This window comes from Natrix helvetica (genome assembly GCF_964273705.1).
Source record: "Natrix helvetica genome assembly, chromosome: 2".
NCBI classification, from domain to species: domain Eukaryota; kingdom Metazoa; phylum Chordata; class Lepidosauria; order Squamata; family Natricidae; genus Natrix; species Natrix helvetica.
This window is the reverse complement of record NC_138552.1, coordinates 52,241,920-52,363,815: the sequence shown is the minus strand read 5'-3', so window position 1 is coordinate 52,363,815 and position 121,896 is coordinate 52,241,920. Positions and strand designations below refer to the sequence as shown.

The window sequence follows — 121,896 nt, the reverse complement described above, 5'->3', positions numbered from 1 at the left end:
TACATTTGTAAGAAAATAACAATAAATGATTACTGATAATGATATAATTAATGGTAATTATAAGAGTGTATATTTGTGAATAAACCTGAAAGAGAAAATAAATAACTTTAAAAAAATAAAAATAAACAATGCACGACATTTGCCCAATAAATTAAGGTTAAGCTTACTACCACCACCAAGGTTAAGAGCACTCCTGCAAACAACCCCAAACCAGGTTGAAGATCCATCCAGGCAGGGTAAGCAAGTTTGTGAATGCAGCTGCAGGCAACTTAGTTAAGGAGGCTGTGGGAATAAAGCCACTGTGTGTCTCTGTGTATGTGTGTGTGTATGATTGTATAGCAACCGAGGTTGTCCAGCCTCCAGGATGTGATTCTTTTCAGATCCAAAATTTAGGAGCAGACAAGATGCTGGCTGCCTCTATAAAAAAGATGTGGAGACTCTAGTCTAGAAAAAGTGCAAAGAAGAGCAACCAAGAGGATTAGGGGACTGGAAGCTCAAACATACGAAGAACAGTTGCAGGAATTGGGCATGTCTGGTTGAATGAAAAGAAGGACTTAAGTGTGATATGATAGCAGTCTTCCAATATCAATATCTACATTACGATTCATAACAGTAGTACAACAAAAGTACAGTTTATATAGAGTAGCAATTAAATTTTTTTTATGGTTGGGGATCACCACCACATGAGGAACTAAAGGGTCGCGGTATTAGGAAGGTTGAGAACCACTGCTGTAGACCAAGCCAATATGAGCACAGAAAGCAGCTCCCAGCAATGGGAATGGATGAAACATGTGTGCAGCAGCATAAAGTAGCCACAGAGAGTTAAGTTAACCCTTGAATCACATCATTAGTGTAATGCAGTATTTCTCATCTTGGCATGCTGGCTGGGGAATTTTTGGAATTGAAGTTCACACTTAAAAGTTATCAAGGTTGATAAATAGTCAAGTGTACCAGATTGTATTCATACCTAAAATTCTATTTAAAAAGAAAAAAATGCTTCTTTTTTGAAAACTGGAGCCACAGATGAAAATATTAAGTTCCTCAACTATAGCATGGGTTTAGGGTAGCTGAGGAACCATCTCACTCCAATGGCACTAGCCTGCCCCATTTTTTCCCAGTGGAAAGGGCCTATTTAGGATCCCATCTGCCAAAGAATTTTGACTGACAGGGTGCATGAGAAGAGCATTCACTATAGAATATTCTCTTGTTGGAAGTGAGCCCCCCCCCACATATTCCTGACCTTCTGGAAGAGTCTGAAAACATTTCTCTGCTGCTTGGCTTTGACCCTACCAAAGGGCTGCTATGTTGGGGGTGGCTCACCATGTAAAAAAGATCTCCATTCCCAAACTGCCCATCGTAGTCGTTTTTAGATTTTTCTATTTAATTCCTCTAATTTAAGTTTCTTGCAGGACTTTGTAATATTAAAAACCACCAAGAGTTGCTGCATCATATGATGGAGTAGAATAAAAATTTAATAAAAAAAGAAAAAAAATAGGCTACCAATGAGTCATAGATGTTGGATAATGTCATGAAGAAATGAAGAAAAAGATGGTCACCAAGCATATTAATGCTATATTTCGGGATGGGAGAAAGAGCCCTTAATCACAAACAAACCGCATCACGACAGAGTAAAATTGAACTCAGCCTAAAATTAAGATTGAGGGGGATGACCTTGTGTAGCACAAAGCACATTCATAATTACTTTGTTAATTTTGCAGCATTTTTGTTACCAGTTGAATGCTATGCTGTCTGGTAATATCTGGTTGCTCCATTCCCTGCAGGTAATACAGGCGTACAGTACTGTACAGTTGAAAGGTGATTTAAGTGGAATGTGCACAGGAAAGGCCTCAGGCAATTTTTTATAAATTGGAAGCAAGTTCAAATCCCTTCTTCCAAACATTTAGGTAAAGGGCTTGTAAGAACGTCTATGATAGACATTTTTAAGATGTGTTTAAATCCATCTAAAGCAAGCAGCAGTCTCCAGCAAATGATGCCTCTCTCCTTTTGCCAAGACAACTCTTGATGACAGATGTCTGGCTCCATAAGAAATAGTTTGCATGCTAAATCCCTCCTGGAGTGGTTATTCATCTAAAAACACGCTACCATTCCCTCTCTGAATCATCACGTTCAAGTCCGGCTTGGCGGAATCGGCCGGTAGGGGTCACTGCTGTCCTTGCACAGTTACGCCTCCTCCGCCGGTGCTGCTAAGGCAGGGAAGGTGAAAGGTTGGCGGGAGCAAAAAGGCGGAGGGAGACAAAAACGCCGGTTTGGCAGCTCAGCTACAAGCCGGCATCGCGGAGGTGCCGGAGGAGGAGGCACGTTGAACGGAGCTTGAACGGAGGCGTTGCTCGCCTTGAAGGTAGCGCGCGCGGGAGCCGCGGCTGCCTCTGGGCTGGGCAAGGAAAGCGTTCGCCGGTCCTCCCCGGTACCATCCCGGGCCATGCTGGCTAAGGTGGACCGGGAACCCGAGCCTCACCCGAGGAGGAGGACGAGGAAGCGAAGGTCGGACAAGGAAGCAGCGCTGACACCTCGCACGCTCAGCTTCTCCAGCCGGGAAGGAAACTAAGCGGCTGGACCCACCCCGGGGCAGGTGGCGTTTGTTAACTGCTGCGCCCGGGGCTCGCTCCGCTTTTCGCGGGGAACTTTGCCGGCGGAGTTGGGCGGCAAGAAGAATCCTGAATTCTTCGCGGTTTCCTCCCCGACGGGAAAAGCTACTCGCGAGGAATGGAGAAGGCCGGGAGAAAACGGCAATAGGAGCCCTACGGTGTGTCGCTGCCGCCGCCTCGTATTTCAGCGCCGCGGAGGGAAGGGCGTGTGTGTATGTGTGTCCGAGGTAGACGGGCTTGCGCCTGACTTGGAAAGCGCAAGCTGGTTTGTGCTTTAAGCCCGCAAGAGTGAACGGTCCGTACCTGCCAGCCCGCCTCTTCACGCCCTAGCAGCAGCAGAACAGCGGCTTCTTGGTTTGGCTTTTCCGCTCGTCCAGGTAAGCCCCCGTATCCCCCTATTTCGGGTAGGAAAAGGCCGGGGACGGGGGGGGTGTGCGCGCTGAAGGCGGGGCGGTTTCCCTTCTGCCCGGATCCTTCCTTTTCTCTCGTCATACAAAAGAGCAATCCCCGAAGGAAGAGAGGAAGGGGGAGGGGAAACGTGGGTAATTATTAATCCCGGGGACGCGGCTTGGAGGAGCTTTCGCTGGAGCGCCCGGCGTTGTGCAGCCGAGGAGGAACTGGAGCTTTTCCCCCGGCACGGGTGCTTTTCTTAAGTTCTTTTGCGCTTGAAAGGGCTCGGCTCCTAGTAGGCCTTGAAGGATGACCTGCTTCTCTTGCGGTTGCCTCGTATTGGTATCCAGAGCAAGCTCTCTAACTACTCACTTATCCACAGCACCCGTCTGCTTCAGAGGCCAAGGGAATCTCCTAGCTGCACTGTGAACAAAGAAGCCTATAAGGGCTGAGGAGCGTGTGAAACTTTATCATGGATTTGCCTCTGACAACTTTCTTCTTTCGAATTCACTCTTACAGCTTGACAATGAATGTATAGATATTTTTTTTCCTCTCCCTTAAAAGGTGATTAGAAGGATTTGGGCTCTTTTCCCTCTTTTTTCTTTTTGCAGGATGCCTGATGAAGACTTAACCTTTGGTGTAAGCCACCCTCTTTAGTAAGCTGGTTGAAGACAAAGACTAGTCCGCTTTCCTTCTCCACCGTTCACCCTTTGAGTGAAATAAACAAAAATTGCCGGATCAGAACGGAGTTATTTGCTTTCCCCCCTGCTGTGCTCCAAGTTACATTCATCTCTTTTTATCATTTGCAATCTGACATCCAAGACACTGGAGCAGCCATGGGCTGCTTTTGTGCAGTGCCTGAGGAATTTTATTGTGAAGTTCTGCTTCTGGATGAATCCAAATTAACCTTAACCACCCAGCACCAAGGGATAAAGGTAAGTGCTGCCTGTTCTATTTTTACTACCTTGTCAGTAGTGCTTGAAATGCTTTGTCTAGTGTTAAGCAATAGGGGGCAAATCGACATGGAAACCCATTTCTGAAGAGAGCACTTATCAAAACAAAGTGGTTTCTAATTACAGGGATATGGCAATGTCAAGTGGCTTTTAACTTTACATCACATTCCATGACCCAGGAAAGAGTTGTAGTAATAACAAACAAAAAACAGAGGAAAGTGTTAAAAATGAGCGCTGATTTGCTTTCCTTAAATCATGTATTGTGTGTAAACGAGACACTGCAGCAAGGGAAGAAATTCTCAAATTTTAGTAAGTCTCAATTGTGTAAAGTTTTATATTAAAACACCTTTTTTTTCAAAAAAGAACCTCATTTATTTCCCATAAGTTTTAACTATCCAGTAAGGTCAGTGGAGGTAAGGGTGCTTAATTTTCCTTTGAAATACCTCCCAGTCAACAAAATGATAAAATATCTTTGCAACTGAAGTGCTTCTAAATAATCCATTGTTTTTTTATTAGTACTAAATTGGGGGGCACTAGCTGTCAACATTCCCTCTAAGCAAAGGCAATAAGACACTTTCCCTCATTAGAAAGGAAGGATGTATATATAAATATTTTAGTAAATTTTTGAATTCTACTTTTGTTCAGATATAAATGATAGAGCAGTGAGTTTTCTGTCTGAATATGAAGTGCAGGTTTTAAACTTAAAAAAACATTTCTGCGGAAAATTAGAATTTAAACAGGGCTTACTTTTGAATGAGAATAAATTAATTGTTCTGGAAAAGCCTTAAATATATAGGAAACCGTGTCTTCTTTTGGCTGTGTAATATATTTTGAGCTTTATATATCATTATAAAATGATAAACTTGAGAGTAGCAAACAGATCACACATTTATATCTATATGACTACCTATATTGTCCATAGAAAATAAAACTCTGAAAGTCTATAAGAAAAATGTGCAAAAATCTGAAATTGACATAACTGAGTTTTAAAAAAGTGTAAAAACTTGCAATCCCATATTCTTGAAAAATTCTCATTAAGTTTAAGGGAATTGTGATTTATGTACATATGGGGTAGAAAACAATAATACTAGACTGACTTGCCAGTTATATGGGTTCTATGAGAATTAGTAGTATAATTAGGTTTAAAGATAGGTAAGATAATTTCAGTGCAGTGAAACATGCAACTTTTCAACTAATATGTTTGCAAACAAGTGGACTTTTAAGTAAAATTGTCGAAGGAATCAAACTTGATAAGAAAACTGAAATTGCCACTTTGTAGTATAACTGAAATAAATAGAAGTAAGGTACATAATAAGCAATAACAGTGCAAACTTCTGAATGTTTATATCCTAAGAGTTTCATTGAAGCTTAATTACAGGTCAATATGCAGGGATTTAAATAAATTCTATATGTGATAATGGTTTTAATTGTCGCTAAATTAAAGGAATTTATTTTTAAGCATTCTGAAGTTTGGTAAGACACAGAGAATTCTCTGGAGATCTTTTTTTGTCTAGTTAGGAGAGTTTTGATAATTTAGTAGGCTAGTAGTTAAGGTGTATAAAGTGGGAGACTGAGTTCAAGTCCTGCCTTAGCCATGAAAACCAGATAGAGGACTTTGGGCTGGTCCTTTTCTCAGCCCAAACTACAGGGTTGTTGTGGGAAAATAGGAGGAGGAAGGTGTGTTTTATATGTTTTCTGTCTTGAGATGTGTAAAAATAAAGGTGGGAGATAGATAGATAAATAAATAAATAAATCTGATCAGCTATCCTAAACATGTTCAACAGAATAAATCTTACAGAAGATTTTTTAAAAATGTGCAAAGACTAATTCCTATAGTATAGCTAATAGCTTTTGCTACAATTACTTTTTACTAAATATAAACATAATATAAATAGTTAAAGGCTAATAATGAAAACACTGTATAAAATAACCTTTTAAATATAATTAGTCTTGCACATTTTATTTTTTGTTTGCATTTTGAACATAATGGCTATTAGAATTGGGCAGTGTTTTAAGTTCAGTTCCAAAAAACTGCTTTGAAGTGCACATGAATGTGATTTGCAATACCTGTTTGAAACACTTTCAAACAGGTGTATTGTTTATCCAGGATGTCATGGCTGCTCTGCATTGTGATCTAGAGAATATCTGCCATGTTAAAAAAAAGTTGGAAATTGTTGTTATGCTTATAACCCACATATGCCAAACAACTTTTCAGAATTGAATCCAAAGTTTTGCACAGGACCATACCATAATAAAAAACTTAAAGGAGATCCACATGACATCGTAGCCGAAAATTGAGCTCAGGAGCCTGTTTTTGCTGGCTGAGTGCTCAGGCCACCACAGGTCCTCCCAACACAAGTGACGTCGAGCTGGCCATGACCACCTTGGCCATATCCGCCCCAGCCCCCCAAAATTAAATACAACCCTTGGCACTCAATGAAATTGAGTTTGACACCCCTGGTTTAAGTCTTATATTCGCAAGTAATAATTCCATCAATTCATTATAGAAACAATTTATTCTAAACTGGTTTAGTTTGTTTAATATTAGAATATTTCTGAAGGTTTAATGTCCATAATTCTAGTTAGGAGCTGTTATGTGAGAGCTTTAATGGCTTATTGGGGATAAAATAATTAATCCCTTTTCTGTTCTTTAGAACAGACTGTGGAACCCATAACATTTTGGATCTTTAACTTGCATCTATATTGTTGTTGAGCAGCAGTGGTGGGTTTACAATTTTTTTCCTACCGGTTCGTTCACGCGCAACAGTTCTGCGCATGCGCAGAAGCGTCCAGGTGGGTGGGCAGAGCCTCCCACCACTGTTACTAGTGGTTCATCAGATCTGAGCTGAACCGGGAGCAATCACCTCTAATGAGCAGGAATGATTAGAAATACAGTTAAGAAATTGTAGTGTGCCAAAGCGTTTCCACCTTCGCCAATATTTCTGTCTGTAGATGATTCACTTCCTTTCCACTTTGGAATGTCGTAACATTCACTTAACCTATACATGTAAATGGATAAAGATAATATATATTTCCACACGACTAGAAAACATGCACATTTTTTTGAGCAATAGGAAGACTTATATCATAATAATGATGTTATCCATTCAGTCAAGTACAATTCTTGGTGATTCTGTGAATCAGGTCTCTCCACATCTTCCAATCTTGCAGTACTTCTTTGACTTTTTCTATGTCCTGGATGGTGTCAGCTTTGATAGTGTCCAGCCACCATGTTCTTTGACAGCCTTTACCACCTTTCAAACATTGCTTTTTCCAGTGAATTCCCCTGCATGACATGGCCAAAGTAAGTGAGACACAGTTTTGTGATTTTGCTTTCTAGTGATATGTTTGGTGTTATGCATTCTGGTACTTGCTTATATCAACAATATATCAATATAATTGCTTATATCATCGATTAATACAGACTTACACCAATGATCCCATAAATGTATTCGCTTAATTACCACCCTAATCCACAATAAAAGCAACTGCGCATGCCCAAGATGGTGTCCTGTCGCGTTTGAGGAGAGCTTCGGGGAGATGATTGTCGTCCTCGGGGCTTGCAGGGGGTACTCTATTCCATCGCTGGTTCCAGGTCTAGCTATGAGAACTTCCTGGGACCTTGGGGATACCCTTGAGCTGCGATGTCCTGCCTTGTAGCTGGAACGTCATGAGTGAAATGGGGCGGTTGGCGGTGAAAGGAGAATGGAGAGCGTCGGCGGCTGCTGGTGTGGGTGTGGTTAGCGGCGGCAGCAGGACGCCCAGCCTGGGGTCTCTGCAGCTGGCGTGGGTGTGGTCGTCATCGTCGGTGGAACGCCCGGCCTGGGGTCTCTGCAGCCGGTGTGGGTGTGGTCGGTGGCAACGACGTGGGTGTGGTCAGTGGCAGTGGTGGCGGGACGCCCAGACTGGGGTCTTTGCAGCTGCCGTTCCCCACACCATGGTGTTATCCCAGTTGCTCACCCCCCCTTCACCCATCTCCACCTTGCTTATGGACAGGACAAATTGGATCAGCGGGGAGTGGCTGAGGCAGCTGGCATGGATATTGACGCCAGTGGAAGATGGCTTTGGAAGTTGGCGTGGGCGCGGCTGGAGTGGGGGGGGTCCTTGGTTGTGGCCCCCTCCGGTATCACCGCTGCTGTCTAGGCCACCATACTGTGCCATTTGGCCATTTGGCCCCTCCTCTTGTGACACTATGGACTGGGTTAACGGAGTGTGGCCCTAGCAACGGATATGAGTGCGGCTGGCGTGGACGGAGTTTAGCTGTTGGAGTCGTTGAAGTTGGAACAGCCGCCGCTGCTGCCGCTGTCCTCGCCGCCGCCAGCATTGGCCGCTTCACCACCTCGCAATTTATCATTTGCTGCGATTTTGACATCTGGTTGTTACTCTTACATATTGTCCTTAACACTGACCATAGTTATGATGGACATAAGCTCCCCGCTGCCCCCTTGAACACTGTCGACTGCCCCCCCCCCCGTGGACATGTCATCTCCTCGTTCCATCTCCTCGTGATGTCATCCCATTTGGTTGACACTCTCCTCTATGTTATATTGCAACAGAACTTTACTCCCTTCGGGAACTCCCCCTTTCCCGAAACAAAATGCTTCCTTAATGACGGTCCTTCTGACGGGCCCTAAAAAGTTGGCTTTTCCAGCAAGCCAGCCTAGCCTGAACAAAATAAAATAAACGCTTGATTTAATTGTTAATTTTAATCCAATTTTTAAAATGTTACTGTTCACACTAATTGGATTTGTTGGATTCTCTATCTAATTTCTTTTTAACTTTTGCAATATGTGTTTTTTTTAATGTTGTACGCCGTCCTGAGTCCTTTGGGAGAAGGGTGGCATATAAATCCAATAAACATAAACAGATCCATAGTGCTACTGTTTTATATACTGTGTTTTTCAGAGTATAAGATGCATCTTTCCCCCTCAAAATCTGGGTGCGTCTTATACACTGAATACAGCATTTTCTGCCTCCCAAAACCTCGCCCCTTCACCAAAATGGTGGTGCAGAGCCAATAGAAGGGTTTCAGAGAGTCCTGGGGGCTGGAGAAGGCAGAAATGAGTGAAAAACGGGCCATTTTTTGCTCAATCCCCCCTTCCCCAACCCCCAGGAGTACTCTATAAGCCTCCTAAAAGATATGCATGCAATTTTTTTGATGAAAAATGGGTCCTTTTTTGCTTGTTTTTGGGGGGGGCACCCCCCAGGTGCACCCTGCAAGCCCCCTAAAGGCTATATGCCTTTGGGGGGGAAACAGGCCCGTTTTTGCATGTTTGGGAGTGCAAAAACTTTTTTTTAAAAATTGCCTCTTCAAAACCTTGGTACGTCTTATACTCTGAAAAATACAGTAATATTTGCTGTGTTTTCAAGTTTATCCACAATTTTGTCAATAAGGTTATCCATATTATAAACCACACAACTGTCTAGATTCATAGTAGGAATCTTAATTTAACCATCTAAACTGACTTTGCATGTTCTTGTCTATAAGAGGATGATTATTTAATATTTCATTGTGCTATGTAAATACAGAAATTGAAACAGCTTCTGTTTTGCAAGTATGAATGAGGCTTTGGTCTACTCATTTCCACAGAGCTTTCTTCCATTAGTTGAGTTTATAGGTTTTGATAACTATAATGAAATGAAAACTTTTTGGACAGCATTCCAAAGAACTCTGGAAGTATTTGACTCATTATTCAGTTAACTCATGGTTAACTGAATCATGATTCAACTTAGTTTTGGTTTCTAAATGATGTACTAACTAAATCATATGGAGAGATTTATACAAGAGGATCTCAACTTTTTGAGGCCAGTGTACATATTTATAACTCATAAAATGTTTATTATAATTGATGTGGCCAGTCGCAACTTACTCATATTAGAAAGCAAACAAATATTGTCATTTTATTTTCTAGGAATGCCTAAAAATATGCTGCGTAGATTCTAGAAACATTGCTGGAACAGAGATTCTTTTTTAGACTGCTGTTTTGCTTTGTTATATTCAATTAAAAAACTAAAAATAATAAGTTTGCTGGAATCAAGGACGTGTAAATGGTTATTGCTCAGTATCACATTGGGAATCCAGATGCAGCATGTAAACATTTTTGCAAATGTGTGCTTCACTATGCTGTATTTACACAGTTGATTTGAGTATTGTGATATAAAAATCCTTTTATAGAGAGAAGGTTAAATAATAGCTTGCTGGAATATTATTAATGTGCCCTATGTTTTTATATCTAGACATGTGATTCCATTGAATTAAGAAAGATTAGAAACTGAAATAAATCTCCATTGATACAAGAGGGGGGTGGGGGAGGGTACATTGCCATATAATGAAGTAAACATAGAGAGTGATCAGTCCCAGGAGTAAAAATCATAGATTTTATTGGTGGTGGCTGACTGGCAAATGACCCATGGAATCAGGTGTTACTAAATTAGAAAACTGTAGGACTGCTGTGGTTAATTCCAGTTTTTCTGAAACACTGATTAGTAACTCAATCAACCAATCATAGATTTTTATATATCCTGAAAAGATTTTATTATGTTTAGTCATGACCCTTCCCCCTTTCACTGTGTCCATTCATATTTCTGATTACTAAGGCTATGTAGCACTTTTGATTAGAAGGTAGATGAGTGAATGAATATCTGCAATTCTGAAGCTTGTTTCTTTTCCTAGGATCATGTGGCAGATGTGGAAGACAGCTGCGTGATCCTAAGAAAGCTTCTGCTTTGTGGACTGCTATATTTGGGTCCTGCATCAAATCATCATTATGCCTTTAAATCCTTTATGCCTTCTAATGTTTTGGCTTTTGGTGGGCTAGATTCTGCTTCTTATTATGAACCATCATCTATCTTCCATTTGTATTTCTTACTACTTTGTAGTGATGCTTGATTTGGTTTTTTTTTCATATGTTGTATAAAAATTTGTAATGTAAGACTGGCAATTTAATCATTCCCCCCTTCCCCCGAGGCCCCAACTTCAGTGGTCCTCCGGAGGACCTGAAGCCATGGCTTTGCTTCTCTGGCCTAGGAATCTCCTCATGTGACTATAGATTCTGTAAGGTGGTTACGTGGTTTAGAGAAACTGACTGTGCTTTCCTTCAAATTATGGATGGTTTCATTGCTTTTAATGTATTTCCTGGTGTTTTTAAAATTATTATTTACTGGACAGGTAGTCCTCGACTTATAACAGTCCACTTAGCGATTGTTCGAAGTTACAACAGCACTGAAAAAAGTCACGGCCATTTTTCACACTTATAATAGTTGCAACATCACATGATTTACATTTGGTTTTGACAACTGACTCACATTTATGACAGTTGCAGTGTCATACACAATCCCCTTTTGTGACCTTCTGATAAGCAAAAGTCAATGGGAAATCCAGATTCGCCTAACAACAGTGTTACTAATTTAAGAACTGCAATGATCCACTTAACAAATCTATCAAGAACCATGTAAAATGGAACAAGGCTCACTTAACAAATTTCTTACTTAGCAACATAAACCTTGGGCTCAAGTTGAGGTAAGATGAGGACTACCTATACTGATCATATTTATCTTTGTACACTGTACAGAACCATGTATGTGAGATGGCCAGTTACATAAAATACCAAATGTTCCATGAACCTGCTGTTTATTTGATTCTGGATTCCCAACATTTAATGTAAAATTCTTACTCGAAAGAAAAAAAGACTTTAAAGTATTTTTTACATAGAATCATGAATTGATTTTAAAACCTTAAAGTGCAGAATTAAATCTGACTCTAAAACCAGATTATATTTCAAGCATAGTTTATAGGTGTAATATACAACCATACATTTACTGACCATTTGAAATTACAGTGGCATTGAAAAAAGTGATTTATGATCATTTTTCACACCAGATTAACTTAACTGCAGTGATTCGCTTAATATGGGTCAAAATTCACTTAACAGAAATTTTGGGCTCAATTGTCATTGTAAGTTAAAGACTACCTGTATAAAAACATAATGTTTTCCCCTTATCTTATATTACAAACAATAGCCTTGGACTTTGACAGTCTATTCACGAATGCTATTTTTATTTATTCATTTATGTCTTGTTACTCTATAAGCAGAAAGCGGCACTTATAGGAGTCTTCCCTATTTTATTTTTGTAACAATAACCTAAAATTGAAGGTTGGATTAATAATAGGTTGGATTAAATGAGACACTTTGGTTGAAAGTCACTGATAGAGTTTGTCATTTGAACAGTATAGCACAAGCTTCAAAATGCATCACTGGCTAACTTCGAGCAGGGGTGTCAAACTCAAGGCCCGGGGATCTGTCCATGCCCACCCTGGCCACGCCAACCCCATCCTCCAAAGTCAAATACAACACTGATGCAGCCCTCAATGAAATCGAGTTTGACACCCCTGACTTAGAGAGTCAGTCTCTGAAAACCTGGAATAGAGTCAGTAACTCTGTTTATTGTTGTTGCATAACAGGGGTGTCAAACTCAAGGCACGTGGGCTGGATCCAGCCCATGAAATGCTTAGATCTGGCTCATGGGGCTACCCTGGAAACAGCGAAGGGCCAGCCTGTGGTGCCTTGGTCCAGCTCAGACCGAGTAGGTGCTGATCTACCGCCTGGTGGCATCCGTTTTTGTTGGCAGAGTGCTGCAGGAGGCCATCTCAACTGAAAACTTTCTTTATTTGAAAGAAATATCCAAGGGCAGCCAGCAATGTCTGTGGAATTCATAGGGCAGATGGATACCATGAGAATACTAAGAATTTCATGCAACAACTTAGTTTTCTCAGTCAGAAATTTAAGGGATGAAGGAATCTTATAACAATATGGAACATAAGCTTTTATAAAATAGATTATTAATGTGGATATGCTTATGATGAAACAAGTGTATGTGTATGTATGTGCATACACACACACACACACACACACAAAGTATATACCACAAATTCTCTTCATATTTCTGATACTCATTTATAAAAAGCTGAAAAGCAGAAAAGATTTTGCAGAACTTTTCATAAATTAACCATTTTCTAAAATCCGTCTTTATTTTGCACAGATTACTAATTTTTGCTGCATCTTTACAGATGTGACCAACCATTCTGAATTCTCAAAGGAATTACTATGTAATGAAAGAGTATTAAGTCATTTTATTTTCCCAGAGTGCCTCTAACTAAATTAATGGAACTGGCATGACAACACGGTAGAAATCCATTAATTTTTAAACCAAGTTACCTCCTGGCCAGTCTGAGGTTTGTGCAATCAACAATCAAGTCTATTATCGAAGAGATTAAATTTCTGGCTGCTCAATGATTGTAGACAATACTGTATTTTAAATTTTAAGTAATTTTCCTTTAGCAGGCTTGATTTGGCCATTTGTTGTAGAAGTTGTAAGTATAAACTGGAACTGTGGGACTATTCACTTTATAATACAATATGCTTGGCTTTGTCTCATAAAAATTACAAATGGTAAAGAAATTACCAAATACAGCATTGTAACAGTTGGGAAACAAATTTTGCAATATTTTGTAGAGTGAACTAAGTGTAGAGTGAGTTAAGTCAAATATATCTCTTAGTTGTCATTAAATTGCCAATTCAGTATTTGATTATTATCTGTCCCTTGCTTAATAGGAATCAACATAATTAGTAACAAACTGACCAGAGATGTCAAAAGTAATCAAATGAAATCTGCATGTATATAGCCAAAATATGTAAAATTGAAAAAGAAAAATTCATCAACATATTACCTTAGTTCATGCCATGATGCAGCTGTAGTAAAGGCTCTATCTACTTTGAACCTCAGAAAGAAAAAACTAAGATTCCTACATTAGCTATAATCCTCAATTTTTAATTTTACTGTTATATATTCTTTTGGGGAAGTAGATTCCATTAGTAGGATTATTGAATGATCAAATACCTGGATAAGAAAATATAAAAAAAACAAATGGAATTGAAAATGAGAACACGAGAGATATGGGATTCTGTGATTGCAACTCCTGTCATTTTTAAAATTCTTATAACTCAATAGACTATTAACAAAATACTGAGTAAATGTTAATGGGATTACTGTATTTTTGGGAGTATAAGACGCACTGGAGTATAAGACGCAGCAAGGTTTTGAAGAGGAAAATAAAAAAAAAGTTTTTGCACTCTGCAAATCTCCCAAAAATGGCCTGTTTTTCGCAAAAATGGACTATTTTTTTCCCCAAAAAAGATATGAGTAGCCTTTAGGGAGCTTGCAGAGTGCATCTGGGGGTGGCCCCCCTAAATGAGCAAAAAATGGTCTGTTTTTTGCAAAAACGTGCCCATTTTTCATTAAAAAGGGCCTGGATAGCCTTTAGGAAGCTTATAGAGTGCTCCTGGGGGCTGGGGGGAGTTAAAATTGAGCAAAAAACGAGCCATTTTTTGCTCATTTCTGCCTTCCCCAGCCCCCAGGGGCTCTCTGAAAGCTTCCATAAGGCTATGCATGGCCATTTTGGTGAAGGGGGCAGGGTTTCAGGAGGCACAAAATGCTGTATTCAGTGTATAAGACGCACCCAGATTTTCAGCCTCTTTTTTGAGGGAAAAAGGTACATCTGAAAAATATGGTACATCTGCCGAAAATCAAGAATATTCTTACAAGCCAAAACAATATGGCACCAAATTTGGAGTGGTGGGAGAAACCAAGAAAAAAAAGTTTGAAAATGCGCAGGAGTCACCTGAGAGCTGTGGTGGAAAAAATGTAGATAAAAACTTTTTCAATACATCAGTGCAGCTAAAGCTGTTGGCTAGCAATTTGGAACCTTGCTGACCAATCTATTCTATGCCCCAACCTTCCTCAGATGACCCCAACAGAGTGTATATAGCCTTGTACTTCCTAGTTCCTGTATGAATCAGACACACAGATAAGCACTATGAGAGAATAGCAGAAGCACATAAATGATTATGATACACTACAATGGACACATTGGAGCGATTAGATCCACCCTTTCCTCCAAGAGATGGAATGCATGCACTTACCTCAGAGGCATACATGCACATGCATACATAACAAATAAACCAAAATAATATGATTAATCCTTGGAGAGAAAGTGTGTGTGTGCACACAAGCACAGAGGATGTTATTTTTAAAAAGGAAAATGATGAGTATTTCTTTGGTGATTTCTAGTAAAAGCACTAGAAAAGAATTCAGGCTTTTCTCTTGAATTAAAGAAAGCAGCAAATGGATGCCACGGTGCAGAGGTTTGTGCCCCTTTTGTATTAGTTACATGGTTTTTAATTTCTATCCTTTTTATTTCTTCATGCTGTTTTATCTTCAGGAAGCAAAACATACAGACCTAGCAATTTTTGAGAAGTCTGTTACCTTTCAGTATTTTTAAGAAAAAGTTTTAGATTCTTATGTGAGGACAAAAGGTGATAATAAATCTGGTTCCATTATAATTTATATAGTTTTTCTCATTCCGCAACTACTCTTTCAGTAAAAATGTATCCAGAATCCTGCCACAGATTATTCACATCACGTGCTCCTTAATACACAGTGGATCAGTATAAAGGGAAAAGTCCAACAGTCACTTAACTTTTAGTAATTAACAAGGTTAATTTGTATGCATGCTTGCTTCCTTGGTTTTATTTATTACATTTAAAGAAAAGCATGCTGAAAAGTTACCACTTCAGTTTAGTATAGCCATATAATGCTGCCAAGTAAAATGCTGCTATTTAGTGAAATCTATCTTGATCTGCATCATTATTGAACACACCCAACCTTTCCTAAATATTTTTGAAACTTACTTGGCTTCCTTCCTGACTGCTTTGTGGAACTTCGTTTCTGTTAATGTGTAGCAAAACCTATGTTTTCAAACATAACAAGGATACTTCACTGCTGCTGAATCACAATCAGATTCTTTTCATTGAATCTTGTGAGGAAACCTTATTGAAATAAAAGACCATAAGCCAATGATGGTTTCCTATATTATATCTAGTGCTGTGCAAATGTTTGACTGTCTAAGAAAAGTATAATTCTTCTAGATGCATGTTTTATTGACAGCCCAGGTATCATACCCCCAAATGGTACACCTTCCTTTTTTGGCCTTTGGTTTGCAAAGTTCATGCAAAGGCTTTCTTAATTAATTTTATTCTCCCCAACAAGAGGATTGAAAATACTTGGGCATTATTTATTTATTGATTGATTAAATTTATATGCTAACCATTTTGCTGTCCAAAAAGATATTGGGAGTTTAGAATATGTTTAACAAGTCTGTTAAATGTCTGCAGGAGAAGGAATATCAATGAGAGATCATTCTAGAAGAGGTGACATCAGTTTTATATTTTATGTAAAATCATTGTCAGAATATTTGGCCTAGTTATCTGCATGACAATTGAACAAATAAAATCTAGTTATCTCAGTGATAGTGAAAGGAATTCACCCAAGTTCAGAATCATAGCTATTATATATATTTTGAAAAATAGTAATTGTGGGATGTGCTGTGGCCACAGTATTTTCCTATTTACCTTGTCAATCCTCTGCTAATTTTGGGTGGAGACAGTTAAGACAAGTCTTGAGTTGTTTCTCCATTTGTAGACCTACAAGTTTGACTCCTGTCGCTACTACATGCATTTTCATCATACTCATATACTCCTACTGTGGTGTACATATTTATACTTGCTGTGGGGAAAAACTGTATGCAGTATCCTAAAAATTAAAGAGAGCATTGTTTCAGAATCTAAAAATAAATAGTTATGGCACTCTCCCACACTTTTTTGGAATGGTACAGTCCTATGCAAAATAGGCTTTCACTTTCCTATTGAGAAACGTATCTCTGTTTTGCCTTGTTCTAATTTCAGCTTGCTTACCATCATCCAGCCCAATATTGTGCAGGCCCTCGCTAAATATGTTAACTTTTCTTTGGGGATAGATGTCCAAAAGAAGCAATATTAACTGGGTTTAAAAATATATTGAGGACAATCATATCTCCTTTGTTAGATATGCTGCAGGGACTTTACTTAATGCCGGAAAGAGTCCAGCTAGGGAATACTATTACTCCATCCTACGCATCATTGGTGGGTTCCGGATCCCGGTGCAACCGTATGGTGCAATGGGGCCGGGCGTCCACCACATGCATGCGCACAGCACGTGGGCAGTGTGCCCATGGGTACTTACTGCTCGCAATGCTCCAGCTGCTTGACAGAGCATTGCGCAGGCGCTGTACGCTCCGTGCGCGTGCGCTTAAGCCCCGATCGGCTCAAATACAGGTAAGGAAGACGGGCGGGCGGGTGGGCCCTCTGGAGCACCATACCGAAACGGTACCTGGTGCTCCCAGCAGGCACTGGTATGCCTGTACCGGGGCGTACCGGTTATATCCCACCACTGCTACGCATCCACACTATATAGAAGCTACAGGACTATTTGGCTTTGGAAAATTTTGAGTTCAAAAGCAATTTATTGATTCCTCTGGAATAGAAGAACTTTATAATAATAGCCATCTAATATTGAGTGATAAAGATTGTATTAAGTTATAATTCTCGAATAAACACTTCTGAGAAGAACTGCTGAAGTATTAGTGGGTCATTGCTTGGTTAATTGGGCATTAATTAGCTACCCGTGGTTCTGCTTTGATTAAAGATCACCATTTTGATTTTAGTGTAGCAGGGTCATGTACATCTAGAGGTTGAGATATTGATTCAGGAGACCCTGATTCTCACCCCAGAATAGATGTCTTGACATCTTGGAAAGGAAAAATAAGCCAAAATCTCAGAGAGGGAGAGAGCACATGAGAGACACAAACCCCAGACATATGGATTCAGACATTTGACACTTATAAGATCATTGTGGAAAGAACCTATTTTCTGTGATTGCTAAGAGTCGACATTGATTTGGTACCACATAATCAGTCAATAAATTAGTTATTAGCCTGACAGTCTCCTTGTTGTTAGGAGAATGTTTGGCTGTAGGAAGTTTAGAGAAATTTGTGACAAATAGCTTGTCTTTCTCCTAAATTAAAAAAATAAATAAAAACAAAAAATAAAAAGCCCTTCTGGATTGTAGTCAGTACAGGTAGTCTTGGGGTTATGTCATGTGACCATATTACTTAGTGATGACAATCCAGGTTGTCTAACTCAAGCTACTTGGATTATTAATTGAGAAATGGAGGGAATCTTAGTAAGGAGCACAGGAGTGCTGCAAGGGAGTGGGAGAGGCCCAGTGTATGCCATTTGTGAGTTGGGATGCTGCAGTATAGTATGAACTTAGGGAAGCCATTGAAAGTGTGGGTGGGTGGGTGAAAGGTGTATGTGTGTGTAGGAAGTCTACAGAAAGGGGGTGGCGTTTGTGCAAGCTAAGAAGCTGGGGAAAAAGATGGTGGGGTATATGTGCATACTCAGGGAGAACAGGGAGGCTGGGGAAAGGGGACGAGGTATGTGAGCATAGGAAAGCTTAGGGAAAGAGCATGCTGGTGTGTATGCTGTGAGCAAACACATGCTGGAGATGAAGGGCACTGGTGGATGTGTGTCTATATACAAATGCAGGGAGACCCAGGGAAGGATAGCGTTTCTGGGGGTGTGCAGGTTTGTAAATGTAGAAGGCCCAGAAAATGAGGGCACTGTTGAGTGAGAGAAGGAGGGACAAAGAGCAGAGAAAGCTGGTTGGGAGACTTAACCCATTATACCCCCAGCTTGGAGGAAATTAGCAGAGAATGTCAGAAATGGGTGAGCTGGTCAGTCAAATTTTGTTTACATAACCATGCAACAGCCAGGACTTCAAAGACTGGTCCTAAATCTCTTCATTCAGTGCCATTGTAACTTTGAATAATCACTGAATTAATGGTTGTAACTCGAGGACTGTTTTGAAATGGTATGTTCTACATTTTGTATATATAAGCTAATCAAAATAATAGAGTGGATAACTCAAAAATTGATGGCTAATAGGTGAGCAGACAAGTTATATTTTGTTGAACACAAAGAAAAGAAATCTGTTTTTCGTTCTGTTTGCTTCTTTTTACTTATATGAGCTGGCGGCGAAAATGGCATCTGAACTAACAGCCTCTATCTTCTTGCAGGCAAGTGGGAATAATTTTAATTTTTTGGTTTTTGCTATATTCAGTGAGGATAGAAATGCACATATTGATAATATCCTTGTCTTTGATTACTTTAGCAGCTGATTTTTTTGTAACATCCAAAATCCCTTTCTTATTCAAGGGAGAGTTTCTAATAGAGAAGTTTACTTCTCTATTATATTGAATGATGGCTTTGATTGTGAAAACTTATTTTTTGCCAATAACTTTATAATTAGTTGCCAAGTTTAGTACTATAGCAGATGCTTGTCATTACAGTTATAAAAACTATTTTAAGCACTATTTTAATTAAGTTTATATTAAATATAGTCATCTTAATTCTCATTTTAAAACATGGTTAAGCTGTGAATGCAGTATTGATTTTAATGGAGGTACTCTACTTCCAGAGAGTAAGGCTGGGAATTTTGCGTTTTATACACTTTCTATTTTTGAATGTCTTGATTGTTTTGAAAAATAATTGTCATCTTTTCTGTGAGCTAGTTGTTGAGAGTGACATCCTTTGACTTACGATTAAATAGAAGTCTTACAAAATTTGCATTCCAGTACCTTTATATATCAGCTTGGTTTAATTTTACAATTTAGTTTAAAATTGTACTGTCGTCGTTTGTTTAAACGACTTTCTTTAATTTAATGTTTATCTGCATAGAATTGAAGTAGAGACTATCAGAATTAATTTTCTGAGTTCTAAGCCACTACTGTATTTTCTCAAATTTACTTCTAAAGTTTTATAATTGGTTTGACACTTCTGACTACTCAGTGGTATGAACAGAAATTATGCACTATAATTACACCTTTGCTAATGTTTCTATTTCTTCCCTGATTCAGAATGCCTCATAAAGTCTCATAAACTTGCAAATTGGAGACATTACATGTTTAAATAGTGTAATAGATTATCTCAAGAAATACATTCAATTGTTATTTTTCTCTCTCATATTCTCACTTTTAAATTGCTTACAAATTACAGTATTTTATGATCCTGTATTGTTTCTTAAGTTATCTTTATATTAATAAGGCAGTTGACTAATTCTTGGGTAAATTAGAAATATAAACAATGTAAGTTTTATCTACCTATACCTATAAAATGCATTTTTAGATTATTAGTTGCTCATATTTGCTTCCTTCTTGCATTAAGTGGTTTATTTAACCACCTGCTGATTGTTGCAATTTACAATGGAATAACAACTGCTAACATAATTGCAATCAATGATTATAGTTATATTAGTCTATATATTATAGACTAATGTAGTAAATTCAGATGTCACTATATAGGCTCATATTTTACATAGTATTACATTAATGAAGCAGTTACTGTTTTTTTTAGTAAGACTCTATATCAGGTATATATAAAAAATAGATAAAAATATGTTCACTTTATTTTACTGAGTTGAAGAACTGTAAAGTTTTCCATCCAGATTAGTGATACAAAATGTGTGAATTCCTGTCATTCAGCTTGTGCATTGTAATAACAAACTACTGTGAACAATTTGAAAAGATATTTAATATAAACTTTCTGTTTTGTATTTTCATACGTGAGGTAAAGAGACAAATATCATATGCATACATTTACTTTTGCTACATATTAAAAATGTTAGTATCTCTTGGAAAGTACACTTGGAAATATTATATGTATTTTTATTTTGTAATGCTATTTCTGATGTTATTACACACTGCAAAATCATTCTTAAGAGATATTTGTACCCCAGGGGTGGGTTCTGCCCGGCTTTACTGTTGGTTCGCTCACACACACGCTGGATGCACGCTGTACGCACATGCGCAATTCAATTAAAATTAAAAAAACCTAAAAAACAAGATGGCGACGGCAGTGACAAAGGAACTAGTTTGGGGGGGGTGGCAGGCCTGGGTCGCTGCTGGTTCCAGTGACCCAGGCCGCCATAAAACTATCGGTTCAACCGGACCTGGCCAAACTGATAGGAACCCACCACTGTTGTACCCTAAATTTAAATGCTGAATCAACAGTTTGAATAATTTGTGCTATATGGTGTTTTAAAGAACATTTTACAACAAAACAATACATTGGTATACTCCCAATGTTCACTTATACTTTCATTCTTTTGTTTGTTGATATTAGGGCCTCAATATTAATTAGCAATATCACCTACTAAAATAAAATCTAGGTTTATCTAGTCAATTAGAAATGTTATTTAATTAATAAAGTTTGCCATATACCACAAGTTCTTATATGCTTTGAGGAAAAAATACACTTGCCTAGAGCTTTTTATTAATTGATCCCAAGAGTCTGTTGGTTTGAACATTGGAAAGTAATGAATTTTTCATTAGTTATGTCTGTGTAGACAATGCATTTGAAGAAGTTAGGCTGACTTAATTGTGTTGCAAACATTTGAATGAGCCTGATATAGCAGTACAAAGTTAGATAATTATGTTTCTCTTTGCTGCCACTTGGTGATCATTTAAGTTTTGCATCCCAAATATGTAACACAAGCTAGGTAATATTTTAATAGTTGCTTAGGATAACCGTGCCTGTCCAAAGACATTTTGTTATGCTTCATTAAGTTAATTATATTAACACAAATTTTTGCTGATATTTTTTATGTAGTACATTATTTGAAATTTCTCTCAGCATTTGCAAAATATTTTTATATACCTCTACTTGGTATATTATCTTTCAAGTATCATGACACCGTATCACAGAATTATTTGTCAAATTTTGTACTATCTGTGTTTTCACAAAAGCATGCATTGTATTGTTTACTACTGTAATATTTTATTTTCTTTAGGAATTATCAGATGCTTGTATTGCCTACACTTTGAATTGGTTTAGTCTTTATTTTAATAGATTTGTATGGCTGTTCATCTAAACACAACTATGGGAGGCTCACAATAAAAATATGAAAACTATAAGGATAAGGAGAGGAGATCACCCACGTGTATTTTTGATGACTGCTTATTAGAAAGAGGCTGCAGGACAGAAGTTTTCTGCAGATTTGAAGGCCAGGAGATGAAATGATTAGTTATTTTGCTTGCAACAGTAGTAGCAATTTTTTAAAAACACCATTTTTACAAGTTTCTTCTAATCACTTTTGGAAATAATCTTTAATCATCTTAAATCTATAAGAGATCTTTAAAATGACAAGTTTGAAAATTTGCCAAGTGAGTTTAGTTTCAACTTTGAACAAAAGGAAAAGTACAAGCTTAAGAATTTAAACAATTTGAAGTAAGCAGCAACAGCAAATAAGGTTTTGATGTATGAAATGTATTTAAGGGTCCAGTTAAATTTTGAATATTGACTTTTACTATGAGATTTTGGAATCATAGTAGATTTTGGAAGTAATGATGCAATATCAATAACTTCTCATGAGAACCAGTTTAACTACCTTGGTCATTAACAAAGATAAATGACTATGATTTTAGAAACTGGATATTAAAGGGAGTGGAACATTCTAAGAAGGAAAAAAATGCAAACAAACTTTTAAGTGTCAGTTAACTGAGACTTTGAAAATGATACAATCATTAGAAATATTAAAAGAGATCATTGAAGAATAGAGCAGGAAATTAGTAGCAACAGTATCAACAGTGTCAATAATGATGTCTGATTCTATAGATCAGGGGTGTCCAAACTTGGGAACTTTAAGACTTGTGGACTTCAACTCCCAGAATTCCCCAGCCAGCCATACTTTAAGTCCACAAGTCTTAAAGTTCCCAAGTTTGGACACCCCTGCTATAGATAGATTATATCAGATGACAGATGTGAAGCAATTCTGTCTGACAAGACAGAGAAAGTACCGAAAGGGAAATTACAAAGAACAGGCCAACAGAATTATTTGTAAAAATATGATTTATTGGATATACAGAAGAAAGTTGGATGAAGTTTTAAAAATTAAAGAGGAAATATAAATGACAAGCCAAGAGAAGGATCCATACATAATTCTAAAATTATTCAGGAGAGGTGCTTTGGAACACATGAGCATACTACCTTTCTGAAACAGCTGCCTCCTTTTTTTTCAGGCATTATATAAGCCTGAAAATCGACATAGATGCTTTAAAGAGTGATATTATAGCAGTTTTTTCTTTGAGTTAACTTCCGAAGTCTGAAAAAATGTCAGCTGTTTTAAAGAGTCATGCTTGTAGTGCTGGAAAATATTTTCCAGTGGGAGAGAGGGAGTGGTCACGTGTGGGTATTCTCAAAGACTGATTGGTCCAAAGACTGAGAGTAAACTTCTAAAATACTCCTGCCTTTCCTTCTAACTCAGTTTCCTCTCAGTCTCTTGGTCCAAGCACTGCTGAGAATCATAGGTAGGAAATTTGTTAGGTCAATCTGATATTTATTTGGCTTAATTGGGCATTTTCAACCTCTCTAAATTCTAAATTTGCAGCTGCGGCCCTAAGGGAGAGGCATCTACCTTAGGCGGGCGGGGAGGGCCCTGTGGGGCATCTATTCTTCCCCCACGCGGGCCCAGAGCGTCAGCCTGATCCCCGGGATTGCGGGGGTGCCAGCTCCAGACTTGGCTGCAGGAGAGACAGTCTTCCCTTGCACAGTTTAGAGAGGAGCAGTTTTCGGCGCCACGAGAAGTGCACGAGCCAGCCACGGAGCCGCCGCTTGATCGGACGGTTTTTCCGCGCGTTCCGGCAACTATTGGATTGCGAGGGGGCTCATTAGGGGAGGAAGAGTGTGCTTGGGGCAGCGTGGCCTCCTCCGACTGCTGAGAAGGCAGCGTTGGCTCTGGGAAGCCAGGCAGAGCCGTGATTAAGCGCTCCGGCCCTCCTCTTTCATTCGTGCTACCTCCGGTGGCCATTTTATCTGCCGCCACGTGCGCGAGGCTCCTTATTCGACTGGAAGACGGAGAGGCTGCACCCAGCAGGGGCCCAGGCTGAAGGACAGCCTTTCCCTGCCTCCCTTAGTGCGATCCGAAGGCCCAGGTCCTGGTGGGGGCTACAGGGTGACCACAGTGTGTGTGTGTGTGTGTGTGAGTGAGACAGACAGACAGAGAGAGGGAGTGAGGGAGAGAATCAGAGAGAGACTGACAGAGTCTGACAGAATCAGAGAGGTACTTTTTAACTACCTGGCAGCGGCGTTTTGCCTTGGGGGGCTCCTCAGAACATCCCAAGACTTCGGAGGGAAGCTTACAGCCCGGAGCAGGAGCAAAGCCCCTTTCCCAACTGGCCCTTCCTCCCTTGGAACGCTTCGGAGGGAAGCTTCTGCAAAAGCCCGGGCGAGTGACAACAAGTTCCCGCCATTACGAAGTCTCCGAGGCTGTAATTTTCTGAGCTGTGCGCGCGGGCCTGTTTTCCACGGCGTAGAGCAGCAGTGAGATTCTGCGCAGCGAGCGATGATTCCGGGGGCCATCCGGGAAGATGAGGAACATGAGGGGGGACTCTGCCCCCCCACTGATGGCCTCCGGCATCATCGCTCGCCGCTGCTCCACGCCGTGGAAAACAGGCCCGCGCGCACAGCTCAGAAAATTACAGCATCCGAGACTTCGTAACGGCGGGAACTTGTTGTCACTCGCCCGGGCTTTTGCAGAAGCTTCCCTCCGAAGCCCGAGAGGAGGGAGGGGAGAGGGCGCCCGGCACACAGAAGAGCCGCATTAAAGGGTGTAAAGAGCCGCATGTGGCTCGCGAGCCGCGGCTTGCCGACCACTGGCCTAGACGATGGACTGTCACACAATACTCTCCGTCGTCAGGTGGCGGCTCTTTCTTTGGTCTTGGGGGGGCTCTTCTCTCTCTCTCACGTCCCCCTGATCAAACGTTTTCTGAAGGGGGCGGCTTATCTCAGGCCTCCCCCTATCCATCGGTTCCCTACATGGGACCTTCCTCTTGTTCTCAGAGCCCTGACGGGACCCCCGTTCGAGCCTCTTCGGTCGGTGCATCTGTGATGTTTGTCCCTTAAAGTAGCCTTTTTTTGTAGCGGTTACTTCGGTCTGGCGAATTTCAAAACTAGGGGCTCTTTCGGCCAAGGATGATCTCTGCCATTTTCATCAGGATAGGGTCGTCCTTCGTCTTGATCCTGCTTTCATCCCGAAAGTGAACACCCTGTTCCATAGGGTGCAGGGGATCGTCTTGCCCGATTTCTGTCCGGGTTCCTCCAACGATAGGGAGAGACTCTGGCACTGACTGGACGTGTGTCGCGTCTTGTGTATTTATCTCCGTCGGATGGCGGAGGTCCGTTGGATGGAAGCCTTATTTGTTTCGTTCCAACTAGGAACGTTGGGGGCCAGGGTGTCTTTGGCCATCATTGGCTGTTGGCTGAGACAGGCCATCATGGAGGCATACGGGGCAGCAGGGAGCCCAGTTCCATCTGGGATAATGGCCCATTCCACCAGGAGTGCTGCGACCACGGCGGCTTGGGCCACTAGGGCCCCTTTAGAGGACATTTGCTGAGCCACTACTTGGGCGTCACCTACGCCGTTCATCCGACACTATCGTCTGGATGCGTTCGCCTCAGCGGATGCTTCTTTTGGTCGGAGGGTCCTGCAGAGGGTGGTGGCTGATACTTCCCTTATAATAATAATAATAAAATTTTATTTGTTAGCCGCACCCTCTCCAAAAGGACTCGGGGCGGCGTACAATAAAAACACTTAAAATACAAATATAGACAATACATACACATAAATATAGACGTATACGGGGAGGAGGTAGACAAATAAATGGAGAAAATTAAAATTGCAATTTAAAATCCCCTAAGTAAAATTACAAAATTAAAAACCCGTCAGGAGCGATATGATCAAACTATGGTTGAGCCAGGCCAGCTACTTGGAAAAGGTGGGTCTTGAGCTTTGTTCTGAAGGAGCGGAGGTCAGAGGTAGTCCTAATATCCGGGGGGAGGTCATTCCACAGGGCTGGGCCCGCCACAGAGAAGGCTCTGCTCCTAGGCGCCGCCCCCCGACACTGTCTGGTGGATGGCACCTGGAGAAGTCCCTCTCTATGCGAGCGAATTGGTCGCAGGGATGTATGGGGCAGGATACGATCCCGCAAGTAGCTAGGTCCTGTGCCATGGAGCGCTTTGAAGATCGTTATCAAGACCTTGAAACGCACCCGATAGACCACAGGAAGCCAGTGCAGCTCACGCAGGAGAGGTGTCACATGGGAGTACCGTGTACTCCCCATAATCACCCGCGCGGCCGCATTCTGGACCAACTGTAGTCTCCGAGTGCATTTCAAGGGAAGCCCCATGTAGAGAGCGTTGCAGTAGTTGAGGCGAGACGTCACCAGCGCATGAGTGACTGTGCGTAAGGCATCCCGGTCCAATAGGGGGCGCAATTGGCACACCAGGCGAACCTGGTGGAATGCCCCCCTTGCCACGGCTGTCACATGGTCATCCATGGACAGCAGGGAATCCAGGAGGACGCCCAAATTGCGCGCCCACTCTACGGGGGCCAGTTGTATGCCCCCAATGGCCAGAGATGGAATTAACTGGTTGAACCGGGGGGGCGGAACCCACAGCCACTCCGTCTTGGAGGGGTTGAGCTTGAGTCGGTTGTCATCCATCCTTGGGCCTTAGCTGTTAGTTCTATCCCTCCCTGGGACTAAGGTTGGGTATGTCCCACACGTGACCACTCCCTCTCTCCCACTGGAAAAAGAACGTTGGTCTTACCTGAATGTTTCTTTTTGGGGGGAGAGAGGGAGTGGTCACGACCCGCCCTGGCCATGTTGTTGAGGCCAAGGGGAGGACAGGTGGTTCCCAGGGGAGGGTGTTTTTCGGTTGTTTTTGTTTGTTGTAGTGACCATTCCCTCTCTCCCCCCGAAAAGAAACGTTCAGGTAAGACTAACATTCTTTTTCAGATAGTTTTTAAACCATATACTCACTGCTACGTATATAAATCAGGTCTTTCATAATTAAAGAATATTCTTAACTTGAGATTATCAAAGGATCACTTTTATATAGAAGGCTAACAAAATGAAAACTTAGAAACCACAAAGCTAGTGAGAAATCCCACAAGAATTTCTATCTATTTCAGTAAATAGGCCATACAGTCCAAAGCATTGCCAAATGAATAGGCTGATGGATAGGCATGGAAGAGAAAAAAACAATAACTTATGTAAATAGGAATAAACAATGACATAAATTATATTTTAGTATCAATAATGTATGATGTCAACAATAGGAAGTAAAGTGTGCTTGGTCATATAAATATACATACATGATATGGAAGGATTATATTACAGGTATGTCAAGTTTAGCTATGGTGCTGAGCTTATTTTATATGTTTTTTTAGGTCCATATTCCCTCTTGGAAGTAGAAAACAGCCCTTCTAACACAGCAGGAGTACCATATGTATATTAGACATGAGAAAATTTACATTAATGTTGTTATTTGTTCTGTTAATCTGATTCTAATCATAAGTATATTTTAGACCAATATGTATTTGTATTGTCTTTGCTAACAGTTATAAACAATCTTTAAGTTTTGTTTATCAGGTTAATCATGTAACTCACTAATCTGTGTAAGTTTTGTTTATAGGTTTTAACACGTAACTCACTAATTAAGTTCTACCTGTTTGTCTTGGTAAATATTTGCAGAAGCGTCCACTTTAAATTAAATCTATTTGCTTGAACATGTATTCTTCAAATTGAGATCTGCTTAGTTATTGGCCTTGGAATCAAACTTTGATGTTGCTTTTTTAAATATTTGCCTGTGGCATTATATGTAGTTTGAAAATCTGTAATATTTGAGTCAGTTCTTTCCAACACTCAAATTAATGACAATAAAAGTTTTAGGTATGATTTCTGATATGGTCTGGGTTGCCAAAAAGTAGAAAGCTTCAGCAAAATTATTAATTTTCATTTATATTCAGTGGATAATACAACAAAAATATGTTTTCCTCCTTAGAATGCTTCTGAGATCTTTTAAAGCAGTGGTTCTCAACCTTCCTAATGCCGCAACCCTTTAATACAGTTCCTCATGTGGTGACCCCCAACCATAAACAATTTTTAGTTGCTACTCTATAACTGTACTTTTGCTACTGTTATGAATCGTAATGTAGATATTGATATTGGAAGACTGCTATCATATCACGCTTAAGTTCTTCTTTTCATTCAACCAGACATGCCCAATTCCTGCAACTGTTCTTCATATGTTTGAGCTTCCAGTCCCCTAATCCTCTTGGTTGCTCTTCTTTGCACTTTTTCTAGACTAGAGTCTCCACATCTTTTTTATAGAGGCAGCCAGCATCTTGTCTGCTCCTAAATTTTGGATCTGAAAAGAATCACATCCTGGAGGCTGGACAACCTCGGCTGTTATACAATCATACACACACATACACAGAGACACACAGTGGCTTTATTCCCACAGCCTCCTTAACTAAGTTGCCTGCAGCTGCATTCACAAACTTGCTTACCCTGCCTGGATGGATCTTCAACCTGGTTTGGGATTGTTTGCAGGAGTGCTCTTAACCTTGGTGGTGGTGGTAAGCTTAACCTTAATTTATTGGGCAAATGTCGTGCATTGTTTATTTTTATTTTTAATTTTTTTAAAAAAGTTTTTTATTTTCTCTTTCAAGTTCATTCATAAATATACACTCTTATAATTACCATTAATTATATCACTATCATTAATCACTTATTGTTATTTACTTACAAATATACAGAATACAGTTTGGGTCACTTGCCATCCCATTTTATTTTGCAACAACCTTGCTCCTTCTATCTTCTCTACCTCCCTTCTCTGCCTTCTTCTTTCCTCCTCTCCTTCTTCTTCCCCTCTCTTTCCTCCCTTCCTCCTCTTCTCCTTCTTCTTACCCTCTCTCCTACTCCTACTTCCCCTCCTTTGCTTTCTCTGCTTTTACCCTTTCTTCTCTTCCCTCCTCCTTCCTCCCTCCTCCTTACTCTCTCTTTCCTCCCCTCCTCCTCTCTTCCCACCCTCTATCCTACTCTTAATTCCTCTCCCTTCCTCTGCTTTTACACTTTCTTCCTTTCCCTCCTCTTCCTTCCCTTCTTCCCTTCTCTTTCCTCCCCTCCCTTTTTCTCACCCTCTCTCCTACTCTTAATTCCCCTCCCTCTGCTTTTACCCTTTCTTCCTTTCCCTCCTCCTCCTTCCTCCCTTCTTCCCATCTCTTTACTCCCCATCTCCTCCTCCTCCTTACCCACTCTCCTACTCTTACTTCCCCCCCTTTGCTTCCTCTGCTTTTACCCTTTCTTCCTTTCCCTCCTCCTTCCTCCCTTCTTCTTCCTCTCTCTTTCCTCCCCACCTCCTCTCTTCTCCTCCCTCTTTCCTCCCCTTCTCCTCTCTTCTCCTCCCTCTTACCCTCTGTCCTACTCTTGATTCCCCTCCTTTACTCCCCCTGCTTTACCCTTTCTCCCTTTCCCTCATCTTTCCTCCTTTCCGTTGTTGCTCTTGCTTATTTACTTTCTCTGATGGGCTCTTGGGGTGGCATTTCAGGAAACACAACTTTATATATCATTTTCTCTGTTACATTTTATTTCTAATAATAATTCCACTTGTATCATTTTTAAATAGTTATCTTGCATTGCATTTTTTTTGCTCTTTTCCTTTGTGCATGGTTTATGGTACTTTTAGCAAGCAGGTTTTCATTGTGTGAATGGGGCCAATTCGGGCTCCTGAGTTTGGCTCTTGATGACAGGTCTGGTTGTGGATATAGATATACTTACAAGTACCTGGCAGCGGCGTGGAAAACATAACCATGCACACGCCCCGCACAATTACAGCCCGGAGCAGGACCTAAGCCCCTTCCTCCCTCACAGAAACACTTTCCCGCCATTATAAAGTCTCAGAGGCTAATTGTACGGGGTGTGCACGCACAGCTATGTTTTTTACGGCGTGGAGCTGCAGCGACATGCTGCGTGGCCATTCCGGAGCCCGTCTGCTGGTATTTCAAGGAACGTGAGGTGGAGTCTAAACTTTAGAGTTGCGCTGGTCTCAGCAACCCCTGTGAAACAGTCATTCGACCCCAAAAGGGGTCGCGATCCACAGGTTGAGAACCGCTGTTTTAATGCATCATGAGAATAAGGAGTGTGCCATTCTCCAAAGAGCACACCCATTCTCACAAGACTTAGAGAAGACCTCAGAAGCTTTGCAACGTATTGTGAAAAGAAGCATCACTCTTTGGAGAGTAAACCGCTCATGCAATTTGAAGAATGGCATAATTTGGCCTTGGGAAGAAAGATTGGCATGACTAGCAGTTGCCTCACATACAGATACATTACAGTGAAACTGGGCATGCCACATCAGCAGGCGGAGGAAAATGACCAGGTCAGCTGGGATGATGGAGTGCAAAGCAGTGAGGGTAACTTGGTTGGGCTGCGCTGCACCACACTACACCACATTACTAGGCTTCAGCTTCACACCACACTGTTGGAGCTTCCCGGGCATTTGGCACTTCCCAAAGTGCAGCAACAGTGGCCCAGTCTGGGACAGCGGAGACTTTCAAAGGTGGCTTTGCACTGCACCGCAGCTCAGGAACATAAGTGTATTCTTTCCCTGTGCTTGCACTGCAGCAACACCCCCCCCCCCAACACACACTTATATGTGGCCTATGCTGGACCTTTTCGTGCATACCCATACACACACACACCGGTGGCATTCCTGCAGTCCCCTCACTTAATGATTCACACATCTCAAGTTATGGCAACTGGGACTGTTGGTATTGTGGTTGCTAAGCAATTTGATCAAGTGATGTCTTATTTTATGACCATAGTGATAGAAATTCCACTGCCAATTGTGGTTGTCAGTTGAGGAATGCCTGTATTGATAAAAATGTTACAAATGTAACAAAGGACAGATATGAGCAATATAAGTATTCTTAATTCCGATTAAAAGAATGAAGGAGTCTTTAAAAAAAAAAAAAACACACACACACACAACTGTTGCATTAACAGAATCACCTGCTATAATACCACATTATACTTTCAAAGGGAGGTTGCAATTACTATACAATTGGTGGTGATGCTGGCTTAAATTGACTTGGAGTGGGCAGCTTTCCTAGTAATTGGATGACAGATGACTCTTGAAATAATTGGCTTTTGAATGTTTGGAGGATTTAGTGATATTCTGCCATTTGGCACTGGGAAAGAGGAGTACGATCACATCACTGGTGAATGGCTTGTAAATTCTACTTAAGTATTTTAATTAGTGACTGTGTTTAGAAGATAAATCAACAAAGAATTATAATTTGTAAAAGCAGTTGAAATTAGAATATCAGATGGTCTTTTCATTTTTTCTCTTGGATAAATATTTCTGTCTCTGTCATCAGAAATTCAGCAGTAGAATTTTCCTTTCCACTCAGTATATATGCCACAAAAAGTTTCACACTTTATGATTGCCCAGTATCAGCCAGTTAGAAATGTGAAGCTGCTGTCAGGAAACACATTTGGCTGCCTTAATATTTTAGAGATTTGCCATATTTTCTAAATACTCAAATGCTTAGCCTAGCAAGCTTGTTTTATAGATTTTTTCCCCTTTTCTTTTCAAAATATTTTAAGTATGTTGCCATATTTTACTGTACCATTTTACTCCTGTCAAAGGAAAAATATGTCTCTTTTATGAAGGTTCTAGCTGTCATTTTATGAAGCTGGTAGAAACCTGCCTTTCCGGTTTTTACTGCTGCTGCATTATAAAGCATAACTTTATGACTCATTTTGAACAATTCTTTCTTTGCTGATGATTTTTCAAATCTTTCCCTAATCATAATGTAAGCCTTTATCAGATTTAAGTATAAAGCCAACTCTTTAAATTTTAGCAATATTCCTATTCCAGATTGGTTATTCACTATTTTTCTCTTCTCCCACTGATGGAGTTTCCCACCCGAAGTGTGTGTAATGATCAGGATTGTACTCTGTTTGGAAGCAAGATGCCACATTGTTCTTTAGTTTTGCTTTTGAGTCAGCTTTCAACAAAGCAGGGCACTCTCAAAAATCTATACAGCCATGTTATGCAGTCAGTGACCTTGTTTATATAATTTGTTTAACTCCGTCAAAGTGGGAAAGGGATTAATGTGTCATGTGAGCACTTGACTGCAGTGATAGAGTAGAAAGACTAATAGAGATTTCATTGGTCAACCGTGTTCATACAAAGTTAGTGGATCTTGAACCCTTTCTCTTCCTACTGCTCAAAAATAAGACAAGCCTTTGGATAGTGCCACAAAACTCGGGTTTCTCTAGACACAGTATAGCTCTGTTCTAAACCCATCACACACAGCCAAAGAAAGTGGAAGAAGAGCAGAAAATGTTTGGGATAGGTATAGTGTTGATTCCCATTGAGCCACTAGGGATTTGCATTTTTTTTTTCCATTGATTCTAAAAATAATTAGAGTAAATCCTTTTTGTAGGGCCTGGGAAGATATCTAAAACAAGCACTCCCTGCTTGACTTCATCATTCCTGATCATGCTGGTAGTGTTGAATTTGTTACTTTGAGAAATTGATGACTGAGTCAGTTGTGTTATTCGAACCAGTCTAGGATTTTGCAGAAGGAAAATATCACACCTACGCAAATGTATACATATGCTAATTACATCATTACATGGTTCTTGCTATCCACTATCTATGCTTGCGGGGAATTCTAAGAAGTTATAGCCATCAGAGGTCTACCTTACTATGTTCAGACATGTGCCTTACTCTTTTATGAGTAATGCAAACTATAACAGTCTTAACATAGGCTCTGGTACTGGTTGAATATGCTTTGCATTACAAGGTCGACTTGATAGTCATCATGACTCATTTCTGAAGTTGTAATGTAATAATTTCACTGATTCCTGTAAGTGCAAATCAAGTGAGAGGTTCTGAATACCAATCGAAACATTGAAAAGTATAGGATACTAACATGGATTGCATATGAAAAGTATCTTTGTAGCAATTATTATATTTCTATTCAACTAATGTAGAATATGTTTTAGTTGATTTTCCTTTAACTTATTAAGGAAATGGAACCTTATAAAACACAAGCTCTACTCATAAAGATAAGTAAAATAAAATATTGGTCTACTAAAATAGATTCAGAATTTTCTTTTCCTCCTCTTTGTTTCTGAACTGTTTTACAAAGATAGAATTTTTCAGTTATTTATATACAGAAGCTATAGCTTAGTGGAGCAATACAGTATAATTGCACAGATAAGAATTCTGTAGCATTAGTGTCAAAGATTTCTTCCTGGAATATTTGAAAGCTATTGTCAGTCAAAGCTAATCACACTAGGTGGCATGGGAAAATAAGGCATCTTTCTACAGTAATAATTAATGAGCTTATGGTGATACTGCTTCTTCAGAAAGCATAACCTAGATTCAATACAGCCACAGTTTTACTAATAAATATAATTACTGCAAACTTGGGAACAAATGCATCTTCATGACAAAGAAATGAAGCTGTACATGTTGACTTAGGACCATAATTGAACCTGGAATTACACTTATAGCTTGTGGTGGTCATTAAGTGGAACACCATTTGAACAGGCCTCATTTTATGACCTTTTTGTGATGATCATTAAGAAAATTCATTTTCCCCAATGGGCTTTTCTTTTTCTGCCAGAAACCGGAAGTAAAAGGCAGAAACTAGCAAAATTGCAGTCACATGACTGTGGGATGCTGCAATGACTAAATGCAGCCAGTTGCCCAGTGCCCAAACTGTGATCACATGACTGTAAGGGGTGTGGCCATTGGAACTTCGGGTCAAAAGTAGCTCTGGGAAATTCAATTGAAATTTTGAATGATCGCTAAACAACCGGTTATTAAACAAGGATTACCAGTAATATTTTTTTGCCCAACTTATTGGCCTTGTCATTTTCTGACTCTACTTGTCTCATGGCAGGACCAACAGAAAAATCAGTTATTGTGGGCAAGCAAGGACAAATGCAAACAGTGAAAAAATATTGTAGTGGAAGTGGTTGGTTTGGTGCCCTTCAGTTGTTCCGGACTGAAAGCTCCAATGTAGCCAACTATGAGCACTCCTGAAAATTTTAATTAGAAAATCCAGAGGGCATTTGATTGTATACCACAGATGTAATTCTATGGTATAGCTGCTGCACTATTAAAATGTTATATTGCATATGCACATATTGGTTAATACTACTACATTTTGGTAAAGGCATCCCCTATTTACAAATTTCCAAGTTAAAAACTTTCTCCTATGTGAACAAACCTTTCTGTATTCCCAACCTAGAAAATTGCAGAAGGTGGGAAAAGATAGGAAAAGGGTTTGTTTGTGGCACACTGCAGGGAAGGACAGTTACACTCCACAGCCAAGGAATGCCTTGGCCATGAGGAGTGGAGGTGGGCTTGAGCATGCCTGAAAGAGAGCCCAAGTACTCTAAGGACGTAAAGGGTTGCTTAGGCAGGGGTGAGTCTGCTCCAACCTAATGTCAAACCTGGGACGAGGGTCAATCAGGGGAGGAAAAAAAAAAGTTGAGACACGAGCCCGAAGAGGTTTGTGGTAGAGAAATGTGCTGCAAGAACAGCCATTGAAACCTGGAGCCTGGCATCCCCTGCCACTGTGAAGCCTCCACCAAATGTGCTCTTACTTATTCCTCTGGAGAATGGAGTAGTGCACTTCAGTCCACCCTCAGGTTATGTGTGGTGGCAGCACCTGATTGTCTTGCTGGAAGCCCTTCCCTAAAAAGAGTCCTAATAGCCCATGGAGGGACGTGATAGCTCAGTGGCTAAGACGCTGAGCTAGTCGATCAGAAAGGTCGGCAGTTTGGCGGTTCAAATCCCTAGTGCCGCGTAACGGAGTGAGCTCCCGTTACTTGTCCCAGCTTCTGCCAACCTACCAGTTCGAAAGCATGAAAAAAATGCAAGTAGAAAAATTAGGAACCACCTTTGGTGGGAAGGTAGCAGTGTACCATACACCTTCGGCATTTAGTCATGCCGGCCACATGACCATGGAGACGTCTTCGGACAGTACTGGCTCTTTGGCTTTGAAACAGGGATAAGCCCCACCCTCTAGAGTTGGGAATGACTAGCACATATGTGCGAGGGGAACCTTTACCTTTAATAGCCCATGGGAAGACTGGCCGTGCCAGCAGCCAAAGCCACAATGGATCAATGTGGTAGAGATCCTCTGTACCCAAAACCAGGGTTTGGGTTAGTCCTTGATCAATTGGAGAAATGTAACTTAATTTATATAAAGTAGGAATTGTACTTGATATGGAGTTTTTATACCTGCTTATGAACAAAATGGACTTACAAAAGCTTTGTAAATAGAAGACTGGCTGTACAAAGTTACATTTTTTTTCTCTCCAAAATATTTATGTTCAGTATAGGTTGAAATTGATCTTATACTCATGCTTTTAAGTCTTTGTTGTTTCATGCCAGTTTTCTGATTACATGTTTTAATTTTGTCTTAAAGTAATTTAAAGTAATTAAAAACAGGTGTTGAAATTTATTTTATATTACTTGCTAGCTTTAAGATTTTGAACATTAAGTTAAAATGACTTTGAGAATTCTTTTTTTTTCTTGGCTATTTTACATTGAGATTTTTCTCTGATTCTTTTTTTTTAACATCTAAACTGTGTGAGTGTGCTTGATTGTATATTCAAAGCCTATATTCTCTTTTCATGTTGTTGGCACATTAATTACTAAATGCATGATATCTCTCATTTCTTCATGTTTAAAACTTGTTTATGAATGTATCATAAAGAGAAACAAATGTGTTATACCTATATTTTAATTATAAAGCATCCTGTACTTCTTCATTGTCTAGGACATATTGTTCAGCTAACAATGTATACTTACACAGTACTACTAGCAAAGTAAAATAAATTGCCTTTTTCCTACAGGTAGTTCTTGCCTTTGTTGTTTAACAGCTGTTACCACTATATACTAATGCCCTTAAAATAAACCACAGTATTACTGGTATCAACTAGTAATGCGTGCATAAATATGCAAAAGTTGAATTCATTAAATCAGTCTGTATATGGATTTGCCTGATGTTTTCACTTCCCTTAGGGAATCTGAAATCACAAAGTGTTGAGGAGAATGTTTGAATATGGGCAAGAATGAATAATGCAGATCACAGTTTGAGTACATAATTACGTGACCTCATGATATTAGAGAAAACTTGTCAATATAATTGCTCAACCTTTTCTGTAAAATGACTGGTGAATATGAGGAAAAAAAACTTTTCTTGTCATTGCAATTTTTGTTAAAGACAGTTCTAATAATGCAGTCTCCTCTGGTAGACTTATCTAGCTGAATGCATGAATGCCACTGTGTAGCTAACAAAAGAATGAACATTTGTATGAAAAGTCTCTGCACATTCTTTCCCACAGAAATCAACGAAAGGGTCGGTTGTCCTGGGCTACGTATTCCGGCATTTAAACCTCATTGAGATAGATTATTTTGGACTGCGGTACTGTGACAGAAGTCACCAGACGGTGAGTAAAAGCTACAAGAGATTAGATATTCCAGAATAGATAACAGAATGACCTTTTTTTTTAACAGTTCTGTTTTACACTGTCACATGCTGTCTCAGCAAGTTAGTTGTTAAACAGATAAAATCTATATCCCATTAGTGCATGCAAATTAATATTAAGTCAGGAATTCTTTTGGAGGGGAGGGTTAGTCATTAACTGTATAAAAAATGCCTTTCCTAGTCAGAGGAATAGATTCAAGTCTCAAAAGGCTAACATGTCAATAAGTAAATGTTCCTAAGAGGAAGCTCATAACTGAAATAAAATTTATATTAATGCTGAGATTATTCAGTTTCCTGCATGTTATTTTTGAGTATCCCCACTCTCAGTGCATAATCAGATTAGAGATCTTTTAAATTCATAATTTTTGATGCTAAATATGTATGGAAGGATAGCATGTATGCGGAGTTCCCTGTTCAATAGATAGTTGCATTAGTTAGATTTTTATGGCAATGGGAGTCAAAAGTGCACATCCTGTCCTAAGTTCAAGGCTTATTCTAGATGAAATACTGGTACTTGACAATAGGGAAATAAATTTCACATGATGCAATTTATTTTGTGAACTTTTTAAACTAGGACAATTGTCCATATATATTACAATGATGAAAAGGAGTCTTACAGTTGGAGCGATGTGAACATGATTGTGCATGTTTGTTACACATGATTAACCTAAAAATTAAGCATGGGCTTTCCAAATTCTAAATTAATGGTTTGATACTTTCCAGTTAAGTAAAACTTCATTATTCAAAAGAAATCTCCCCAAACAGTTTTAACAGCATGATAGGAATATTGTATTAATTATTGGAAGAACAGGCCTAGTTTTGATGTCAAACTGATTTTAGAGGCTAGATTTAGATGTTACAGTCAGAGGTGGGTTGCTCTCGGTTCAGCTGAACTGGTAATGGAATTCACGCATAGGTCGTAGAACCGACAGCAATCCAGGCTTGCCATGTCCCCGAACTGGTTCCCTCGCTACTGGGCCACCACCATTTTGGTTTTTAGTGACTGTGTGTGTGCAGCTCACTGTAAATTGTTCTGCGCATGTGCAAAGAACAATTTACCTTGAACAGCGCATGCAGTGCACGTCTGGTGCGCGCGGGGATTGTGAACCGGTAGTAAAACTGGCAGCAACCCACCCCTGGTTACAGTGTAAGACATTCAAATTAATATATGTTTATGCTGCTGTTCATCTGTTAATGCAGTAAAATGTTCATAGTTTTCTCCCAGAAAATTATTAGAATAGCTACATATTTTGAGGAAATTGGTTTAAAATTATATGACTGATACTTGTAGTCTTGCAGAGAAACAAATATATTTGTATCTGACTGAATAATACTAATATTGACGATAGTTATCATGGGGCAAAGAACTAAAACTAAAAACTGATCTTGACTTTCAAGTTATATAAACAACTGAAATAAAACTGGTTAAAAGACATTTATGGTATGCATTCATACCTGGATATTAAATGTTGAAATGAGTTATGTATTCTAATGAAGATAAAGACTTTTATGATAACATACATTGGATTGAAATGGAATATTCTATGAAATCAGATTAAAAATTATGGAAGTATAATATGCAGATCTGCAATTTATAGTTATGCACCTGGGAAAGTATTCGTAATGAAATAGAAGCTCATTTGGGTGTGCAGATAACTTCAACTTGTCTACCTCCAGAAAAACCCCTATATGAAATGATTATAATTATTACATATCCCATTTCTGTGTGCATACATCTGTTTTTATTAATATATTAACTATACCATGGTAATTGAGAATCTTTCTTACAGAATAGGCAATATTATATGAATAAAGACATAGGAAATAAATAATTGCACAATAAGGAAACTACTCTTTAAAGTTTGTTACATCCTCTGCTCAGCCGACATGCAAGCATTATTATAATCAATACATATGATATTTTCTTTAAGGTTTAGTTGAAAAATTGTGGGGTAAAATTGTTTTATGTCTTTGATTAAAACAGCTATTTTCTTACTCACTTTACCTTTCACATGCATTCTTTTATTGCATAATTTTTAAACTGCATTTCAAAATACAATTAAATATAGGAGATCAAGAAAGTTGATTGAAGTAACTAAATGCTTTTAATGAGATACGTGGGCTGGGTTTAGCAATATCATGTTGCTCATATAAGAAGTAACTTGTAGTCTCTGTGTGTGTTGAAACTAGTTTAAATCCCAAATAGGGTATATAAAAAAACAAAGGTGTATTTGTATTTTGGCTTCCTACAGCAATGTTCTAAATTTGTAAGACGTCCTACCTGGCCCTTGAAAACCATCTGGAAGCTTCAAATGGTTCAAATTGTAATGGTTCAAGCAATAACAATAATAGCTATACTAGTGTGTCATCACCGCTACATGAGGTGCATTGGTTTCTAGTTGACTCTTGGGTGCAGTTCAAGGTGCTATAAAGCCCTTCATGGTATAGAGATTGCCATTTGAGAGACTGCCTGTCTCCAGTTGTTTCTGCCCATCCTGTGCTTTCAGATAGAGTGGGTGTGTTTCAAGTCCCATCAATTAAATATTATCTTATTGGGGATAAGACAGTGATAGTGCATTCTTTCTCTGTTGATGCCTGGATCTTCAGGAGCAGCAGAAGACATAGCTCCTACTCTCCTTGGTTTCTGGAAGTATCAAGATCTGACTTGTTCCAAGACTGCAGTTAGAGACCCTATTAAGTTTTTGCATGTTGGGGAGTGTTGTTTGGTTTAAATCTATGTATTGGAGTTATTGGATGCTGCCCAGAATCTTCTGGGAGTTGGGCCACTTTATCAAATCCAATAAATCAAATCATATTCTTTTCCTGCTTTAATGGGTAAATAAATTGGACATTACAAAAAGATCAAGGGGAGAAAGAAAGGAGGGTTTGTATTTATGAGTACTTAAGTGACAGAACAAAATACATTTTAATTATGACTGACATGATTAAAGATTTTTTTTAACTAAAGGTCTATTATAAACATGTTTAATATATTGAATTTAAATTTGAATTAATAATCATAGTAGTGAGGCTCTACACCAGGAATGTCAAACTGATGTCCTGCAGGCAGGATACGTCACGTGCAGGCCACACTCACTCCAGCTCTGCGAAGGGGAAAAACATTGCGATACGTCCCGTGATGGCAACTTGATGTCGCGAGTTTGACACCTGTGCTCTACACCATAAAATCATCTACTGTAGCTAAATATGAAATGTTTCAGTGACTTGGATTGGTCATACAAAATATTAGAAAGTTAAAATCTGACCTACATATTAAAATCTGGCCTATTGGACAAATCTGTATTCCATTAAAAATGACGTTCAGAATGGCATTGTACTATATTGTCTTCCTTTTGTCAGAACCCCATTGTAAGATTGGTTTGGACTATTTCATATACTTTGACCTTTGATATGATGGGTAAAGTGAGAAATGTAAATGTTGGACATTTCCATATTTTCACTATATTGAACCATTTTTATTGATTGGAGGAGGGGGAGATCATAATGTGTATCTTTATTACAGTTAGATATATGGGTCTGTATGGTTTTATTGTTTTTACTGTTGTAAGCCACCCTTAGTTGTCTCCCAGAAAGATGGGCAGCAAACAAATAAATAAACAAATAAATAATTGATATTGCACAATGACATATGAGTCTAAGATCTGATCCATCCGATCAGTGAGTCCAGTGGTGGTTTAGGCTAATAAGCATTTTTCAAGGTCAGGCATGTGCAACATTGTCTTCTATCTGCCCCCCCCCCCGCTAGGGTATCAGGAAGGCAATTTTTTTTCTGCTACACACATCAAGCGTACAATGCATGTGCTGGTACAAATGATACTGTTCAATTTACCTCATACTCCATTTTATAGTAAAAAATATGTCCAATACTGTACTCTGTGGCAAGAACAACCCATCTGCTCCCGTGACTGGTTGCTCACTTCCATGGCCAATTTGTGTTGAGCTGCCTGCTCTCTTCCAAAAGAACTTTGATCAGTGAATCTATGTTTATATGCTTGTTTTTGTTCTATTCCTGATGCACTGATGAAATGCTAGAGTTTATTTCCTTTAATTTTTATACAAACTCACACTGCAAAAGTGGAATGCTAAGCCTTTTTGTACACATTTCCTGATTTTAAAAAAATGAAAAGGTGGACCTACTTTTTTTTTAAAAACCACATGAATTTGACAAGAATTCTGGCAGTTTCTTCTTCAATCTAAGCTAAATATCAACAAAAATCGTTAAACTGAATTTTTTTCCTTCCTTTTCTTTCTTTTTTTAATAATTTCATTGATGAAATTTTGAAACGGTATATCTTTTTTAACCAGGTGAAATTGACAAAATTTTGTCAGTTTCATCATCCCAAATGATAAGCAGAATTGTAAAATAATAGGGATTTTTTTTAAAGAAGGGATTTCTTAAATCCTTTCCACCTCAAGTAGCTTAAAGATGCAATGCAGAAAAGTCCCAAACATCTGTTGAGATAAGGCTGTGATGGTGAACTTGTGGCATGTGTGCCCGAAGTAGAACAAAGAGCCATGTTGCCTGGCATGCGCGGTGTTGCTTGTTCCTTTTCTGGGTTTCTGCTGTGCGATGTGCATGTGATGATCAGCTGGCCTTTGTGCATGCGGTAGTGCTGGAAACTGGAAGAGGTGGTCTTCCATTTTCTGGCATGAGCAATGTGCTGGCCAGCTGATTGGCACGTGCACATGCACAGAAGTAACCGGAAGATTTGCTGGCGGAAGTTCATTTTCCAGCATGCGCATGCCCCCTGGGCAGCTCCTCTTCCGGGTTGCATTCCAGATGAGCGCGCGCATGAAGCACTCCCTTTTCAACACTTGGTGCTGGCCGTGCGCGCTCGCTCCCTTTTCAGCACTCAGTGCTGAAAAGGTTTGTCATCACTGAGATAAGGAATACTACTGGAAATCTAGCCCTTGTGACACCAAAGGATGAAAATGATTATGGTCAGATTCATAACCTGATCAGTTATAGATTCTTCTGCTAGAAAAAATCATCTGACATTTTAGTCAAATGGATCTTGTTTGTCTCACCTTTTCGGTACTCTTTATTTGATTTCTACTCTGTTTACTGACGTAACACCCTAAGAAGCTCTTTTTAAATTAATCAGTAGAGAATATGCTCTGCCTCTTTTCTTGCTGAGAATAAAAGTCTGTGTTAGGATTCTGTATATGATATAGCTAGGCCTGCAGTTACTCATACAAATTATACAGAGATGCCTTATTGAAGCTGCACTGTTGGTAAATGTATTTTGGTAAGCTTGAGTATTTGTTTGAGAGGCATATTCTTTCATGTTTCTACTCTTGACTGAGCTCTCTAATGATTTGGCATCTATATTATTTATGCATTATTTGCCTGAAACAAAATGTATATCCATACGTATTTAAACAGTATGCTTGGAATCTGCAATTTGATGCAGGAAGGAGCTCAAATATCTTTTTTTGATCAATGTTTTGCTGAAGGCGGTTCTAAATTTGCTGTATCTCTTCCATTTTTTTTTTGCTTGGTTTCAGCCAATATGGAATTATAATACATTCTACTAATTTGCTAATAGTGATGTATTTTCTAATATAATTTGTAAGATTTTCTTGCAATTTTGAGAAATAAGCCATACTAGTGATTATTATTGGCATGAAGATAATTACAACTGCCACTTAGAATTATACAGAAAAATATTTGGCTTTTACAAATGTACCTGTGCACATACTTACTCAATTGATGAAATATTACAATAGCAAATATGTTGTTCATTTGTATTTTTAAATTTTTTTTTTTAATATTTCAATTCTATGTATTTTCAGACCATGTTTCCTTTTTTGGTGGTTTTTTTTGACTTGTTTGTTATACAGGATAATAAGTTATTATTTCCCATTCAAGAACAATTGGCAATTTTAACTCTGATTAGCTCTGATTTAGCAATATTGATTTTATTACCCATGAATTGATACAAATGAACATTAATTGGCAGATAATTTTACTTTCCCTAAAATACTATTGTCAGAAAGCAATTGGGAAGTAAGGTCGGATCTACTCTAATTATAGTTTATGTTAAAAATACTGTTTCATTTATTTATATAACTTGTTTTTCTATATTTTTAAATAATATATGCTCTTCAATTCTCAGTCAACACTAATAAATATCGAGACACAAAATGCTAAATAGAAGGCAAGCTGATGAAAGTTAATGAAAGTTGTAGTTTAGCAGGCACTAGGTTGAAAAAGGTTGAACCTAGTGAGTTGAAACGTAATGTGTGCAAATGTTCTTAATATCTGGAGAACATTTATTTGCAATAGTGGCAAACATCTGTAGCTCGGGTATAGGATGAGGGTGAAAGTTGTGGGTTGGTGTCCAAACGTTTTGTTAGCAGGCTAGGTAACATCATCATCAGTGTTTAGGGGATGTCAGTGTTCTTTTGTTTACAAGGGCTTTGTGTGGTCATGGGTCTTACAATGAATGTGGGTGTGTCAAGTATGGATGTTGGGATGGGTCAGGTGTGAGTCATCTGTGAGAGTCTTATGATGGGGAGGTTACATGAAGTGAGGGTCATTGGGAGGTGAAGTGCTGGTTTGGGGGGGGCTTGCATGAGTTGGTTGAAGGTCGATGCTGTCTCTGATTAGTTGTGTGGTTAATTTGTTTCTCAGAAGCTGTAAGATGTTTGTTGATGGAATTGTTTATGGAGTGCCAGGCTTCGATGAACTCATAGTTCGGTTGGTATCGTGGCCAATGAGTTTTCTGTTGCTCCAATCAAACTGGTTCTATTTGGTGTCAGTGTGAGTAGAGATTAAAGATTTGGAGTTGTGTAGTTGACTGCCAACCAGTGTTCATGGATCCTGGTTTTTAATTGATGTCCCACGTAGAATTGATTGCAATTATTACAGTTGATTTTGTAGATTACATTGCTTCTTTCATCCTTGTATTTCTTGTATTTGGTTCTGGATAATTCCTGGTGGAGTTTAGCTGTGGGTTTATGGGCTATTGCTATTACTAAAGGTGGTGGCTTGTGTGGTGGTTGGCTGTGTGATGTGTTGGGGTTGGTGCTGTATGTTGGAATATGAAGTTTTGGGGCTAGCTGTTATGTAGAAAGACTTCAAGCAGCCGTTTCTCTTCTGCTTTTCTTAGTGTTGTGATGCTGCAGTGTATCCTGGCCCTTCTGAAGAGGGTCTGGACACAGCTTTTGTGTGTGGTGTGGTGGTTGTTTACGGAGCTGAAGATCTGTTCCATATATATGGGTTTGCAGTAGATGCAAGTTTCAAGTTCTCCATTGTCTAGACTCCTTATGCCAATGTCAAGGAATGGGAGTCTATTATCTGTTTCTTCATTATGTGAATTTGATCCCAGGGAATATTGAGTAGGTGGTGTTTCTTCAATTTGGGAGCGTTTAATGATGGCAAAGGTGTCATCAATGCAACATGTCCAGAATTTTGGTTAGATGGTGGGTAGAGCTATGCATTTGAGTCATTGCATAACTGCTTCTGCTCTTAAGCCTGATATGGGTGATCCCATCGAAGTACCTCGTATACTTGCTTATAGATTTTCCCATTGAACTTGAAGTATCTACTGGTATGTTGAGACATAGATCCAGAAGTTTCATGATAGTTTTTGTGGACATGGAGTATTCTGTGGTGGCATCATCTTTGTGGATATGGTGTTTAGTAAGTAGGTAGTGTATAGTTTGCTTAGCCATGTCAATGTCAAGCAAGGTAAAGAGAGCATTAATGTTGAAGGAGACCATGATTTCTTCCTTGTTGATCTTGGTGTGCTTGATGCATTGGAGAAATTGTTCTGTGCAGTTTATTGAGACGGTTGAGTTGTTGTCCAGGTGTCTGAGTTTCCTCTGTAGGCTTTTTGCTAGCTTGTACGTCGGTAGTCCAGGTAGAGACACAATTGGGTGTAAGGGATCCCATTCTTATGTATTTTGGAGAGTCCGTAGAACCTGGGTGTGGAGGAGTCTGGTGATCACATGTCCTTTCTCTCTATTGGTGTTAGCTGTTTTTCTTTTTCCATTTTTCTTAGGGTGTCTTTTATATTGTTATCACAAGACCCATCACAAGACTCTCACTTGTCACACTCATACCTGATCTATCACAAGATCTACTGACCACACAAAGATCTTATAAACAGAAGAACACTGACCATGACATCCTCTAAACTCCATTGAAAATGTTAATTAGCCTGGTAATGAAATGTTCCGAAACCAATCTACAAGCTCGGAGAAGGAACCTTCACCCTCATTTATTTATTTCTATTCCACTTTCATTATCTTTGTAAATAACTCAAGGTGGTGAACATATCCAGCACACCTTCCTTTTCCTACTTTCTCCATAGCAGCAACAATCTAGTGACATGTGTTGAGCTGAGAAAAAAGTGACGGGTCTAAATCACCCAGTTGGCTAAAGTGAGACTGGAATTCACATCCTCCTGTTTTCTAGCATATAGTGCCTTAATCATTAAACCAAACGACTAGTGATAGACATTACTGATTTTGGGGTGCAGTTTTCTATATTTTTAACATGGGCAGAATAGAGGCATTATTTTTTTAGTCTTAAAATACATATATCACACCAAAATCTCTTCAACAGCAATAAAGTAGTGGGGAAAACTTATATTATAGGAAGATTTTGTATAATGTTTTGATTTGATTTGTCTATGGCAAAATCTCTAAAGTTTTGTATTGTAAGTAGCATATATGTTGATATATATTTTTAATAACCATTTCTTTATATAATTACAGTTCTGGCTGGATCCTACAAAGACACTTGCAGAGCATAAGGAACTCATAAATAGTATGTATATAATTTGAACTTTATAAATATTGTTTAGCGATAGAGAGGCTTAGAAAGTACATCTATAAATCCAATCTTTTTGAGAAATCTGACACAAATTATTGTGAGTTTATTTTGCATGTAGAAATATTGATCAATCTCAAAACTGAACATAATTATTTAAGTGCTAAAATGTATTTTTCAACCTGTGTACAAACATTCTTATTTCAATCCTGTTTCTGTTTTATTCTGGTGTGTGCATGAATAAGTTTGATAGCTTATGGTTCCTGCCCCAAAAATTCAGTGGGGATATTTACAATTTTAATATCTGAAAATTAATTGAGGCACTCCAGTGTAAATTATTTTGAATTGTGTTCTAAGAAAAAAAGGAAAGATAATTTAATAGCTGTTATATTACTAAAATCACAAACAAAAACAGGTGAATGCTTTGTATCAAAGTATATTCAGATATACATTATATCCTTATGCATTTAATCTTATATAGTTTTTTATTTCTAATAGCTGGTCCACCTTACACATTATATTTTGGTGTTAAATACTATGCAGAAGATCCATGCAGATTAAAAGAAGAAATCACCAGGTACTATTAACAACATTAACAAAAAAGACAATGTGATTTTAAGTAGATTGAAAATTGCCTATATTTCAAAGCAAAGGAAAAGTAGTGAAGCTTTAATTTATTCAGTATTAAGCAACATGGTATTTTAAAAATAGTGAGAAATAGCTTACTCAAATCACTTGAGTCTTAGTGAGAGTCAGTAATATTAGGTCTTAACTTTATATGTGCACAATTCAACATTTTGTACTGCTTGTTTTGTGTGCGTGTGTGTTGGTTGGATACTCTGATGAGAAAAATGTTTCGGAAAGGGAGGAAGGAATTTACAAAGCATAAAATGGAAATAAATGGGGAATCCAAAAAATTCATGTTCCAGTATGTATGTTCACAATGTGTGAAAGGCTGGCATTGCATATAATGGAAATCTATAGAATGTTTGTGTGTTTGTTGGTTGGTTTGGTTGGTTTTATCAAACATGTACGAGATAACAGGTATAAGTATAAACATGGACATGGACATGAACACAGGAAATAGGTATGAATAAATGCGGACAGTAGGACAGGGATGGTAGGCATGCTGGTGTGCTTATGCACGCCCCCCTACAGACCTCTTAGGAATGGGGTGAAGTCCACAATAGACAGTTTAAGGTTAAAGCTATGGAGTTTTGAGGATGTAACAACAGAGTCAGGTAGTGCATTGCAGGCATTGACTATTCTGTTGCTGATGTCATATTTTATGCGAGTTTGGAGCGGTTTACCTTGAGTTTGTATCCATTGTTTGCCCGTGTATTATTGCGGTTGAAGCTGAAGTAGCCATTGACAGGTAGGACATTGTAGCAGATAATTTTGTGTACTATGCTTAGGTCAGATCGTAGGCGGCATAGTTCTAGGTTGTCCAAGCCCAAAATTTCAAGCCTAGTGGCATAAGGTATTCTATTGTAAGCAGAGGAGTGGAGTACTCTTCTTGTGAAATACCTCTGGACTTGCTCAATTGTATTAAATTTATGAAGATTATATGCGAAGTATGACATTTCTGTGTTATTTTAATATGCTATATATTTTCCCTAGGCATTGTATATAAACCTACCTAGGCATTATGCAGAATAACAAGAACTATTTAGGCAAAGTATGAAAAGAGAGTAATGAAAATGTTTGGGATTATGGTTAGAGTTAGGATTAACCTAAAAGTAATCTTAACTCTTTCTTGAAAAGATGTATATGAAAATGTAAGAAGAAATGCAAAATAAAGTACAGGACTTTCTTACTGGAAAAAAAAATAACCAAGAGAAAAAGACCAGCATTGACCTACTCATTGCAACAAGGAAAACTAGATGATATTTTAGTGGGAATATTTATATTTGGGCAGTTTGCCTTTTGGTATTGCATAGAATTGTGTGAAATATTAAGCATTTTATACTTTGACATCCCATTTTGATATTCTATAGCTAGCTTAGGCTTTCTATAAAATGTCTAATTTCACACATTGAAAGTAACATATACATCATTTTTCTTTGTTGACAAAATTTTATTAAGGGCAAAAATAATTAATTACATTCATAGCATTACTCACTATCCTTCTAGAAGCAAAATGGACATTTCAGATTTATACTTTATATATATTATTTTTGTATTAATTCTAAGAAATATTTTAGAATATTTTAGAAATATTTTATATATTTCTATAATGAAAGATCAAGTCATATAAACACTTGTAAGTTACTTATAAATAATGTTTGATCATCAGATTCTGTATTCATTTTAAATAGACCTGTTCAAGTGTGCTGCAACTTCCATCTTTGTTCCAGTAAACATAATGTGCATGATGATTTATTGTTCTGAATGCACAAAAGCCGGTTTCATGGATGACAGTAGATCATGCCAGAGCAATGTAAAATCTAAAATAATTATGTATTTCTATATTTATTGCTTATCCATTTACAGCTTTTTCTGCCCCAGCGCATAGATTTGATGGAGGAAAATATGGCTGTTGTGGTTGCATTTTATATGTGTCCTCTCTGTAACATAATGTGACCTTTTGCATTTTATAATTATTATACTATTATATCTGGTTTAATAGCTGATAAGTGCAACAGAGTGAGAAATATTCTACATGAAAAAAGTATTTGTAGGTGAAATTTATTAGCCCATATAGCCATCTGTTCTGCTTTAATTAAGAAAGATGTTAAACAAGGAATGTTTTTAAATGTACTAAAAGATGGAAACATGTTCTGTTGAAAAAGAAACCAAGCATTCTTTGCAATAAACTTTACAAGATTTGCCAGGATTCTAAATGCTTAAGTCATTTTAAGATTTGATCCTTTGTTAAGTAAATCCAGAATACTCACTAGATGAGCATATACAATGAGTCCTGTTCCTTACAACATTATTCAAACTATGTTTGGTTTCTGCAAACAGTTGTGATTTCTGTGCAGCTGTTTGGTAAGGGAAAGCCTTTTATAATGTGGTGTGGGTTGAGTTTAGCATAAGCCTTGAAACTTAGCGTTATCCGGGTCAGCAACCTCACAAATGAAGATTTTTATTCTGCAGACAGTTATGGTTGAATGCATGAATATATGTAGGAACCAGTGTCATTTTAGTCATCTTAATTGAAGTTAGGCTTAAATGGAGTGTGTGTTTTGCAAATGTTTCAAACTTAGTAATGCAGACATCTTTCAAAGTGATCTAAATCGGTAGATGCTTTTTATGGCTTTTCATTATATACACAACTTTCACTTCATAATGTTAATCTCATGGTATTCATAGCATACAATACCATAGTGCCATATCAATCAATCAGTCAGTTAAATCCTTACTTTAATCATAGACCAGCATAAAATATAATAAGGAAAGATTACACCCATTTCAATAACAAAGCTGAAACTTATAAGACATAAAAGATCACTAAAAGCTAAGGTTGTCAACACAATGCTATATATAATACTATGTTATATTTAATATGATACTATAATATTAAAATACTAACATCTCTATAAAGATTCTTAATACTAAGACTATGGACTGATAGGGGCACTCCTAAGCCACATAAAAGATGTCAAAGCAAATAAAGATTTAAAACTAATGACAATATAAAAGAATTCTCAGTAAGTATACTCAGTATGTAAGTAAGCAAGTATGTAAGTATGCCTGTACATTTGAAAGGGAAAAATAATTTGCATCTGAACTAAAGATAAATAAACCAAGCATTGATTAATTGTCTACAATAGATGAAATATGACCTTTCCAAATAGGCATATACTGTATAGTATAGATTACAAACACACACACAAAATTTTCATTTGGTCTGTGTTTTCTGATGGCAGTAATAACATTTGTCTGTCTGATGGCCTTGGTAAGGACTCAAAAGTAGACAAACATTCCAAATCCAGTCTAAAGATTTGCAATCAATCATAATAGTTTTTTGTAGGTCCCAATACAAAAGACTCTTAGTGGTTTAGAATATCCATTGTACAATTTAAAGCAACAGTATTTTGGATCAGGTATAGGTTCAGGAAGGTCTTCAAGAGCAGTCCCATGTAGACTGTTTGGTCCAGTGGTTAAGGCACAAGGCTAGAAAGCGGACAACAATGATTCCAGTCTTGTCTTAGCCATGAAAGCCTATTGAGTGACCTTGAGAGACCTCATTCTCTCTCAGCTCACCTCACCTCACAAGGTTGTTATTGTGGGGAAAATAGGAGGAGGAACGTAGGTTGGATGTGTTTGCTACCATAAGTTATTTGTAGCAATAGCAAAAGCTGCTTTACAGTGCTTTACATCCCTCTCTAAGCAGTTTACAGAGTTAGCATATTGCCCCAAACAATTTGGGTCCTCATTTTACGCACCTCGGAAGGATGGAAGGCTGAGTCAACCTTGAGCCTTGTTAGATTTGAACTGCCAAAATGCAGGCAGCTGGCAGAAGTGGCCTGTAGTACTGCACTCTAACCACTGCGCCACTGAGATTCAACAAAGCCTCAATGAAGGTGAAATACATACATACATACATACATGCATGCATGCATGCATGCATGCATGCATGCATGCATGCATGCATTTTAAAAAACATTCTATTTGTCCAGTTGTGAGATGCCTAGAGTGAGAGTAACCAGCTGAAGTACTCCTGGTCAAGGAGCAGGCACAACTGGTAGATGAGATAACTCTGTGCAAAGATTGCCTTTGTCACAGTGACTACCTGTTCATGGAGCAGAAACTATGTGTCCAGGAGGACAACAGCATTCTGCTTTAGTTCTTGCATGAAGTGCAACCCCATCCAAAACTGAAAATTGAGAAACATCCAGAAACCAGGGGGCCCAAATAGCCATAGCCACTCAGTCTTGTCAGGATTCAACTGGAGTATGTTCTTCATCCAGACCAAAACAGCCTCCATAGATTGGATTAGTACATTAATAGGTTCAGCTGTGCATCCAGGGTTGAGATATACAGTCAGACATACCCAACTCTACACTTCGCAATTGATTTTACCCAGTTAGTTCACATAGGTGTTAAACGAAAGGAAAATGTGTCAAATACTGAGTCACTTCACATGTGAAGGGCCACTAGTGCAATCTCTCCATTCTGGAGAAATAATGTTGATCAGAATTTGTTTATCTTTTGATTTACACTTTTATGTAGTTTTCAGTTTAAAAATTATGTCCAAAATGAATACGCCAAGGATAACTATTTATGAAAATTTATGAAATTGGTATACATTTGAATACATGTGGAACTAGCTTAAAACACAATCCCATCTCAAACTTAAATGAACAATACTAGTATAAATTAAATAGTATAAATAAAACTGTTGCATAAAAAAATGAACATGTTAAGCAGTTTACAATTGTATGTGCTAATGCTCATTTTGCCTTTGTTTCAGGTATCAGTTCTTTTTGCAGGTAAAGCAAGATGTCTTACAAGGGCGTTTGCCTTGTCCTGTCAACATTGCTGCTCAGTTGGGAGCTTATGCAATACAGGGTATGTCCTGATACAGTATTTCCCCTTCTAATACTGCCTTTTATTTGCAATACAGGGTTGATTATATCTTAAAGCCTGTGTTTCTTTGAGTTGAATGTAGTGGATTGTTATGAATTTCTTCTCCTTCAAGAGGCATTTCAGAGGGATAATAAATGCATGCATTGGGTACCTATATTCACACAAGGTTGACACACGTAATGTAAGATCAGCATTTTTAGTCATGGTTTCCTAAAAAATATATTGATTCCTGTTTCAAACATAATGGTTTAGGTTCACTAAATCCAATGCACTAGATTAGCTTTGGGGCAATATTCAAGATTATCAAAATTTGCTGGTGCATGTACTTTTGCACACTAAAAATGGTAACTTTATCAGAGATCCACTCCATATTAAATTTTCAATGGGGAAGGGAATGTCCACAGATAAGTTAGCTTTTAAAAGAGCTGTGTCTTCTTTAGTATTTACTATGCAAAGTGAATATATGTAAAGTTTTAATTCATCCAAAACTGGGTTCAGTTTATGTAGGACCACATCATAAAATGTTCAACTGTAATTGAACTTGTATATCTTATGGTAATAGAGTGTTTCCAGACGGCCTTTGTAATGATTTTGTTTTATTTAGAGTCACTTGATGGAGAAATGGGCAGGATCTAAATTTAATAAATATATTAATAAAACAAATTTATTATTTTATTCACTTAAAAAGTTATATAACCATCCAATTCCTTCACATTCTTTTAAATGTATTAGACAATGGCATTTTTGCTTTTTTTAGTATTGTAACTTTTGAGCTTCCACTTAATAAGACTTAGGAATCATCACATCACTCTTTTCTGTCTTCAGTCTAGAATCCAATATTCTCTTTTCAAAGTATCATTCTGAAGAATTGCAGAACTGGGGGAGATATTGAAGATCATTGGGGATTTGGGGGGGGGGGGGCAGGAGAGGCTCAGGCAAAGATTGCCTATAGAAATTGCTTGCTGTACTTCCACCAAGAGATTGGAGAGAGATTTCAAGAGAGTTCTGTAAGCTGTTTGCATAGCCTGCCTGCACCTCCCAGCACCAATTTGCAGGAATAATTGCATTGCTTTTGACATGTACAAGGCAATAAACAGGCACTTGAGCATTCCAAAGGATGAAGGGAATGGTTAGTAGGCCGGGGTAGGTTCCGGCAGAGACTACTGCCAGTTTGCCAGGGACGTGGCCTGTGCATGCGTGCTTGATGCATGCGGCGCGTGCATGTGCAGTACAAGTAAAATTGCTCTGCACATGCTCAGAAGCAAAAAACATGATGATGAACCAGTTCGGGGGTGTGGCAGGCCTGGGTTGCTGCTGGTTCCAGCAAACCAAGCTGCTAAGCTACAACTGGTCCGGGCGAACTGGGCCGAACCATGTTAGAAAGCAGATTAAAGCCAAATGTGAAACAGAGTGGTTATGTCTCTTTCCAACCAGAAAGCACATGTGATTTCTCAGTGGCTGCTTTGCTTAGTGGTCAGTTGCCAGTCTCAATTAGGGTTATTAAGAGAGAACTATCATTACTAGGTTGCCAGCAATCTTGGTGGAGTGTGACGTCTCCCTTGATTGTTTATCTGCTGCTATTTCCTGCTAATCTGGTTGCTGGTTGCTAGAGAGGTTATATTCTAGGCTATTTCTTTCCTTCCTAGACTTTTGATTGTGTCTTAAATAGTGTGTAAATGAGATTTATCTCTATGTGTCTATTGATGGTGGAGTCATCTGAATGCCAAACTTTCAGGAATCCTGTAGGATTGTTGGATTTGGCTTGATCTAAAATGTTGTTTCCCAGTTGAAAATTATGGAGGCTGTCCATGTGTCATTATCATTAAGCGAAGCAGTCACTAAGTTAGAAGCCATATGACTGTGACTGTGTTTTCTTTCTCCATCCTTTGGAAAGCTCATCCCAGCAATGGGATAGCCAACTAGAAGCTCCTATCTGTAACTGATAGGTCAGGCACGGGACACCCCATACTCACTCTAATGCCTGTTTTAATACAACATCTTAAATGGGATCCATAATTATTTTTTTCTGTATGAATGCTTCTGTTCTCATTTTCTCTTCCTTATTCCTATGTTCCACTTTTTGAATTAAATGCTATAATCTAGTTTAATTTGGCTATTTAAGATTAGATAATTTTTACTTGGATAATTTCAATAAAATATTTATGTGAACATCTATCCAAAAGTATGCAATTAAAGAATTCATATTTTGTGTGCATTGTATAGCTGAACTTGGAGACTATGATCCATGCAAGAACACTGCAGGTTATGTTTCAGAGTACCGTTTTGTTCCTGACCAAAAAGAAGAATTAGAAGATGCCATAGAACAAATACACAAAACTCTGACGTAAGAATTTGGTTTTATTAACTAATGTCAAATGACAACTTGTGCACAGAAGAAGCATTAAAGAAGCAGATCTCTCTGAGAAGGACCTTTCCTTTGATTGTTTTTTTAAAAATATACTTATGTGCTGGATCGATTTCTTATCTATCCAGAAAAACAGAAGTACGATACATTTTGGCTTAGTGTTTTCTATGTATTGCATGTATATTACAGCCAGGATATGATTGTGATTTCTAATTGGAGATGTTGGTCTGAATATCTTACTAGTTTGTTTTTCAAAATTATGGTTTATTTAGTAAAACACAGATAGCTAGGTCCACAACCATAGACAATTATCTAGGTGGAAGCATCTAGACAACTTTGTCTTGAGTTGGAAGCTAAGCAGGTCTTGGCTTGGCTTATATTTAGATGGGAGACAGTCAGTGACTATTTGGGGTTATAGAGTAGAGTAGGAAGTTAAAATACACCCCAGGATAAGGTAGTGAAAATCACTTCTTTGCTGCTGCTGCTGCTGCTGCTCCTGCTGACAAAATTACAGAAATATTTCTGTGAAATTGCAGCAACGGAATTGACTTGAAGGAGGCTTCATGCTTTTATAATGAGTATATTTTACTAGGCTTATAAACTATGGTTTATAAACAAATGGATTCATTTACATTTCATGTTATGCCAGACATATGCATGCCACATTATGATTTAGCATATGCAAATCTCACCACTAAATAGTATAGATAAACATAAAAAAATATTGGCAGGAAATCCTGTATAATCTATCGATTCAGAAGCATGATACATTTAATCAAAAGTGGTGGGGGCGGAAAAAAAAGATGGAAGCAATCTATTAACTACTAAAACTCTTGTATCTGTAATCTTCACCTGGATGAAACAGTGCATCACAGGGCAGTGATCAGGGGGAACATGACAACTGTCTTCCAGTACTCGAGGGACTGTCACAAAAAAAGAGGGGATTGACTTATTCTCTAGAGCGCCAGAATGCAGGACAAGAAGTAATGGATGGAAGCTTGTCAAAGAGATAGAGCCTAGAAGTAAGGAGGAATTTTCTGACAGAGCAATTAATGGAATAGCTCACCTCCTGGGGTTATGGGTGCTCTACCACTGGAATTTATAGACCTATTTGGGGGAGGACAAACACAATTAGAGGAAGCCCCAGTTTGCCTGTTGCCACATTTGTATATTGAAGGACCTATGAAAGAAACAAAACTTTTTTGACATTTTATCTGTGAACAATGAGTAACATAAATTCTTCTATTAGGACAGTTGATCACATGGACATAGTAGCAGTTTGTTTCTCTTTGCATTGAACAATAAGTTCAATATGTTCTGAGAGCAGTATTCCACAAAATCACCATAAAATAAATGCTAAGTACAAATAACTATAAAAGAGGAACTTTATTGCAGTGTAGTCAATTCATAGGGAGTTCTACAAGCAAACTCATTTTTGCCACATTCAAAAAAGAGAATCAATATATTACATAAAATAGATCTGAATGTCCTAGAAAATTTACTGAAAGAGGAGTACAAAATGTAAATGTGTATTTTTTATAAAAGGTGCAATTGCAACTGAATATGGATATAGATTCAATAGTCACTGCGCCACAAGGGCAAGTCTACCAGACTTTTAACATTTTCCTCTGAAGAAAAGCTGTTGAAAATACATAAGAATTTGTTAAGGTTAGAATTCTTCTAAATTTGGAGATGATTATTTCATGTAAATACCTTGCTGACCTAAAAAGAAGATTAACTTCTAAAATATATGTCTCTAAGGAGAGCATACTGATCTTGTTGCCCTTCTAAATGCATAATGCTACTTAAGAACTGACATTGCCTGCCCACAGTATGTCATCAGACAGCATCTTGTGAAAACTACTTCAGTTTTTGCTGGAATAATTTTCAGTATCTTTCAAAATTATCTTCAAAGTGAAAGAGCATAAACCCAAAGGAAAAGACAGTAGCGTAGTAAGAAAACATAATCATATATTAGTCTTTACTTTGATCATTCCAGTCTCTTGATGAAGAATTTCATCGGACACATATTCTCTCACTTTAAATATATTCCTTAAAAAGTTGACCCTATCTTCTTTGAAGAATCAATGTTTCTATATATTTGGGCTCCAAATAAAAACTGTGCATGAGCTTTAGCTGAAAATACTTTTCATATAGTTCAGGGGTGTCCAAACTTGGGAACTTTAAGACTTGTGGACTTCAACTCCCAGAAGGAGTCCCATGGCTGGCTGGGGAATTCTGGGAGTTGAAGTCCACAAGTCTTAAAGTTCCCAAGTTTGGACACCCCTGATAGAGTTAGTACATTTATCTCTGAAATGGTAGAAGGATTGTATATTTTGCTGATTTTTGAAGGTTTTGGAGTATATAATCCAGATGAACATATTTTATAATCTGTAAGGATTTTAATGTGCTGTATAAGATGTCCATTTAGCTGGGCTTACTTTGTTCTGAATAAATACATCTAAGAATGTTATGGTGGTGCAGTGGTTGGAATGCAGTACTGAAGGGCTAACTCACTGCTTGTTCCAGGAATTCAATTCTAAGTGGCTCAGGGTTGACTCAACCTTCCATCCTTCCAAGGTTGTAAAATGAAGACCCAGATTGTTGGGGGCAATGTGCTGATTCTGTAAATCACTTAGGGAAGGCTGTAAAGCACTGTGAAGTGGTATATAAGTCTGCTATTTATTCAACAGGGGGCAAGTTCCAGCTGAGGCAGAACTGAATTACTTAGGAGTAGCAAAAACACTTGAAATGTATGGAGTGGATCTTTATCCTGTCTATGTAAGTAATATTTTTTAAAGTTAAAAGTCCCCAACCTTTTTGGTACCAAGAACTGGTTTTGTGGAAGACAATTTTTCCACGGACGGAGGAGGAGGAACATGCAACCTAGATCCTCACATGCACAGTTTACAGTAGGGTTAGAGCTCCTGTGGGAATATAATGACTGATGATCTAAAGTGGAGCTGAGACAGTGATGGGAAGTGGCTGCAAATACATATGAGCTTCACTCACTCACCTCTGTTCACTCACTTCCAACTGTGAGGCCTGCTTCCTTACTGTCCATGGACCGGGACTGGTCCTTGTCCTGGAGGTTGGGGATCCCTATGTTAATAGAACTCTTGACTTATTTTCCTTGAAAAGGAAATTATAGTGATGAACCACAAATTTATTTTTACTTCCTTCCATTCCAAAAGCAGTTTAGAAGACGTTCAAGAGACTGAGCCTACTAGGTTTGTAGACTGTACTGTATAATTCTCTGGATCCTGGACAGGGTCAGCAATCCTAGATTACCGATTGCAAAGCAGTAATTCTGTTACTCTGGAACAGGATCCTTTTTTAAAAGACAAAAGTTAAATCTTTGAAAATTCATATTTGAGATAAGCATGGATTAGGGAACTTTCTGTTAAAGATTGTGGTTGTATTGCCATACAAAAGGCAAATAATTATTATAAAAAGTATAAGATTACAAATCTGAGGGGTTTATTTTAAGTGTCATTAGAAGATAAAAGGTATATTATACATGCAACAGATATGTTCAGGCAAGAAATTATAAAAGTAACACAAAATCTGAGTAAAGTCCTTAAGAAGTTCAAAATAACAGGAAATAATAGATAATTAGTAGGCTCAGACTTAAGTGGAGGGAGTGGAAGCTTATTTAATAGTGACAATGGAAAAAAATTTGCAACTACTATAATGGAACTAGCTTAGAAAATGTTATTCTTTATCTCTATACAGTGATCTATATGAAAAACATTTTTCTTTTGAAAACAGTATCACATTAACAAATACAATTTAACTTAATTTAACATTTTTTTCCAGGGTGAAAACAAATCTGAATATTTTCTGGGACTGAAGCCTATAGGAGTAGTTGTTTATAAGAATAAAAAGCAAGTAGGAAAGTATTTTTGGTAAGTAAAATCTATAGCCCATATCAAAATGGATGGCAAGCAACAATACATATACAAACTTCGTTCCTTCTTTTCCATCTATTCAATCTTCCAAGTACTGTAAATATTTTTCCTCAAATTGGTAAAGAAAAAAGTCCCTTTGATTGAGATGTGAGTCCTGATGATTGCGTGAATACACCCATGTATGCTTTGATAACTACATACATAGTCCTCGGTTTATAACCATAATAGAGCCTGCTCATTATGGTCATAAGTTGTGATGATGTAAAGCAGGTGATCACATGTCCAACCTGATTTTACAACCTTTTATTTCAATGGTTGTTAAGTGAATCACTTGGTCATTAAGTGAACCAGTTGTTAAGGAAACACATGATTGCTCTAGGGCATTTTTGCAAAAAACTGGAAATAAAAGCCGGTTTTAGGCAAAAAGTCATAAATTGTGGTCTATGACTGTGAGATCCCACAATTCAACCCTATGCTAAAAATATTCTCTTCTATTGATAACAGTGTTAACAGGTTCTCTTTGCATACACACCACTATATTCAGTTATTACCTGCATCTATAATGTATTACTTGCATTTTCTATTGCAATAAAACAGCTTGGGGGAAATACAGCTTAGGGTCATGGTGGACTATGGAATGCTTATTTCTAATTTAGAATTAATTTCTGATCTATTATAGAGAATTGGTATAGATATACCTATATATTTCTAAGGAATTAAAGAATGGTTATTGTATTAACTTTTTATAGTTAGAGTGATTCTTTCAATATTTCCTGATTAAATGCATTTCTATATGTGTTTTTTATCTTCTTTAAAAAACATTTCAGGCCTAGAATTACCAGGGTCCACTTCAAAGAAGCTCACTTTGAACTTAGAGTTTTGGGAAAAGATGTAAGTTTATATTTTTATAACTTTTAATTAAGTGTATTATGCAACCCTGTAAAAAGTGTGAAAACAATAAAAGGCATTAATAAGCTGGCAGCATGATTGTGGGTCAGACCAACACACTTCACAGTTTAAGTGTTGTGGGGAAAATAGGAGGCAGGAAGGAATATTTACACTAACTTGAGCAGTACAAAATAAAGGTAGGTTATAGATCCAATAATTTCAGAATATAATTAATAATTGTGAGATTTATGGATAAATCTGCAATGGATTGTTCTGTAAACAATTATAAGTAGTCAGTTAAGGATGGTAATTGATGTAGGAATTTCCATCACCAAGCAATGTGGTCATAAAGCATGATATCACATGACTACTTAACAATGGAAATCACACATTGTTAAATGAGTCTCAGGCAACTCACAAGCAGGCAGCCTGTGTAAGGTATGGGGCCAGGGATGGCTGTTGTCAGGTAGGAAAGGTTGTGTGAGTGGCCTGCAAGACATGCAAATTTGGAAGGCTGGAGTAGTTGGGCAGGGAAGGGAGTACAAGGAATAGTTCCAGTGTGGAAGGATCAGGAGTGGGTATTTCCAGACAGAGGAGAATGCAAACAATTTATGACCTTCCCTGTCAGCTTCCCCATTGAGTTTGCTTGTGGAAAGTCAGCAGGGAAGGTTGCAAACAGTGATCACATGACCATGGGATAGCGCAAGCCAATTGCCAAGTACCCAGATGGTGATAATGTGACTGCAGTGGTTCCGTGATGGCCAGAATTTCAAGGACAAGTAAGTCTCCTTTTTCAGTACCATTATAACATGATGATGATGAAAAATTGTAGAAAATAATTAGTAATATCTCCACTACTGCTCTTTTGTCTATCTCTTAAATTTGAGGTGGGACTTTTAAAGTTCTTATAATGTAGCATTCCCTGACATGATACTCTCTGGATCATAGCTGGTAGTGATTAAGGCATCAGTCTAGAAACCAGGAGATGGAGTTCCAGTCTCACCGTAGGCATGTAAGCTCAGTGGGTGATTCTAGTCAGTCACTCTCTGTAACCCACAACATCATTCATGGGTGACAAGCCAATCAATCTGTTCCAGTCACAAGTAAATGCTCTACTTTTGGTTGATCCAAAAACGGATGCTGAACTTGTAGGAAAACACTAGGAAGAAGAAGAAGACTTGTATTTCTAACACAAATGTTACAGTAGAATGTTTGCCTTGCTTGTAATGTCTACATAAATGAGGCAACATGAAAGTAAGGCAATCAGGAGTGAAATGCTACCAGTTCGGGCCAGTTTGCCCGAACCGGTAGTAAAAATGCTACCGGTTCCCCCAAACCGATAGTAAAAGTATGCTTTTAAAAGTTTTTTAAAAGTTCTGAGGCTCGCGTGGCACAGCTGATTGTCACACAACTGATTGTCGGAACTTTTAAAAAACTTTTAAAAACATTTTTTAACTACTGGTTCTCCCGAACCAGTAATTAAAAATGCTTTAAAAAGTTGGGAGGTCCTACGCATGTTTGGAGGTGGCGCAAGCGAGTGACGTGACCGTGCGTGCTCACATTGCTACCGAACCGGTAGAAAAGGTAAGTGGATTTCATCCCTGAAGGCAACTAATGTATAATGTATGCATATAATAAATATGCCTATATGAATGGCATGGTGGCCTATAGGTGGAGCTCTCACCTCACAATCAGGAGGCTGTGATCCTAGATAGCGACAGATATTTATCTGGGCACAAAGAGAAAATATCTATTGTGAGCTGCACAAAGGAATCAGCAAGGGCATCCAGCCAGTAAATGCTCAGCTTCATTCATTTGCCCCACTTCACCCCAATGCAAGGAATTGCAGGGTCACTAAAAGAAACAAATTGTGCCTGTATAGGACTTGACTTTATTACTAATCCTGATTAAAACCATTCTTATTTTAATAAAATGATGAAATTATATTTTTGTACTACAACTGGGATTGTCTACTGGCCATCACAGTAATTCAGTAATGAAGAAACAAAGAGATTGTTTGCCCAAAACCTTTTAGTATTGGAAACATTCTGCATACGGTAGAAAAGTTAGCTGGAGTGATGATTGAGTCTCATTTTAAATGGCAGTAAGGTAATATCCATATTTGGTGATTGCAAAATGAATAGACCAAACTACTTGGCAATTTTTGAGATCAAAAATTCAACTCTTATTCTTCCAAGGTGCCAAAGTGAATCAATAAATATCTAATACCTGATATCTTTGTAGCTTTATGGGCTACATGGTATATAAGTGTTTTGCAATGACTTTCTTCCAGGACATTTCTTCAGTTTCTCAATCTAGCATGCAGCTCTGTTATTCTCTCAGTCAAATATTTACAGGTTCATTCTTGTTAGCTTCCAACTTACCTTCCAACAAGATCAGCCAGGTACTGATACCTGCTGAAACATGTTTGGGTAGATGGACTGTCTAAAATTCAGTCCTGAGGGATAAAAATTAGCAATTGTACATGTGCTGTTGATAAATTACCAATTGAAGTGTAAGGTGAAATTAGTTGGAGAGATCATCCCCTAAACACATTCTTAAATTGTATGTAATGTAATATATATATATTCATTATTATTTTTAAAATAGTTTTATAAGTCTTGTTGACTTATTTCAAATATTTTATCTATTTTTCAGCTGAAAACCTTACATAGCAGCTCATAAAAACCTGCTTTAAAAAAAAGAATCCTTTTACAATGTTGCTGTCTAAAAACCTGAATATACACACTTGCGCATGTGTGTGTGCGTGCGCGCGCGCACACACACACACACGTTGGGATAGAGCAAGAAGAAAGAAACTCCCTTAAGCATAATTTCCAAATTAGAATATGTCTAGCTGCAAAAGAAAAAAACCCGAGAACTACAAACATTTGAATCCTAGCTGAGCCAGTGGTCTGGCTGATGAGGTCTCTCAACATTGCTATTAGAAGATACCTACTGTATATCTTGTGTGAAATATGTAGATTGTATGAATATTGTTTTATAGTAATTCAGCAGTTTAATTAACATTTCCAAGTTGAAACTCCAGAGTGACTCAAACCATCAAAGTGTACATTCCCAAATCAATTTGGAAAGATTCAAACCGTATTAGAGATGTAACAGACTTTTGTACATGTGCAGATGTATTTTTTCTGTATCTATCTGAAAATCCAAGTGTATTCAATTTCTGCATTGATATGAATGTCCAAACTGCATTGCATCAATTTTCCAAATCTATACAGATTGATTTTAATGATAATTTTCCAATGAAATTCTAGTAGAAAATAGGGCAAAATGTGGACTGATCTATGCTATCTTTAAATAATTGCAGAACTAGTTGAACAGTTATATTCAATTAGTAGATGTCAAGTGACTTCACACTGAAATAGAAGGAGATATCAAGTGGAATATTACAGGTCCTAGTTCTAGGCCAGGGGTGTCCAAACTTGGGAACTTTAAGACTTGTGGACTTCAACTCCCAGAATTCCCCAGCTGGCTGGGGAATTCTGGGAGTTGAAGTCCACAAGTCTTAAAGTTCCCAAGTTTGGACACCCCTGTTCTAGGCCCTGCATTCAACATATTTATAAATTACTTTCATAGGGGATTACAAAATATGCTATCCAATTTGTGGATAGTAAAACGTTAAGAGAGAATGCTAAGCATCTATTTGGTCAATCTCAAAATACAGAGTTTTGACAAACTGGACCAATAGACAGAATCCACAAGGAAAAAATTTAATACGGTGTCCTTCATTTGAATAGGAAAAATCAAAGGGATAAGAGAGATGTAACCTTAATACACGTACATGTGTAAAGGTTCTGAATCTACAAATCAATTTGTATTTAAAACAACTCTCGTTCATATATTTGGTCCCCAGTTAACGAACCAAAGAAAAAGACAAAAGCCCTACCAACATTCAAAATGATTTAGATAGTACTTGAGATAATGGGTGATCTCTCAGGGTAAAGTGATCAAAGTTCTACACTGTATCAGTAGGCATAACTTCAGTGAAATTCTCAATGATCACAAATGGTGTTTGATCGGGGGGGGGGGTTGGACATATAAAGTGTATTTAGTACTTACAGGCTCAGGTTATTACCGTAAGTGCAAATCCTTTACATCAGAGTGAGCCCCATAATATTATCATTTTTTTTTATTTCAGTGTAATGAAACTTCCTTCTTTTTTGAAGCACACAACAAAACTGCATGCAAGCATTTATGGAAATGCTGCGTAGAACAGCACACCTTCTTCAGGTAGGTGAGCTGAAACTCTGCGGAATCTATTACTGAACGACAGTAAAAAGTATATCTGAGTAGTTTAGGGAAGATATATTTAAATCTTATCTAAAGTTTAAAAATCAAATGTTTTGGATTCTTTTGCTTGTCTAACTGTTTAGGGTAAGTGTGCACATTTCATTAGACTAGTTTGGATCTAAAAATAAGAATGGAAGATAAGTAACCACTGGTTTTGGTCTGCAACTGCACAAGCAAGATTTTTCCAATTACAGTAATGAGTAAATCTAGGATAGTGATTTTGCTTTACTTAATCTTCCCCCCACCTACTTGTCGGCGGTCCATTTTTTGTAACCCAAAAGGGCAGCAAAGATTTTTCCTATACCAAGGAAAGCCCTTTCACAGAACAAAGGGTAGAACCTTAGAACAAATGGTTAGGGTCTCCTACTTGAGCAGGGGGTTAGACTAGAGGACCTCAAAGGCCCCTTCCAACCCTATGATTCTATGTTCTATGAATATTAGCCCTCAGACATGAATGAATCAAAAAGAAAATACAGGTAGTCCTTGATTTGCACCCACAATGTGGACTAGAAGTTCCATCACTAAGAAAGGCAGTTGCTAAGTGAGTCATGGCTAATCTTGCAATTTTTCTGCCACAGTTGTTAAGTGAATCACTATGATTGTTAAGTGAATCACATCATTAAGTGAATCCGGCTTCCTCCATTGACTTTGCTTGTTGGAAGTTGACTGGGAAACGGGTGGGCTGGGGGTTCGCAGGTGTTCAGGAGAACCTCTAGCTAAGATTCTGCAGTTCGGAGAACCTCCAAAATGCACTCCTGGCTGGCCCACCCCACACTGCCCCTCCCAGGAGTCCCCACGTGGCCTGTTTTGGATGCAGGTAAGTGGAAGGCGCATGTGGCGGCTCAGGGAGGGCGAAAAACTAGCCTACCAGAAGTTCCGGAAGGAAGGAAACGGGCCCGATTCCAGCCTCCAGAGAGCCTCCGGAGCCTGAGGAGGCCGTTTTTGCCATTGAAGAAAGTCTCCGGAGCCTGGGAGGGCAAAACACACACACACACACACCTGCTGTGGTGCAGGAGGCTGACTAGGCCACAGCCACCATGGCCAGGCCCACCCAGCAATCAGGGAGATAATCCCTTACTAAAATTTTTGAAGCCCACCCCTGCTGGGAAAGTCTCAAATGGCGATCATGGAGCATGGAATGCTGCAACCATCATAAATGCATGCTGGTATTTCAGTCATGAAAGAAACATAGGCACTGAGGTCTCCATTCTTACCTGAGAAAACCAGGAGCCATCTCTGTGGAAATATACTGCCAAGGATCCGACCTATAATTGAATAAGGTTTGCCAGTTTGTTCAAGAGACTTGTTCTTTTAAGAGAAAAATGACGAGGTTTCTTTGGGCTACCCTCCAAAAACATCCCCAATGAAGATTTCCTCTTCCTCAGTCTTGTTCCTTTCTCAAAGTACCAAATATTCAGCATCCAAACCACAACTTATTGTTATTTCTTCTGTGGGGAAGGGGGAAATTCGTGACATTTTAAAAATTAATATTTGTATGGATCTATTTGTATGAACCTTTAAAAAAACTATGTGATTTCCAGCTCCCAAAGAAAATAAAATACTGCAATGAAAAATCGCCCTTCAATTATGATTGGGAGGGGTGGGTGGGTGGGCTGCTGAGTCTCTTTGGTAGCCACAGTGAAAATGGTCATGGAAGTGCAGAGCCTGCCAGTAGAATGGAAAGTTTTTCAGTTTGGCAACTGCAGCCAGCACAACACAAATAATCTTGTGGCAGGTGTTTTTCTGAAATAATCAAACTTTATCTCAGACCAGCTTCAGCTTATAGAATGTTGGTGGCAAGATGGAGGGCTGGTTCTGAGCATGTGAGCCCTCTGTAATAATAGAGAAGGAGATTATGTGCGATCTATATTCCCTTTTATTTATGACTAGTCTTCTAAAGACACATGCACTCTGTGTTTTAAACTGAAACAGAATGCCAGAAAATGAATCTAATTCTCTATCAAGAAAACTTGGCAAACTTGGATCTCTTGGTTATAAACATCGATACAGGTAAGAATAAGATAATATTACTATTGTGACTTGAAGCTTTAATTTCAAGATGCATTTATGTGGGGTTTTTTTCTTTGTTCATGAAATCTGGAAGTTTAGGTATTGTTGCTGTTGTTTTCTATCCATTTTTTGAGACAGGTATAAGCACAGCTTTAAAGGGGATTTGAGGAACTCATCTCCAGCCTTTTAAAATTACAGCTGCAGAGTTTGTAAAGCTGAAATATGCTTTAATGTTTTAAGAGTTCTGCTTACAAATATATAGTTTGCTTGCTGATTGTAATGGCATGTGGTAACTTATTTGAGTCAAGATTTACTCCTAGTAATTTCCTGAATATTCTGAAGAAGGGGTTTTTATAAGATACTATTATCTTCAAGATTTTTTTTTCACCCAATGTTGCAGTCTAACTTACATCTCTGGAACTTATTGGTAATATCCCTTCCAGGTATTAACCAATTTCAGTTTTGCTTAGCTTTCTAAGATCCACCAAGGTCCATTAAATGTTTCTACCTTGCTGGACTGTAGTATCAAAAAATTGGATGGCTTTGTTTGTTTGTTTGTTTGTGATGGGGGACAATGTGTATGTGCCTGTACATTGTTTCCTTCATGTATACTTGGAGTAGATAAGTTTTTTCTACTTAGAAAAAACAATTACTTGAAATATTATACCTAGCATATTTTAAATTTATATTCTGAATCATTAGGACACTTACTGTTATTTTACATTCAGTGAATAAAATAGTTAGGAATGGAACTCTGTTATATTCTCATGTAATATACATGAGAATAACTAATATACTCAGTTACTGAAAACTGAATATTTAGAAATTAAGCAAACGTGGTGCCAGCAAATAGTATTTGGTTTTTTTTTTTGAAAAGCCATAGGACACTGGTAATAAAAAACAAAGTTGTACAGCATTACCTTCTCTTGGGATTTCTTAATTTAAGTGTGACTTAAATAAAGTGTGTATATTATGGTAGCTTATGAGAATCATGACTCTTCTTCTTTCTTACCCTCATAACTGAGTAAACAGTTGAGTGCCACTCTGAAAAGTGATTAAATTATGATTTAAAAAATGTCAGCATGGACACATATTTGAAGATACATGTCTACGTTTTATGTACTGTTAGACCCCATCGCAATTGAGAGAGTAAAGTACATATTTATATACCACATTATATCTCTGCCTGATTTGGCTTGACAAAGCCTTGAGTTTGTTTTGTTTAACCTGAAAAAGTCATCAGATATGCAACAATAAGGAAGAAAGCACATATTAACAGTAGAATGTCTCTTTGTTCTAAATTGTTTTGTAAAGTATTTGCAGAACACATTGTTTGTCATTTGAATTCTGAAATTCTTGTACGTTTTCCTTACATTAAGAGTCTAAATCTTGAATCTGGGCAATATAATTGACATTTGTTTTACTAACTGTAATTGTATCAGTGGAACAGTTTGCCTCCAGAAGTTGTGAATGCCCCAACACTGGAAGTCTTTAAGAAGATGTTGGATAGCCATCTGTCTGAAATGGTATAGGGTTTCCTGCCTAGGCAGGGGGTTGGACTAGAAGATCTCCAAGGTCCCTTCCAACTCTACTATTGTATTGTATGGTATGTGGAGCGAATTGTATACAATACAGTGTGTGCAGAATGTGGAAGTCTGTTCACTGCATCTGGTGTGAACACATTAATCTGCATTGAAGAAGCTACACTTCTTGACTATTAACCACTTAGTCAAGTTCAGGGTTTTGTTTTTGGTAGATAATAGTATTTAATAGATTGCTATTCCAGGCCTGATTTTTTTTAATATGCTTAATTTGTACAAATCATCTTAGATCAGGGGTTTAAATTGGCAAACTTCACTCAATTTCTGTAGTTTATACACTCAAAAGAATATTTTTGTATTTAAACCCTTAACACAAGATTTATGCACTTTATGTAGATTCTTCGTTAACTTAAGAAAAGTTCAAATGGGAAAAAAATAGAAGTGTTTAACAGAATTATGAATAATATTGTACAGTTAGCTCTATAAACAGGAATATTGGGACTTTAAATAAGGTTCTCTAGTGAAGGGAGTTAGTTCGGTTACTACTTAAGTGGAGTAATTCAAGAGTACCTTTAAGCTGAAGGTAAAGATAACATTACCAATGAGCAGAGCAGTCCTTTGGAGGGTGAGATGGAGAATCCAAGGCGAGAGAAGTCTTCAGCAAGGTAGCAGGTTTTATTTTTATTACCTTATTTTGCTACAAACGGGGCCCGTCTCATTGATTCATATGGCAGGAAAATAAATGACTCCATTACTGGCAGAGCTTTCTGTTCTTCTAGGGCCATGTCAGAGGACAAGAGGACTTTGGGTCCAAGGGGAGCCTCTTTCTCTCCCATCATACTCCTTTTACCTTCTGTTTGGAACCAGAGGTCTAGCATAGACACACGGAGAAAGCTTCTAAAATCACCATTTCTGAAGGCAGATCTCTGAATTCTTGAATCTTTGAAAACATATCTCTAGGACACCCTCATAGTTATCCTAGTCTATCAGCCACACTGATTATTATGAATTGGAAACGGGGGATGGCATCAGCAGTTTGTCTTTCGGAATGAAGAGGAACCATACCTACTGATATTCCACTTGTCTATCTTTTAGCCCCGCTGGATGGCAGTATCTAGGTAACCTTGACTGATCTTGGTAGGCTGGAGTAGGAAGTCAAGGAAACATCTTGGAAGAAGGCAACAACAAACCATTTTTCTATTGGTGCCAAGAAACTACATAGTAATTGCTTCAGTCTGCTTTGCAACATGTTGATGTGGATACATAGTTGTGTGTAAAGACATAGTTACCACTAGAAAAGAAGCAAGGTAAAGTAAGGGTAAAGTACTATGAGAAATGAGGTTTGAATGCCATGAGAGTAAATTGCACTGATTCTGAAATTCACTATGTTTCCTAGGATCGGTAAGGACAGTCCTAGTTTAAATTTATCATACTACTGGCTTGCTTGCAATAATAGCCTGAAGTCCTAAAGTCACATGCCAGATTTTGGATACATTTGAAGACAGGTTTTTCACCAAGTGACCAACTGTGGCATGAACAAATAAGCTCAGATGTTGGATTAAATAAGTGAATCAGGAAACTCCATATTGTATTAAATAATAATTGTTGGGTTGAGATTAGTTTTTTAGGCCTAAGAGGTTGATTAGGATGAACGGGCTTTTCATAAATATACACATCAGCTTTTGAAGGACAATTGATCATAGTGAAGATGGTAACTTTTAGTCTAAAGGCACTTTATAGGCACCTTGTTCCATTAATCCTAATCTGTTTGGTGAAGTTTTGAAAGATGTACTGCATACTAGTTGAAATGTTGCATTCTTCCAAATGTATAAGCAATACAAACTCAATGGCAAAATAATCTGGTATTTCTAAGGAATGGCAGCAAAGAATCAATGAAATTGACTAGTTTTTTTCAGCAAGTATTTTTGGGAAAAGCTCACTCTATGTGTCTTCCTTAGGAATAATCCTTTTGAAAATCTGTTGTTATGGAACAGCTAGTTGAGAAAAAGAAAAGGCCCAAAACAAAACATGACATTGGTGTGCTTTTTCAATACCATATACACCATAAAGTAAAAATGTGAAACAGAAGTGCTTTATGTCAAATTGAGAAACTGTAAGAGTAACAAAAAGTCTTATAATGGCAGACCAGTTGGGCATATTTTTGTTCTATTGTTTAACTCTTGCTGATACTTGAATTTTTAATTCAATTAAAATCCCCCTTCCCCCAATTAGGGATAAATTGAAATATTTTACTTTGTAGTTTTCAGTTAACTTATCATATAATATTTGTTGCATTTTCTAGTGGGAAGACAGCTTTGCAGATGTATAAAGATATTTCTATCCAGCTTCCTCGACCCAACCAAACAGTTGAAAGAAGTCGTAGTAAGACATATCCAAAAAGAACATCAAAAGAGCAACAATTTGGTAAGAAATGTTAAAGCTCCTATTTGAGTTAGAAATTCAGCAAAGGGAGGATACAGAGGAAAAGCTAAGAAATAAAATAAATCTTGTTGGATCAAATATGTAATTAGAAATAACTGTCGCCAGTGGCATAAATCTAAACCATCTTCATAGTATGGAGAATCAGACACGTCTTCCATAATGCAAAGATGTTTATCAAATTAATGGAGTAAATTTATTTCATTAATGTGTTGGATGTTTTAAAAGTAGTACAATAAGGGCTAATTCAATTTACCATGTAGGATATATATACCATTAAATTATTTGTTAAACTTCAGTTGTTGATAGAGCTTTGACAAGCAATTCTCAATCTTCTAATATAATCTTTATTTATACTGGCTGCTTTATATTTAGTTGTTTAAAATAAATCATATCTATTTGGAGCCTTTCCAATTTCTTAGTATGCAATTTATAAATTGCAGCCATTTACAAATTAAACCACAAGGATTTATATAAATAAATAGAAAAATATTATTTGCAACCTTTATGGTATGTTGAACTGAGAAAAGAATATTATGTTTTTGAATGACTTTTGGAAGGATCTTTTTTCTAATACTTTACATTTATCAAGCTATAAAAAAATAAAGTCTCCTCTTTATGCTATGTCTCATTTACCAGTTTTTTTTAGTTTTATACTTAGTAAAACAATATTTGTTTTCTACTAATAAAAAATGAATCCATTTAATTGTTTTTGCTCTTTAGTGTATGTTTTTGAATAGTTCGCTAAAATTATAAAATTAAAGTTGACTTCTGCCTGTAGAGCTACTCCAGTTGATCGACTGTAACTCACCTCACCTCTGATGAATGGTTCAGCTGGCTGAGCTTTTGGAAAGTTGGAATTTAGCTATGTGTAGAGGGCAAAAAATTGTCTAATCCTTGCACTAGAGAATCCTTTTAGTTTTTTTAGTGATATTATTTAAAGACCCCAAGCTAAAATAACATAATAAATGCAGTTTTAAAAATATGCACATTTCTTTTCCTTTTCTGCGGAATAAAGTCAAATATATTGTTTGAACAGAATTTTAATGTGCAAGATGCTATTATGTACCTAATGAAATTATTATTAGTATTTACTATTTTTATTCAGTATGAGCTTGTAAATACAGTGTAAATTCCATTTTACAGGAATATTAACTATTTCTAAAAGAGGCTGATAAAAAGAAACTTAAGAGATAAAAAAAGAAATGTGTGGGATATAAATTTGCAGGATATCTGGAGGAAGAAATGTCAAATTTAAGATAATTCTGTGAAAAGCATCATTGAGGACTATAGCAAAGTATGAAGAGCAGTGCATTAGCTAAGCTCTTCAAACCTCTCCAGATAAGGAGAGCACTTGAGATCACTTACAAGTTCTCTGGCTTTTGAAAGGACATTTATGTTTGCATGCTTCCTTTTCTTGTCATTTTCGGAAACTTGTTTGTTAACTGCCATTTTCACTTTGTATCAATAGGTTTGATAACACCAAGCGAGTGTTCCTTTACTTGTTAGCAGAATCCTCAATTTAACAATGATTTGTTCAGAGTACTGTTTGAAATTACGTTGCTGCTGCAAAATGGATGTATGACCTATGCCCAAACGTATGGGATTATAGCAGAGGTGGTATTCAGCAGGTTCTGACCAGTTCTGGAGAACTGGTAGCAGAAATTTTGAGTAATTCGGAGAACCGGTAAATACCACCTCTGACTGGCCCCACTCCCATCTATTCTCTGCCTCCCGAGTCCCAGATGATCAGGAGGAAATGGAGATTTTGCAGTAACCTTCCCCTGGAGTGGGGAGAGTATGGCGATTTTACAGTATCCTTCCCCTGCCAGGCTCACCAAGCCATGCACACCAAGCCATGCCACGCCCACAGAACCAGTAGCAAAAAAATTTGGATCCCTCCACTGGATTGCAGCATACCCATAGTTACATGATAAAAATGTGGCAGTTTGCCTGCATTTACAAACACAGAAATGGTGCAATTCATCCACTCACCCATTCCCCCCCACATCTGTTCCCTTTTGGCCACCCTGCACAATGTTACCTTTTGGTAAGAGCTGGGGATGAACCAGAGGCCCAGGACTTTCAGCAGTCTCAGCCAGCTGCCACTGATCAGTAATGATCAATAATCATGTGTGGGTTTTCAGATTGGGCTAAGCCAATTTGTTTCATTTTAGCTGAACATATTGTACAAATACAGCCAATTAAATAAACTATGGCTTAGGTGATATAGTAACATAGCCACTTTCTGGTTTTGGAGCCTGTTGATTTCTAGTTTTAGGACTTTTTTTTAAATTTGATAGCTTTGGAGATTTAAGTACTTATGCAAATTTTGGATTGTTTGTGTTAATACTTTTATTTATTTAAATTTGTTTGCTGCCTAAATCCAGTGGACTCTTTTTCTATTGCCACTCCATCTGATAATAGTTTTAGTAACTATCTATGGGTTTTTTAGTAATTAATCACTTAGGACAACTTATCTTCTAAATGTATTATAGTGACACATACATTTTCTACTTTCTGGAAATTTATGTGCAACTTTTCCATATGCATGCCTCTTTGATTTGGTATTTACTAAATGACCTTTTGAAACTGTATCAAGTGTTTATTCTTAATGATCTGGAAATGTAGGCAACCTGATACTCTCCAAATATCTTAAGCTGTACTGTAGTGGGATTTTGTGTGATAGATTCATTCTTATGAGTAGAAGTCTGTTTTAATGCTGTTGGCAACACTATTTAATATAGCTTGCCCCTGCTTACTATACAGTATAGCTATGTCTTGTGAATTACAATATTTCAGTCAATATTCTATAGCCATAATGGCAAACCTATGGCACGCATGCCAGAGGTGGCACGCAGAGCCCTCTCTGCTGGCACACACGCCGTCGCCCCAGGTCAGATCTCTGAGGTGTTTCTTTCATGAGCTTCTGTTTCCCTACAAACGATGAAACAGAAATTCGCGAAAGAAAAAGATCTTATCTATTGCCACGCTGCTGGTGTTGGGATGCCCCGCCTCTTGCCTGCCAGCTCGTCTTTGGGTCTCTGTTGCGCATGTCTGCACATGTCCATACATGCATGCACCTTTCAGTTTGGGCACTCGGTGTCTAAAAGATTCACTACCACTGTTCTATAGAGCTGAAACTAGGTTCTTAACACCATGTGCTTTAAGGAGGATGCAACATTATACACATAAAAAGCCTTCTACATAGTGTTCAGATACTTTTTTTAAAATCTACTTCAAATTTTACATATTCAGTTAGTATTATTTTTGTGTTCTCCCTATTGTTACGATGCCGAAGTGCTTAGTTTATAAATGCTATTTTCCTATTAGAATATTGCATCTTATGTGAGAAATGGAAAAATTATGTTACATTAGTATTGAATATTTTATTTATTTTTAAAATTGAAACATTATGTAGCAGAAAAAAGCTATCTTTGCTGGTATTTTTGAAATATCAGTAATTTAGATTTTAATTGAAAAACCATCATGCTGGCTAATTTGAAATGATTGCATAACAAATATGTACTAGTTGTGATTTTAAGAGAATTAAATGAAAATGTATAGAAAAAGGTGTACTCCAAAGTGCAAAAGAATGCTAACAATTTCTAACATTAGATATTTTCTTTCTTCATTATAGGGACACATTGCACAAGCCAGGTTATTACATACAAAGAATGTGGGGAAAATGAAGGAAGAGCTAAAATTATTGCTCCATCACCAATTAAAAGGTATTGATAAAAGAAGTGGAAAAAGTGGGAAGATAAAGCTAAAACAATGACCTACTGATCTCTTTTTAAGAAGAATGGAGTAGATGTTAGGTTTAACATATAGGTTTTTTGGCTTTAGAAACTCTGTGGGAGGTTTAGGGGCATGCACTATGATATACAATATTGTGGCACAAGAATGTAAGAGCAAGAATTAGCGTTTATGTTTGTTTTCAGGAAATGGGCAAAACTATATGAGAAGTAGAAAAGTCTTCATTAGATATCAGAAAAATACAGATAGAAAATAGAATAGAAAATAGAAATAGTCAAGTTATGATGGGAAAAGAGTCTAGACGATTCTGTCTTCCTTGAAGAAGGGGAAATATTCCCTTCTTCATGAAACAATGACTAAGACCCAGCAGTATTGGACAATGTTTGCCAGTCTCCAACCTTCTTCCCTTTTCAATGAAGATTGTTGAGGAAGTTGTCTGCTTGCATGTTCAGAGATCTTAGAGGAAGTGGATTATCTGGACCTCTTCCAGTTAGGATTCAGGTTGGATAGTATGGAGACAGCATTGATTTTACTTCTAATGACATTTGGAGAGGCAGATTAATGGTGGTGCAGCTATCCTAGTTCTCTCAGCAACCTGCAAGACCATTGATCATCCTTCTGGACTGATTGTGGAGATTAGAAGTAGGAAACAGTGTGGTAGTCTCTGCAATATAGATTTATACTAAAGAGATAAGAAAGCTACTTTGGTCAGTTCTTTGCTTTTTCTGCCTATCTATATATGGATGCACATCAGTGGTGGGTTCCGGATCCCGTTCCAACTGGTACGGTTGGAACGGGCCTGGCGGTGTCCACATGGATGTGCGTAGCGCGTGCACAAATGTGCGCAGCGTACGCATGCATTTTACCACCTTCTCAGGCCTCCACGATGCTCCAGCTGCTCAGTGGAGCGTCGCGGAGGCAGTGTACGTGCCATGCACATGCGCGGAAGCATGGAAGCCTTAAAAGACAGGTGAGCTCAGGCGGGTAGGCCCTCCGGAGCACCGTACTAGAACAGTATCCGGTGCTCCAGGAAGGCTCCGGTACGCCTGTACCGGGGCATACCGCCTGCAACCAGTGCCTAGCTCCAGATGCCTAGCTTTCATTCTGATACTGACAGTTATCTAGATTGGATTATATTTATGTAGCCTATTGTGTAGAAGAGACTAACTGTTCATCCAAACTATCCTATAACATCAAAATTCTAAAAAAATAAAGTGACAAAGTTTGCAAAGATGATTTAAACACATTAAAAAACTTACATACGGAATACATAGATTGCATGGAATGTTCTGCTTCACTCGATGTATAGCATAAAAAGCACAGATAGTATTTTCAGCAGTCATTTCAACTTGAACAATATTTTACACTTGTGCAGTCCTCAACATAATTATGGCAAAAGTGCTTCATTATGAAAATTCCCTAGAAATAAATGTCTAAGCTTGTGATGTGAGATTCATGCTTACTTATACAGCTTGATAGTTCTAAATTTTTATTTTTATCCTTACCAGTTTTAAAAAGTCAAGAAATGAAAATAGCCCTGAAACCCAAAGAAGTAAAACCAGTGCACCATGGGAAGAAAACTGTCCTCAAAGGTAAGCTTGTGCTTTGAACAAAGTATACACATTAGAAGTATAAGGTATTTGCAGGCATCTTTGTGCTAAAATGCTAACTCAAAACCTGCTTAGATTAATGTTGATTTCTTAGATTAATGTTAATCTGAATCTTTAGTAAATACAAACTGAAGGCATTGCTTGACATTAGTTGACAGGTCCTGATTTGCTTCAGCCCATTGTTTCTGAACCTAGAAATGAAACCACCTTTTCCTTGTTTCTGCATTGTCCAACTTCTCGGATTTAAGCTGTTCTTGAATTTCCCCAAACAATAAATGCTGGCATTCTTCCTGGCAGTGAATCTTTATCAATGCAACTCCTTCTTTATCTAGAATTCTTTCCATACCAGAGTGCTTATATCTTTTGCAAAGAGAAAGGGGGGAAAAAACAACATCCTTATGAAATCTCAGTAAACATTGTTTTAAATAGGATTTCCTGATGGTTGCACCCACAGGGTATAAAATAATACACTCTGAAGAGAAGAAAAGATGACTAAAATAAATTACTTATGGTAATCCCACCACAGTTTAATGTTTTGTTTTTTCATTTTTATTGCTAGATCTGAAATTCGTTTTGATTCTTTTTTTTTTTAAAAAAAAGCTTACTTAGCTTGTGCAAAGAAGTGCCTGTGACTAAGAGCATTTGGAATGCCATCTACACATTTTGGCAGGGCAAAAACAAGCCACATTTTATAACAAATCATGATTATTGCAAACTTAGTTCCTTAAATCATTCACAGTCTGTGTTAAAAAGCCTTGGCTTAGTGTTATATCCAAAGGCATGATTGTTAAATGTTGATGACACAATAGAAAGGAGAGGTTATTGAAGCAAAAGGAAGCTCCCTGTATGATAGAGGGGCCTTACTATTTAATAAGAGCCACAGGTGGGAGACGGGCTGTCATATTTCTAGCGTCTTAAAATTAGTGCCTTTTGATCATTATCTAAGAGCCGATATGGAGATTTGAAATGGGTTTACTATATACAGTAGCTAGACCATCCTCAAGAGAAGTAGCTGTACTTCCTTACCAGTTGTTGCTATTTCCAAAGGTTAAGAGTGTGAAAACAAATGGACTTTTCTGAGATAAAGGAAGAACAAAAGAGATGGAAGCCAAGCCAGTTATAATTCCTTTCATTTATATGTAAGATTCTGTATGAAATGTGGGTTAATGTTGGTTGCAGATAGGATTCTTTTCCACTCTTCGATTCTTTCCATCACCTCTGCATGGATCCGCAAAGATAGCTTGGGCAACTATTTTACAGCTTTCAGTTGACTTAATACAGGTATGGACTCTGAAGAAATCAGTTTCATAGATACTACATGTTGACAAAAGGCCAACATTTCTGTCTGTGAAATGAAGACATTGGTTAACATTCAGGAATTATAAATATTTACAGTTTTGTTTGGAGGAGACAAAGCAGTGCATATTCTTAAAATCTTCAGCATGACATTGGAAAAATAAATTCCAAGGGGTCTTTCTCAAATATTATTTCACAAGTCTGTTGCTAATTGCAATTTTTTCTTACCCTGTTACCATCAATAATTATGGAAACTTGCTCTAATGAAAGCTAACTGTAAGAAGAATATGGAGATTGGTAAGTCTGTTATTCCTGCATAGATGGTCAGGAATGGTGAGTCTTTTCCTAATATTATAAGGAAATCTTGCAATACAATGCTATTCTTAATGAAGAAATAACTTCTATCATGTTATATAAATTTGAAAATATTTTTATGTTCTGTCTTCAAAGCTGCATAAATATGTTTTGGAAAAGTTTAGTGCAGTGTATTCATTTTGCCAAAGTAGTAGAATCACTATCCTCAACTTGACTGTGCACTTTTTAAAAAGTGTATTTGTTAGGATAGAAAATACCAATATTTTCTGTCCATAAAGTAACTGTAAAATAAAACTACAGGTAATCCTCAACTTATAACCAGAACTGAACCCAGAATTTTGGTTGGAAGTTGAGTCACCATGTGACCAGACTCAATTTTACAAACATTTTTATGACAGAAGCTAAGCAAATCATTTGGTTGCTAAGTGGATCACGTCATAAGTCCAAATTAATCTTATGCAATATTTGTTGTTGGAAAATAGCAAAAAAGGTAGGAAAACGTAATCCCATGCCCCTGGGATGCTGCAACCAGTCGTAAATGTGAGCTGATTGCCAAGTACCCCAACTGTTATTTGCATGACCACAGAGGTAGTGCGGCAATCATAACTTTGATAATGGATCATAAGTAATTTTTTTCAAGTCCATCATAACTAAATAGTAACTGGTCATGAGTCGAAAACTACTGCAAATATCTATGATAGCTACTGTAAAATGGCATGTTTTGTTTTATTCTTCTTTGACCCTAGTGGGCTTTATAATTCTCCCAGCGACCGAACTAGATCACCAAAGTTTCCTCATTCTCGACGGCATCCTTCAGGCGGAAGTGAAAATGAGCCTGTGCAGCCTTTCAGAAGAAGGTGGGACCTTACCCTAAGTTTTCAATGACTGTTCAACAGGCTTCTTTAACTCTGCTGTTTTTTTCATTTATGTTTTCTTTCTACTTCCTTTCTAATGCAAATTTAGGGTTTCTTTATTCTCTGTTTTGGAGATCGAGAATAATAGAGAATTATTCTCTATTTTGGTTCTTTTTTTTCTCTGACTGTCATCAGTTGTGTTTGCATTGTGCAGTTTATTTGAGGGACTGTTTCTCCCCCAATTACATCCACTCATCCTCTCAGATTTGGCAGCAGGGGCATGCTGCAGATAATGTCTGCTAAGGGGTTTCCACCTGATGGAACCTAGGAGACAAGCCTTTTCTGCCAATGCACCCTCCCATTAGAATATCATCCTCTCTGAAGTGAGCTTTACCCCTACGGCCTTCCGGAATTCCCAAGCCTGGGAATCCCCTGGCAACAGGGAACGCACACAATGGCTGCATCACATATAACCGTCTTGCAATCTTGTTCTCATTTATGTTTAGTGAAGTGGTTTTATACGTTTTTAATTGTTGCTTTTGTTGTATGTCACCTTTTGTGAGGTGGGCAATCATATGAAATTGGATGGATGGATATTTTATTTATGCCAATGTCATTCTGTTTTTCTCCTTTATAGATCAAGATCCCGTTGCAATACCAGCAGTGGTAGTGAATCAGAAAATTCTAATAGAGAACATAGGAAGAAAAGACACAGGTGATAAAACATTATGCACAAATTTTGGAACCAAATGAATATTATCATATTATACTTAATTTACAGATTATGGTGTAAATAAATGCTGCTTCTATGAATGATATTCTCATATGGTTAATTTTCAGTTGAACAAATTGGGAGATTGTATTTGTTCTGTGTAAATAGGAGAGGTTGCCTAACTCCCTTTTGTTACGTATTAAAAGCAGTCCAGAATTATGAGTAATTTAAACTCTGGATATTCCCCATGAACATTATGGTTACATTCATCTTTGGAGAAAAAAAATGCCCTTTCTTCATTTAAAAAGCAGGGATGAAAGCAGTTTGCAACCTGCTCAGGCAAGGTAAATGGGATTAAATCTCTCCAGACTCCAGCTGATTACATGTATTAAAAAACTAAAGAAAAAGAAATCAGAAGCGATCAGTTGTTTTTTTTAAACAACCAGAAATGTTGGTCGCTATTTAATAAACCTGAACCTTTAAGAATGTTTTATCGATGCAGGGAAGTAACCTAATATGAAGATTGATTCCTTGCCTGCAATTTGGAGACAAAATCCAAATGACATTCTGGGTAGGAGGGAGGGTAATTCCTAATGAAGGAATTCAAGCTGAGTAATCAATATTTTAGATAATCCGACCTGGTGCTATGAATTTATTTCATCAATGGTTTTTATCAAGGAAATGCTGGATCATTTGAAAAATCAGTCTAGAGGTATAGATTTGATGTGGATATGCCTGACTACTAAGATGGAATTGGGTTTAGGTTTGTCACAACATGCCAAAAACAAACATTGTCCCTTTGATTTTGTTGGGTTTTTCTGTTTGGATTTTTCTCTCCTTTTCTATTCATTCAAAATTAGAAAGAGAGTTAAAACACTGCTGTTCTGCAGAGCCTTTTGGGGATGAATGTTATTGTTACATCCAAGTTAGTTTTTATTTGTTACCTTTTTAAAAATTAATAACTGGTTTCTAGTTTGATAGGTATTGGTTGTTATTCTACTGGGTTGTAAGCCACTTTGAGTCTGTGATTGAAGCATATATTTGTTTTGTAAATAAATATAATTAAATGTGCTGCCTGGTTCATTAGAGTAGTACATTTATTTTTCTTAAACCTCTAGCTACTAGAATCAGTCATCTTAAGACAGTGATGGCGAACCTTTTTTGGCTCGCGTGCCACAAGTGGGGGGAGCGCAGGGGGGTCGAGTGCGGGCGTGCCGCACCCATAATGCAACGTGCGACCCCCCAGTGCGCATGTGTGCACAATGCGCGACCGCCCCATTTTTACATGCTTTTTTCGCCCTCCCCAGGCTCCAGGGGCTTTATAGGAGCCTGGGGAGGGCGAAAAGAGCCTCCCCCGACCCCCCAGAGGCCCTCCGGAGGCTTCAGGGACTGTCCGGAGGCTTCCCTGAAGCCTTCGGAGCGCTTAAAACAACCCTCCGAGCAAACCGGAAATGACTTCCGGGTTGCTCGGAGGGTGGTTTTAAGCGCTCCGAAAGCATCAGGGAAGCCTCCGGACAGTCCCTGAAGCCTTCAGAGCGCTTAAAACCACCCTCCGAGCAAACCGGAAGTGACTTCCGGGTTGCTCGGAGGGTTGTTTTAAGCGCTCCGAAGGCATCAGGGAAGCCTCGGGTGGTCCCTGAAGCCTTCGGAACGCTTAAAACCACCCTCCGAGCAACCCGGAAGTCACTTCCGGTTTGCTCAGAGGGTGGTTTTAAGCATTCCGAAGGCTTCAGGAACGGTCCCTGAAGCCTCCGGGGGGGGGGGGGAGGCACTTGTCGCCCTCCCCAGGCTCCTATAAAGCCTCTGGAGCCTGGGGAAGGCGAAAAATAGCTTTTAAAAAGGTGAACTCAGCTGGCCAGCGCGCGCATTCTGGCTGGCCAGCTGACAGGGCAGCGCCTTGCGTGCCCTGACAAATGGCTCCACGTGCCACTTGTGGCACGTGTGCCATAGGTTCGCCATCACTGTCTTAAGACATTGTTACTTTTAGCATTCAATTTGTGAATAAATGCTCAGTAGCTCAAAAGAGCATTAAAACAGAAGCAAGTATGTCAAGTAATGAGCTTATGTAAATTATATCATGAAATAGAACAGGTGTCTGTCTTCAAGATTAAATTTCCAGAATATTAAGGTGCTCATCTGATTATCGTCCCAATCTGATGCTTTTCACACCTGTTGAACTGCAAGTTTCATAATTTCTAATTATTATCATTATGTTAATTTTTGTAAAGGTTACGGCAAGAGAATGACATGGTTGATTCAGCTCCTCAGTGGGAAGCAGTGCTGAGGCGACAAAAGGAAAAAAACCAAACTGAACCCACCTATCGACGTTCCAGGCACAGATCACGATCGTATGTTGAATGCTAAACTTTTTGGACATCTAAAATGAGAAAAGTTACCCTTCTTTAATATCATTTTTACTTGTTAGTTAAATACAATAGGAGAGACTCCCTCTTGTGGTCAATTTGCACATTATAAACAAGCTTTTGAAAGCCAGATGTAGCTATTCTATTATATTGCAATAAATCTTAAGGAAAAAGAATAACAAGAAAATTAAATGCTACAATGAAAGAATAGTTTGGCCTTATTAAAAAAAATAACTGCCCTGTTTGAGAGGGTTGAATATAGGAGAAAAACAGCTTGTGGATGTTTTAAGAAAAACACGTAAAACCCCTCCATTTTCTATTTCTGTACAAGTCATCTGTATTGCCAAAGGATTTTTAGACTTAACAGCCATAAAAATTCCATAGTTAAAAATTCCAAATAATATCTAGTTGCATCTTATTGGTTTATATTGAATTTGATTAGGTATAGTGACAGGATACACACACTTGTTTTGCTAGTTAGGAAAAGTTAAATATGTTGTTAAAAATAGAATAACAAACAAGATTTTAACCCCATGAAATGAATTGCATCTGTTCAAATGTTCTGAAGAACAAGCTTGTATAATTTCTGAGCGCAACAACTAATACAGTAAAACCTTGAGTTCTTTGGTTTCCATTTAGCAGATTCGGCATATACATTTCTGTGTGGACATCCTCCTGAAATAGCAAAGTCCACTGCATCTGAAGTAGTCTGCACTAACCAATTACATTTTTTTAATTAATGGAGTTTGTTTGTTTTGGTATTTGCACGATGATATCTAGGTGGAGAAGGCATAGTTTGCATAAATGTATGTCACCCTTATGAAAATGAAATGCTGCAAAATGATATAGTTTGCAGTTTAATGGACATTTTGGTGTATCAGATACCTTTCCAATGATTTGGATTAGCCATTCTGTATTTCTACCTGCTAAAATGTTGTTCCTCTCCGCCACCTCAAGAAAGCTTGAATTCCTGATGTAGCAACTGTATTATGCAGAATAACATACAGCTGCTTTAAGTTAAAAAGAAAGTCACAACAGATTGCAGCTAGCAAAGAGAGACAACTATAGTATGACTATACACCTACAATGGCATAACATTTTCGCCTAAAATGGAAATCTGTTGTTAGTTCAAATGCTTAGCACTCATTTTGGCTTATCAGCAGACTCAGATCACTAGGAACTGTAAAATGATTAGATTTTGATTTTTCTTAAGAAAATCTTTAAAAATGTATCATTTCTCATATTATGCAAGATACGGGTCTCTCAATACAATACAATACAATACAATAGCAGAGTTGGAAGGGACCTTGGAGCTCTTCTAGTCCAACCCCCTGCCTAGGCAGGAAACCCTATACCATTTCAGACAGATGGCTATCCAACATCTTCTTAAAGACTTCCAGTGTTGGGCCATTCACAGCTTCTGGAGGCAAGCTGTTCCACTGGTTAATTGTTCTAACTGTCAGAAAATTTCTCCTCAATTCTAAGTTGCTTCTCTCCTTGATTAGTTTCCACCCATTGCTTCTTGTTCTACCCTCAGGTGCTTTGGAGAATAGTTTGACTCCCTCTTCTTTGTGGCAACCCCTGAGATATTGGAACACTGCTATCCTGTCTCCCTAGTCCTTCTTTTTATTAAACTAGACATACCCAGTTCCTGCAACTGTTCTTCATATGTTTTAGTCTCCAGTCCACTAATCATCTTTGTTGCTCTTCTCTGCACTCTTTCTAGAGTCTCCACATCTTTTCTACATCGTGGTGACCAAAACTGAATGCAGTATTCCAAGTGTGGCCTTACCAAGGCATTATAAAGTGGTATTAACACTTGGCAGTGTGCAGCAGCTGCCAAAAAAGCCAACACAGTTCTAGGCTACATAAATAGAGGGATAGAATCAAGATCACGTGAAGTGTTAATACTACTTTATAATGCCTTGGTAAGGCCACACTTGGAATACTGCATTCAGTTTTGGTCGCCACGATGTAGAAAAGATGTGGAGACTCTAAAAAGATTATATATATATATATCTTCATTGTTTTACAATGAAACCTAGTTCTTCCAAACAAAAACATAGGTTTTAGTGTTTCTTCTGTTAAATAGCCAATTTGTTCCATTTAGTAATGCAATGATGAGTGGAATGTATCCAGCCATCAAAAACTGTCTTTTTTATCAACTTCTTTGTTGTTTGTGAGCTTTCTGAGTGCATCTAGTTACCATTATATGATTCAAATTCCAGGATAGACAAGCCCTTAGTATGATCCAGCAGAATTCTTGCTGTGTCTTGGTTGGCCTTCTCTGTGTTATAGCTTCCACTCGAAACAGCATGTTGGACAAGTTTCTTTCCATTCAACTATAAGCAGAATGGAACTGCCTTCTAGTAGCTTCAACAAGCACTAAGAAGTAAGCAAGACAAAAGCTGGTTAAGAGCCAGTAACATTGTGAGAAACATTTCCTTTGATCAGAAATCTTCATTAGTAAGAAGGTAAACAGTGATCAGTAAGATCATGTTAATATTGATGACTGCCTGATTTATAGTGGAAAGTAACTGTATAGGACTCCTAAACACATTTTCTACATGGTTTACAATAATAATAATAATAATAAAGATGCTATTGAATTTTTCTGTTATTACTAATGTGAGGGGGATGACATTTATTTTCTGTGCATTGTACTGGATCTATTTGTGACCTAATTAAGCTACTTACTCAGAGATGCATAAATAACATTACAGGGTTTATTATAAATGCGAGTATCTTTTATCTATTATTTACTTGTAACTTCCTCCCATTGTTCTTCAGCAGCCTAAAAAGTCCTGCATTGGGGGGAGGAGGTTCATAGCTTAAGGATGCAGTTCATGACTACACTAAGGTCTGAGCTACTTATTGACCTGAGGGTTTTGTTTTGGATGAATAATGGCAGCTGTAGGCAATTCACTGAAGCTTTCTTTCAGTATGAATTGTTTATGCTTAGTTCCCAGTTATATTACAAATTCAGAAGAGGATGCTGATCCCTTGAGATGAGGGCAGAGTTCACAGCTGCTGCTTTGCATGAATGGGTCTCAGTGAAAAAAGAAGAAATTTAGCATTAGGGGTTGAGAAATACTATTAACCCCCCCCCCCCATTTCCCTCCTCCACACTCCTGCACTAACCAATGTTCCTTAGGCAGAGAGGAGTACAGAGGACATAAAGGGGAGTGTACAAAGATTGGGGTGAGGGGACCAAGGTTGAAAAAAATGTAAAACTGTGAAGAATATCTCTTTGCCCAGGAAGAAAATTTGGGCTGCAGCTCTCTTATCTGTGGTCCACCACCTTTATTAGGTCAATTGAAAGTACAGATAACACTGGTAGTCCTCGATTTATGATCACAATTGAGCCCAGAATTTCAGTTTTAAGTGAGACATTTGTTAAGTGAGTTTTGTCCCATTTTATCATCTTTCTTCCCATAGTTGTTAAGTGAATCTGGCTTCCCCATTGACTTTGCTTGTCAAAAGGTTGTAAAAGGTGATCATACAACCTTGGGACACTGCAACTGTTGTAAGTATGAACCCACTTGCCAAGCATCTCAAGTTTGATCACATGATCATGGGAATGCTACAAAGGTTGTAACTGAAAAATGGTCATAAGTCATTTTTTTCAGTGCCGTTGTAACTTTGAACAGTCACTAAATGAACTGTTGTAAGTTGAGGACTACCTGTAGTTTCAGGTTTTCAGGAACTGTTTCATGTAGCAAGGTGGAAATCAGAAACAATAACGTGAGCAGAAAGAAAAACGTTGAGATTATTTATTTATTTAACAAATGTCTACACTGCCCACCTCACCTAAGTAAATGACCAAATCATACAAGCACCTTAACAAAAGCTATATCTTTCTTTTTCATTTTGATTTTGAATATTTTCCCTAATATAGTTATATGAAACTATAAGACTCGCAGTTATTTAACATACTTTTCATTACAGGTATTCCTTAACTGTTGTTAAGTGATTTAACAACCAGTCATTTAATGACTGTTCATATGATCACCATTTGCAGTCTTCTGTGCTGGCTTCCCCAGAAATCCAGTGGGAAATCCAGCAGGGAAGGCTGTAAGTAGAAGCGATGGAGGATTTTATGTCAGTCTTGCAATACTCCAAGGGATTTCTCTTCCCCACACAAAATTTCTCAGCACGATGCAAGAACAAATCTCAAATCCTAAATATTTGTTAGCTTTCTAGGCCTTGAAAACTATTGAATGCCATAATTCAGAACAGTGGTGTTTGCTAGCTTTCTAGCCTTCCCGGCAGTGGTGGGTTTCAAAATTTTTTATAACCTATTCTGTAGGTGTGGCCTGTTTTGTGGGAGTGGCTTGGTGGTCATGTGACCGGGTAGGAGTGGCTTGGTGATCGTGTGACCGGGTGGGAGTAGCTTGGCAGTCATGTGACTGAGTGGGAGTGGCTTGGCAGTTATGTGACCGGAAGGGAGTAGCTTGGCCAAGTCGATGTCACTGAATTCTTTGCCCCAAAGAATGACCTACAAAAAGAAGATATAAAAAAAGGAAATTTATTTTTTTGTGCACTTACTACGTAAGTAAGAATAAAATAAGTACACAAAACAATAAAATAGCTACTTACAGAGATTATGGCTGCCCTTGCCGGTCTTCAACATTACTGACCACCTTACACACAGTTTTAAAAACTCACAACCTGTGCATAGCATACACACTTCCAGCCCCTTTGCCTCTTCCCTCTTCCTGGATTCACTCAGACTTTTTAAAAGAGTGGAAGTGTGTGTGTGTGTGTGTGTGTGTGTGTGTGTGTGTGTGTGCGCACAAGCTGTGAGTTTTAAAAACGTCTTGTGTGTGCAGAGGCTGTGAGTTTTAAAAACGTCTGAGTGAATCCAGGAAGAGGAAGAGCAGAGGGGCTGGAAGCATGTGTTCCTATAGCCCTTCTGCCTCTTCCTGGATTCACTCAGGCATTTTTAAAAACCCACATCCTGTGCAAAAGCACACACTCTTCTAGCAGCTCCTCTGCCTTTTCCCTCTTCCCCAACATCCTCCCCCGCCATCCCAGCCACTCACCAGTTCTTTCTTCTTCTAGTTCTTCTTCTGAGAACTTTTTGGCAGCATGGTGAGGATTGGCGGGGCAAGTGAAAGAGCGAATGAGGGGAGGGAGCGTTCTGGTACGGGGCCTCCTGACCAATGGGTACGGGAAGGCACACTAAATTTCACCATCCATTACGGCCCTATCGGTCCGTACCGGTTGAAACCCACCCCTGCTTCCTAGGCTAAGAAGGCTAGCTAACATAATCATTCTCACAATAATTTGGAAGGTCCTTTCTCCAAATTGTGCAGTTTGCAGGAGTCTTCTTATGATTGTGAGAATGGACCCACTGACAGGATGATGCAAGGTGGCCTTGAAAGGAAGGCTGTACTTTGAATTGGGTGGGTGCATCTGCAAAAAAAGGCAAGGGTTAGTGGACCTGGGCATAGTTGGGCAGGGGGAAGGCCCTCTCCCCAGTACTCAACTTAAAATCTGGCACAATCAGTTAACAACCGCAACTGGGAGAGCTGGGATTGTGGTTGTTAAGCAAAGCATGGATGGTTCACTTCATGATAGTTCACTTAATGAATGACCAAGATTTCGGTCCCATTTGGATTGTAAATCAAGGACTACTGGTACTCATAATTTGCTTGGTTGCTTTGAAATCCAGTAATTTTTCTATGAAAGTGATATTAAGCTGTTAATATGGCATTTTTTTCTCAGAAACATTATTTAACTAGTAAATAGAGTCAACCCTGATTGTACCATTACTTGTTCCCACTTTTTAACTTTCCCAGAACTTTGAGAGGTAGGAGATACCTTAAATAATTATTTTTTAAATTAGAAATTTAGTCAACATATCTTGTGAATTTTGGAGGAAGACAAATAGCGATCCCTGTCATGACTTTTCTATTCATGCCATTTCCACATGTAAAATGTAAAGATTATTCCTGTTCTTAAGTATTGATTGGGTATTGACAGCATTGTCTTGGCTGTCATAATTTAAAGATTTTGCATTTGTTTATTATGTATACTGATAATAAATATATGTATATATTTGAATGCATATAGGAGAAGCCCAGATGTTCAAGCAAAGGAAGAATTATGGAAACACATTCAGTAAGTATTTCTGCCAATATAGATACCTATTATTAGATAATATTTTTTATGCATGTGATTGTTTAACTTTTAAACTTTTCTTTTCCAGAAAAGAACTCATAGATCCATCTGGCCTATCTGAGGAACAACTAAGAGAAATTCCATATACTAAAATAGAGTGAGTTTATTTACTGGACAAGAGTTGTGATGTAATGTAATGTTGTTATCCCTATACAAATTATGAGAGCATAATTTGAGGTTGATCATACAAGATTAAATAGGATGGCAGATATCAATCTAAATTTTAAAAGGCACAGATCTACTCTGTTTCTAATATCTCAGAAATAAATAAGAATTACTAATCTTCTAATGATACACTATTACAACCAATAAAAGTGAAATGATCACTTATTTTATGTTTTGTTTGAGTTTCACTTGTGTGGGAAAAGTCCTAAAATGTGGTATTGCAGAAATCCCTATTTCCCTGTAACTTAGCTGAGGTTGGTTGTGATATGGGAATTGTAGTTCAACATTTTGAATGGCATCAAATTGAGAAAGTCTGTCAAAGATATTCCTGTCAGCATCAGGCATAGAAATGGGCCTTTTTTGGAGACAGTCGTATTTTATTTAGGAACTTTAAGAAGATGTTGGATAGCTATTTGTCTGAAACGGTATAGGGTTTCCTGCCTAGGCAGGGGTTTGGACTAGAAGACCTCCAAGGTCCCTTCCAACTCTACTATTGTATTATTATTGTATTATTATATTAACTTGGTCATTGCTAAATGTTTTGAGACTTGAAGTCCATGCATCCGGAGAGTATTTATTAGTAATAAGTGCCTTCGGCAGTAAATTGCATGATAAATCTAAATGTGGGAGGAAACTCAGGCACTTGAGTTGTTCATATCAACTTTAGTCCCCTCTGTTTTCCATATGACCAGAACAGATAATGTATTGAGATACAAGTGCATCAAATTTAGTTCTAAGTGCTCTAGTTTCCTGTGATTTTGTTAAATACCCTGTTGGATAATGGAGAATTTTCATTCATTAAGATTTGGGGGAATACTTTCAAGCTACCTTTCATTTTAAAGTTTTTAAAATGTACTTTACTCTGATCATCCAAACCGATTCTTTGACTTCCCTGACCTTCTTTCCTCAGCATAGCATCACTAATTGCCAAAGCACAGTTGGTCTTTCAGATCAAGCTCCAGTTTCATTCCGGTAATTGGCCATCTGGGATTTCCATGTGGTGATGTGAACAAGTCCTTCTGACAGGAGTTGAATCATGTTTTGCATCACAATGTGATTCTGACACACCACTCAATAGGAATAAAGAATAGTAGTACAGGCATGAAAGCTAGACATGAAACATTTCCTTCAGCATAGTTATCTTTCAATGCGCATGCATGCACATGTCGTTTTGCAAGGCTTTAATCTCAAGATAATACTATTGAAAATGTGTGAACAACAAGTGACTTTTAAGGCTAAAATAAATTATAAAAGTTTCTCAATGGGTTCTGCTTTAAAAAAAAATCATGACCAAAATGTCAGGAAAAAGTCTACTGGTGTGTTCTCTCTGTCGGAAACATGTTTTGTGAGAGATTAAACCTTCAGAGTTTACAGAATTTACTCAATTTCCTTGGGTATAAGTTTTGGATCAAAGGTCTTGTAAAAAGAAACAATGAAACATTTATCCTAACAATTTATGTTATAACATTAGAAACAGATCTGCATGTGTAAAATTCTAACCTTAAAACAGATAATAATATTGCACTTTACCCAATGTTAACTAGTTAAAAGGATACTGATGGAATAGTGTATAAATAAGTGAATGAATGAATGTTTATATGGCCTCATTGACTATAGGTGACTTATATACATTAGGTTTTTCCCCCCAGTATCTAACCTCCCATTATGTAACGGCCTGCTTCTATAATAAACTGTGCCAAGGAAGTTCAAGTTGTACAGAATGGAAAAAGAGTTAATAGACCCAGTTAGCTAAATCCAAGATCTAGCTCTAAGTACACCCAGCCCTCTACATCAGTTCACACTGCCAATTACCGAATTAGTTAGTCCTTAGCTTTTCAAAGAGACCTTGCAAAAATGGGGATCTCTAGGCATTGCCTGTCAATGGATGCTTGGTCTTCATCTTCCTATGACTACGTGAAAAGAAAATTAGAATAAATTAGTGGGTATCGAAAAGGTCAACTCCCCAAATCTATCTAAAGTGATGCTTTAATTATATTGCTAGAATTTTTTTCCATCCTAGCTTAGAACAAAAATGGGGACAGGAAGCAATAAGCACCCAGCTTGCTCTGCAAGATTTAGAATAACTGAAAATATTTGCCACAACACAGACCTACTTCTGCTTGATTGCATGCTTTCTGTACATAATGGCAAGAATGAATGATTTAAAACTCCCAAGAGGATATCGGAAAAAAGAGGCTGGGAGACCCAGGTTCAAGTTCATCCTTAGCAATGGATGTTCACCATCTATCCCTCAATTCATTTTACAAATTGGATGTTTTCAAGCAAAGCTAAGAAGAAAGATGGGCTATAAATCTGAAAACATACCTTACTTTTTCATAGTGTCCAAAGCTTTTTATATATATTCTTTTTCTGTAATCTGTATAGCTGATCTGAAAATTGAGATTTATGTGGCGTTCTGTATGACAAGAGGCTGAGAGAATAGGTGTCAATTATATTGGGTGGCTCACATTTCCAAACTCTTAACTATTAGAGTTGCTCTATAGTTAAATGTCATGGAGAAAGTATCTATGTGATCTCTTAAGAATTGACATGGCCAACATGGCACAACATCAATTACTGGTAATAGTTAAGTGGGGACTCAAAGATGAAAGAACTGCCTTATTCAAAGTCCCCCTCCCTTCATGGTAAGGAAGGGAAATTTTATTTTCTGATTTTGTTATTTTCTTGCTGTTGTGTAAGGAAATTCTATAATTCTATACAGGACTGAGTGCATTTTTTTCTAAATTCAAAATACATGAAACCATGACACAAGCTATATTGCAACTAGAATGCAGAGTCTACCCTTGATTAACCTGTGTGCATTATTCTTTTCGCCTGCCAGTTTGCAAACACTATATCCCTTTTCATAGCATTTGAAGAGAAGTAGCAAGGTCAAAGGGAGTTTTAGGACAGGAGTCTTAATTAATAGGTTGAGTTGAACCTAACTGTAATATGCATCAGTATTGCAACAATAGCCAAGAACCTTTTTCTTTGTTTTTGACAGGAAGGAATGTTCTGACAGGAAAGAAGGCATTTTACCTTCAGTTTTATAAGTATTTCCACGAACATTTTAAAAATTTACAGGATGTAATGAAGAATGCCTTAATTTTCAAAGTTTTTGTTTTGGTACTGAAACTTGACTCCATCCTTTTTTCTATTTTGTTGGAACATAGTATTTTTTAATATATATATACAGCATTTATAAATGAATGTGATTGTAGATGTAATACTTTAAAGAAATGCTTTTTCTGTTATAATCATCGTAATTCTTATGAACAAATAATTATTTGATCTTGGAAATTTGATTTCTTCATTAGGACTCAAGGTGATCCTGTTCGCATTAGACACTCACATTCTCCTCGAAGCTATCGCCATTATCGCCGATCCCAGTGCTCCGATGGGGAGAGATCTGTTCTGTCAGAAGTGAAGTATGTTAATCACCGAGGAAGGTGGATGGTTGTGAAAACATTACAATGCCAGTTACAAGGCATGCAGCTTATAACAGGATGCTCTGGGAATATTTGCTGGAATATTTAGTTTTCTGGGAAATTATTCAGGAGCCCCTCTGATCTAGTAGTTAAGGTACCAATCTAGAAACCAGGAGACTGTGAATTTTAGTACCCCTTAGAAGGGATGAAATCTACTTGCCTGCAAATGTGAGCGCATGTACCACCTCCACACATGTGCAGAACCTTCCGTGCATGCGCAGAGCGTCAAAAAGAGATGAGATGATGTCTGGCGGGTGGGTGGAGCCTGCTACCGAACTACCTGAAAGGTAAATAGAACAACAGGGGGGGGGGGAATCTGCTGTGTCACACGATTTGGATTAGCTAGAAAAGCAGGAAATCCTGCCCCTTAGTCATTCAAGATGGCTGCATGGCTTTGGGCTTTGGGCCAGTCCTCTCAGCCCAACTCACCTCACAGAGTTGTTGTTGTGAAGAAAACAGGAGGAGGAAGAAGTATTACTAGATATGTTTACTGCCTTGTTATTTATAAAAATAGACAATTTTTTTAAAAATATAATTAAATTTAAAAACCTGGGTGGAAAAGGTAAGTGACCAGTACGTTGACCTGTCACTGAATTCTTCATTTTGTGATGACTAAAAGGGAATCTATACCCTTATTGGATATGGATCTCCTTGTTTTCAAAAATAACACAGTCTGCTAGACGTTCAAATTAAAAGGTAGATCTCCTCATCAAGAATTTCTAATGGAACCAAGTAAAAAGCATGCAATTATCTTTGAAATATAGTGTAGCTAAAAATCAGCAACTGAATGATTTATACAAGGGCAAGCATTTTTGTAGTTCCTTTTTACTCCATATGCACTGTGGATTTTGAAGTTTGCTTTCTTTTCCAGTGCCAAAGCAGACCTTGTGCCTCCACTCCCAGTTACCCGCTCCTCGGATGCTCATTGTCTCACTGCAATATCTCAGCAGGTTAGTAATGGCTTTTAATCATGCTTGAATATTTAAAGTGCAAAGATGTTTTAAATGGTTTTAATTTGTTCAATATTTGTTTACTTCAGCGGCGAAATGGATCTAAGGACAGCCTGTTAGAAGAAAAAATACAAACATCTATGAACAATGTGGATGGAAAGCACAGTGCTAAAACTATAAAAATTGTTCCAGCATCAAGGCTCAAGATAGAGACCTGATTTTTATCACATACAAGACTGTGGAAGAATGCAAATCCAAAATCCAAATAAACACCTTTAGTTGAGGACCTTTTTTAAAAAAATTAAGAGACTATAAAATAATTTTAAGAACATTCTGGATTGCTGTGGAGAAGCTGCTGTTTTGAGTGTCAGTAAAAAAGAAGACTGCCACCACCATGAGAGTAAAACTAAAATGCAAGTTATCCGGATTGTATTGGACGCACATCATAAATACATGGTTTCAAAATGGAAGCATCAGTAAAAAAATTCAAGGAACAATGCATTTTCAAAGGTGCAATAGTAGATGTTCTTTATTATAAGGGCTGTAATTCATATGCCTATACTTGCCTAGCAAATATACTCCTTTATTATTCATAACAGTGTTGAATCTTTTTCTACTTAATAGAACATCCTTAATACAAGGAATTAATCAAGAGTATTATTCAGTTATGCAAACACAGGTGCCCTTTCAATGAAAATCAATTCCTTTAATTCTCAGTAAAATAATGTTTTAAAATACAATTCAGAATATTGCCAAAGTTATCAGTATAGTTAGTTGGTTCTCTAAGCACTGAATAGTTGTAATCAATACAGAGAACATGATTTTGTTTGAAATCTATGGCAGTTTTATAAATCTTCAAGGTTTGTTGCAGTCTTCTAAACAAGTTGCTATCATATTTGAGTGAAATGTTAAACCAGTCTCCTTTTTGTTGATATTTGTAAAACTTTTCAACAACAGACCTGATATGAAGTTACTGGAGGGACTAAAATTTTCTTGTTTACTCCTTTGAAGGGGCATGGAAGGTGATAGACATGTAATGTTTGCAATTAATTTGATTTCCTACTGAGAATCAGTACCTTGCTGAATTTTGGCAGTAGTTTTGTAGCACTTGGGAATAGGAAAAAGACTTGGAAAACTCTGGATACTTCATTCCTTGCAATGATTCTGCTATTTAATTCAAAAGACCACTTTCAGCAAAAATGAATACGGTTATTACCTGAAGGGACTGAAAGAAATAGTAGATTATACAGGCTGTGAAGTCCTTATGGGTAAGATGATAAAAAAGCAGAGAACATTTTTAAAATTAATTTCCTTGAATGAATGGATTAGTTGCATTGTCTTCCTTTTCACAGGAAAGAAAGTGAGCCAATTAAAAGAAAAAAAAAAACCAAGAGAAATACAATTTAAAATTTCTGCTCCCATATGCACCTATTTACATTTCTGAACTGCTTTGTTGATGAGCATTTATAAATACAATCCAATCGGAAGACATGTTGAATGTAGGAGAGAACATAGATTTGCATAGATCTGACTATAAATTATTTCTAAAAAGGAAAGTTCCATCTGAAAGGGATATCATAAAATGCTGCTAGAGCAACAAATTCAAGATGGCCATCATGAAAAGTGCTCCCAATTCATGATGTTGTATGTGTCTCCAATTAAGAATTTTAAGATTTGAAAAATGCATCAATTTTGACAATGCTGATTTGAAGTTACAGTAGGTAAAATATGAAATTGATCTGCCATTGCTATTAAATACGATTTAATACATTTTTGTAGATGTTTTTCTCTATGTTTGATCATTTATGGAGGATCCGGATTTAACATTTGTTTTTTAAATGTGCTGTACACATCAAAACAACATGATAGACAAATTGAGAAAAATAAAGCTCATAGTTTTCAATCTTTGTTCACTAACGATCTAATTGGTAATTTGCAGTCAGTTGACCTAAACTCAATCAGGAGTAATATTAACTGAAGGTGAATTAAAACTTGACACTATATTATTATAGGTAATTACAGAGCTTGATATGCAGCTACAACACTGAAGATCCCTGAAGGGCCTTTTTATACATTCCACGCATCGAGGAAATCAAGATATATCGATTATGCTTGACAGCTTTACTGCAAATATTGCAAAAGGAATGGGCTTGAAGAACCTCCACTGCCAAAAAAGTTTTCAAGATCATATGTAGTAGCTAGCAGATTTCTCCGAGTGTATTTGTGTTGTTTGATTTTGATTACCCATCTCCCTTTCAACTTAAGCATCATGGAAATCAATAAAAGGTACAGCACTGATATCAGTGATGTGGTGGCTAAGATGCAGAATCTAATCTATCCATAGAAACATCAGACAACTTTGGCCAGTAACATCTGAGCACAAGATGATTTAACAGTTGCTGCTGTAAGAACAAATGGTCAAAAGGACCATTTGTTATGTCCCATCTTGATGTTTTTGTCTTGGAGAGGTTATCGCATAAATCTGGCTACCAACAATTGTATGGAATAACGAGCTCTCATTACTCTGCAACCTCAGTGTAAGTTTTCCTTTTCCAATAAAAGTAGCCTTTACTTTAGCAGGTGTTTTTTTTGATCTACCTGTTTATGTACATGCATACAATAAACTAACAGGAATATTCAAAATGCTCAGCCATAAAGCAGGCAAGCTATGGGTGACCCTTGTCCAGGTCTTTTGTTATTTTATTACAATTTTTTAGTACAGTAATATACAAAACAAAAATAAGATAGAAAACAAATGAAATGAAAAATGAAGAAAACATGACTTCTGTCCTAGTGAGGAATTGCCATCTTACTCTCTTCTCCATTTTCTTTGACAGTTAATCCCAGATGTGGAAATCGATTCAGACTTCTTTCAACAAAAACTCCATATAAGGTTTCCAATCTCTCTCTCAAAAAAAAGTGCCCATTTTTTTCCCTGACCAAATTGATAACTTTGCCATTTCCAAAAGTTAAGTTCATTTTATAATCCATTTTGCATTGGCCAGGTCTGACTTGTACCAACTTACCCTGAAACTTGCCTCTGGATTTTTATCAGCCTAAACTTGGGGTTACCAGGATGTTCAGGTTCAGTTAAACTTTCAACTAACTTCTGCAGGAAGAAAACAAAATATATTTTCTACTTTGTGCACGCTCCTCCAAGCCGGTGATAATTTCTTACGGTAATTTTTTTTCTTGCCAGCTACTCAGGCCTTCAAAACAAGAGACAAAGACGAATCCACTTGTATTTCACAACCATGGAGCCAGATGCTGAAGAACCCATATATAAATTCCATATTTGGGATGCCTTTTGAATATGCTTTCTCCTGTTTTCACTTAAACTAACAGAATGAAGAGATGTTTCAACTACTTTTAACCCCTTTTTCCTTCATGGAAAATGAAACAGTAGATTTGGCTCTGCATCTAATACAGGGGAGGGGAAGCTTCTCAAAAGGCACCCATGAGAATAAGTGGCATAAAGCGCACCAACTTTCTAGTAGGAAAGTTCTTTTGTCCCCATCAGCTTGCTGGTTTGCTGCCATCACAATTAGCCGTACCATTGTTCACTCATGGTACAGGTACCGTTAAGCCATCAAAAGGCACTTGAATCAGAAATAGAGCAACAATAGTACTTGGACTTATATACTGCCCCATAGTGCTTTACAGCACTAAGTGGTTTATAGTCAGCATATTGCCCCCAACAATCTGGTTCATCATTTTACCCTCAGGATGGCCGAGTCAATCTTGAGTCAGGAGCCAACTGCTGGCAGTCGGCAGTTAACCTGCAATGCTGCATTCTAACCACACCACCATGGCTCTCAGAGCAAAATAGGATACGGGGAGGGAGGGATTCAGGACTGGCCAATAGATGAAGAGAAATTGTTAGATAATTGAGGAAAATAATGGCTGCTGCAGCCTCATGAAAGTTTTTAAAGTAATGATACCTTGCTTTCTATGTTGCTGTATTTAGTACTTTCCTTTTTATTCACTTGACTGCAAATTACACGGTGGAAGACCCAATCTGAAAAGGGGCTCTGCTTCTGAAGGTCCTGACGTTTCTTCCTGAAGTTGCCCTACCAGATATTTAACTAGTTTCACTGGATCGGATAGTTGGCACTGCTGCAGAAGCCACTACTGACTGCCCGTTTCCTTCAGCATTACAAAAATAGCCTGCAATACTTGCAGCTCAATTTGTGACAATTTATAGGGCCATAACTACCTAGATCACTAGAGGCTTTAATAAAAGAAAAAAAGAAAAAAAATGGAGTAATGTTAGAAAGCGAGTTAAGGCTGGCATGTATCATTCCTTTCCAACTCTTTGCATGGCATGCATGTCCATCTTCCATCTTGTAATTCCCTCAATGCTCTGCCACACATTGGCCGAAATTTCTTATTGCAATAGTCTCAGCACTAAGGAACAAGATCTCAGAATAGCATATCCACACTCGCCCTTTCCCCGCCATTTCCTTCTGCCCCAAGCTGTCACTTATGCCTGCACACATTGTTGTCAAGGAAACCTGTCCTGGCTTTTTCATTTCACTTAAGTTTCCCCTTGGGTTAGCTCTGCCCAGAACAATTGCATTTCATTCTGCAGGCAGACTAAAAGATGTGACATGAACTTGTTTTTATTTGGGCAGACTACCCAATGCTAGCTGTTGTGTGTGCGGAGACTTCATATATAATCATCTGTACATTTATATTTCCCTACATACAACAGATGTGCAGTTCTGGAAATACATAGTCCCAAGTGACTAACGTGGATTGACACTGCGAGTCATCCACATGCTTAGTGTAATTAGGAGTATATGAGATCACAGCTTGCAAGCAGTTACCCAGATGCTCCTCAGTTAATGTTTTCCATTTTCTAACTCTCTAAATTTTAATGCCAAGACAAGTAATTCATGCAAATACGCTGATCAAAAATAAAATTACATATTTGCATTATTTCCTAATGAAAGAAACTTTTATGATTTAACTAGACTCCAAAAATCATGGGTTGAATTTGTTTTCACAACTGAGCCATTTTAAGAACTAATTTCCAGCTCTATTTCTTGCAATGACAAGAGATAGAGTCCTTGACTTACAGTTGGAACCAGAATTTTTGTTGTAAGCAATTGAGGTCATAAACTGAGTCAGACATAATTTCATAATTTTTGCAGCAATCAAGTGAATAACATGGTCATTAAGTGAATCCAGCTTCCTAGAAATTGGCAAGATTACAAATTGCAATCATGTGACTGCAGGATACTTCAACCAGTCGTAAATGCAAGCTGGTTTGCCCTAACACCCAATTTGCAATTATTTGATTGTGAGGGGCAGCTCAACAAGTACAAGGAACAGTTTTTAAACCACTTTTTCAGAGATCATAACTCTGAACTCTTATTAAATGGACAGATAAGTATTAACTTAGTTACTGACCGAAATCCAACAAGTTAACAGATAAAACAAATAGTTTATTTCAGGATCCTTAGTGCAATCAAAAGTAAGTGGTTTTATAAACAGTACTGCAACCTATAGTAGCCATATTCATAGAAACCTTTTAAATTACAGAAGGCCGCCAAGCCCAACAGCCAAAATTGTTCAATGCTGAAACTTGGTATACTTTTTTCATCAATCAGCTTTAAAAACAAAGCCAAAACAATTGGCCATGTGGCGTGGCTGCTGTGTGCTGGAATATGAAGTTTTTTGGATAGCCATTACAAAGAAAGACATCGACCAGCCGTTTCTCTTCTGCTTTTTAGTATTGAGGTGCTGCAGTGTGTCCTGGCCCTTCTGAACAGGGTCTGGACAGTTTCTTTTGTGTGAGATGGGGTGGTTGGGAGGCTGTAGTCCATGTGTATCGGTTTGCAGCAGACACAGGTTTCTAATGCTCCGTTGTCTAGTCTCCTTATATCGACATGGAGGAATGAGTGTCTATTGTCTGTTTTCTCTTTGCAATTAAAATTGATCCCAGGGAATATGTTACTGGGTGGGTGGTGTCCTCCTTCAGTTTGGGAGCATTTGATGATGATGAAAGGTGTCAATGATGTAGCATGTCCAGAATTTTGGTTGGATACCTCTTTCAAGTTTCCCCACCCTCCCCTTGGGTAATGAATTTGTAGGTTTAAAAGATGCCACAACACTCTTCTTGCATTGTGTTGTAGGTCTAGTGTAGAGTTGCTGTGAAGCTGCCTCAGAACAATGGTTGTTTTGCCAGTATTTATACAAAAAGGCCATCTTCTCTTTCTTACTTTCTGGTTCAGTCATTCTATAACTACAGGGAACAGAAAAAATGCATTCACTCAGTAGCATACAAAATATTTATTGAAAACAACCAGTATATATATATATAAGCTGTTTTTTAAAGTATTATTGTATTGAGATCAATTTTGAACTTGATTCCAGTTGAAGATAATGCATCATGCTGGTGTTTGAACCAATATCCCCCCCAACCCCCCCCCCCCACAAGTCAATCACTAAAGCATGGCAAAGATTACTAGTATCAGTGGTGGGTTCCGGCAGGTACGCCCAGTATGGGCGTACCGGTGCCTTCTGGGAGCAGCAGGCACCGTACCGGAATGGTGCTTTGGAGAGCCTGCCCATGTTCCTTACCTGTATTTGAGCTAACCAGGCCATTTGCGCATGTGCACGCAGTGTACAGCTCCTGCGCGACACTCCGCCGAGCAACTGCAGCGTCACAGGGCGGTGGGTGCGCATGCATGCGCAGCACATGTGTATGTGGTGGACACCCGGCCCCGCCACAGCATACCGGTTGCAATGGGATCCGGAACCACCACTGACTAATATGTGTGTATGTATATACACACTGCCCTTGTCCCACAAGGCTGCCCCATTTTCCTTTTAGTTGTCCTCTGCAGTAAGATACTTGTTCTCACCAAGTCCTAATTCTGCCTATCTATGTCAGTAGAAACAATGGCAGAATGCAGCAATGAACTCCAAAGAGGCTGGTGTTATGTCTGCAGGAGTAGCTGAAACCAAAGGCCATCTGCTTCCTCCACAAGCTAAAGTAAACAGAGTAAGAATGGGGAATCAGTGGCTCTAAAAATGGTGCTGAACTACAAATTCCAGCACAGCAAAATACAACTTCCAAAGACTCAGATTCCATCTTTCACAGTCTTGCTGCATAATTTAGTCACCTTTTGTTGTCTGCTAGATTCTTTTTCTTGTCTTCCTAAAGGGCAAATGTAATAGCAGTTCTATTAAATTTACTGGCTCTTTTCCAAATAGTCTCATAGGAGGCTTTGCTGCATATTCCATCCCAAGCATGACAAATGCATACATTGATGGAAGAAGGAAATTTTTGATGTTACTTGAAGCATAGGGAGTGTGTGCATGTTTAGAAAAGGATTATATTTGCAGTGGAAGACCAAAATGAGAAAGTCAGGCAACGAAATGGGTAGGCAGAAATGGTTAAAAACCAAGAAAGAACTGACAGAGAACCTGTAAAGCTAAATTCAGCTGACTGGAAAGACTCTTAAGCTTACAAAAATGCAGCAAAATGATGCCACTGTTATATGGCAGTTCTGCCATATTTTAAAGCCGCCACCGCCTCGCTGCTGCCGAAGGAGCTTGACCTGCTCCCGGGCAAAATCAAAGCCACTGCCCCACTGCTGCCTGGATAAGCCGCCTGCCGACGCTCCAGACAACGCTGCCTGGAGAAGTCTGCCACCTGCTCCTGAGACACCACACAGGTAAGCACTGGTTAGGGTCTTCAAATGTGGCAGCTGTAAGACTTGTGGACTTTACCGGTAAGTTCCAGAAATCCTGAGGTAACATGACTGGAGGAGGAATTCTGAGAGTTGAAGTCAACAGGTCTTAAAGCTGTCAGTACTTTTGCAATGGGTTTGGCTTATTGTTTTAAGGTTTAAGGCTTATTGCCTGTTTGCAGGTTGGGGTTAAGGCTAAGGCATATTATTTAGGGGGAGGGTGTAATGATCTGTGTGTGTATGAATGTGGTTTCAGCTACAGTGCACTGTATTGTTATAAATGACACATTATTGTTCTTTCTTGCAGAAAAATGTCAAAGCCCAAAAGGCAGGCATATACAATCTCTTTCAAGCTGGAAGTCTTGAAATATGCTGAGGAACATGGAAGCAGAGCAGCAGAGAAACATTTTGGATCACCTCCAACTGAAAAGATGATAAGAGAGTGGAAGAAACAGGTGGAGAAGCTGCAAAAGGTAAAAGATAAAAGCAAGCACAACTTTCGTGGGCTTCCTGCAAAGTGGCCAGAGTTAGAGGAGGAAATGAGAGACTGGATCACAAGTCACCAGAACAGTGGCTTCACAGTCACCACAAAAACAGTGATGTATGAAGCCAAACGCATTGCTACATGGAAAGCCATTCAGGATTTTAGTGGAACACCATCGTGGTGCTTCAGATTTATGAGGTGATGTGGCCTTGCTATGCGCTCCAAAACTAGAATTGCGCAAAGAATGCCAAAAGAGTATGAGGCTAAGATTCTGTCTTTTCATACTTTTGTGATAGATTCCAGGAGAAATAATTTTGAGATTGGCCAGATCAGGAATATGGATGAAGTCCCACTAACTTTTGATGTGCCATCAAACAGGACTGTTGATGTCAAAGGTGCCAAAAGCATAACTGTAAAAACTATGACATGAGAAGACACATTACACAGCTGTGTTGTCCTGCTGGGCAGATGGCACCAAATTGGCACCAATGTTAATATTTAAAAGGAAAACCTTCCCAAAAGAAGTGATTCCAAGAGGTTTTGTTGTGCATGTCCATGAAAAAGGATGGATGGATGAGCATGGCATGAAAGTATGGATTGTGGTCCAAGTGTGGTCCAAACATCCCAGAGGGCTTCTGAAAAAGCCAGCTTTATTAGTGCTTGACCACTTTAGAGCACATATTACTGACAACACTAAGAAAAAATTCAAAGAAGTGAAGACCAATCTAGCTGTAATTCCTGGGGATCTTACCAGCCAGTTGCAACCTCTTGATTTTTCTATCAACAAGCCATTCAAAGTTTACATGCGAGAAGAGTGGAACAAATGGATGGCTGCTGGTAATCATGCTCTGACACCCTCTGGATTAATGAGGGGGCCCAGTATCACTCAAGTTTGTGAATGGGTGAAAACCTCATGGAACTCAATGAAGGATGAAACTGTTACATAATCCTTCAAAAAATGTGGCATTAGCAATGCCTTAGATGGAACTGAAGATGATAACATTTATGAAGGTAGCGAAGAAAAAAATGATTGTGAGCAACTGAGCTTCCTAAATTCTGACACCAGTGACGATGATGAGTTCTTGGGGTTAACAGAAAATTAGAGAAGTGCTTGAACCTTCAAGTCTCTCCTCTTTTGTTAATGACAGTGATGATAGTTCTTAATACTGCTGTTGGCTTTACATAATTGTAAAAAGTATACATGGTTGTAAAAATTCTGCTATACTGGCATTTTATTAAATAATATATTACACCATTTGGTTCAGAATACTTTTTTCCTTGTTTTCCTCCTCTAAAATCTAGGTGTGTTTTATACTCCGAAAAATACAGTATATATTTAAAAGATAGAAAGGTCAAAAGAATCCATCGGTCATCTTAGCTGTACAATGTTCACAAAGAATAATACATGTTTATAACGGTATAAAAGCACAAGCTGTCAATGTAAAAATAATTTCCAAGCATGGATATTCTTTGAAAAAAATTACAATAATGATATTAATTGCAGGCCAAAATATAAATGAAATAAAAACCATAGGAACAAAATAGACATATTTCAGATATATTCTGACTTGAGACAAAGAATAAAGATCATATAAATCAATGAACTAATGCAAATTTTAAATATGTAACTATCCCCTGCAAATGCTGAATGACCATCTTCAAAGGAGTATGTTCTAGCTGAAATGCAGAGAAAAATGAATAATCCACTCATGAAACATGACAACTAGAGTTGATATATGCCTTTTCTGACACCACATTCACCAAAGGCAGTGTGAATGGGCAACACAAAGGCAAAATTTTACATCCTGAAATTCTAATTTTTAATCTATTATCTGATAATAAATAAAGCTTTTGTAGGATCCATACCTGCATCCTAAGAATTGTTTTCATTCAAAATGGCAGCTTTTTCTGCTAACATCTGAAAAACAAACCAAAAAAGTAAATATTTTGATCATTACTGGTATTGCTGCAAACATTCTATTGTAGTAATAAAATCTCAGTTACAACCTGAGTTAAAGGGAGAGAAGAGAAAGGAATCTTGTTGCCTCCTTAGTGGAACCCCAAATATTAATATATTAATATTAATATAGAAAACAACTATGGAGTGCTGCTTAAGGAGCCACCCAAGCAAGTAGCCTACTATGAAAGTAATTTCTTCAGGGAAACAAATTTGTTTACTGTTAGTTTTCCTCTGTGAACAGGTGTTCTACACTAAGCACTTACATCATTTTCTCTCAACAACCCTTGCTATATAATTAATGTGGACAAGTAGGTTCTTGAATCTTCTGTTCCAAAATCCTAATCACTATATCATAATATTTTTCAGTAAAAGTGGACAATTGCTTTCCTTATTATTTTCTGGCTCCAAAATGAATGTACAGTGATCCAGATTCAAAGCGGGAGGGGTGGGGGGGAGAAAGTGATTCAGGGCATGCAAGGGTATATGTGAAATGCTGAGGATTGGCTGGGGACCTTTTTCAATCATTTGTTCCTCTCAGTGATCCTAGCATGGAACAGATTATACTTTATCAACTGCACCAGGAAATGTTTCCAAAAGCAATTTTTTTTAAAATATACATATAGCATTATTTTTAAAGCAACTTACACAATAGCATAAAGTTACCTTTGTTTTAGAATAAACAGTTTTGTTCCATACGCGGCAAACTCCAAAGGAATAATCCTTAAGTGTTGTAAAGAAAAAGGCTGCAATAGGGGAAACTTGCTTTATGCCTTTTCTGACACCACATTCATTAGCAACCAAAACGAATGGGCAACACTAAAGGCAAGAACAGAAATTAACTGCACAAATACATGTGTATTTTACATGCTTAAAAATCATGCAGAAAAAAAAAGCCATTGCTTTGTGCATGGAGTTTATCAAGAGTGCCATACTCACTGCCAAGAAAATGTGAAGCTGTAGCTCAATGTTTCTCAACTCTTTTAAGACGCAGGGACGTTCACTATTCCCAGAATTCCTCAATCGGCATACCAGCTGTGGAATCTGGGAGTTGGAGTCCAAGTATCTTAAACACTTGTTAGGGTTGAGAATTATTGCTGAGGCTCAACTCATCAGAAAGGCATCAATTTAAGTAAAAGGCACTTGGAATAATGTCTGCCCAAGCAATAAATCAATCAATCACATAGATGCATTATACATGCAGAGCCAAGGGTCTAAAACAGAGGTCCCCAAAGTTGTTAACTTTTAAGACTCGTGGATTTCAACTCCCAGAATTCTGGGATTTGAAGTCAACGAGTCTTAAAAGTTGCTATGTTTGCCGCCCCCCCCCCCTCCCGTCTAAACCAGGCGGACGCAAGGTCTTCCCGTTGAATTCAGACTCACCACGTGCTTCTACGGGTCTCGCGCTTCACAATCGGCGGCCATGCACGCGCCTTTCCAGCGCAACGTCACGAAGGGCGCCGGAAGTCGTCCTCGCATTCTCACTTCTGTCCGGGAACCCGCCAAGGCTTTCGCCGCGCTTCTATCCCGGGGCGTTTCGTTGCTTTAGAGCAGGGGGTCTTCAATCTTGGCCACCTTAACACTTGTGGACTTCAACTCCCAGAGTTCCGCAGCCAGCTTTGCTGGCTGAGGAACTCTGGGAGTTGAAGTCCACAAGTGGCAATGGTTGGACACCTCTGCCTTGGAGAAACGGAAGCACGTTTTCTTCTCTACCTCAGGATCTGCCCGCCCGAATTTTTTTCCCCTTCTCATTTTGCGCCGACTTAAGATTTAACGGCACGCTGCATCGAGCGGTTGAAGCGGCGGCGGCGGCGGGAAGGTGGGACGAGGTTTGCAATGCGCCTTTCCCCGATCCCGAGGCGCCAGGAGTTGCAGTGCAAAGTTACCAGAGCGGTTTCTTAGCTTTCCTCGGCCCTAAAGACAGTCTTGCTCTACGCGCTCTCTTCTCCATCTTCTCTCTCAGGCTCCACCAGTTGGGTGGCCAATGCAGGCTGCCCGCCTCACCTCGGCCTGCAGATCTTTCCTCACCCGCTTTGCTTACCTCCATAACCGCCGCGACAACCCCGCTGCGCGCCAGAAAGAGAAGGACGCCCTCCTCTGCCTTCGGTTCCCTTTATGCTTTGCTCCAGGCCGTACCATTGCCAGGGCGGCGGGGGTGCAAAGGCGAGAAGTTAAAGGAGAGGAAGACCCTTGGCCCGTCCCTCTAAACCTGCACGTGGAGAGTTGGGCGAACCCTCCTTCCCTTTCCTCTGCAATAAGCGAAAGAAGAATAAGGACTGTGCCAGCCACGGATGGCGCTCTCTCCGCCCCTTATTAACGGTCCTCGAACCACAGAACAGAACATAGAGAAATGCATAATATTTTTTTTGCAATAGCTGTAGTTCCTGCATAGATATTTTCGTTTGTTTAATAATTGGAGTCCAAAGGAATTCTGGGAGTTGAAATCCACACATCTTTGAAGTTTGAACAATGCTGATTTAAGCCATGCATGCTTTCGAAGTAATTTTAAAAAATACACAACGAGCGCAAAATCCGGTTTCCAGCCTTTTTTGTGATCATTTCTCCTTTGATTACATGTTAAAAAAACAACATTAAACGCTTTCGGGGATAAAACAGAACAGCTCTAAGAGCATACAGGGTCATATAAATTTGAATTGGGCCCTTTACTCTTTTTAACATCAAGGGTAGAATATTTGGTTAAAATAAGTCCCCCGTTTAATGGGACCTGCTTTCTTTATTTCCAAGGATATTACAGGTTGAAAAATTAATGGCAAAACTGACTATCTTTGTGGGGGCTTCATCACTTGAGACTTTCAAAAAGAGATTGGACTGCCATTTGTCAGAAATGGTGTAGGGTCTCCTGCTTGAGGGGGTGAGTGGGTGGGGAGTGGGTTGGACTAGATGACCTACAAGGTCCCTTACAGCTCTGTTAATCGGTTAAATCTCTTGGTTTAATGGAAACTATGAGGATCTGGAAGAACCCAAAGAGAAAACTACTGAAAAGCTAGCAAAAGATGTCCTAATTCCTGGCTTTAAATGTGACTTGCAGTCATGCCAATTAACTTATGTTGCACAAAAGAATGGTTTTGATTAGAGAGAACCTCAGATGTATGTTTTGAAAGGAACAGTCTCCTTTCGATGGAGATTTATGATCTGGGGAAACAACAAAGTGTTTTGTGACTCTTTGATGATTAGCAGATGCATTATGGAACAAGCATAGTCTTACTTTAATTTGGCAAATGAATATGAGACAGAAGAAGAGGGAGTACATGCCAAGCAAAATGCATGTTTTGTTGAAACAGTTCTCCTAAACGTTTGTACATGATAATGCAAATCTTGATTTAGTGGTAGAAATGCATATGGATTTCAGATCCTTATTTAAATTGTTCCTAGTGCTTCAAGTAAGAAATACCCTTCAACAAAATCATCTCCTGGCTATGAAACATTTTTTCCCCCCAAATATGTTCAATAAACCAGTGAATTGATTGTAAAACTGGCAAAACTGTGGTGGATGTATGCAGGAATTATGACTAAAGCAAAAAGTGTGGAAGGTTTTTTAAGGCCTGGAACTTGAAAATGTTATCAGATGCCTTCCTTATTCACTGAATTATTAGAAGAATAAGGGACAGCACAAGAAAGTACAACACAGTCAGACTCACAAGTTCTGTTATAGTATGTCTTAATAAAAGTAGTGTTGGAAGCAGTGATGGGTTACGACCGGTACACCCTGGTACGGGCATAACAGTGCCTGCCGGGAGCACCAGGTACTGTTCCGGTACGATGCTCCGGAGGGCTCACCTGCCCACCCGTGCTCCTTATCGTTATTAGAAGTTTTGGGAGCTTCCGCACACGCAAACAGCGTACGGCACCTGCACGATGCTCCGTCGAGCAGCTGGAGCATCACGGGTGGTAAGTATGCATGTGTGTGCCGCGTGTGTGTGCTGTGCACATCCATATGGTGGACACCTGGCCCTGTTGCACTGTACCGGTTGCAACAGGATCTGGAACCCACCACTGGTTGGAAGAAATACCCCTCTGGGTTCAGTTCCAAGTGGAGAGAAAGACACTGGAAACATGGAGGCTGATTGGAAAGATGGTTTATTGATGAACAGGACCACATGGGCTTGAAGTCCGGGTGCATCGGAACACATGGAGTAGAGCAGGGGTGTTCTGTAGGGAGAACGAGGCAGACAGGGACTGAGGCAAGGCAGGTTGAAGCTAACACAACCTTTATTAACAGTGACAAACAGCTCATATGTAAGGCAAACCTCGAACCGGCAAACAGCAAAGCAATGACAGCTGACAGCTCTTTTATACTCGAGCTGTCAGAGGCTTAACCAATCAGGTAGCTGATTTCTCCCGCCAGCAGGCTGCTCGCGTCGTAGCCAATCATGAGCCAGCAATGCAAGTCTATGGCAGGGAACTTTAGTATATAATACCCCTCTCCTCCCAGTTAGCACATGCGTAGTCCTCCAAGTTCACCGGCCGGTGTCGGCTCCGCCCTGATCGTCTTAGTTCAGGGGCAGCGGTCAGAGGAGGAGTCTCTGCTGGCTGGGCCTGTGGAACTGCTGGAGACTGAGCGGCCGAGACGGCAGGAAGAGTGACCTCAGCTGGACCAACTGGACTGCCAAGTAGCGCAGGCGATGAGAGTGTGTCGGGGCAAGTCCCGGGAGCGGCTTCTAGCGGCATTAGTTCATCAGGGTAGGATTTGGCCTGCCCTGGTTGGTGATCTGCGGCACCGGTCGATCTTCGGCGAAGCTGGTTAATGTGTCGGCGCCACTCCCTCCCATCGTCGAGCTGGACCTATAAGAGTAGGGTCCAGTTAGCTGTACTATCTGTCCAGGCAGCCACCTCGGTTTAGCCCCATAGTTTTGGGCGTAGACCAGGTCTCCTCCATTAAGGGCTTGGGTTCTGTTGTCTGTGTTGGGGCTTTTCTCTGATACATAGCTGGGGTGCAGCCGGTCCAGGGTTGTCCGGAGCTGGCGCCCCATCAGCCGTTCTGCTGGGCTTTGGTTGGCGACCGGGCACGGTGTTGTGTGTTGTGCCAGGAGGTATTGGGACAATTTGTTGTGCCAATTTCCTGTCCCCAGGCGGCCCAATGCCTCCTTAGCAGACCGGACGATCCACTCCGCCTGGCCATTGCCAGCTGGGTGAAACAGAGCCGTGGTCGCATGTCATATGCCTAGCTGTCCTAGGAACATTTGGAAGGGTGCCAACGTGAACTGGGGCCTGTTGTCGGACACCACCACGTCTGGCAGCCCATGAGTTGCAAAAAGCCTTCCCAACACCTTTATGACAGCCTCCAAAGTGGTGCACGGCATGAGGACCAGCTCCACCCACTTTGAGTAGGCATCTACTACAATTAAAAAGTTCTGCCCTAGGAATGGGCCAGCAAAGTCCAAATGGACTCGTGCCAATGGAGCCCGGGGCATCTCCCACTCTCTGATGGGCACTGACAGGGGAGCCGGCCTCGGCTAATGGCATTGTTGACAGGCGGCCACCCAGTCCTCTATCTGCTGGTCAATTTTGGGCCACCACACGTAGCTCCTGCCCAGTGCTTTCATGCGCACAATTCCTGGGTGAGCAGTGTGCAGGCAACTCAAAATTGGCGCCCTAAACTTGTGGGGAGGTACTACCCAGTTTCCCCACAGCAGGCATCCATTGAGAACGAATAGCTCATGCTGGTGTATGTAAAAAGGCTGGAGCTCCTGACCAACTGGCCCTTGCGGCCACCCCCTGCGGACCCAGTCCAGCACTTTGGAGAGAACGGGGTCTGTTGCAGATAGCCTTGCAATATCCCAGGAGGATATTGGCATGTCTAATTCCTCAACTAGGAGGACTGAGGCAGTGGGGGCAGAGTCAACAACAGGGCATCTGCATGCCCCAAATTCTTTCCCGGCCTATAGAGCAGCTGGTAATTGTAGGCAGCCATGAAAACTGTCCACCTGGACATCCCAGGTGACAAAATTTGGGGGGCTCTGGCGGTCCCCTGCCAAAAGACCCAAGAGGGGTTTGTGGTCAGTGACCAATTGGAAAAAACGACCATAGACATAGTCGTGAAAACGTTTGACCCCTGCTACAGCAGCTAGGGCCTCTTTGTCTAGCTGACTGTAGTTTCTTTCCGGAGATGAGAGTGTGCGGGAATAATAGGCAATTGGGGCTTGTGAGCCATTAGGAAGGACGTGGCTCAGAACAGCCCTAATGCCAAAGGGCGATGCATCGCATGCCAAAACCAAAGGGAGGCGGTCACTGTATTGGACCAGCAGTGACTGGGACGTGAGGACGTCCTCAAGCGCCCTGAAAGCATGGGCTTCCTTAGAACCCCAATGCCAGGGCGTCTTAGAGTCCAAAAGCCTGTGTAGGGGCAGCCAAGGAAGCCTTATGGGGCAAAAATATGACATAAAAATTGAGAAGCCCCAGAAAGGCTTGCAGCTCCACTTTAGATATGGGTGTGGGGGCTTTTTTGATAGCCTCTATTTTGGACGGGGTAGGGTGGATGCCTTTGGCATCCACGAGGTAACCTAAAAATTCTACGTTGGGGACACCTATCTTGCATTTCCCTCACTTCAGTTTAATCCCCGCCTCGCGAAATCTGTGCAGGACCGCCCTTAACCTGTCAAGGAGATCGGCTTGATCCCTGGCAGAGGAAAGCACATCATCTAAATAGGGCACTACCCCAGGCAGCCCTTGGAGCAGTCGCTCCATTAGGCTCTGAAAAATTCCCGGGGCTATGCTAACTCCAAACTGTAACCTTTTGCATTTAAACGCCCCCCCCCCCTGGTGTGTCACAATGGTCTGGGCCATGGCAGTGGCCTCATCCACCGGGAGCTTCTGGTAGGCTTGTGCCAAGTCTAACTTGGCAAAGACATTCCCCCAACCCAGGGAGTGGGTTAGGGGGAATGGTCCACTGCTTCTAACACCCCTTGTGCAATTAATTTGTCCAATTCACAGTCTACCTTGGGCCGTAGGGCAAATGGCCCTCTCCTACGCTTAAGGCGTATTGGTGCCACCCGGGGGTCCAAATTAAACGAAATGGGTGACCCCGTATATTTACCAAGCCAGTCTTCAAAGACGTCTGCAAACTCGCTGGCCAGAGTGGCGGAACAGTCTGGAACCATAGAATGGATGCCAGAAACGTTGAGCCCCAATGTGGAGAACCAGTCCAGCCCTAGGAGGCTGGGCAGCTGTCCATCGACGATGATGAGGGGAAGAGGCCCCTGGAAATTGTGGCTGGCAATTTGGAATGTGCTGCAACCCACAATTGGAATTTGTTGTCCCTGATAGTCCCTGAGCTGAACGGGGCACTGCTTAAGTGTAGCCTTAGTAAGGCTGGACACTATCCGTTTGATAGTGGCCCATGAGACAAGAGATTTGGAAGAGCCAGTGTCCACTTCCATTTCGCAGGGCTCTCCCTCAATTCGGACAGTCAAGTAAATTTTGTGGGCTGGCTTTGCTAGGGAAGCATGGCTGACGACCCACGCAGAATGTTGATGGTCACCAGCTATGGCAAAACAGTCTTCGTGGCGTTTAGGAACCTGTTTCGTGGGCTGTCTTGGTAAGGTGCGTTCAGGAGGCCGGTCAGCGAAAGGCGTAGCTGCCCTGCACACTTTGGCCAAATGTCCCTTCCTGTCACACCGCTGCCAGATGGCAGCTTTGAACCTGCAAACCGACCTTGCATGGTTCCCGCCACAGCTGAGGCATCCAGGCTGAGGCAAAAAGTCACTTTGAATTCATTTCTTTCAGACGGTCAGGTTGAGGCGGCTGATGTCTTCCTCGATGTCTGAGAGGTCCTCATCCTTGACCTTGTCGTAGTGGACAGCATGGCCCCTGCTGGCATGGATGGCTGGCGGCAGAAATTTTTGAATTTCCGTGGTGGACTTATCCAACATTTCGTATGCCGTGGCTTCATCCACGGCTGCCTGAAGGGTCAGCTCTTTTCGTGCCAGCAAACGTCTCTGGAGTCTGAGGTCTATGATACCACAGACCAGCTCTTCTAGCAGGGCATCGTCCAGCACAGGGAAGTTGCAATGTAGAGCCGCTGTTCCTGAGGGAAGCCATGTAGTCCGACACGGATTCCCCTTCTCTCTGGACTCTGTCGGAACGCATAGCGTCTCGCCATGTGTGAGGGAGTTGGAGAATAATGGTTTTTAACTTCTCCAAAAGCGTCTCCCAGGGTATTGAGTGCACTGACTGAGGGGCTGCTAAACCCCTGGCTGTGCCGAACATCTTGTGGCCATAGGCACTGAGGAAATAGCCTCTTTTACGGCCACTAGACAAACCAGTGAAGTCATTTGCCTCCAGGAAACACTCAAACCGTTCGAGGTAAGCTTCCCATGTTTTGGTGGCCAGGCTAAATGCCGAGAATGCTGGTTGGGTAGCCATTCTGAGAAGGACGGGCAGAAAGAATCAGAAAGAATCAGCTCTGAGCGACGTCTCGTCACTTGGTGACTTGAGACAGCTCTAACAGTGACTTCGCTTTTGTCCTTTACCTCAGACCTAATCCCACCTTCGTCGCCAGTGTTCTGTAGGGAGAACACAACCTTTATTACCAGTGACAAACAGCTCATTTGTAAGGCAAACCTCGAACCGGCAAACAGCAAAGCAATGACAGCCGACAGCTCTTTTATACTCGAGCTGTCAGACGCTTAACCAATCAGGTAGCTGATTTCTCCCGCCAGCAGGCTGCTCGCATCGTAGCCAATCATGAGCCAGCAATGCAAGTCTATGGCAGGGAACTTCAGTACATAACAAGGGGTGCCAAACTCAAGGCCTGGGGGGCCGGATCCGGCATGCAGGATTGTTAAATATAGCCTGCAGGGCTGCCCTGGAAACAGGAAAGGACTAGCCCACAGTGCCTTTGCCAGAGAAAACAGAGCTCGGGAGGGCTGTGGACGCCCCTCCCAGGCCCTGTTTTTGCCACGATGGCCTCCAGCCCAACGGAGCTCCATTTTCGCTGGCAGAGGGCAGAGGTTGTTACAGTCAAAAATTGAGCCTGGGGGTGGTACGTGTGGCCCACCCAAGCTACGTTTTTGCTGGTAGATGGTCGTAGGAGGGCATCACGCCCCAAAGCCGAGCTCAGGAGCAATCCTCAAACACAATCCTGATGTGGCCCTCATTGAAATTGAGTTTGACACCCTGAAGTAGAGAGAAAGGGTTATTTACACCCTCTCTTGGACCTTGCCTTGAGCGCCCTGCTCCTGTTCAAGAAATGTATTTTATTGGCTGCTGTCAGACTCCCATGCAGGGGTCATAGGTTGTCTGAGCTCCCTGGTTTGTTTGAAACTTGGAGGGTGATGTAATGTTCCTAGATGTTTGTGGTGAGCTCGGCTGATAGATAATCCTATTATGTCCTGGTGGGTCATGTCTTAATCCCATCCCCCTGGAGCTGAAGATCTAATTGTCTTATAGATAGGCTGGCCCAGTCTTGTTGAATGGGCACCAAGTATCTGGAGGGAAGGAAGCTGCAGGGAGCTGCTCTTTGTCTTTAAAAACGTGTTTCTCCCTTTCTCATCAACGGAAATATAATATTGTGCCTTTTTTAATATTTCCTGGAACATTTCATTCTTCTAGGAAAGGGGTGGGTGCTAACTTTCTACAGTAGCTTTAGCCTTCCTATCTGGTCTTAGTCGGGCTGACAGCTATAGAATTGGTATCGGCCCTAGATCGTTTCCAAAGGTGACGGATGCTGGGCATCCGCTGTTCGCCTCTCCGGTGGGCTCCTTTTAAGAGCACAGGCGGTCTCGGATGGACCATCTGCCCTAGGACGGCTTGCTGGAACCCCCGGAATCAGTGGCAGCTGTGGGGTGGGTGGGTTCCAGCCTCGCCTCAGGAGCCGGGGAGCGAGAGGGGTGCATAGCGCAGTAGTCAGCTGCCTGCACCTTCGCTGAATGGATTCCAGAAGGAAGCAATTAATCAGAAGTAGCGGCTGAAGTGCCGGAGGTGAGAAGTTCGCTCCAATCTCTTTAATCCTCTTTAACTTCTCGGACCCACTCAGCTGCACGCTCCACAGACGCCATTTCTTTTGTAAAAGATTTACAGTCATCTCTGAACTCAGATAAATGGGGGCCAGAAAACCACCTTCAGGCAAGGCAGCCTCGACATCTATCTCCTCTACATCCAGCCCAACGACTCAACAGACAAAAATTCCATCATTTTTACAACAAGAAGGGGCTGGAGAGAGTTCAAAAAATTTATCTGTTATACAAATGTTCCAGGCTCTTATGAAAGGACAAAATGAGTTGAAAAAAGAGGTGGCAGATTTTAAAGAAGAGCTCAGAGGTGTACAGCAGCAAACAACAGAAAATAAACAAAGAATTGGTGTGCTGGAGGAGGGTGCGGTCGGGCTGGGGGTGGAGGTTAAGGCAGTCCAGAAGGGGAATAGAGAATTGGAAAATTTTATGGTAAAGATAGAACTTGAAAGAATGTCTTTTTTTCTCAGATTCCAGAACCTACCGGAGACAGAAGATGAAGATCTTAAGGATATTATGAGTACAATCTTAGCAGAATATATTAAGAGAGATAAAGAACAGTTGTGGTGGGATATGGATCTGGTTTACAGGATCAACAGCATATGCCAGAACACGTAATGTTCCAAGGGAAGTACATGTTAAATTTCTTAGGAAGATCACGAGGGATGAGGTGCTAGGGGCCCAAAGGGGGGGACCACTAAAATATAAAGACAAAGAAATTACCATTCTTAAGCAAATTCCGGAAAAAAAAAGATAAGAGGAGGAAGTATTTCTCCTTATCAAAGAAATTATATAACAAGGGAATTTGGTTTAGATGGTTATTGCCAGAAGGAATGTTGATCTTCTGAGAGGGAAACAGAATTAGAATTAACACACTCCGCCTGAGGACAGGGGGGAGGGAGTAATATCGAAAAGACTCAGGTCACAAAAATAAACGTATTTGAAATATCATTGTAATTGTTGATATATTAGAAAGTGGCAAAAGAAATGACTGAACACATGGTTGATACAATGTATAACAAGACGCTGTTTCTGCTTATCTTTTATTTTTTGTTTTTTTCTTTTCTGTAAAAGTTGTGAGATTTGGAGAGATTTCTACCTCTAGCATGAGGGAGCTGCCAAAATGTTTGTATATCCACTTACCCTTTCCCATAAATGTTTAAAAATCAATAAAATTCTTTTTTTAAAAAAGAATTGGCATTGGCCCTTACTTGTGTTCTAAGTAAATTCTGGCAATTTAAAGTACTGTTGTTGTGTTTCAGTTGCAGCACCCACTTCCCTGATTGAAATTACTTTGATTTTGTTTAATAAAATGTTAAAAACCAAAGTCTTCCGAAGACTAAGGAACATCTGTGTTGAATGTGTTCTGTTTTTAAAGGGGATTGATTAAAGCTTTGTGCCATAAATTGGATTATTAGTATTTACATCCATGGTAAATATAGTAAACTATGTATACACATACAGATGTTTTACTACACCTATATTAATTTCAAGAGTCAGGACTGAAATGTAGATGTATGAAATACATACAGTATAGTCTCAACCTGAATACAAAGCAAATGTAAATTTGATGGTGGAAAAAATGAAGATGATAGTTTTATTTCCTTCCGATCATTAATAAAGATGGTTAGGGAAGAAGAAGATGAACAAAAAATCAAAATGACGAATGTCAGTTATACAAGATTATAAAGGATAAGGACATACCAGGGAAACTAAGTTTAGAACAATTACAGCAATTATTTCTACCAGAAGAACTAATCAATCCATCCTGGACCGAATAAAGCTTATTTCTCCCTCCCCCCCTTATTTATCAGAAAACGAAATCTCACATATGTTCAGTATCTGATGGGGCAGACCGCAGACTAAAGGCTACATCATTGGCAAAGCAGGAAGAAAGAGGAAGACAAATAATTGGGTGAATGAAATGAAAAAGATTTAAATTGCTTCGGGCACAGGTGAAGATGATTACCATCTTGTCCTTATTTGCCAGGAGATAAGCTTGATTCATTGGCACTACAAATACAACATAGTTACAAATATAGGATTAACATTTCCAGGTAGGCTTGCATTATGAAGTAAATAAAGGACAGTTTAGTATGCTTTGTGAAACAATTCAGTAGATACTTTTATATGGTTTTTGTAAGAAATTCTTTCAGTTTCATTGTTTTACATGTAAATGAAAGGTGAATGGATCCAATGTATAGTTACTTAAATATAAATCCCACTTTCAATAATCCTTATCTATACTAGAACTGAAGCCTTATAATTGCATTCTGAAATAATTAGTTTCTTATGTAATTAATAAAAAAGTATTGACTCAAATAAGTAGAGAACAAGAACATACAGTATGCACAAAATGTTCCTAATTTGTAAATTTAAGTTTTACTTGCAAAACCACCAGGGGTCTCCATAAGTCCAATATTTAGGAATAAATACTGGAAAATAACTCTCACTTAAAAAATAGAACAGCTTCTTATTTTAAAAAATTCCTGATAGGAAAAATGTATTTATAATTCACTTTATTTTATGCAAATCGAATCATGAACAAGTTGATTTTGCAACCATTGCTTATAATCAAAAGTATACTGAACATATTGTACATTGTGTAGTTTCTAAGCAAAACGGAGAAAAAGCACGTTTGGTTACTTACAGGGACTGTCAAATTTTTCAACTTTCAATTTTCAAACGGGGGGTGCTCAAAAGTTGTGACATGCCTTGTGACTATAAAGATATATTTAATTTATTGGTTTATTATGATTTAGATATGCTTGATAAGTAACTACATAAATATAACTTTTTAACATTTTCTTTCATTTATTCCATTTCATAAGGTCAGCATAAGTCCCCATACACGGTTACTTTACAAAAATCATATACAATACTCAAAGTGGATAATTATTTATGGAAACATTTGATTTTGTTAGGATAACGTTTTATTGCTTGGGTAGACACTTCAGTTTATTTGCAAGAAATTGTATCATATTGCAAGAATTTATTTCAAGCATATATTAACATCCATGTTGGATTTTTACTTGTATGTTGTTATCCTTATTTCACACAGTCAGTAAGAACATGCATGTTTTGGGATGACTTGTGATGCTCAAATGTACACGGGTTGGTTTCATTTGAAGGAGAATAATCACTATCCATGTTTCAAAATATCTTCTACAACTTTATTGAATGCTGCTAGAATTTGTTCTTCAGTCTGTGCTTGCCCTGGGCTGTCTGAATCTGTGTTATTTCACAAAGTTATTGGATTGGATTGCAACGCCTAAGCCAAACATGTGCATGTTTGTTACACATATGGTTACCATTCTGGCTATAAAGCAGACATTTATTATTGAAAGGAATGTGAGGGCTGAATAGGAATAAAACCCTTCTCCCCCTTCTGTCTTCTTTTTTTTTTTGCTCTGCTTGGTTCACTTCTAGTACTGGAGCTGGGTTTAAAACTAGGGTTTAAGCAACAAAATAAAGATGTTGGTTTCACTCCTATTCTGTGCGAGCCCAATGTTGTATTTTGATTGACTGTGAAACTGATCTGTTGAGAAGTATTCTAATTCCTTAGAAGTAAGGACTTAGAAGCAAAGAACAACCTGTCCTCTCACTAAGGTCAATTCTGCACTTTCTGCTTGGACTATAACAGTGCAGAAATAGATTACATTATCTTCCTCTCACCCAGTGGTGGGATTCAAATTTTTTTACTACCAGTTCTGTGGGCTTGGTGGCCGTGGCATGGCATGGCTTGGTGGGTGTGGCAAGGGAAGGATACTGTAAAATCTCCATTCCTTCCCCACTGCAGGGGAAGGTTACTGCAAAATCCCTATTTCCTCCCGATCAGCTGGCACTCAGGAAGCAGGGAATAAATGGCGGTGGGGACAGTCAGAGATGGTATTTACCGGTTCTTGGAACTACTCACAATTTCTGCTATCAGTTCTCCAGAACTGGTCAGAATCTGCTGAATACCACCTCTGCTCTCACCCTAAACACATTGTAAATACACTTGTGCCTATGATTTCCAGCTTCGACTCAAAATTGTTTTCCAACCTGAGTTGCCTTGAGCCCTTCAGAGCAGATGGTCACTAGCATTTCATTCTATTCTAATAAAGGCAGTCCTCCAATCACAACCATTCTTCATTCAGAGATTGTTCAAAGTTATGACAGCATTAAATGAGTAGTAATTATAAACCAGCCCTCAGAATTCTGGCTGTTGCAGAATCCCCATGGTCACATTAACATAATTTCTGATGTTACCTATCAGCTTCCCCCAAGCAAAATCAACGGGGAAGCTAGCAGGAAGTAAGAAGTCATGGTCAATTCAGATCCTAACTTAAAGTCCATGTGGTCCTTGCTTAATGATGGCAACTGGGACTGCTGAAACTGTTGCTGCTGAGTGGCACGGTCATGTGGCACAATGCTTTATAGCCATGTTGCTTAGCAGTGGCAATTCCAGTCCCAATTGCTGTTATACCCCAAGGACTACCTGTAGTAGACTCAGTTCCAATTGCCTGCACTGCATGACATGCCCTCAGCCCTTTAACGGGTAGTTACTACCCCTGCAGCCATTTTATCCTGGCTTGCTTTGTAGCTATATTCTCTGACAAATAGTAGTTGTGGGTTTATCCAATGGCTCATTGAGTCAATGAACTATCCTAGAAGGATATGTTCAATCCTTACTTTACCTAGTGGGTGCCCTTCGGGTTTATGCCTGTCTACATGAAGCTTGCTCCCCTTGCTTTCTCACCCTCTCTTGCAAAGTTTCCTTTTCTCTCTTTTATACATTCAAGTTGCAGCAGAGGAACGTAGTTTCTACAAAGCTAAACTATTGGTTCTCCCTTGCTTTACAATATCTGTTGATCTACCAAAGAAGGATATGAGGCTAGTGAGGGGAGAACATTTCCTAAAAGAAAAGGGCAGGCTTTGGTAGATGGTCTACACTGAAGCCAACTAGGAAGGTTTGCCTTTCTTGGATGAATGGGAAGGGAAGAAGCAAAGGAATAACCAATCAGAACTTGTGATGGCCATAGCCCAGACTAAGAAGAATCCAGCCCAATTGCCAACCCATTGCAATCTAGACTGGGATTTCTGGAATTGGCTTAAGCAGCAGATGGGAGCAGCACTGGAAACAAGCAGCCCAGGCTTGAGACCCAAGCTCCATCTGACAGGGTGAGCTTCCTTCCTTGCCCCAGTTCCTGCCAACCTAGCAGTTCGAAAGTATACAAATGCAAGTAGATAAATAGGTACCACTATGTCATGAATCCCAGTGGTGGGATTCAAATTATTTTACTACCAGTTCCTTGGGCTTGAAACAAGAGATGAACACCGCCCCCCATAGTCGGCAACGACTAATGGAGCTAAATCCGCAAGGACTCCTTTATCTTTTTACCTATCATATATAATATTAGTACATCATAAGAGATGGCAGATTATTACCATTTCAACATCCCAACATTTTTTTAACCTTTGGTAGTGAAATAATATCAAGTATCCACTGTGGCCCAGTAAAAAATAGATTACGTTTACATTCTGGTTTTCAATTGAGCTTGCAGAGATGCCAAATTAAAAATAAACACATATACAGAAAAGGCAAAGAATAGTTTTAAGGTCTTGGCTTATTCACATCTTCAAAAGTGTATTTTTCCCAATTCAGCTATTAAAAAGAAGTGAGAATTCATTTGAGACTTTTGGGAATAGTCACATTGCATCAGAGAAGGAAGGAGCTAGAAGAGACTAGAAATGGGGTATAAATGCCACAAGTATCTCAGTTTCTTTAAGATATTTAGATTCTGAACTAGACCTTTGGTGCTATCTTTTGTTACCTGACAAACATAAATATAATAAATAGGTTTGCAGCCATTAAGACATTTTTATTGAGACATCACATTAAAAATTATGTAAAATTAGAGGTATATTTTTTTAAAAAAATGAATTTCCTTTGAGATTTACATAAAACAACCAGAGTGTAAAGTACATTAGATCACAATTTTGCTTTAGCCCAGGTTTCTATGGGAAGGATTATCAACATATTTATCTAGTGTGCCTTTCTGTTGCCTTCTCTTGCAATATGTTTGGACACTGCATGGTGTATTAATCTACTTTGTAGATGCTTGTTGCCTGGGCCATCTGTTGTTTTGGCATCTCCTGTATCATATCTTCTCCCATGTGTCTCTATAACTCAGGGTCAATAGGTTTTAGTTAAAGAGAGAGAAAGAGGCAGATGGTATTCCTGAGAAGCAGGAAGAAACCTTTGGATACGTGAGAGAGCTTCCACAATTCTTTGTTAATTACCTGTTACTGGAACTGATGTATCATCTTATAAGTGGGAAGATTGCTGTGACTTTAACAGATGGCCATGCTATAAATAATCAAGATGATTAGAACATTATAATAATGAACTGGGTGGGTGGGATATCTGAGTCTCAGGAAGAAATATGACAATTGCTGTTAAGTCTTTGAACCATGATCACTTCAGTTTTGTGGGAAGCCTATTTTTTTTAATGAAAGTGCTTTTCTATAAATTTGCAATGACCTCTACATTCAATGCATGATGAAGCACACAAGATTGTTTAAAAATATTATGTCTTTGCTTAGATCCTTGGCTGATAAGATGAAGCATGGGGCAATTTGGAAGATGACATTTCAAGGGTTCTGCATTAAATTGAGGATGTTTTCCCCAAAGAACCATCCCTGGGGCTTTTGCTGTAATCTCTATGGGAGGGGGAAATTCATTTTCCACACCATTTAATTATGTATTTTTAGTATGGATCTTTAGAACTAATATCCTTTTATTACTTTTTAAATTGCCCCTCCCCATCTCTCCATTTTCTATTCTTTCTGATTTTAAATGTTTGTGTTAGTCTTATTATATTTTTTTCTGGTATCAGAATCTCTGGGTTTTTTAAAATAACTTATCACAGGCCATTTATGTGAGAGTCTTTATGTCCACAAACTCTTTTACACTTAGATTTCTTTGATACGTCTCTCAGAGGGCTATATCATTCTAAGGTTGAACATCTGGACAGATTTTCTGAACTGGTCCGTGTTGTAGGTACTTTAATTTGTTCTGCTTATATGAATATGTTGATGAACGAGGGTGCTATATATTGGGCAAGGCACCACAGTATACAGAAAAAAGTTACATATCGTTCTATATATTTTGTTCACTAAGTATCCATTCACATTAAATTCATAACTGGTAAGTAATTAGCCACATGGAACTACATTTATTATTAATAGTTTTATTTCAGCATTGATTGATTTTAATTGATTATATGCCTTCATACATATTCTCTACTAGATGATGTCTCTAACAGGATCATCTAATGATGCATCTATCACCACTGTAACTGAATCCATCCATCTTGCTGCTGGTGTCCTCTTCTTCATTTTTCTTTCACTCTGTAGAGTATTAGGACTTTGTGTAATATGTTCAAAGTAGGGTAATTTGTGCCTAGGTATTTAGCCTTTATTGAAAAAGGGTTGATTTACTCAGTAAACTGTTGGCTTGTTACCTTGGCTAAGCATGTTATTCTGACCGGCTCAAGGTTGACACAGCTCTCCATCCTTTTGAGGTTGATTAAATGAGGACCCAGGTTTTTTTTTTTCCAAAAAGTTTTATTGGTTTTTTAAAACATTTATAAGGAAAAGGGTAAGTGGAGTGGTTACAAATTTTGGCAGTTGCAAGTGTGGCAGACGCCCCCTCCCTCCAAACTCATAGGATACATCTAAATATAAAACATTAATACATAATCATAAAAAATCAGCATATTAATTCTAGAAAAAATAGTTTTCAATCAGTTTATATAGTTATGATATATAGTCTAGATATAATTTCATTATTACTTTCGGTCTGTTTATAACATTGTGGTTTTCTTATTCATTTTTGTGATCTGAGCTTTCTTGGTGTTGCCCCTTCACCCCCCGCTGGCAGAGCTCCGGCCCCTCCCGTGTCCTGTGTGACCATTGTGGTGTCTTCTGTTTTTTCTAGGTTCGCTTTATTTTTTTCCATAAAGGCCTGTGCCTCTATGGGTGTATTGATTCTGATTCTTGTCTCCTCCCAGAATATCAGCATACCTTCAGGCATCAACCATCTAAACCACACCCCCTTCTGGTATAATTTATTCGCCAATTGCGAATAATTTTTCCTTTTCTCCCTAATTTTTTTGGGGATCTGCTTCAGGATGGTTATCTCCCTGTCATGATATGTCAATGTTTGCCCCCTTTGTACACCCAGAATTTCATCTCTTGTGCTTTTCCTAAGGAATTTAATATGAACCTCCCTGGGTACATTGTGTGTTCTGGCATATGCTGAATTCACTCTATAGACCAGATCTATCTCCCATTCCATCTGCTGTTTATCTTTGTGTATGTATTCAGCTAAAATATTAGTCATAATGTCCCTTATATTTTCCCCATCTGCTTCTATTACATTTTGAAATCTAAGATAAAAGGACATTCTCTCAAACTCTGTTTTCATTTGTTGGATATCAAGTTCTTTGTTTCCCTTCTGTAAAGCCTCTACCCCCCCTCTTGCCTCCGCCACCCCACCCTCCACAAGGTCCAGTCTCTGTGAGTTCTTATAAATTTGGACTTGATTCTCTTTAATTTCTTCCTTCATTTCTTTTAATTGTTTCTTAATTTCTTCCTGGCCCTGTATGAGTTGCTGGAGCATTTGTTGCAAATCCATCTCTGTACTCTTAGGTTGCATCAGTTCTGTAATCTTTGACTGTGTGGCAGGACTGGATGTTGCAGATGTCGGTGCAGAAGTAGCAAAGCCAGGTTTTCCCAGGGGTGGTCTTTTTGGAGACATGGTTTATAAAACAAAGAGATCAGTCAGTGTAGAGACTGGGCAGCTGGAGAAGTAGAGCAGGCAGATGAGTCCAGAAGGCAGAGGATCCAAACAGGTGGGAGTTTCTTTAGTCACTCTAGCAATAGATGAAAGTTTTTTCTCCAAAGAGTTCAGGAAATAACAATCCACAAGAGATTCCTCTGGGTGACACGGAGACAAAGACCGGAAGCCTGAATTTTAAAGGTGGAGTCAGGTTTCACAGTTCATGAAGACAACGGAAGTGTGCCATCTTGCCCTGCCAGCTTTGGGCTCAGAGGCATAGGAAAAATTTTCCTATGTTCAAAAAAGTTCAAAAAGTTCTCAGATCATCAATAAGTTCTGGAACTAAGTCCCATGAAAAACACTTTTACTGGGGTGAGGCATCATTAGTTGGCTCTCCCCCCTCCTCCTTCCCCTGGGGGCGAGAGCAGAATTTTTACAAGCTGCTTGTCCAAGGGGGGGGGGAAATCCCCCTCCCCTCTAGCCACTCCTCCAAGGATAAATCCGAAATATTAACTTTTAAAATTACTGAAAAGTCCATCAACTCAAAAGTAAGGGGATGAAGAGAGGAAGCATCTCACCGCACCGCCGCTGCTTCCTTCAGTTTTGCATTCTCCGATCAGCATGGGGCGAGACGCAGGCGCGTCCTCCAAAACTGCTCCCCGGTGCCTGGAGCAAAGCGGAAAAGCCCCCACCAGCCGCTGCCGGTGCCAGAGCCTTCCACGAGCCGCTCCTTCAGCAGGGCGCCTCTTCGGGGCGTCCTGTGCCCCCCCGAGGACGGGGGAAGCCCACCGAAGAGCGGGAGCAGGCAAAGTCCTTGCCCGTCGCCGTAGCCGCCGGAACCGGAAGTCCAAATGAGGACCCAGGTTGTTGGGGGGCAATATGCTGATTCTGTAAACTGTTTAAACAGTGCTGTAAAGCACTATGAAGTGGTATATAAGTAAAAGTGTTATAGCTATTCTCAGGAGTCTTCTCTAAAACCAAATTTCAAAAGCATTACTACACTTCCTATCCTGTTCCTTCAAAGCCCAGGTTTCATTTCCAGAATGTCATAGGGAATATCACTACTTGCACTATTCTAATCTTTGTTGGTATAGATACATCATGGCATCTGAATATTTCTTCCAAAAGATTGATGACTGCTCTACCAAGTGCTGCATAATTCTTGTTTTGCTTGCTCCATTACCATTGATGGTTGATTCTAAAAGACAAAAGCTACCACTTCAATAACAGGTTGTTGTACTTTCTGTAATATGTTCTTCATATTTAATCTTAGTCCTACTTTTTTTTACTATGCTCCTTGACTTCTATTGTTAAAGGTTGTAGACCCTTTGCATTAAAGTCATCAGCATAGTATGGATTATTGATGTTTCATCCTCCAATTTTAAAAACACGTTCATCTTCTTCCAATCCAGTTCCCCTAATATAGATTCACTATAAATCTAATAAAACTGATGTTAACAGTTGAAATAATAGCTTGATTTTTGTTAATACAGTCACATTACATGTTCCGGTCTGATAGGGACTTTCAGAGTTTTTCACTCTAGTCCAGACATCTCTGCTGGTTTATAAAAAAAAGTCCCAGAAAGCAGAACTATACAAAATATATTGGAAATGAATTTCACGATTCAATAATGTAACAGATCCCAAACACTCCTTTGAAATAATTCATCTCATCATTCCTTATGTTTTAATCATTGTTAGATATCATTGAAATTATTGAGCAACAGGGAAAATGATGAAATTGTCAGTTATGATCAGTCACTTAAGATATAAAATTCTTATAATAGTTTGTGTGGTGTTTTGTTTTAAATAGGTTGTCTTGGACCATTCAGTTCTTTTGCAGTGAACCTTTTATACATAAATAATTCCTTGTTTATTGTGTAATGCTCTGTATGTAATCTACTTTTTCTGTATATTTTTACCATGGCTTCTGATGTGTTCAAACCACAGATCCATATATAGTTATTTATTCGCATGCGCCTAGGTAATAAGCAAGAAATGTTGTCATGGAAACCTGTAGCTAATTGTTGATTAAAATTTGCAGAAATTGGTGTGCAACAAGGTGTACTCTGAGTCCAGTAATCATAATACTTGTTGCCTCCTTCAGACATAGTTCTAAACAGCAAAACAGATATTATCACAGTATAAAACATTAATATTAGCAAGCCACATCTAAAATACCTCGAAACACCCCAGTAAAACAAACACCATCTTGTACAGGTGAGTATCTATGTTTTACTTCTTGCAGACTTGCTAATGACTTTCCTGAACTTCAAAACAATTTAGGCTTCTTTAGTGCCCAAAGATCCTGATGAAGCTAAGGGACGTTTACTTGGACAGAGTAAAGGTTTTATATTTATTTCCTTTATTATATAGGGTCAATGTAAATGAAAAGCAAACTGAGCAGCAAATTTTTTGAAGGGCTTTTCAAGGACAGGGATAACTAACTGGCATCTGATAATTTCCTTAAAAGGTGGACCACTGTTTCTTAAAAGCAACATCCAAGAAATTCTGTAACATATGAGATGCTGTCCTAGGAACTATAGGATTATGACTACAATAAATAAATTACTTTCATTTAATCATTGTCAGAATGTTTCAATGTAATAATTGTAGGCAGGTTTAAATACTACATTTTATATTAATGAATGCAGTACCCTGTTTCCCTGAAAATAAGACCTCCCCAGGTAATAAGACTTATCAAGCATTTGAGTGCATGTGCTAAAATAAGCCCTCCCCTGAAAATAAGTCCTCCCTGAAAATATTGCAACACAGTAGCCGCCATGAAATGACCATGCTCGCCACCTCCTGCACCTCAAAAATAATAAGACCTCCCCCAAAATAAGGCCAAGCAATTATTTCAGGGGTGTGTGTCAAAAGAAAATAAGACACTATCTAATTTTGGGGGAAACATGGTGTTTATTTAGTTTAAGAGTAGGTTATTTCAAGTGTTTGTTTTTAGACAAGTTGAAATATAGTCTCCAGCTTTTGCTATAAAGTGCTAAACATGACAGTGTTTGTAGGCTGCAGTGTTAAACTGCACGTAGGAGTATCTTTTTCCTCTGCTTAATATATCAACTTTAATAATCTAGTTTGGTTTAAAATAGTATTCATTCTTTAAATGATCAAAGATGCTAGTTGCCTCAACT

General features: G+C 38.9%; 1 protein-coding gene and 1 long non-coding RNA gene across 4 annotated transcripts; one reads left to right on the top strand and one right to left on the bottom strand.

Moving 5' to 3' along the window:
• The first annotated feature begins 2,197 nt into the window (after positions 1 to 2,197).
• EPB41L4A (erythrocyte membrane protein band 4.1 like 4A) lies at positions 2,198 to 92,384 on the top strand. 3 transcript variants are annotated; one of them, XM_081943432.1, is made up of 23 exons: positions 2,198 to 2,983; positions 3,608 to 3,931; positions 36,162 to 36,266; positions 45,053 to 45,104; positions 45,606 to 45,684; positions 50,527 to 50,624; positions 52,866 to 52,986; positions 55,701 to 55,788; positions 56,827 to 56,915; positions 57,746 to 57,809; positions 61,969 to 62,060; positions 64,053 to 64,130; positions 67,974 to 68,095; positions 71,751 to 71,841; positions 73,378 to 73,461; positions 75,858 to 75,947; positions 76,582 to 76,659; positions 78,885 to 79,004; positions 85,098 to 85,145; positions 85,234 to 85,302; positions 88,688 to 88,798; positions 89,730 to 89,808; positions 89,898 to 92,384. In XM_081943432.1, exons 2-23 carry the CDS (start codon positions 3,833 to 3,835, stop codon positions 90,024 to 90,026), a joined length of 1,986 nt encoding a protein of 661 aa, XP_081799558.1. In that variant the 5' UTR covers positions 2,198 to 2,983; positions 3,608 to 3,832; the 3' UTR covers positions 90,027 to 92,384. The 3 variants fall into 3 exon arrangements, with proteins under 3 accessions (XP_081799558.1, XP_081799559.1, XP_081799557.1); XM_081943431.1 differs by having other exon boundaries at positions 2,199 to 2,983; positions 75,837 to 75,947; XM_081943433.1 differs by lacking the exon at positions 36,162 to 36,266 and having other exon boundaries at positions 75,837 to 75,947.
• Positions 92,385 to 94,096: 1,712 nt separating this feature from the next.
• Positions 94,097 to 102,385, bottom strand: LOC309387172. The gene is made up of 3 exons (XR_014174550.1): positions 101,336 to 102,385; positions 99,862 to 99,913; positions 94,097 to 96,058 (listed from the first exon to the last, which is right to left on the bottom strand). It is a non-coding gene; the product is annotated as an uncharacterized lncRNA (long non-coding RNA).
• Between the last annotated feature and the right edge of the window lie 19,511 nt (positions 102,386 to 121,896).

Excerpts from the sequence above, each read along its gene's own strand:
- EPB41L4A (XM_081943431.1), top strand. The coding sequence starts at position 3,833 with ATGGGCTGCTTTTGTGCAGTGCCTGAGGAATTTTATTGTGAAGTTCTG. Across the intron at positions 45,105-45,605 it reads GCATAAGGAACTCATAAATA|CTGGTCCACCTTACACATTA; the intron begins GTATGTATATAA and ends TATTTCTAATAG. Across the intron at positions 89,809-89,897 it reads TCACTGCAATATCTCAGCAG|CGGCGAAATGGATCTAAGGA; the intron begins GTTAGTAATGGC and ends TGTTTACTTCAG.